Genomic DNA, 144,179 nt, shown 5'->3' with positions numbered 1-144,179 from the left:
TCTAGACTGCTGTTTTTTCGAAAAAGCTCCATTTCAAAAAAAGTGGTGACTATGTTTATGCTCATGAAGTGCGGGATATTTAAATCCCTGCTTCATTAGCAATTTTGACATGCTTGATTTGCATCCCTCTGACAGAGGGATGCAGTCTAGACATAGTCTAAGACTGAAGCCTATGTAAGTCTATATGGCCTTCTTCTTTAAATTTAGTTTCCTTCTGTATCCAATCTCTACATCAGCATATCCTAAAAACGTTAGCAGGGAAAATAAAAGTTAGTTTTCATGCATGATTTCTTCATCGGACTCTTTTTGTGATGTAAACATCTGGAACTGATGTTAGAGGAGGTCCCATTGACTCTGAATACATGCAGTTAGACTGTAGTATGATGGGGTTTAAGGGACAATCGGGGGGGGGGGGGAAGAGGTGATGGGAGATTTGTCAATAGAAATGTAGCTGTCCCATCTTGGTTTGCAGTGCTTGTGGATTCTCCAAGTGGGGAGGAAGGAATAATCCAGTGCAGAAGAGAGGACCATATTTTGACCGTGGTCTTAATACATCCCGTCTACGTCTAGACTGGCATGATTTTCCGGAAATGCTTTTAATGGAAAAGTTTTCTGTTAAAAGCATTTTCAAAATAGAGCATCTAGATTGGCATAGACGCTTATCCGCAAAAGCACTTTTTGCAGAAAAGTGTCCATGGCCAAGCTAGACGCGCTTTTTTGCAAAAAAGCCCCGATCGCCATTTTCGCGATCGGGGCTTTTTTGCGGAAAACAAATCTCAGCTATCTACACTGGCCCTTTTGCGCAAAAGTTTTGCGCAAAAGGGACTTTTGCCCGAACGGGAGCAGCATAGTATTTCCGCAAAAAGCACTGATTTCTTACAGTAGGAAGTCAGTGCTTTTGCGGAAATTCAAGCGGCCAGTGTAGACAGCCAGTCTAACTTGCAAGTAGGAATAAGAGATCCTCCGGAATAGGGCTTTATTCCAGAGGATCGCGCCAGTCTGGACGCTTTACTCCGGTTTATCTCCAAGCCGGAAAAAAGCGGCAGCTATGAGAATGCAAATGCCGCGGGGGATATTTAAATCCCCCGCGGATTTGCCTCTTCCAAAGTGCTACATTTGCATGCCTATTCCATAATAGGCGGCCAGTGTAGACACAGCCCTAATGAATGCTTGTAATTGTAGATTGCTGACTTCTGACTGCAAGACAAAATTATAGTGCAACACCTGAAAGCTTGTTATGGATGGGTGGTTCATTTAAGTAAAACAATGCAGATGTGAAGGAATAGATCACATAGTCCTACAGAAAGATTAGAATGTTGCAATTTCAGTATCATGACTACTTTGAAAGAATAAGTAGACATAGAGAAAGGAAGCAATAATCTAAATATGTAATTGTAAGTAGCAAAATAGCATGGTGGAAGTTTAATTTAAAAAATAAAAAAATAAAAAAACCCTAAGAGGATGTAAATCCCTGTGATGCCCAGTAAAATCCTTGAGATGTCCAGTATCTCTTACAGAGTGGAGTTACTACTTTATTTCTATTCCCATGCCTTCAAATCAGAATGAATCATATCTTCTTAATGGGTTTCTAAGGTTAATATTAAAGTCTGAGTGCTAGCCATACAAAAGCTGTTGGTCTAAGCTTAAATGTAGCTTCAATAGTGCAACCAGAATGTGAAAGTTAGATTCTGTCCCTCCTCTAGAATTTTGCAACGGTACCAAGAAGCTAGAAAATTACCGTAACCAGCTACCTGAGAACTTCCCTTATGTAAGGGTAATCTCCGAGTAATGTACAGCTGTTATAGCTTTACATTTCCTGATCCTGAGGTGATATTGGCGGGGACTGAGGGTATCTTTGCTCCTATTAGTCAAGGCTACTAGCATAGCCCTCCCAGTCACTGCAGTTTAGATTGGTCCTTGGTGAGTTCCAGGATTTGGGGTCTGCAAACTCTGCTCCTGTTCTAGGCCTAATATTCTGAAATCCTCCAGCTCCTTTCTAGATTCTGCTGCCAGTAGTACCTATCTGCCCCAAGTCTGCAAGTAAGAGGGAAGTATTTTTTGTGACTGGTGAGCTTAGTCAAGTGGAGGTTCACAAACTTTTTGTATTAACTATTTCACTGAGTGCTTCTTTAGCACCATTTCTGGAGGGGAGTGCTATAATTCTCAGGATATACTAACAAAAAAAGGTAGGGAAATAGAAATATCATCAAGTGGCTGTCATAGAATCGAACACATGTGTATTTTTATTACAGTAGCACCTGATGGCTCCAATCCATACCAAACATCCATTAGGTACTGTGCCAAAAGGAAGAGACAGTTCCTGCCCCAAAAAGACTTTCTAAGATGAATAAACAAGGCAGGCATAAGGTGGAAGACAAGAAATATAGTGATTTTACAGCTGGGGAACTGAGGCACAAATGGTTTAGACAGGAAATGTGCTAAAGCTGGAAATTGAACTCAGATCTCCCAATCCAAAGCCTTACCACCAGAATAGTATGTCTCTCTCCAGCAATGTGCAACTAAGAGATGGGTGAGCCTCAAAAACATTCATGCTTTTTTAAATCATGAAAATTGATGCATTTCTCCTGCTCTGCAAGATGGTTCAATAATGAAAAAACTGAGTATTCAAAAAAACAGGATTTGATCAATTTTATTGGACCAGCATTACTTACAATATTAAACTCATCTGACAAGTGTAGCCTTTTTCTTCAAGCACACACTGTACAACAGAGTGGAAGATGACATTTTTGAGAATTGTAAACTAGTTGAGATTTTGTTGAGACTTTTTCAGTTGTTTGTCAGATCTCTGCAAGTATTTTGTATGGGTAAAGCATAGGAATGTGAAATTAAAGCTAGTAGATGAAACTCAAAGGTTCAGAGGTAAAATTTAACTTGCTAGCCAGGACTAGTGACCAGTGCTATCTACACAGTGGAACAGTGGCCACAGCTTTGCCATGCCAAATGTACTGGATATTGGCAGAACAGGTTCTCCTTCAGCAGCCCACAGGAGTCAATCAGCACCTCATAGATTTGGGCTCACAGTGCAAGAATGGAGATAGGGGTTGTTGCATAAAAAAACTTCTGCCTGAGCTTACTTGATTTATGTACATGGATTTTCTGAAACTACACCAAATTGTAAGGTCTAAGGTTTTAAACTGCAACTCTTGTGATCTTTGTCAAACTTTGTAATCTGTGATAGAAATGTAGCCGTGTTAGTCTGGGGTAGTTGAAGCAAAATGCAGGACAATGTAGCACTTTAAAGACTAACAAGATGGTTTATTAGATGATGAGCTTTCGTGGGCCAGACCCACTTCCTCAGATCAAATAGTGGAAGAAAGTAGTCACAACCATATATACCAAAGGATACAATTTAAAAAAAATGAACAAATATGAAAAGGACAAATCACATTGCAGAACAGAAGGGGGATGCGGGGGGGGTGGGAAGGGGGAGGAAGGAAGGTAAGTGTCTGTGAATTGCTGATATTAAAGGTAGGGAGAGTGGGATGTTTGTGAGTTAATGGTATTACAGGTGATAATCGGGGAAACTGTCTTGGTAATGGGTGAGAAAGTTCAAAGACTTGTTAAGTCCTTGTTGGTAAGTGTCGAATTTTAACATGAATGACAGTTCAGAGGATTCCCTTTCAAGTGCAGATGTAAAAGGTCTTTGTAGCAGAATGCAGGTGGCTAAGTCATTTAGAGAGTGTCCTTTCTGGTTAAAGTGGCAAGAAACTGTTTTCTCTTTGTGATCTTGTCTGATATCTGTTTTGTGGGCATTAATCCTTTGGCGAAGTGTCTGAGATGTTTGTCCAATGTACATAGCAGACGGACACTTTCGGCACATGATAGCGTAGATTATATTTCTGGATGTGCAGGAATATGTGTTCTTGATTTTATAACTCACTTGGTTAGGTCCAATAATGGTATCAGCAGAATGAATATGTGGACAAAGCTGGCAACGGGGTTTGTTGCAAGGGAAGGTACCAGGGTTGGTATTAGTGTGGTATGTCCTGTGGTGGTTGGTAAGAATCATCTTGAGGTTAGGTGGTTGTCTATAGGAGACTATGGGTCTGTCTCCCAGAGCCTCTTTGAGTATGGTATCCTGTTCCAATATAGGCTGTAGTTTATTGATAATGTGTTGGACAGGTTTAAGTTGGGGGTTGTAGGTGATGACAAGTGGTGTTCTATTGTTGGTTTTCTTGGGTCTGTCTTGGAGTAGATGGTTTCTAGGTATTCGTCTGGCTCTTTCAATTTGCTTTTTTGTTTCTCTGGGGGTATGTCTACACTACAAAGTTAGTTCGAACTAACGGACGTTAGTTCGAACTAACTTTAATAGGTGCTACACTAGCGCTCCGCTAGTTCGAATTTGAATCGAACTAGCGGAGCGCTTAGTTCGAACTAGGTAAACCTCATTTTACGAGGACTAACGCCTAGTTCGAACTAGCTAGTTCGAACTAAGGGCTGTGTAGCCCTTTAGTTCGAACTAGTGGGAGGCTAGCCCTCCCCAGGTTTCCCTGGTGGCCACTCTGGCCAACAACAGGGAAACTCTATGCCCCCCTCCCAGCCCCGGACACCTTAAAGGGGCACGGGCTGGCTACGGTGCCCGTGCCAGGTGCAAGCCTGCCAGCACCCAGCTAGCAGACCCTGCACCAGGCACGGCACAGAGCCACCCACCCGATGCCCCCCAGCCCACCCCCTCTTGCCGGGACCAGGCTGGCGGCTCCCGGGAGCTTGCCCTGGACCGCAAGAGGCGGGCACCTTCCTGGGCTAGTGCGGACATCGTGGACCTCGTCCACGATCTCCGCACTAGGCACAGGAAAGTGGCCGTCTAGGGCAGGAGAGCTGCCAGCCTGGCCACCCAGGACCAGGTGTGCATGAAAATCAAGGGGGTCCACTGAGACCCCCGACACTGAGCCCTGAGCTTACAATGGCCGTACTGGGTCAGACCAAAGGTCCATCTAGCCCAGTAGCCTGTCTGCCGACAGCGGCCAACCCTAGGGACCCTGGAGGGGATGGACCGAAGACAATGACCAAGCCATTTGTCTCGTGCCATCCCTCTCCAGCCTTCCACAAACTTTGGGCAGGGACACCACTCCTACCCTCTGGCTAATAGGACTCCATTGACCCAACCTCCATCACTTTATCTCACTTCCCTTTAAACTCTGTTCTAGTTGTAGCCTTCACAGCCTCCTGCAGCAAGGAGTTCCACAGGTTAACTATTTGCTTTGTCAAGAACAACAACTTTCTCTTACTAGTTTCAAGCCTGCTACCCATTCCTTTCCTTTGGTGTCCTCTAGTCCTTCTTTATGGGAACTCAGGAAGAACTTTTCTCAATGCACCCTCTCCACCCAACCCCTGCTTTTAGAGACCTCTATCCTGTCCCCCCTCCGTCTCCTCTTTTCTAAGCTGAACAGTCCCAGTCTCTGTAGCCTTTCTTCATCTGGGACCTGTTCCCAACCCCTGATCATGTTAGTTGCCCTCCCCTCTCCCAGCCTTTCTCTTCCCCTCTCCCACCTCCTTTTCCCAGTCTCCCCCAGTTTTTTTCAATAAAGACAGAGTCAATGTTGGAAGAAACGTTATATTTATTTTGTACATCAATAAGAAGGGGGGCTAGGGAAGGGTAAGTGGAAGGAGGTGAGGGAGGAATGGGGTACGAGCTCCCAATGGGGAGGACTGGGCTGGCTCTGTGGGCTTCTGAGGGTGGAAGCTCTCCTGCAGCCCCCCAATTACTCCCTCTCCCCAGATGGCAGCCTGCGGCAAGTGCAGCCGGGCTGATGGCCGAGTGGTGTGATGTGCCCAGTGTGGGCACTCAGGGCACTCCAAGCCAGAACTTCTTTGCAAGCGGGGCACCCCTGAGAACTGTGTGTCCGGGGTGGGGGTCGGGACCCTTTAAGCGCAGCCCTCGGCTAGCCTGAGACAGCATCTCCATGCTCTAAGTCCTCCTTTTATGCCCTGCCAGCACTGCTTCCGGCCATCCTTAAGCCCTGTTCAGAGTCCACTCAATGTGGACTTACTAGTTCGAACTAGCAAAACGCTAGTTCGAACTAGTTTTTAGTTCTAGATGCGTTAGTTCGAACTAGCTTAGTTCGAATTAACTAATTCGAACTAAGTTAGTTCGAACTAACTTTGTAGTGTAGACATACCCTGGGTGGGTAGTTGAGATTTATAAATGCTTGGTAGAGATCCTGAAGCTTCTGGTCTCTGTCAGTGGGGTTAGAGCAGATGCGGTTGTATCGAAGGGCTTGGCTATAGACGATGGATCGTGTGGTGTGTTCTGGATGGGAGCTGGATGCATGTAGGTAACTGTATGAGTCAGTGGGTTTTCTGTAGAGAGTGGTGTCTAATTTTCCATTGTTGATTTGTACAGTGGTGTCCAGGAAGTGGATCTCTCGTGTAGAATGGTCCAGGCTGAGGTTGATGGTGGGGTGTAGGTTGTTGAAATCTCTGTGGAATATCTCCAGTGTTTCTTGGCCATGTGTCCAGATCATAAAGATGTCATCGATGTACCGTAGGTAGAGGAGGGGTGAAAGGGGACGGGAGTTGAGGAAACGTTGTTCTAGGTCAGCCATAAAGATGTTAGCATACTGTGGGGCCATGCGTGTACCCATGGCTGTGCCGCTGATCTGGAGGTATAAGTTGTTCTCAAACCGGAAATAATTGTGGGTGAGAACAAAGTTACATAGGTCTGCTATCAGGTTGGCAGTAGTGTCCTCTGGGATAGTGTTTCTAATTGCTTGTAATCCGTCTTCATGTGGGATGTTGGTATATAGAGCTTCTACATCCATGGTGGCAAGGATGGTATTATTGGGGAGGTTATCGATGTTTTGTAGTTTCCTTAGGAAGTCAGTAGTGTCTCGGAGATAGCTGGGGGTATTGGTTACGAAGGGTTTGAGAAGAGTGTCTACATAGCTGGATAGACCAGTAGTGAGCGTGCCAATACCAGAGATGATGGGACGTCCGGGGTGCCCAGGTTTATGGATCTTGGGAAGTAGATAGAACAATCCTGGTCGGGGGTCAGAAGGTGATTCTGTGAGGATTTGTTCCCGAGTAGCTGTGGGGAGGCTTTTAAGGAGACAGTGTAGTTTCTTTTGGTAGTCCAAGGTGGGATCAGAGGGGAGAGGTTTGTAAAATGTGGTGTTCGAGAGTTGTCTGGTTTTGTAATCTGTGTAACTCTCAGAAACATATTGTAAGCTGCAACTTTGTAATCTTTTTAACTGGCAGCCACCTTGCTCGTAACTTTCCTTAAGATACATTCTCCCCAGAATGAATGGAGAGTGAGAGAGTGTTTGAAGAAGACTGGGAACAATGGAGCACATTTCAATGAGTCATCACAGTCTGGGCATGCTCCCTGATGACAAAGTGAATGAGTCACAGAGGCCATTCAGACACAATATAAGGAGAGGGAGCGCATGTGAGACTCTCTCTTTTTCCTTCCCCTGCTCCTGAGAAGCTTCTCTCCACTGTCTCTCCTCCTGACCAGCTTCCCCAGCCGTAATGAGCAGACAGACCCTCCAGGAGCCACATGCCTTGGCTCCTTCTGCAACCCATATGTCTGTGTGAGTGCCTGAGGGCAGGAATGAATGGGTGTGAATGAGTGAATGAATGGAGGGGTGCATGCTTGCGTGTGTGTGTGTGTGTGTGTGTGTGTGTGAGAGAGAGAGTTCTTATCTTCTTTAGTTTAAACCTTTGGTGGCTGCTTTCTCCTCTTAAGTTTTACCTAGTGGAAATAAACCCATACTAGTGTAACCCTGGTTGGTCTCCAGTGAGAATATTTTTGGGGTAACAGGCGTGACAGTAGCATGTACACACTGGAACTGTACTGAACCCCAAGAGGTGTTATCCCTGGGTTTTTAGCACCGCACTAGTGTGAGCTACTCTTTGAAATCTTTCACACGGTAGTGGTGTAAAAGTGATCTCTTTTCTGGGCACCTGGGCAGAAGTGGTTTGGCCTGGCAACTCATCACAGCACACCAATTTTGCTTTTGTGTTCATGGCCTGTGTTCCAGTTTCAAGGCTTAGAACCCACTCAGAATGTTTACAATGCATTAACTGAGTTCCTCGTTCAGTAATGAGAGTCATATATAGAGCATGAAATGCACAGGGGAGGGCTTTTCACAGTGGCTGGTTGCTCTCAGTAGGCAGTAATATGATTTGCTAAGGAGATTGTGCTGGCTGCCTATAGCCATAATGGAAAAGTGGAGAAACTTATCCAGATTTTCCTAGCTAAGGAATCTGCCTGTGTCAACTGGAGGTCCCAGAGCAGAATCACAGACATAGAGTGGTGGAACTGTATTAGTGTACAGATCTAGGACTGTCCGTGACCAGAACTTAAGCATGAATGTTGATGCTGTAGTGATGTGGTTTGCAAATGAAGTTAGTTTTGGTTTAAGATTGGCAGTGTCCCTGAAGTAATAACAGCTTTGAGTAAGCAGGCTTCCTGAACTGGGTTGGTGCCACCAAAGATGCTCGTACCCACATCTGATCCTTCCAAGTGCACATTCTTACGCAAATTGGTAAGGGGATTAGTTCATTATTCTTCAGGCCTTGGTTGACCACAAAAGGAAGGAGAAGAGTTGGGTGGGAAATGACAGTTCTCCAGCACTCAAAGTGAAGGTACACTTACTATGACCAAAAAAGCCCACCTTCTAGCACCAACTTTCCTCACTACAATAATAGTGCCCCAAACCAGAAAAGATGGACCTTTTATTGTTGGCATATCCCCACTGACCATGTCAACAATACTAAGTCATTGTATTACCTAGCTGAGATGATGCTGGTTCTGATGTCACATGCTCCCTGGTCCTTTCCCGATCTCCCCCCGTCTCCTCCCCAGTATGCTCCTCCATCTCCATTCTAAACATGTCCAGAGAGTCTCAACATATTCAGATTGGCTGTACCCAGAATGGTGAGCACCTGCACCACCTCAGCTGAGACTGCTGTGACCAATATCCACACCATCCATATTCTTAGTGCTTGGTTGTCTTGGGCCCTTGAGGTATCAAGAGTGAATATAAGTTCCATGGTTGGGGAGTGCTGCTGAGCACTTAATCTTGCTCCTAACTTTTTAGGGAAGTTATGAGCCCAGGAGTCCTTTGTATAACAGCACAGATACTTCAAGGATTTTCTTCTCCTGGCATTGAAATCTAGTTAGCAATTGCTCCCTGCTACCTGTTCTGCCATCTCCAGTATGGTAGCTTCACAAGACTTTGGATTGCTGGTTCTGGTCCCAAAACTCACAGGTGGCTGGCTTTACATTACTGGTCTACAAGAACTTTGGTGTCAACTTCATACTAGGAGAATACTCTCCTGGATACCATCCAATCTGAACAAGTGCAATAAGAGCACTATACAAGTGATAAACCTCAAAGAAAGTCACGTGTTAAGTTGGAAGGTGAACAGCCAAGCAGGCTCTGTTGGTTGGAGACGGCTTCTGGGCTGGAAAAAAGAAGAAGGAGTAATTGTGGTAATATGCCAGGGGAACAGAATGGACTTCAGTTGTAACCACCTAGTGGTTAGTAGCTTAATTAGCAATAGTCATTAAGCTTCAGCCTATACCCCCTGGCAGGTCAGGTAGTTTGACTTTTAAGCACCATGTTCAAGATAGGGATTTTTGCATGTGGATGAGAGTTAAGTTAACACCAACCCTTGATTTCAGTGAACATAAACACTTTGTTCTCCCCATAAAAGCAAATAAGGACCAAAAAAAAATAGAACAACTTGGCCCATGGTATACTGTTTATTATCTTATAACATTGCAGTTCTAAGCAAATCAATAGGGTTGCACTGTTACCAAGAAGAGAATCTGGTGCTTTCAATTTAAAGTAAGGCTTGAGAAAAGAAATAACAGCTTTTCTCATTACAAGTGGCATTAGTCTGCATCTTCCATACAAGGTAAAAGGTTTTACTGTGTGACTTATCCCACAGACAGCATAGGCTCATCATCAAAGCTGGACACTCAGGCTATGTCTACACTATGAGGCTTTATCGGAAATAGGTACTCAAATTGCGCTCCTGTTTACACTGGGCCAAATTTCAGAAGAGAAACCCTCTTTTGGAAGAGCCCTTCTTCCTTGTGGGAGGAGGAAGACAGGGCTTCCGAAAGAGCATGTCTGCTATTCTGCCAAAAAAAAAAAAAAAAAAAAAAAAGCCGAAGAGCAGATACATTCCCTGGATGTGGCGGAGTTTTTCCTGGATATCTCTGGTATCTTAGAAAACCTCCCTAGTCTAGACATAGCCCCAAGCAGAACAGCTACTCTAACAGCATACACAATAAACCAAGCATTTGCTTTTCTCAGTGTTTCTCTCTTCTTTGCACTGTCATCTGCTGCACATTTGTTCTGCTTCCAGGATGCAGAGTTCCAACGTTGGATAATTTCATTGAAGCCTGCAAAAATAGAATTACAATCTAGCCCACAGTACTTGCCATTGATGGTGGTTGGCAAATGCTGGTTTTCTTTCAGTGATATCTTAAATAACATACTTATTTTCTAGTAGGGGGAAACTGCAGTATCTCAACCCTTAATAATAACCAATGAAGTCAAAGTGGTGGTTATGTAAAATAGTGCACATATTTACAGGCAGAACTGTAAACATGAGCATGCCCCTTATTCTGTAATAGCAGGTAGTCTTGTGGAATACCTTAAATAGAAAACAGTGATGATATTTCCTATATAGATTAAAATCCTCTTGAAAGAAGGTGACACTTCAGGGAGGGATTATATAACTACTGACATACCAGCTTCTGTCCAGGATACACGTTAATGACAAATAGCAATCTATCCAGTAAGGCTTCTGAAGCACAGTGAGTTCATATCTCTACAGAGAGGAGTGAATGACAAGGGGAAAAATGCACAGAAGTAGATGTTAGACATGGCTGTCATGCCATAGCATTTCTATTGGGCATGTAGCTCAAGTGCCCAAGAACTCCTCTTTCTTTTGTAGCAGAAAATATGAACAACTAGAATAAGGGACTAGGAGCCAGCATTTGTGAGTTTTATCTTTGGGTCTTCCACTCAATTTCTATGAGCTCCGCAGCAAGTTATTGTACTCTGCACCTTGTTTACCTTTCTGTAACAATGTGATAGGATTCTATTTTGAAGATAAGTTCCTATAGAGGTAATTGTATGAAGAAGGTTAGTTAATATATTTGAAAAGTGCTTTGAAGATGTAAAACTTTTCAATAATTTGTGCTTTGCATCTAATATTGCAGATGTTTTATGCTTCTAAAATGTGTGTGCAAAACTTTGGATGCTGCTGCACTCCTATGGAAGCTTAACTACCCAACCTCCCAGCAAATAAGATCATTGGGGTTTTCATGGGTAATTGTAGGCACAATTACTTGCAAGTCAGGCTGAGGGACAGCTACAAATCAGGACCTATGTGCATAACTTGGAGTCTGCCACCTATATGCAGTGTTATGTCATGGAATCCAGTAACATGCTTCAAATAATAGCTCTCAAAGAAAGTGCACTTGAAGACTGTGGAATCAAATGCCCACTTTTGTCCTCCCAAAAGAACATTTCTTACCAGGGCAGTAGAAATTGCTGCAGGTGCAGAATACTTTTGATGGACATAGGAAGGACTGCTTCCAGCGTTAGTGCTGCATTGTAGATCACTATAACCAGATTGTCTATGCAGAACTCCTTAGTGGCCCATTAGAGCACAATTCACACCCTTCTGCAGTTCCCCACTAATTCCCCTCATAGATCCAGTGCCATAATGCCTTAGCCATCCAGCGATGGCACATTTGAGGCCTGACTCTTCCAGGGTGCACAAAGGAAAACTGCAATTAAAAATGATGATTGATCATAGAATCAATCATTGGTAGCAGCTCATCCTTCTGCTCCAAGTTTGTCTCCATGTGGCTAGTCCCTTTTCTATGAGTCTTCCTGAGCTCTCCTAGCCACCTGTCCCAGGCTTTTGGTTGGACCTAGGCTCCCCTCATCCAGGAAGTAACAGACCTCTGCTTTCCTTCTTGGACAGCCCTGGCCAGGGCTAGGTCTCCTTTTAGCTCTCTCTCCATGACTGATATGGGCTAGTGTGTGGCCTATCTGCCCCATTACATTCATCTTATCTTTGATCTTGTTCTGCACTTTAAAAGATTGTTTCCTCTCTAAGTAAAGAAGTGTTTTATTCTTTGACTATTCAGAATGTACATAGTGCTGCCAGGAAACAAATACACACATGAAGAGACAGGAGATAGGATTTTGCATTGCACATGTTTAAACTAACATAATAGACTTCAGGAGGCAGACCATAAGTGTCCCTTGGTCAGAACCGGACTCCATAAGTGTTCTGATTTATTGCCTATGGAGCTTAAATTACTTGAGAGACATGAATCACAACTTACTCTAAATGGAGACTGAATAACCAAATTCTCCTCTCCAGTACGTAGTCGTAGCTCCTGTTGTAGGAATTGTACATGGGTATCCAAGGGCAGAATTGCCACTGAAATAAACTCTTGTTTCACTTTATTAGTTAACATTGCAAGCCCTTCCATAGGGTGCCTCACCTCCACTGGGTAGAATTCAATTAAAATAAACAGTTAAAGTCCTGTTTTAATAAACAGGTATGTTTATTTACGTGGCAATTCATAGTTTGGCTTCATTCTAAAGATTTTTCTTTTATTGCAGCAATAGAGAGGAGTATTATGTCATATATACACCTTTCCTAAATGGCTGTTCCAATTGGAAATAACTCTTCAGAATTCAGATGAAAGTTGCTGACCCTGCTTTTTACATGCATTAACAAAAACAAGTATCATTGTGAAGAGTTTTTAATTTCTAACTAAAATGCTGCTTGCTGCCTATTTGATTTTCCAAAGACTCCATTTTAGTAACCACACAGTTCCCCTCATGCCAGAGACAGAGAAATACAGGACTCCAGTCCTGAGTCCATTAAAAATGTATTTTCTCTAAATTTTAATAATTAAAAAAGCCATTTAAAAATTAATTTAAAAAGCCAGACTTACAAGTATAATTAAAACTAAAGAGAAAAACACCTAGTAAGTTATCTAGTCCATTCCCCTTCTTGATACATCATTGCTCCCTACACTACATGTCTTAGTGGCTTGTCTAAACTGTCTGTCAGGATCTCTGTATTTAAAAATAACTGGCAAAATTTAATTAGTTTTCCAATTTGAACTTTCTAGTTTGTTACTGTAGCTGAATCATTTGAAATGCCAAGGAAGAGATGCACTTTCAGTGGGTTGAAAACATTTGCATTGTGCTCGAGTCAAGGAATGCCACTTGGGAAATTGCAACTATTCTGAGCTGACGAAAAGGATGCCACAAAACAAATCCATCAAGACCATTTGATCACAAATATGACACCGTGAGACTGCAATTTAGTTTTTAACTGACTTATTAAAAGTCTCAGAGGAGTGGCTGTGTTAATCTGTAACTGAAAAAACTTAAACAACTGCAGAAGTGGTTCGTGCCCACGAAAGTTCATGATACTATCTACATTTTTTTGTTATTCTCTAAGGTGCTGCAGGACCATTCATTGTTTTTTAAGTTATTTGTACGCTGTGCCATGTAGATGTGGGAGTAACATTAAGTCTGATTTGCAAACAAAAAGAAGGAGGCCAACTAGATTGTACCATTGAAGCACACCGGTCTTGTTTGGGCTCATGCAGTGTTGTCCCCGAAGAAGCTCCTGGAGTTAATATCCAGTAGGGAGCTGCATTGCTTTCTAGAACAACCCAGCATTCAGTAAAGCACAAAGTACACTCCCTCTGTCTTCTATCAGCTTTGATGTCTGGTACAAAGAAAGATGGAAATATAGTTCAGCCTTCTCCTTGCCTCATTTGGGGTGTCTGGAATAAAGCTGTGACTGAGCTGAAAAAAGCACAGGGACTGTAATTGTGGCTGAAATGCATCCAAGTGGGTGGAAGAAAAATATCCCAGATCTTATTCCTCTCCACAAGGGAAAGGCACAATATGGCATATCCTCCTTGTGCAGTTATCTCTTGTTTCATTGCAGTAGCACAGTCACTGCATAGTTAAGGGTAAGACACTTTTGCATGATTAAGCCATATTTTGATACATCTTTCTGTATACAAGTTTCAGATGCTAGGGCCTTTCCACTTAGCATATTGCACATGTAGTCCCTGTCCAATTGATGATGGATTTTGGTGGCGGTGAGTTTGGGTTAGACAAGCCATTGGTTTTTCTGGGTCATGAGACTTTGAAAAATCAGCAACCTTTTACTTTTTTCAAATAATTTTCTAGCATTTTTGTCAACTCATGACCCTATGTCAACCTGTAAATGCATACTGTATCTCTATATATATCAAGCCGTAGTGCACTTTTTTTTGTCATCAGACTGCTCTGCATAAGTATAGGACTTCTCTGGAGGTATTGGTAAATTCTGCAAGTTCAGCTTCACCCTACTCTAAACTTTCATTTACAAGGAAGACCTTTCTTTTAATTGCAAAGATGACTTTTCAAAGTATAATAGGCTCAGTAGGGGCTTAATCTGCTGCCCGCTAAGCTCAAGGAAAATCTGACTTTGGAATCAGCCCCTAAACTTATGAGTTTGTCCTGGAGATCTTTTTTCTTATAGATTGAGGGTAAATTTTGGTCAGGATGATGTATGTGTGATAATCTGGATTTATTTTATTAAAGTATCTATGACATGTAAACCTGCAAAGCAAATAGCGGAGTAAATACAATTTAATTTTAAATTGATTGTTTTGAGGGGATTTTGAGTTTTTGTTCCTGTTAGCCAGAATCTTCACCTTTGCTCTAGCGTGGGGGTAGCAGGTAATGACAAATTTTTCATCTCATCCTCTGTCCTTGGATTTCTACCCTATAGTTCTGTAGGCCTCTCAAGCTGTGCTGTGGAAGAAACTGATATGGCATGTCTCCCCCTCCCCGCAATCTTGGACGACATCTGCTTTCTATGGTTCTAAATGTAAGGAATTGAAGTTTCCAGGTTCAAAGCAAGAGGATTGCATGAAATCTCCTGTGGGCACTCTTATGTTATATGGATGAAATAGCTGCTCTGCTCTGCTTTCCTGACTCTTGGTCTAACACATTGCTCCACATCTCTCTCCTGAAGTAACAGTAGAATGGATGGATACTACTGTAGGCCTTTTCAATTTCCAGATATCCACACACATACACACACATTCCTTCGCCCCTTAAGTGGGTCTTCAGTGAAAGAATGTTTATGTCCTTGCATGGGAGAGATAGGTAGCAGCTTATTTCCTGCGAGAAATATCTTTCCTGTGGGAAAGGGAGTGGCCCTTCTTTGTTCCTATCAAGAACCTTCCCTCCAATTTTGCAATACAAGGCTGCTTTGCTATTTAAAATGTGTAATTGCACATACAGAACAATGGCGAGAGGTGGCCACACTGCATTATCAGAATCAGACATAGGCAAGTGGGCTCCTAAGTCATAGAAACAGGAAGTTCGGTTAAGGGATTTCAGTTCCCATTACCATGCAGCTGCTATGGCCCTTTTCACTAGTGTGACATGAATGCAAAACTATCACATCAGGCTGGTAATGAGTTGCACACATGTTGCATTAGTCGATGGTGACAGGGAATGACATACCTGGCTAAAAGTCCCAACATCAATTTTGTGTGTATGTGTGTGCACAGGCCCACCCTGCTTGGAAGCCTTCTCCCATCTGAGACTGTACTTGACTGTAGGCTTGCATTGCGCCCTCCCACCCCCGCTCCTCCTCCCCACCCTCAGGTCAATCATGCAGCAATATGATGCGGGGGGGGGGGGGGGGGGGCTGAAACATAGTCATTGCATCTCCAGTTGTTTTGCCTACTCAGCCTAACTCCTTTGTGTTGTAACTTGAGTAGACATCTGGTCAGCAGCAATTAGCTGTACTTTTGGGTGCACATTCCAGTGTGATTAAATTACAAAGATTTGTTCCTAATCCATCTTGACACCTTCCCAATATAAAGTGATACTTTTGTTCTAGGGCTAGTATATGATCTGTCTAGACAAGTAACAAGCAGAGACCCTTTGCTTATTGTGTCATATTTATTTGTCTTGCTTTATTGCTGCTTCCTCCTCTGCCTTTGTTTGGCTCATTTATCTAATGCATTTTGCTGTAACCTAGTTTATGAGCTTTATGGAGCAGGGTTTTTTTAAATTCATTTGTTCTATAGCACCTATCACAGTGGGGTTCTGATCTTTGATAGGTACCCCTACATGTTACTACAATACAGATATAATAATTAGCCCAATTGTACCTAAGCATGAATAGGAGCTGGAGAGTCAGTCTTACTTTTATATTTTGTTTCTCCCCTAGGACTTTTTACTTAACTATACCAGGATTTTATTATGTGATTACCTGTGTTCTTTCAACAGCAGTTAAATAAAATGTTATGATTGAAATAGTTATGATCTCTCAACTAAATTACTTTAAAAATGAGTCATCTTATATATCCAAAAATAAAAAGTTCCTTTCTGAAGCTGTAGGTTCTTTTTGATGAGTTGATAGTGCTGCTTATAACTAAAGTTTCCTGACACTTCCAATAATAAAGGTCCTATATTCAGTTGCTTTTTACTTTGCCAACCATTAACCATTTGGGCTGACATTTTCCATGCTGGGTGTCTGCTTCAGCCTGAGGTTTCTTTGAAAGTTTTGGTAAAATGGATACCTTTTCACAGAACAAGATGAGAAAGAAATGAGTTATTTTGCTCAGGTTAAACAAATCTTGAAAACTTTTCATTGAGACGCACTAGCACTGCGAGGGTTTGAAAGAGGAACTTGAGATTAAGGCAGGGAGGTTGCCTTGGTGTCAAGAATGTGTCTTTAGCTGTCATGTAAAAAAATGCCCACATTTGGCCAAGTTATGAGTCTTTTATAAATTCCGTTTGGCTAGGCTCTTGTTAGCATCTGAAGTGTATTTAGCTGCCAAAGATTCCATCCACACTTATGCATCAGTGGGATTGAAAGACTGTCCCTGAAAGTGCTGTTCCTGGGTAATGGGGCAGTGGGTTTTGTAAAAGAGCTTGGGATTAGGCTCAGGAATGGAGGGAGACAGGACAGAAGGATGGGGGGAGGGGAGAAAAGCAGACTCTAGTTCTGTGCCCACTATTCTCAAGATGGAAGCTGGAACTAAACCCAAGATACCTGACTTAGCATTCTACTGCTGGCAGAAATTAGCTGAGAATATCAGATACTACAGTGGCAAGTGCCACAGAAAAATCCCCTGAGGAAATATTTTTTTCTATCTGAAGAACAGAGTCTGACTAGTGTGTAGTAACAAAGGCCAAGATTTATACATTGAACAATGAGGAGCAAACAAAAGGAATGAGGCGAAGTTCTGTGGGAAAAACAGTAGGTAACCACCTTGCTCCAACCTTCATCTGCTGTCTCACTGTCATCAGGTAGAACCAGGACTCCTCGAAGCCCAGCTCAGAAAGTGGGCTTCTTAGGCCACAACTGATGGAATACCAGAGCTCCTGACTGGCCCGTTCCCCCTAACTAAGCTGGAAGAAAAAAGCAGGAAGTTTTCCGAATAACTGAGCTCATCCAGCCTCCTACAGAGTGCTCTGCTAGTGTTACCTGCTCCTGTCTTCCAGTGCTGACCTGACATATTCCTGATCTCTGTGTCTTGATTCCTGACAATGGCTCCTGAACCTTCTAGTCTTCAACCTGAACTGGCATAGGGAACTGTCCCTCTTACGCTAAACATAAGAACATAAGGACGACCATACTGGGTCAGACCAAAGGGTCATTTAGCTCAGTATCCTGTCTGCCAACAGTGGCCAATATAGATGTCCCAGAGGAAGGGAACACAACAGGTAATCCTCACATAATCCCTCTCCTGTCATCCATTTCCAGACAAACAAAAGTTAGAGACACCATTCCTACCAATCCTGGCTATTAGCCATCGATGGACCTAACTTCCATGAATCTAGCTAGCTCTTTTTTGAACCCTGTTAAAATTCTAGTCTTCCCAACATCCTCTGGCAAGGAGTTCCAGAGGTTAACTGTGTGCTGAGTGAAGAAAAACTTCCTTTTGTTTGTTTTAAACCTGCTGTCTATTAATTTCATTTGGTGACCCTTAGTTCTTATATTGCAGGAATAAGTAAATCATTTTTCCTTATTCACTTTTTCCACACCAGTCATGATTTTATAGACCTCTATCATATTCCCCTCTTAGTCTCCTCTTTTCTAAGATGAAAAGTCTAACTCTTTTTAATCTCTCTTCATATGGTACCCATTCCAAAAACCTAATAGTTTTTGTTGCCCTTTTCTGAACCTTTTCCAATGCCAATATATCTTTTTTGAGATGAGGTAACCACATCTGTATGCAGTATTCATGATGTGGGTGTACCATGGTTTTATACAGAGGCAATAAAGTATTGTCTGTCTTATTCTCTATCCCTTTTTAAATGATTCCTAACATTCTATTTGCTTTTTTGACTGCCACTGCACACTGAGTGGATGTTTTCAGAGAACTATCCACAATGACTCCAAGAGCTCTCTTGAGTAAGTTAGCTGTAGCTAAATTAGCCCCCATCATATTGTATGTATAACTAACTACGAGGCCCAGCCATTTATGTCCTGGCCTCTAACACTATTAAAGGCTGAATTATAGGGGGATAACCTTAATGCTGAGATTTCCTAACTGTTCAGTGCTTCATTTTGGAGTCTTAATAATGTTGTTTTAATGTATTTTTCTGTGTATTATGTACATTAAAATTCAGTCACATAATAGCCCCCAGCTTATCTCCCCTTTCAAACCAGAATAGAAAACTCAATTAGGGTATGTCTACACTACCCTCCTAATTCGAAATAGGAGGGTAATGTAGGCATACCGCAATTGCAAATGAAGCCCGGGATTTGAATTTCCCGGGCTTCATTTGCATAAAGCCGGCCGGCGCCATTTTTAAATGCCGGCAGTTCGAACCCCGTGCCGCGCGGCTACACGCGGCACGGAGTAGCTAGTTCGGATTAGGCTTCTAATCCGAACTAGCTGTACTCCTCGTGGAATGAGGAGTACAGCTAGTTCGGATTAGGAAGCCTAATCCGAACTAGCTACTCCGTGCCGCGTGTAGCCGCGCGGCACGGGGTTCGAACTGCCGGCATTTAAAAATGGCGCCGGCCGGCTTTATGCAAATGAAGCCCGGGAAATTCAAATCCCGGGCTTCATTTGCAATTGCGGTATGCCTACATTACCCTCCTATTTCGAATTAGGAGGGTAGTGTAGACATACCCTTAGTCTACTAACCAACAAATATCAATCCCTATCAGGTCTCTCCTGTCTCCAAAGACTTGTAAATAAATGGGTTTTGCAGCATGTCTTGAATTCTTTGAGTTATTTTGGACAAAAAGAGAAGACTGTGTTCCAAGGCTGAGGGCCTCTTACTGTACAATACCCTGCTGGAAACTCTCTTTTATGTGAAGGGACTTTCAGCTTGACAGGCCTCTGCTGACCACAACTACAGCAGGATGCCACTGGGAAAGAGGCAGGTCCAAAGCCATATATCTAAATATATCTTTAGGAAGCTTGTAAAACCTGGATTATTGAGCCTAGTTTATCCTGTCATGTGAATGTTTCTTAAGGATGGTTTAAAATAGAAAGACAAGAGCAGACAGCTCGGAGCATGCAGACAACCTTATTTTCAGAATAAAAAAATGGAGGCAATTTTGTGGTGTCCTTCTTTACAATCATGAAGTACCCTTAGAAAAAGACAACCGTTCACTTTTTAAAACACTAGAAGATTTCCCTGGAATTGCTTGGGTCCTTAACTTAATTTTTTTTTAATAAAATGAAAATGTGCATGCTTCATTTAAATCATTGCTCTGGGGTGGGGTTGGGGATGAGAGGTTCAGTATGCAGCGTGCCTCAGGGAGAGAGGACTACCCCAGCCTTCTCTCACCACAGAAGTTTGAGGTCTGGTGAGAAGTGCCTCTCTATGGCCGCTGCAGCTCCCGCAGGCACAACTGGAGAAGAGGTGCATGCTCCCAGCCTCATACAGGTCCAAGTTAGTCTGCCCCCTCAGACAGAATAAAGAATGCAGCACACGGTGCACTTTCCCCTGGCTCCCTGACAAAGGAGAATAGTCAGCAACATCCCCATTTGAATTTTGGGGCGGAAGAGATCCCCCCCACACACACACTCTGTAAAAGGTGCCTGGGGGTGAGAGGCTCCAAGGGTGGAGGGATCACAACCCCAGTCAGCCCCTTTCACCTGCCTTGTGATTCTATCTTTTGTCTGTATGGTTTTCTGAAAAGCAATCCCATTCCAGGCACATCCCATTTTCCAACTAAACCCTTACCTCGGTTTAAGTTATGATGAGAGAAAGCTGTGTACCAAATTTGGTGATCTTCTAGCTCGTACTGTTTAGTTTAGGAGGAGTTCTTGAACAGACAAATAGACAAACTGTCTCAAATATATGGTAGATTTGTGGTAATGTCATTACTGTCAACTTCTGAGTCAACATAAGTGCATATTTTTCAGAGTGGAGGATTTCTTTCCAGTTCTGTAATGTCTTGAATGAGTTTATATTAAAATACTGAACATCTGTCATTAACATTCAGTTTGAACAAAATAACAGCTTTGATAGTGCCTAAGCTCCTGTGATTTTCCCCTTCACTACAAACACTGTTTATCACACTGCACACTCATTCCATACTGTTTGTTCCTGGTAAACAGAAAGCAGATTATTCTTGGCATAGCAATATGCCTTTAACAAACATTTTGGAGTTAGAAATACATCTTGCATGTTTTGCTTGATGAAATTAAACATGGTGACATTTCAATTGTCCTGATCCAAATTCCTGAGACACCACATGAAAACCAGTAACTGCCTTGGTCACTTTAGAACCTGTTTCAGAATTATACCAGCTCTGTGCTCATATTGGAATGGAGTGATAACCCTTCTTCATTCCTCCCTCTTCTTCCCCCCACCTCAAAGAAACTGACAAATCCTATTCACTTGAGCAAGAAGAATAGGTGTTGAGAATAACTGTTTAGAAGACTAAGGAAAGTAAAGGAAACAGAAGAGAAATGAGAACCAGAAAACTAGGGCTATGTCTACTCTACAGAGTTTTTTGGGATACCAGAGGTATCCTGGAAAAACTCTGCCACATCCAGGGAATGTGTCTGCTCTTCCAAAAAAATTTTTGGAAGAGCAGATGTGCTCTTTCAGAAGCCCTGTATTCCTCATTTTATGAGGAATAAGGGCTCTTCTGAAAGAGGAGGTTTTTCCCACATTTGGCCCATGTAGACAAGCCAAGTGTCGGAAAAGCCTCTTCAGAAAAAAAACCCAACAGTGTAGACATAGCCAAAGTAATAGAAAATTAGTGCAAGGAAACCTGTTCTACAATGACCACCCCCATCTGGCTCTGTAGGTCTGGTGCATTATTTGGCAGCTAAGCAACAGCAATGTGTATGTCATTAACTCTTTTTTACCTCTCAATTTGAGCACTGGAGCTAGTTGACTGAGTCATGCAAATATAGTAAATAGGGCAGCTTCAGCACTGGAGGAACCAGCAGTGTAAACTACCAGTTGGCTCTAAGTTGGTAAGAAAGCAGATGTAGTGTGGTAAAATAATTATGTGCACGGATTTGGGACTGAATTCTCTGTTGGCAAAATTCCATTGATATCCATGGCATTTAACCAACAAAGAATTTAGTCATTGACACCTAGAGGGTGTGCAGAAAAAGTGTAACATATTCTAAGGGCCAAGTTCTGTTTTCCGTTAAATGCCCATGAACGTTTCATTGGGTCAATAGAGCATGACTTTGGCCCTTTGTGTTGATGTACTTTTGACAAATGAATCCTCATCCTGACAGACTGTAGCTAGGGATATCAGTGTGGTAGTTTATGATGTAAAAACCTCCTTGAAGACAGTGTAGTGGTGCAAATGGATTCTTGACTCGAATGCTGGGAAATCTCAGTCACTTTGGGCTGCATCACTGTGTCTTCCCTTGTTCATAAAAAAAAGGAAGATTATATTCCCTCCCCAGCAAAAAATTATCTGGATTATCAGCATATGGACATGAGATGGGAATGGCGTCCCTGGCCAAGACTAGGAAACTTGGTGCATGTCACACATTATTTCCACTGGGACTTCATTTAAGAGTCAATATAGATTTAGGCTGGTTGAGAAAATTGCCTGTGCATACTCTGGAGCCCCTTTTCCTCTTTTTCCTGCCCCATTAAATGTCGGATTCTTCTCCCACTCTAGGCAATGGGAGCTTTGCTATTAATATAACTTGTAGCCTGATCAAATCTTTGAGCAAGCTCTGAGGCAACAAAGCAGGGGAGGCCCTAGAAGACAGTTCCAGTGCAGCCATTTGGGCAGAAAGATGGTAGGAAGCTGAAAGGGGCTAGGAGACCATGCAGAGGCACAGAGACTGTACAGAACATAAGAACCCAGCAATTTTTGGAGGCGCAACCTCTCTTCTTCCAAGGAAGCCACACTGGGAAAGCTCTACAATGGGAATCTACACCCTGCTCCCTCCATTTTTCCATGTAGCAGAATGAACTTGGTCCATGGCTGTTTTTAGCAGTAGAAATATACTGTCACGGTTGTATTCCCCAACCTGGCACTTTGGCTGTGTCTACATTGGCACCCTTTTCCGGAAAAGGGATGCTAATGAGACACATCGCAATTGCAAATCCGCGGGGGATTTAAATATCCCTCGCGGCATTTGCATTTACATGGCTGCCGCTTTTTTCCGGCTTGGGGATAAGCCGGAGAAAAGCACCAGTCTAGACGTGATTCTCCGGAAAATAAACCCTTTTCTGGAGGATCTTTTATTCCTACTTCTAAATGTAACTTTCAAGTAGGAATAAAAGATCCTCCAGAAAAGGGTTTATTTTCCGGAGAATCACGTCTAGACTGGCGCTTTTCTCCGGCTTATCCCCAAGCCGGAAAAAAGCGGCAGCCATGTAAATGCAAATGCCGCGGGGGATATTTAAATCCCCCGTGGATTTGCAATTGTGATGTGTCTCATTAGCATCCCTTTTCCGGAAAAGGGTGCCAATGTAGACACAGCCCTCGTGTGTAGGTAATGGGGGCTGGCTAGTAAAATAGAACCACTGTCAGAGCCTGTCTCTGCAGTTCCCAGAGAAAAAAAAAGTTGTCCTGATTTCAGTTTCCCCTGAAATCCATTTGATATTGCCACCACCAAGTGTTCCTCCTTCTTTCTCCAAGGCATTGGGGAAAAAATAATCAAGAACACTCTTGCAGAGAACAATGAACCTGTGCTCTCTCCCCAGTAACATGTCTGCAACCGGGCACTTAAGTTTAAGGACACAAAAAATTAACCAATACCGGTTAGCTGAACAAAAAAAAGGAAGCACTTTTATTATTACAACAAGACTATCATGGCAAGTATAGTAAATAAGTTAGTGTTAAACAGCCATGAATTGAAACAAAACCCGGGATTAATTCTTGGTTACAAGAGAGAAAAACAAAAGACAATTAACCAGCTCAGACAAGACACTTTTGCATCTGAGTTAAAACAAACATGCAAGCAAGCACGGCCTTCCCTCTACTAACTTGCATTAGCTAGTTACTGTTTGAGAAACCCATTCTTGTGAGTGACAGCACGTGTCAAGCAACTTTGCTCCAATCCTTAGAAAAAAATGAGTGGTAAATGAGGCTTATCATGAAGAAATGGATCCTGATTAGACATTTACCACCTTTGTGACTCTGCCCAGCAGTCACTCAACACCAGAAGAACACTTGTGGAAAATAAAGTGTTCAGCAGCAATAAACAGCTCATTTGCTACTGTTTTATGCCTCCTGTTCTTCCAATATCATTCCTCTTGCAATATCTCTTAGACTGAAATACATATTATAGTAGTCTGTTTTAACATGCACAATCTACACACTGCTGACAAGAAATACTTTTCTCTTAGCTACATTGGCTATGTCTAGACTGCAAGCCTCTTTCGAAAGAGGCTCTTTCGAAAGATACTTTCGAAAGAGCCTCTTTCGAAAGAGAGCGTCTAGACTGCACGCGGAACTTTCGAAAAAGCAAGCCGCTTTTTCGAAAGAAAGCACCCAGTGAGTCTGGATGCTCTCTTTCGAAGAAGCCCTATTTACATTCAAGAACGCCTTCTTTCGAAAGAGCACTTTCGAAAGAAGGCGTTCTTCCTCGTGAAATGAGGTTTACCACCGTCGAAAGAAAAGCCGCATTCTTTCGATTTAATTTCGAAAGAACGCGGCTGCAGTCTAGACGCAGGTGAAGTTTTTTCGAAAAAAGGCTACTTTTTTTGAAAAAACCCCTGAGTCTGGACACAGCCATTGTCTTTAACATCTTTGAAATATTTACTTTTATTTTTGACTACATATAACATATCAAAGAAGCCAAATAATATTTGTTGTTGTGTGTTACCACTTCCCAATGTAATTTAATTGTGTTTTTAAAAATTTTCAGTTGAAATTAATAATCACATCGATAAAGGTAATCAAAACTCGAACCTCGGTTCAATTTCCTGGCCATTTCTCAGGATTACTTCCAACATAATGTGCACCACTGGGGACTAATTCAACAGATAAACCATAAAAACAATGTTCTATACTAGAAGGATTCAAAGCACCATTAATTTGCAAATCACTTCTCACACTTAATGAAATCTTTCTCATTAATGGAACACAGGAGTTAAAATGGCTAAACAAAAGAGTAAGAACTTGTCTATATAGATTAAGTTATTTCCCAGACTAGTTGTCAGGGAGAATTCATTTATAGTGAATGGTATATATTTTTTAAAAGTTGCAATAGTTCCATGGTGAGGGTTTTTATGCATGCATCAGCACTTGCTGAACAATTCAAGGCTTTTTTTTCTGCTGCATCGTAGATTTTATAAACGGAAAATGACTTATTAAAATAAAAGTGACACTCCTCTTTTTCTGTATTATAGCATGTTAAATTATTATATTTCTCTGTAAAGATCCTTTTATCATGAACTACAATCAGTTCTCCCAAAGTTCTTGCTCTAACTTTCTCAGCTATTTCTCCCCATGGTCTTTCCTCTCTTTTTTACTTATTGTTAATTAAGTGAAAAATCTTGAATTCCACGAGGGAGTCTATTAAAAACCGTACACATTTCTGACCTAATTCAGTCACTTTTGGCATAGTTCTCAATCTGCCTGTTTAGAAAAACCAAAGAATGAGCAAGTCTGGAGAAACCTCTCTCTACTCACACTCATTCTCTCTCTCTCTGAGATTGAGCTTTCCATGCCACTCACTGAAGTCATTAGTAGAGAAATTTTATGGGGGGGCTATTTCATTGCACAGGCTGTGAGAAGTGAAAGGCCAATGTTTGGTCCATTAAGCTGTTTAACTCACAGATATCACTTAGCTTTCACTTCTGAATGAATAGTCCTGGGAAAATGTTTCTTCCTCTGGCAAGACATGACAGCTTGAATTAAAATAAGACAATAAGAAACAAATAGAAACAAAACCAAAAAAAGAAAATCTATTTTATAGCTTTGGAAACCAAGCTCTGATCACTGTAAAGTCATCCTTGCATATATATTTGGATTCTCCTTTGTCAGGAACAATTATGCCAAACCAATGTGGTTTCCTCCCTTGACAGGGACACTGGTCTAGAGGATGGGGGAAAGGGAGTGGCGGAGTTGTAGACATGGATTTATCTGGATTTTAGCAAAGCTTTTGACGCTGATGATACCCTAATGAGCAACCTAGGGAAATGTGGTTAAGATGAAATGACTGTAAAGTGAGTTTCTGGTTGGTTGAAAAACTAAATTCAGAGAGTAATCATCAATGGTGGTCTGTCAAACTGAGAGGTCATATCTAGTGAGTCCTGCAAGGAATTGTCCTAGGTTTGGTACTAGTCAATATTTTTATTAATAACTTGGATAATGAAGTAGCAAGCATATTTATAAAATTTGTGGATGACTCTCAGCTTGAAGGGATTGCAAGCACCTGCCCGCTTGTGCCTTCCCCTGAGCAATGAGGCCTGAAGGAATTCAGGGAGCCTGGTGGTGCAGCAGCAGCAGCAGCAGCAGCAGCAGGGATCTCCCCCCCCCCCCCCCCCCCCGCCCCTGCATGTTGCCATGTGGGCAACAGGAGCCAGAGAAATCTGGCAACCTGCCCTGTTCTGCCCTACCATCCTCTCCCATCCTGCTGCACCCCACTTCTCTGTGGCAGCAGGAAGTGGAGTGCCTTGTGGCCAGGGTGTTCCGCCATCTGCTCCCACAGTAGAGTGCAAATTTGCATAGATTTGTAACTTGCTAATGTTCTTTTTAGAAATGAGAAATGTAATTGAGTTCACAATTGACATTACTTGTCCAGAGCCAATATACTGTGGATTCCTTTGTTTAATGATGTATTCCTCTCCTGGCTGGGATACAGTATAGTGCTATAGAAATATAACCAAGAAAGTACAACTTAAAGCATTTTGTAGTTCCATGGTTCTCTTATTGGTATCATATGGCATTGCTCGTTTAAACCAATGATAACCAAAACTGGTTGTGAGTGCAGTACAGTATATGTAATATTTGTAAATCAGTCTTGTACCAAATTCAACCCTTGCTCCAGCCACCACATTCAGTCTATTTACTAAGATAGCTGTTTTGTGGTGGCCCTTTATTACAGAACAAAATGCCATGAGTCCTAGAGCATGAATATTAGTAAATATTTCCACTATGGCATATAAATGGTAGGAATGCTTGAAAGATGTAGTGATTGTTCACACACAAATGGGAACTCATTTCTTCGGAGTAGCTTCCTTAATTATACTACCTGCTCCTTGATGTCCTTATTGTCAGGATACCTTCTTATGAGAACTTTTTCCCGGCCTTCCTTTGCAGGGCTGTCCCTTTAAATTTTGCAAAGAGACACACTAGCAGCCTTAAATAAGATACTTTGCCACATACAGCTCCCTTCCTGTCCCCCTGCTCCAGCTTCAGCATGGGCACAAAGATGAGTGTCAAGTCAAACATATAATTATCTAAAAAACAACAAATGGTCTGGTAGCACTTTATAGACTAACAAAACATGTAGATGGTATCATGAGCTTTAGTGGGCACAGCCCACTTCTTCAGATGATCTGTAGGTGTTGCACTTCACCGGGGAGAATGTGATAATGGCCACATTGAAAAATGTATCTTAAGAAATTATAAGGAAAAATGCACTTAAAGACATCCCGCCATACATGACAGCCTATTTCACATCATATAATATGAGGGGGGGAAAGTACTGAGCCTCATATCCTCAGCTGATGTAAATCAGTAAGACACCACCAATGTGAGTGGAGTTACATTTATTTACACGGAAAAACTTAAAATACAATTAATAGTCTAGCAGCACCTTAAAGACTAACAAAATATGTGGATGGTATCGTGAGTTTTTGTGGGCATGACCCACTTCTTCAGATGACTGAGCATTAAAAGCCCAGATCCAAGAATAAATAAGGAAAGGCGGAGAAAGGGGAAATGAAAAAAAGAAAAAATCCCTGCCTTCCCTTATTTATTCTTGGATCTGGACTTTTAATTAGTCATTAGAAGAAGTGGGTCGTGCCCACGAACACTCATGATACCATGTACATGTTTTGTTAGTCTTTAAGGTGCTGCTAGACTATTTGTTATTGTTTAAATTTTTCCAGTTATAGACTAACTTAGCTACCCCTTGAAGATTTATTTACATGTTACTCTTCTTTTAATATAGGCCTAAAATGGCTTAAAAACTCTATTATACTTAAAAACTCTATTATACTTTTGGGTATCTCATCAGAAGCCAGAGAAGTGTGTTGTAGTTTTAAAAAGTGGCCATACTGAAAGGATAAGGTCTTTAGGGGTGCTTTAAGGCAGCTTACACAATGGGACCTTGATTTTGATTAGAGCCTCTGGGCACTGTCACAATATGCACAATAATTAAATTAGCAAATGCCTTGCAACAAATTTGAGGAAGGAGATTTTAATCATCAAAGGCATATTTATACTACTCGAAGGAGACTCTTAATCTTCAGAAACTGCAGTCTGCTACCCTGCCGAGCATGTTTTTGGGCTATAAAGATGCTCTATCCACACTGTGAGGACTCCATTGTGTCCCACTTCATTGCAATTTTCCAATTACCTTTACTCTTTTTTTTTTTTTTTTGAGGAAAAAATGGGAGTTGCTATGTATTTTTCTGTAATTTGTTATGTACTATGTATCAGGAGGAGATCTTTAAAATATACCCTTCTGTTCTGATTTTTAAAGCATTAATACCAGCATGTCACAATTAATTAGGAACCCCGTGGAAATGCTTTCAATGGGTTAAAAGCAGAAACACTTTGGCTAATATATTCACTTCTTGCTTTCACACAGATGTTATTCTTACTCCTGCTCTTGAGGGACTCTTTTGGAGGCAGAAATAAGCTATAATCGTGTAGCCAAACCCTGAGAGGTTTGGAACAGCACCTGTAAATCCTAAGGGATGCATAGCACCTGGAGGCAGCTCTCTATCTAGTGTACATTGTCAGAGCTCCAGGAGAGCTCAGACATTTTACAGCAGCTGAGGAGCTGTTCGCCCTCTCCAGATCCCAAGAGATACAAAACACCTGCTCAGCATCCCATAGCATTTGGCCTTTTGTCAATTGACTGTTTATTTGTGGTTTACAACTTTGTGCTTCAGGCAAACTAAACTAAAGGTAAATTTCAATCTTTCTTTCTTCCTATATTTTATGGAATTGCCAAAAATATTTACTCTATGTAAAAATCCTTCCTCCCCTGGCATGATTATTACTGCACATATTTTGTGGCCTGCATTTTTTATGTGGTATCCAGTCGCTTTCAGGTATGCCAAGTCCCAGTTGCATGACAAGTTAACTTGCTTTTCCATAGTGAAATGCCAGTCAGACCTTTTATTGTTCCAATGCACTTTTAAAACACTCTTTTTGGAACAGCTGTCAGTAAGGCCGGGGAAAAATTGCCATGAATTTTGACAATTTATGCAATGGCAATATTAGCCCTGTGCTTCTGCAAAACAATCCTCTTTGTATGGAGAACATTAAACCTTTCCAAATGAACTAGAGCCTTTATTTCAACATAAATATATCTGCATGCTTTTTTCTTTATGGCTTTTGTTCCTTTACTATAATGCTCAATGTATCAGGCTATAAAATTACCACAACTAAGAACAATAATGATGAACAACAACAAACAGTCTTTTTAAAATATGTGCTCACAGTATTTTAAGTGTTTTACACACACACACACAAGTTACATCTGTGATTAACTTTAAGCTTGTGAAAAATGCCTTGTTTTTAATAAGACATGTGGTTAAAATTAAGCATATAAAGGATCAGGGCCCAAAAGTGTAAACTCCACTGGCAAAGCAAAAGGAAAGAAGTGTATTGCACTGCTGTGGAACTGCTTTTATAAAACAAAGCTGCAATGTTTTAGAGGAAAGATTCAGTTTTCAGATCTGCATAGCAGGTCTAAGGGGTTCATGAATATGGGGAAAATAGAATATTAAATCTGGTTGTGTTTAAAAATATTTCTGCCTCATTTCTTGTTAGTACTGATTCATTGTCCTCCATGGGCTTTGGGAGAATTTTCATCCCCTACAAAGGCTTAGGATCAAGTCCTGTGTCCAGAACTGTGATTCTTAGAAAAAAAAAAATCAGTGTGACAATGAGGACAGCACATGATACACAGAGGACCTCAGTGCACAACTTGAACTATTATGATTGTGAGAAGTAAGTACATTTCTTTTAATTTGGATGACAAGCTCTAATACATATATTATCTATTTCTGTTTTGAAAGTACCTGCCACAATCTAACAACAAAAACTTCCTATTAATAATAGGAAATGCATTTCCTGGATGACAATGCATTTCTAACATGGCCTGAAAGACAATGGGGAAAATGGTGTTCTCCGATCCTAATGACAGACCTTGACCCTGATATTCAGCTTGTCTTATTTATGCAGAGCTCTTACTAATGCTGGGCAGTTATTATTTTGGGGAAGGGTCAGGAAGGATGGCACAGCTCCCTGATTAACAGAAGCCAGCTAGCTGCTTCACATAGGAACTGTTTCTACCTGCCTTTCTGTGCAAGGGCCAGGTTGTTGCTGGAGAATAGGAAATAGATTTGAATAATGAATATCTTTGCAAAACTTAGGCCAGAAAAAAAGGGCCTGACCTTTTGGCAACAAGGATAAAAAATGGAAACAATGATAAATGCAAAGTGCCTCTTTATTATGCCTTTCACTGCCCCATCTTTTCAGGATGAGATAGCAAAACATTTGTCACTCCTGCCTCCAAATCCAGCCCTGAACCCAGGTTGATCAGTCCATTGCACCAACCAACTCTCCAACCACGTTCTTATATTGCATTTGACTAGTTTTTTGTTTTTTAAGTTTAATGTCATTATAGCAAAAATGAGAACAGAAGAGATATGACAGTGATTCAAGCTAGTTTGTTTGCGTTGTTGAGGGCGGAAGAAAATGACAATTTGATTTCCACTAGACTGAGGATGTTTCTTTGGTGCTGGCACTTTGAAAATAGACTGCTATTTCTATTTCGAGTCTGACACTAAAGGTGAAAAGCTAATGCTGTTATGAGAGAGGAAGAGCTCACTGAGACCCTACATAAATTGAGTCATGGGGGAGCTGTGCTGTGCATCTCGCTGCATAATAATGCCGCTATTAACCATTCACATCTGGCACTTGCGCTGTGTGACAGACACGCAGATCTGCTAATCCCATGTAAGGCTGCAGGGGTGGGGGTGTTTTGGCACACAGGAAAGTCAATATAATCCATAAATATGGGAATTCAGCAACCCATGACTGCCATGTGCAAATAGTAATTCTTAAATGGATCCTCCCCTGCAGTTGGCTTTTAAGTCAGATCCTGTGAATCTTGCCCTCATCCACATAAAGCTCTGGTTGATTTTGATGGCCTCCCACATTTATACCCCTACATCTACTAGCCTCTGACTATGCATAAATCTAATGATTTCTACATGGAAAACAAAACATGTCATTTGATACCTTGGTCTGGATTATGCTCGCCCATGCCCATGGGGGGGAGGACGCATAAGAGGCCAAGAAACCTTTACATCTCCCATGCAAAGACAAAGCTCAGCTGTGGCTCCTGTGCTTTGTGAGGAGCATACAGGTCACTCTGGGAGGGAACTTGAGTGAGAGAGCCATTTTCAAAGGGGGCAGGTTAGAGACAGGGGGATTTGGTCCTGCTCTCCCTTTGAAAGTCCAGCAAAGTGGATGGACTGCAAAATGGGAGCATGCAACATCATCCTGAGAGAAAGCCCAGCACGTGCTTTTTCTCCTGAGCAGCAGAATGGTGCAGACCACAGTTCTCTCTGGAATGTTGTGACTCCGTACTATTGGTAATATTGTCTTGTCCCTAAGGATATATCTGTGTGCAGCTGGGAACAAACTCATGTTAGTGGGGCTCAAATGAGTGACTAAAAACAGCATGTTATTGCTTAGGCTGGAGCTCAGTTGCTCAGGCCTTGGGGATTGGCTATACTTCAGAGTCTAAGCTTCTGCCCAAGCTACAATATCCACGTTGCTATTTTTAAGACTCAAGTTCAAGGCCTGTTAACAGAAGTCTGACTAGCAGGGTAGGAGACTTGTTCCCAGATGCATATAGGCTACGTCTAGACTGGCATGATTTTCCGGAAATGCTTTTAACGGAAAAGTTTTCAGTTAAAAGCATTTTCAGAACAGAGCATCTAGATTGGCACGGATGCTTTTCCGCAAAAGCACTTTTTGCGGAAAAGCGTCCGTGCCAATCTAGATGCGCTTTTCCGCAAAAAAGCCTCAATCGCCATTTTCGTGATTGGGGCTTTTTTTGCGGAAAACAAATCTGAGTTGTCTACACTGGCCCTTTTGCGCAAAAGTTTTGTGCAAAAGGACTTTTGCCCGAATGGGAGCAGCATAGTATTTCCACAAAAACACTGACAATCTTACATGAGATCGTCAGTGCTTTTGCGGAAATTCAAGCGGCCAGTGTAGACAGCTGGCAAGTTTTTCTGAAAAAGCAGCTGATTTTCCGGAAAAACTGCCCAGTCTAGACACAGCCATAGTGAGGGGATGTCCCCTCTCTCTGGTTGGGAGGAGACTGATGAGCTTTTCTGGGTCTGTTCAGCACTAATGAGGTGCACCAGTATGGCTTGTTTTATCTGAAGGGAAGGAGTGGGGAGCAGGAGGAGGGCTGCTCCATCTCAGAACTTGCTGATGATAAAGATGGGTTGGCTGAAAGGGAGACAGTTGCGGGCCTCATGCTCACAAAGCTGTATGGACAGCTGCAAAGCAGTATGCCCTAAGACAGGGATGGGCAAATACTGTCCCATATGCTGGATCCAGTTCTCCAATGTTAGCCCCTGGTGTGGGGGGCGGGGGTGCCACTATATTTACCTGTCCCTCTGCGATTGCAGCTCCCGTAGGCCACGGATCATCATTCCCAGCCAATGGGAGCTGCAGGTAGTGGTGTCCCAGTCCACACCACTTCCTCCAGCTCCCATTGGCTGGGAATGGCAATCCATGGCCAATGGGAGCTGGAATCACTTGTACCTGTGGAGGTACAGGTAAATTTAGCAGTGCGGCCCACCAGAGGCTAGCCTTGGTGAACCATTGCTGTTTTATTGCCCACCTCTGCCCTAAGACGAGGGGCTGGAGGTAGACCCCCTTCCCTGAAAGACAATAGACCCAAGGCCTAAGAGATGGATCCTGACGGGCTCTCTCAGGCAATCTACCTTTTCCTTTCTTTATTTTCAGTTGGATTCTCCTCTCGCATGAGGGAAGGTGGGGAGAAAGGATCTTCCTTTTGTTTGTTTTACTCAGAGCAGCCCTAATATGTTATAAATTGTGGGGAAGGACACTATAAACCATTGAAAGTAGTGCTAGGAGGAGACTCAAGGGAGCCTCTCCCCCTGCCCCAATCACATGCTCAAATTGGCCCTAACTCAGTGGTCATCAACCAGTAGACTGGGATCTAGTTGTAGACCTTGGAGCCTGTGACAGGTGATCCTGACTGGTTTGGCAAAGAGGATATCAAGCGCTGACACTTCAGCTGCCCCTCCCCACACTTCTGTTCATCTCCTGCCCTTTGCCTTGGAGCTGCCCCTCCCTCTGGAGAGACTCCAGCTTTCTGTGCAGGGCAGCGGACGGAGACGAGGGGTGCTGATGTCAAGGTGCTGATGTCAAGCACTCCCACAGAGCAGAGAGGGGGCACAACAGGTCTTGGGATGGAATCTGCTGGCTTCTTTAGGGAGTGCTCCAGGGCCAAAGCTGGGGTGAGTCTGCCATAGCTCTACTGCACCACCACCCAGGAGCCACCAGCTGGAGCCCACATCCTGAACTCCTACCCCAGTCCTGCACCCCGAGCACCCTGCATCCAAAAACCCTCCCAGAGCCTGCACCTAGAACCCCTCCTACATCCCAACTGACTGCCCCAAGCTCAGCTCAGAGCCCCTCTCGCACTCCAGATTCCTTAATCCAAGACGAGAGCCTGCACCCCAACCCTCTTCCCCAGCCTGATGAAAGTGAGTAAGGATGGGCAAGAAAGGGAAGATGGCTTGGACAGGGCCTCAGAAAAGGGGGAGGAAGGTGGTGGGGCAAGGGTATTTGAGGTAGATCTTGGATTGCACTTAAATTCAAAAAATGATCTTGTGCTTAATAAGGTTGGAGACCTCTGCCCTAACTGAACCCAGATGGAGAATGCACCTCTGCTTACCCAGAATTCATACACTTGCTTTCATAACTTTATAGAAAGGAGATTTTCTTGAGATGACCACAGCTGATTGAACCATTCAGAATGTACCAATGCTGAGTTAAAAAAAATCCAGTTATCTGTTTCTCTGTGTTTTCACTGTTATCTGTAGGGTACTTCTATAACTTTTGTTTAGCATTTAAAGTAAATCTACAAAAGTAAAAATGAGGTGGGAAATACTCTAGCACATGATTGCCTCTTAATATTAGTTACTAATTTATGTTCATCCCCCACCACATAGCCAGCATAGAGCAGGTCTTGTACATTACATGCTAAAAGCAAAAACATATTTTTCCACTGCTATTTTTGAAACAAATCCTGCAGCTTTGAGTAGCTGTCAGAATATTAATGTTTAAGAAACATTTTCTGTAAACTCAAGAAAAGTTACACATAACTAGAAAAGTCAATCTTCTAACTGGATGATGACTCATTTTAATAAAATACATTTAATAAAAAACTATAGCTCATTTCACTTTTTTGTATATATTTTTAATTTACTGTTTAACTTATAAAGCCCACCATAAAACACACAAGTCCATATTTATACAGGCATATCTGGAAATAGTATGAGTGGGTATATCTCTGCATGTGAATTATTTAAACTGGGCCTGTTACTGCTCCTACTAAAAGAAAAGGAAAGTGGATTAAGCTGGTAATGTGCACCAATGTTCCCTCTAATTTTTTCCATCCATGTGCAGAATAAAGTTTGTTTTGTGCACTGAGGCACGTGCAGATGTGCACCACCAATAAAAACATATGCTGCCAGCTGTGAGCAGCACTTGAACCTTTCCTGGGTGGCTGCCCAAGTGCACAGCTTACAGGAAACACTGATATGCACAGATATGTTTCCATGAGTAAATGCAGGGTTTTTGCAGATACCAGAGACATACATCCATTTTATATGGTTCACTCATTACTTGGGTGTTGAACAACATGGCCTGACATTTCCCTTTAATGGGGACAAGTGTGGCTGCTGGCACGTTATTTTCTTGTTGTTTTCTTAAATTTGACAATATTACATAAATAAATTCCCAGCTTTTTCATTAACTGTATAAATAAATACAGTTGCCTCATCCCAGATGTAGCCAATAACCCACTTTGTACCACTGAACTTCTACAAAGTGCCATTTGTTGTGGGTATTTTGCTATGCTATTGTTGGCCTTTTGTTTTCTGCCTACTGTACCTTTCAATCTCCAAGGCCTCTGCTGTGGATAAGGCAGAGAAGGTTAAGGCATATTGTGTACAGTTCTATGCATGCTGTCCAAACAAGTTCATGCTATGCACTTACTCCTTCTGTAGGTTTTGCTTTTTTCTAGTTAGTTGCTTTTATCAAAATTAAGTCATTTAGACCCAAAGTATGTGTTCTATTATTTGTATATAGAAAATAGTTGCTGCATTCAACATGTTGGATATAAGGCATGTTCAAGGGGACTGGAACAGATTTTATAATGGGGGTGCTCAGAGGCATTAAACCAAATTGTAAACACTGTATCTAAAGGAAATCACTTCAAGCTAAGGGCTGCTACAGCACCCACCACAGCCCAGTTCTAGCACTTATGGGCATGTTTCGCAGCATTGCAGCAGTTGGTGAATAAGATGCATAGGCCCCAAGGCCCTTCAACTACAGCTCCACGAACTGGAAATGTGTTTTCATTGGTGTTATCACCTCTCTTAAGGCCATTAGGATAAATGTTTCCCTTCCACCCTTTCAAGAAAAACAAACAAACAAAAAAATCTTGACTGCTTCTGTCCATAGAGGCACTATGGGTCCACTGTGTAGAGTTCCTGCTTTGAGCTGCTAAGCACTCTTCACCTCTAATAGAAATGAACATGCGAGCTGCAGATAGAGAGATGCTGAGTGCTCTATCCCAGTGTTTCTCAACCAGTGGTTGGAGTACCCTTAGGAGTACCCGAGAGAAGTCTGGGGGGGTACGTCAATGCAACTGAAATTTGGAGAAAACTGAATTTTTGTTTTAAGTTTTACAGCGCTTTATTATTTTTGTACTTTTTACACCTAAACATTTCATCACCTGCCCAACTATGATTAAGTTGTTTAAACAAATGTGTTGCAATGGTAGAAAAAAATTCTGTATGTCTGAAAACTGTAGGTACTGGGGGTACTTATATATTTTTTAAAAGGGGTACTTTATAAAAAAAAAAAGGTTGAGAAACACTGCTCTATCCTCTCATGGACTTCAGTGGGATTTGAGCAGCTCAGCAGGATTTTTGTGGGATCAAGACACAGGACTTCAGTACTTCATAAGATTTTATCATTTAGTTTGTTCTTTTTACAATTATAATATTTAGCTGAAAACTCCTCACTGGGTAATGATATTGAATATCACCAGACGTCATTAAATTTCCAAGATCTCTGCGCTGTGAATAAGGTAGAGAAGAATAAGGCATTTTGTGTACAGTTCTGTGCACACTGTCAGAAGGAGTGCATGCTATGCACTTGCTCCTCCTGTAGATTTTGCTCTTTTCTAGTTAGTTGCTTTTATCAAAATTAAGTCATTTAGACCCAAAGTATGTGTTCTATTCTTCATATATAGAAAATACAGCACTAAAAGCAAGATAATTGGTGCATTCAGCATGTTGGATATAAGGCATGTTCGGGGGGATGGAACAGCTTTTATAATGGGGGTGCTAGAGGCATTGAACCAAACTGTAAACACCATATATAAGGAATCTGCTTACTAGCTATATCCTAAGAGGTCTAGGTCCAGGAACAGAGCTGGGAGCCTACTGGAGACCTGGCAGCCCCGGTAGGAGCCTCGGTGGCAGGAACCTGGGGGAGGAGGGCTGCAGTGTCAGTTCCAGAGCCCTGGCAGTCCTGGAGCCCTGGCAGCCAGAGGGTTGCAACTCCCCAGTGACCCTTGAGCCCCAGTGGCCATAGAGCCATGGAACCCTAGCTGGGAGCACAGCAGCGGGGGGCAGGGGAATCCTATGGTTGGGAATGGAGCCCTGCTGGGTTTGCTGACGGACCCCAGGAAAGCCCAGAATCCATTAGCAGGAGGGTGGAATTGACCTCCTCTGGTCCAGCAAACTCCCTCATTCGGGACCACTCAGGTCCTGAGGGTACTGGACCAGGGAAGTCCAACTGTACAGCCAGTCCCTGAGTTGAGAACGGTCAACTCATGACCATTCGCAGTTATGACCAAAACTGTTATAAATGGTGGACCCTGAATTACCAACGTGATCCGCGCTTACGAACAGCGCGGTCGCATGTAACTCAATGGGGTCCAACTTATGAACAAACCGAGTTACGACCAATTGCTTGGTCCGTAACCGGTTCGTAAGTCAGAGAGAGGCTGTATTACAGATTATCTTGCTTGACCTGTTCAAGTGAATGTACAAGCGGTTAACTGCTGAGGCAACACATATTGTTATCTGTGGGGGACTTCTGTTTTATGTTCTGAACATATTCTTCCTCATTTTTGACTCAGAAACTTTTATTAAGTGTAGCTGCTGCCTACTAGCTATATCCACACAAGCGAACAGACATTAAACTGTGCCAAAACATTACACGCTGTCCTGTTCTTCATGGCAGAGATGTGTGTATTCTAAACTAAACAGGGATTCACAGAAATCTAGAGCACAGTTCCTGACACTGTTCTCTTTTTTTCTTTTGAAATATCAGAATCTGACTCATTCCATCTATGTCTGTATGTGCCCTGCCTCTTCCAACATTTTTTTTTCTATTAATTTTTCTTACTCCGACTCTGATCTGCTTGTTTGGACCAGTTGTTCCTCTCTAAACATTAGCATCAGACTAAACATGTTGAATAACCCTGACAAAATTGCCTGACAATGTAATAATAATCACTGCTTTTGTTTGGATGCCAGTAATGAGTAAATTCATTGCAAGGCTTTTACCCAACATTGAGTTGCTTTTCTGTGAAAGGTTTTAATCTAACTACGGTAATTCTAAATTGAGACTGAAGAAGCTATTTTGTTTGCAGCTTTATTACGTAGAGGTTTGTTGGTTTCCCATTGATCACTATGAGAAGAGAGAATGCTGGGCTATATGGGCCATTGGTGTGACCTGGATATGGCCATTCTATGGCGAGCCTCAATACAGTAGTTGTTTGCCGGGTGTCTTTGTGACATGCAGAATGTGGCAGAGATTGATCCTTAGGCCATTATCGTAATTTTTTGTTGCCCTTTTATGCTGCTTTGTGATTTACCGAGAAGGACAGAAAGCTATGGTGGTGGTTTCTGGTCTTTCCTTTTTAAGAGAGAAGAGTTCTGTTTGTTAGTTCTCTTTGTTTTGTATGTTAGAAATTTAGGGAGGGTTGAAGTTGTTTTGCTAGGCTGGATGATTCTGTGATGACTGGAAAACAAATGAAATGGTGACATCACAACACCCGAGAGACTGATTGAACGTTGAACAGTTGAAAATGGAAGAGAGTTTTAATCAGACTGCTTAAAACTTTTTGAAGTTTTTTTGCGGGGGGAGGAGGTCTGAATTCCTAGGTACCAAGGGCTCAGTTATCTGATGTGAACATGCGGGGACATGATAACTACAGCCTGGCTAACCCTGACAGCGAGACATTGAACCAAACTGTAAACGACATAAGGTTCACTTATCCCTCCTAATATGTCATGCTCCATGATGGACAACCACAGTCCATCCACGTCACCAATCAGAGGTGACGATTATAGAAAGTGGCTTAACTTCAGTGGCTGGCTAACAATCTGGATAAAGGAAACTTGTATTAATCAACGCTGTGCCCCTTCAAGCAGTATATGAGCTCACAATAAATCACCCAGAGTCCTCCCAGAAATCTACCGCAAAAAGCAGAGGAACAAACTTGATATTCTTCATAACAAACACCTTACAATGGAAACATGTGCAACACTTGGAACAATGAGGTTCTCATCCAGGATTGGTCAAATGGTTACTAGGTTGGGGGTACAGCAGTACAAATACTGTATAAAAACATCCAAGGTAGATAACGAAAGCAGGAGTCTCCCTCCTCCCATCCCCCACAATAATTCTTTCAGACTTTGATTATACTTCAGAAATAGAAAAGTAAGAAGTAAATTAACATATTCTTTAATATTGGTCTATCATAGTGAGATGTAATTTTTTCAGGACAAAGATCATACTGGCTACTTGAAAGGGGATAAGGGCCCTATCTAATTTGCACTTAAAATACTCATAAAATAACCCCATATATTAATCGGAGATAAATGCAAGCATATTGCTCTGTAAATCTCTAGACTGGTAATGCCACCTCTTCAGGCAGGATCAGAGCAGGAGGAGAAATTTGGAGGGCTGATAACTTTAGCTAGTATCTGTGCCAGATGAATTCCAGCACAACTCCTGATGATAATAGGATTCTCCTCCTGTAGCATGCTTTGCACTGAAGATTTTCATTGTCTATAAATATTTAAAAGGATCATTCACCTTTCCTTTCCTCCCCTTTGCTCTCTCCATCCTCCCTGCCCCCATTAAATCAAATGAACTGCACACTACTACAGAATATTTAAAGTGGTGTCTTATCTAAAGATAACGTCTTGCACTCTGTTTCAGCATTCCCTTCTTCCTCTGGACCAGCACGGAGCCTGCAAGGAAAGAGGAAATGCTCAGAAAACCCTTATCCCATAAGTGCAGTGGTAAACTCTGGAAGAGGGTGTTAATCCCAAAAATATTGTAGCAGCTTTTGGATGTAGAATGTGTTCAGAGCAGAATAATATCACTTGTTTTTTATTTGTGATGTTCTTTAGGCTTGCTCATAAAACTAATTGAAGCCTCATGTTCCATGTGAACCAGCTGCTCTTGCAGGACATACAGGGCGTTTGTCAACGTTCTTATGTGAACGCCCAGCTTTTTATCTTACTGGTCTTTGACTGTGGAGATACAGTTGCTAGTTGGTTGCTTTTTTTGATCATGTTAAAAACTTTGCTTTATTTAAAGCACTAGTATGTATTATGACATTACACATACCATTAAACCTCTGGGGTGTCGCTCTGCTTACCAGCTTCTTTGGGAATGTACTTGCCTTTAAACAGTGACCTACACAGTTGAGCAAAAGTTTGTCTGAATTGGCTCTCCTTACCTTTCCCTAAGGAAGGCCTGTCCGATATAGTTCACTTGGTCAGTTTTATGGAAGCATTCCAAATTTGAAAGGAAACTGTTAACATGGAATTTTTTTCTAAAAATGTTCTACCTGCTGTAGTTACAACGAACACCCATACTCTATAACTGAAGGAAGTTGGCAAAACACCTTTCTTCATTTTTTTTTAAGTTTATTGACTTTGTGTATGATATCCCTTTTTAGTGAGTTTCACTGTTTGATTATAAAAGGTAGTGAGTTCAGTTTTACCATTGCTAAGAAAAACCTGATAAAAATCATCTAGGGAACAGGAAAAAACCCTTTTAAAAATAGGATATTTAAAAAATGCCACAATCCAAGTCATTCATCATATTGGAAATATGTTCTATTGGATACAGGAGTCTGGAATTTTTTTAAAAAAAATCAGGTTGTCTTTGTCCATTTCACATGAGAGACTATGAGGAATGCTATTGTTTGAGCTGATAAAGCAAAGATAACAGGAATTTGGGAGAGTGTGGCTTACCTGGGTACAACCTACCAATGAGCAGCTGGGCAAACCATGGCCTGCAACCCTTGTGATGCTTTTCTGAAGGAGTTCCCATCTTGGCTACTCACAAAGAGCCTTCCAGGATGCAAGTCATACATGAGTGATTGTGTGTAACTGCAGTCTACCAACCACATTTGAGTTACACTCTGGCTCTCAGCAGTCTTGGTTATACCACAGGGTAACCTGAAACACACCCACAGTCTTAGATTTTTCCCTCAGAAATGTATGTCCTCTGCTTCCTGGACAATATAAGTTGAAGCATAAACATCAGAAATGATTAACTTCTTCCCTCCCCCCCTCCCACGCAAAAAAACAACATAAAATGCAACTGGTCCTAACAATGTATTAAATTTAAAGCAAAGTTTGCTGAAAGCATGTGGTGAGAAATCTTACTGACCAAACTTCTTAAGTCAGGGTCCCTTCTCCCAGATTCCAACAAAGACCTTCTTTGTTGCTTTAGGTGAATGTGAGGGGCAGGGAGAAAGAAAGGACTGCCTTCATGTGTTTGTCCTTCCTTTTTATAGTTTGTCACCCCCTTGAAAGCCATTTCTGGCTATAAACCAGGGGTGCATCTACATTGCACCGTTATTTCAAAATAACAACGAGAGCATCTACACGGCCTTTCCATTATTTTGAAATAATTTTGGAATAATGGATGGCTTATTCTGAAATCTACAAGGAAAAATGCCTAATCTGAAATAGCTAGTTTGAAATAAGGTGTGTGTGTAGATGCTCCACTTCTTCTATTTTGAAATTGGCCCTCACCAGGGCCATTCTAAGTTATTCCTCCCCAGTGCCTCTTGGGGCTCTAAATCGAGATAGCACATCTACATTAGGGAAGCCTGCCTTGGACTAATTTTGAGTCTTCCCTGTAATGTAGTTGTGCTATTTTGAAATAACCTATTTTGGAATAACTATTCCAAAATAAGTGTGCAGTATGAGACAAAATCTATGGGGAAGGATGTTCTCTGCTGCTTTTACCTCACTTGTTTGAGCTTCCTTTGTTTCCCTTCCTGCTTAATGACTGATTACTATTTAAATGCATACTAAGCAGAGCACACAATCATTTGTTTAGGACAGAGCCTGCTTATCAACTTCTGCTTAGGGAGGGCTGTGGTTTGTAACATGCATTAATAACATCATAGAGGGAAATCTTATGACTTCACATACAACATTGCCACACATTATTTCAGAACAATATTGACTAGGGAACTGAGCTTTCAAATGATAACTTACTAAAAGGTATGCCTTGCACAAAAAGTATTACTATAGTTTGTGGGGTATGGACAAAAGTACAGGCAGTCCCCGGGTTATGTACAAGATAGGGACTGTAGGTTTGTTCTTAAGTTGAATTTGTATGTAAGTCGGAACCGGTACATATTGTAGGGGAAACTCTAGCCAAACATTTCTCCAGAGCTCAGTTTTATTCTCCCACACCTCACTTCCCTCAGGCCTTTATTCTCAAGCTGAGGTGTCTGCTGAGAAAAGCTGCTCTGCGTCTCCCTGGTCTGCTGGGGGGAAGCAGCTAGTGCGGGGTTGCCTCACCCCATTTGTAAGTAGGGATCTGATGTAAGTCGGATCCATGTAACCCGGGGACTGCCTGTATGTTCTGTCTCAGAGTGCAGAGAGGCACAGAAGATGTTGGAAGCCTTTAGAATAAACTCAGAGATGTGCCCAAAAAACTAGGTCACCATTTCTCCATGTTTCTTTCATCTTTTACAAATGACTGTTGTCATAGCTGAGCATCCTCGCCATGTTCTAAAAGAGCTCCTTTATAGTTGCATTATTCTGAAGTACTGAAATACTGGTTAATTATTTCTTAAAGAACAGGAGGTTTTGTATAATCGAATGATTGGATTTGGGTGTAATTTTGGCTTTGGGGCCCATCAGGAAGACATGGTTACTTGGCTTTCTTTACTGCCTGCAGAGCAACATAATTGTTTCAATTTTAGAATACAAAATCACAAAAGAAGATGGGTGAAAAGAGTCTTCCCTCTCTCTACACCTGTGTGAGACCCAAATAAAATGTCAATCCTTATGTTCTAAGCTCAAAGGCTGTGTTAGGTCATAATTACTGTCAGTACCATCCTCAGGAAACAACTACACTGGACGTGTAAGTTACAGCTTGGCGAGACTTTCCTATTCAGAGTTACTGTGCTAAAAATAGAGCTCAACAGTACAAGTGTCAACAGGGACTAGCTGCCGAGCATGATCCCACCGGGGACCCTAGTTATGCACTCGGGCAACTAGTGTCTCCTGTTGCTTGTGCTGCCACAGTTGCACTCTATTCTTAGCAGCTAGCCAGATGTCTCCTTGAGCTGGAATTACCTCTAGCCTGATGGATAGAAAACTCCTCTGAGTAAGTAGGAGTTGGCGGGACAAGAACACAGCCACGGCTTCCCTTGGTCAAAGGAAAGTTGAGCACAGTTCACCTATTCCTGTCCATATGCGTTCTTCCATTGTGCTCTCACTGCAGTATGCAGGCCCCTTCCTGGAGTACATTAAGTGCAGTAACTACTATGTGTCATGTGTTCGCTCATCTCTCTAGCCGAGCAAAAGTGGGCTGTTTCGTTGTGTTTTTTTTTTTTTAATTTACATGCAGATTGACAAGTTCTTTTGTGTGTATTAGAGAAGACAAGGTCAAAGAAATACACATTGCACTCAGAGTGGAAAGAGGTGAGGTTTGTGAGAATCCTTAGTTCTTGAATCCTTAGTTCAATCTATAGTCTGTTAGACTGGCCCCGAGAGCACTTTGGTTCCTATACAGATGAACCTGACCCTGGCTCAAGTTAGTCCCAAGAGGCTCAGTGTTCACTCCAAGTAACAATGTGCCTGCCTGTCCCACTGCAGCACCGAACCTCTGCACTATACTTCTGCAAGCTGTTTCCATGCCGAAAATGATTTCACAATCTGCTGTACAACAGGATGGGTGTGACTCCTACCTTATCTGGAATGAAGTGAATAACAGTCTTCAGCTATTTCAAAGCTTACATCAGAATTATGGCAAAATTCTTCCTTCCAGTATGTTTTTATTCGTAAAGCAAGTAACGTTTGTAGATTACCATGACAGTTCTCTTTAATATGCCAGTTTATCATGACTGTCAGTATTATATTTTGTAATATTGGAGCTATTGCTAACCAGACATGAAACAATGAAAGTGAAAGATTGCATGTTTCATTGCTTATCCTGTATACATTACAAGAAAGGAGATTATGAAAGGAGGCACAATTTTGTTCTTTAAATATGCATTCTTTTAAAAATATACATATTTTTAATATCAATGAGTCTTCTTTGTAAAAAAAAACTTCACTTTTCTACTGAAGTACTGGTGTATTGGTTGATTATGAATGAGTCTAAAGAGTTGGGTTCAGTCCCTTCCCGTGTGACTTTGGCTAAGCCACATCAAGCCAAATATTTTTAAGTGTGTGCCCTTCTGAGTGTGCCTGAAGTGCAGCCATAAAAATGTCAGTGGGCTTGTGCAGACTTTGATTGTCCTCACGTCATGTGCAAATCAGATGACCAGCTGGGGTCAGGGCAAAGCAAGAGTGGGCAATGGTCTGGGGCTGGAGCAGTCTCTCAGATCTACCAGATGGATGGGAGTATCCTTAACAATGTAGCGAAGTTGAGCACACTGGAATGGCTACTTTTGTTAGAAATCTACATACCATGGGAACACCTGCCTAGCCATTACCTATAGGACCTTTGAGGACTTGCAGTTGCCTCAAATAACTCATCATACTCAGAATGCTCATCACAAATGCAAGAAAATATTTTGTCATGGAAATAAGGGTTTTTACATAGTAGAGGGTACGCAAGAGCATATGGGCCCTGTACAGAAGAGAGTGCATCTGAAAATCTGGTCCTTCACCTACTCTGAATCTTGTCTGTGGCACGGCACTAGTACTCACTCATTTCAGAGAAAATTAGGAAGATTTAATTCTCAGTATGGTCAACTTTTTGCAATGTTATCATTTCTTGTGATATTTTCTGTTTCTCCTGAAGTCTTGGCTCTTGAAATCCAATGACTGTGTGAGAATCTCCGCTTGCATTTTTTTAAAGTCTCTAGCTCCTACAATTTGGAAATATGAAATCTAGAGGCTGGAAAAACTAGAAGGCAAATTTTAAAAAAAGCCAACTTTTAATATATTTTTAATACTCTTTTTTGGGAATTCACCTCAAAGATGAGAGTGTACAGTTGGGGTTGGCTATAATTGTAATGCTCAATAGAAATGTGAAAAGCTCATTTCAATATTTACAAGAATACTTTGGAGTGTGGGTATTTGGACAGAGTCTTAGTATTTAAAGAAGCTGTGAAAATGCCTTCCGTTGGCTTTTGTATCTCTGTCCTGTCATCCTCTGTAGCTTAGTGTAGTAATCTGTAGTCTAACAATACAGCAGCAGGAACTCAGGAATGCCAGAAGAAATATTTGCCCTTAGTATTTTTAACAACACACATATTACTGGACCCCTCAGGTCTGATGTATAGTTCTGATGAACTCAAATTCTCTCTACTCCTGAAGTATGAGGCCTTCAGAATAAAAGATTTTGCCATCAGCCACTTGTAGCACTCAATATACTACATATATATCCCGCAATTAACCTTTGAATGTGAACTAAACTATGTTAAAGGATACCATTTTTGTTAATACCACACCTCTACAAAGAAGAAAGAGAATTCTGATTTTTTTTTTAAAGGAGATTATTGAGCATTTACATTATGGTAGTGACTAAAGTCCTCAAGCTCATGAGGTCTCTTACTAGGCAGTCCATAAAGTCACAGGAAATGACGTTCCCTGCCCAAAGGTTAGAGAATGGCCAGAATCCTGGATCTGAAATTTGGGGAAGTTCCAGTTCAGTGTAAATGAAGCTGGAATGTGATTCAGAATGAAAGCATTGTTTATGTGCAAAGTGAGTGAGTTCTCAATGCTCCAAGAACATTATCTCTTCCAATTCCTGCTTTTAGAATTTGTAATACGTTGCCTTAATGTTTCAATTTAAATAAGTTTTAGGATATTTCCTTTAAACCCAGGGAATTAAGCTCCTTACTGGTAATTGAATAGTATCATTATCTGGCTGTTAAGAATAGCCCCCAAATTCTGTAACTGACTTATTTCTTTCTTGCCATTTATCATATGGATGAGTGGTGGAATCTGTTGGATTAGAATCTAGTTTCTGATTAGGTTTTTTTTGTAAAAACATGATCTCCTCTGAGTATTTTTCTCACATATTAAAAAGTTGCCTTGTGGCTGCTTTACTACTACAACAAAAAGTGGTGTTTGTGAAAAATTACAACTGCAGATATTCATTAAAACTTTTAAAGCAGATCAGGGACAGTCACCATGAGCAGGTCTATTATTCTTTTTGGAAGGCTGTAGCTTGCCATACCAGACAGATAAAATAGAATAGACACTCTTCATTTTAAAAACAAAAACGCAATAGCTAAGGACTTTTTAGTGATTTCAAGCTAGATCTGCAGCTGTTACATGTTAACCTTACTCCACTGAAGCCAAAGGAGTTATGTTGATTTGCACCACTTGAGGCTCTTGACCCCTTTGCCTTTAGAATTAAGGGTTATGCAATAATATCAGAACCATTCTTTGTTTTTGCACCTAAGCTGCAATGCAAAATACTTCACTTTTCTACTGAAAGCTCATGATACCAGCTACATGTTTTGTTAGTCTATAAAGTGCTACCAGACCATTTGTTGTTATTTTCTGTAACAGACTAACTCGGCTACCCCCCTGAAGCTGTCAAACATTAATAATTATTCAGAGCACAGGCAACTGAATTTCCTTGGAATTATACATAAACTTCTCCAAGGAAAAAACAAAACAGAGTGTTCTCTTCCTGCATAATTCAACATTAGCTGATCATTCTACTGCTTGCCTTGCTTGTGCAACTTGATTACCTCTCATTGCTGCACTGCAGCAGGGTATTGAGACCAAAGTGAGTGGTGTGAGGTAGTAGGGGATAGAAACCTGTTTGCACAGGAGATTAGGATTTGCAGGTAGCTTTAGTCCTGAACTCAAGAGAAAAGCTTGAGTAAAAGATTTTTACCTCTAGGGGCTGAGGGAATGGAATATTCATCCCAGGATTTTCCATGTCCAGGCTGCAGCTCCTCCTACAGCCTGTGCAGTAGAGTGTCAGACACAACGTTTAGGAAGGTTTTGCAAACGTTTTCTGACAAATAATTTATTTGGGTCGAATTTGGCAAACAGCTGGAAAAAACCCCGATTATTGTGCAAAAAAGTCCATTTTCTTGTTTTGAAAAATGAAACTGTTTTTTCTTCAAAATAATCAGACATTTAGTTAGATTCATTTAAATACACTGACACAAATCATTTTGGGCGAATAAAAATGTTTCATTTGACAAATGATTTTTTTTGTTTCAGTTTTGGGGAGAGTGGGAGTATTTCCATGATTCAATCATATTTGGGGCTCTAGCATAGAAATGCGGAGCACACCAGTCCTAGCCCAGAAGAGCATGTACATTTAATTACATTGTTGGGTGAATTCCATAGTGCTCAGCATCTTGCAAGGCCAAGATCTTGTTTCTTTATCCATACCTGGGTAAAACTCCCTTTGAAATTAATGGACATTTCATCTAAGTATAGACTTCAGTATTGAACCCATGGACCTTTCACCAGCAGTGTGCTGAGACCAAGTCACACACTTCCCTAGAAGGAAAACACAACATTTTGAAAGGTACATATTGTTTGCTGTAACCTGGGGCAGCACCATTTTGTGCGGACTGATGTTATGTGATTTATTCACCTCTGGACACAAATCACTGAAGCTAGAATGGTACTGCTGTACATATCAAATCATGGGATTTTCTGTTTAACATATAGGTTCAGAGGTGAGCATGTGCACAAAAATTAAATTTCTTGCTCTGAGTTGCCTGTTACTTTTTAATTGAAATATATATAAAAAAGATTAGCATAAAAACACAGCATTGTAAGGCTTTTGATTAGAAATCCTCATTTTGGATTAGGATGCACAGTTAAAATAAAAGGTTGACAAGAATTTGTATTATATTAGGAACATATTCCTGTTGCTCAGACAAATCCTCTCTTGAGAGGTGTTGAGATTGCTCAGTCTCTACCAAAGTCAATAAGGCACGTCTACACTAGGAAATTATTTCAAAATAACCTGTTTTGAAATAGTGTGTCCAAACTACAGGGAAGCCTCAAAATTAGTCCAAGGCATGCTCCCATAGGGTATGTCTACACAGTCATGCATGGCTTGAAATATGCTATGCAATTTGAGCTATACAAATTGCTTAGCTTATTTTGAGAGAGCCTATTTTGAAATTTGGCGCTGTCTACACAGCGCCAAATTTTAGAAATAGAGTGCTATTCCAGAGTCTTCCTTATTCCTTGTGCAACGAGGTCTACAGGAAGCCGGAAAAAGATGCCCGTTAATTCGAATGTATTTTGAAATAGCGGGCATGTTGTTAAGTCGGGCACAGTGCTATTTCAGGATAGCGGATGTTATCCTAAAATAGTGCAGCTGTGTAGACGTACCCTTAGTGTGGACATGCTCCCTTGATTTAGAGCCCCAGGAAGCACCGGGAAGTAATTACTTTGAATGACTCTTGGGAGTAGTTATTGGGGAGTAGTTATTTGGGAATAGCAGCAGTGGAACATCCACACTAATGCTATTTCAAAATAATATTTTGAAATAAGCATTATTCCTCGTGAAAAGCAGGAGTTATTATTTCGAAATAACCATCCCCTTATTTCAAAATAACAGGCTTGGTAGTGTGGCTGTTCTGCTTGTTATTTTGAAATAAGGGGAGTTCCTTTGAAATAACTCCCTAGTGTAGACCAGAGCTAAGAGCCAAGGATGTCCCGCCCCGGCTAGACTAAGGTCCAACCTTTTTGTGTAGATGCTTTTTCACTTTAAGTTTAAAAGTTGAGGCAAATGAACCCATTGTCTGACTAACTGCTAGAGAAAGGGTGACACTTGTGCAAAGGGTATGTAAGATGAGGCACTTTTCTACTGTGGGACACCAAAAAAGAAAAATATACATGAGATCCCAGATGTTTAGCCTATGACTTATCAACACGAGGGCAAAAAAGGGTGACACATCATGTCTTAATTTTAATTATTATGCAATAAATGTGACCTCACCAAGCCCTGATTACATGCTATCTCTCGAAGGGCTCTTGTGAAAGTGTCATTTTCTTTCTGAATCATGTAATTTGATGCTCCCTTTCACTTTACCACAACAAAGCCAGGCATGCAAGTCATTCTTTTGTTTGGACAGTTGGTTTTCTAATTAGGAATTTGATGACTATTTCTGCACAAAATGGGCTTCCCTTGTGTGTACCTCTTCTCCCAATGCAGTCTGTAATCAGATAGCTAAACCGACGAAGAGACTTGGGACATAGAATAGCCTTATGTTAATTTGGAAGTTAAAGACAACAGGGTACATGTAGATACTGCAAATTTGATCATATCCCAAAAGGCTTAAAGATATCTGCCAATTAAAACCGTGTAGATACAATCAGTCATAGCCTATTGGAACACTTGTGAGATTGCTGGTAACACACAATGTTGCCAGGAAACCCTATCTATACACTGTTAATGTACACAAAACCATCGAATGACAGGGCACATTCAGAATCCTAGGAATGCCTAATGTAATATACACTATGCACTTAGTGCTTTCCATCCAAAGATGTCAAGTCATTTTACAAACATCAGTGAAGTAAATCTTTAAACATGCCTTTTTTTCCTATTTTAGAAGAGAAAACTGATTTGCAGAGGCGTTAAGTGATCTTGTCCACAGTTACACAAGTCAATGGCATTCTGAGCAATAAAAAACAGATTTCCTACTTGCCAGTCCGATTCTTTAGCCACTAGAAATTGTTTTAGTCTCCTTTTACAAAGAATACGCTGAATTAAAAAAAATCTTTAATAAAAAGTATGAACATGATGCATTCCTTCTGGATTTACAAGACTATTTGACGTAACCGAATCCCAAATCATTCAAGAGAAATACTGAAGGTCTATGCCAATAGGAGAATTTGCCTCATCTGTTTTTAAAGTCATTTGTTGTAACCACTCACTATTTTCTTTCTTTTCCTTTATTCAGTGGTAGCTGTGCAGTGCTCCACCACTTTTGTGTTGCATGATGATGTTTTCTGAGCAAACCCAGGTGAATCCTGAACTAAGATGATGGATCCAGCACTGCTACAAATTCCTGTTATTCCTCATTTTGGAGTAACACACCCTTTCTGATGCTCTTTGTTCTCCGGCATAATTAATAATTGCCACCACCCAAAATTAAAGAACACTCAGGGTCTGAATTAAATCAAGAAAGGAAATTCAGAGTTTCAGATTATAGATGTTATAGCAGATGTCAAATTTCTTTGGTGGAGATTCTTACATAGTGGAGTGAGCGAAGGTCAAATGAAGTATACTTCTTCACTCTCAATTTCTTAACTTGTGTAATCTTAAATTAATCTCTTACAACATAGGACAGATTCAAATTTTCATTTCATTTCCCCTCACAGTAATAGTAAGAAAAGAAAACTTCCACAGAGAGATGAGTTGCCAAACAAGCACTGATGGGAACCTTTTTTGAGTTGTTGTGTAAATACAAACCATGTCTGATCATTTAAAAGTTGCCCAAGTCAAAAGAGCTTCATGATTCCAAAAGAGCCCCAGAAACATGTACTTTGAAAGAGGTGATGAACATACCTATAAATAAACTTCAGGAAACTCTGAAATCAGCCATTTTTTCCTGGAAAAAACCACATAACTTCTTTAAAATGAACAATGTGACCCATCTATCAGTCATCCACTGTGGCAGTCATGAGTGCTGGTGGTCATTAATCAAGGATTCTGTTTCAAACACAGAACTTGCGAAGCACAAAACATCCTCGACTCTCAATGATTTCAGTGGTACCCAGTGAATGCCTGAGTGGAGCTCTATGTTATGTGCATGCAGTATCATCCAGGACTGAGCTTTCAGCTAGCGTGCTCCTTATGCCTAAATTGAACAGTACAGGAAATGTTAAATTAAAAAACAAAAGAGACCAACCAAAAGGGACCTGGAATCGCGGACATAAAACAACATATCTGAAACTCCAGTTACACTGATGGAAATTATGAGATTGTAGCAGACACACACAGTAACACAACTCTTAGATTTTTGGAGCTGCAGAAGATTTAACTCATTGTTACAGCAAGAATGATGCTGTAGTTCAGTCATTACAGAAGACAGTTGGGGCTAGGCAAATGACTCAGAATGAGTAGTTATTGACTGGATCCATGATTACTACTTCAGTGAGCCAACCAAACTAGTTAGGCCCTGGAAGTTCTGAAACTTTCCTAGAAACAAGAAGTTTATAGTTATTTTGGAATAACAGCCATGATTTTGAAATAACTTTGCTGTGTAGACATACTCTCAGTCCCCAGTACTTTGCTGTGGTTCTCTGGCAATTCCAAAAAAGACAGCAGCTCAAGCACTAGTTGCATTTGCCCTAAAGGAGGCTAAAAGAACCTACTTCCCAGATACTATATGCACCAAATCATTGACCGGAAATTGACCTTGGATGCCTACACAGGTTGCTAAACCTCAGCACCACCTGCTGGAAAGTGAGCCTTCCTATTTTTGCAGCTTAACAATAAACTGCATCAGAGAAGCCTACACTGAAACAAGCATAGCTGTTTCACACAGAAGAACAGGGCCTTTCCTGTCTATCTTGATAGAATCTGGATCAACTGTTAAAACAGAATCACTGGAATCTTGAGGAATATCTTGCCTACCATTTGGGAAACTATTCTCTGCCCATTGTAGCTGATGAAATCTAGGAAGGAAACCATGGCTCCTTTGACAGATAAGTCATTAAAGAAGGCAAGGTATTCCCTAATGAATGGAAGAATCTTCATATATCACCAATAACCACACATTTTCCAGTTTCTTTTTTCTTTTGTAACATCATGCAAGTTCCACCAGCACCTATCCCTTGCTAATAGCCTCTTGCTGTTCTAAGAGTTGATTGCATATAGCGTAGGTCCAGAAATGGACCTACAGTGATGGATGATCTTCTCCTGGCCTTGGTCTTTCTGTTTGATACCTCTAAAGGATTGATGATTTTTCTGATGATTTACTTTTTGTGAAAGTAAATGGTGCAGCGCTATAGACTGGATGAATTAATTCCTATCAAAATAGATGTCAATCATCATTCGGTGTACATCTACATAGCAGTGTTATTTCGGAATAAAGTCTATTATTCTGAAATAACTATGGGTATGTCTACACAGCAAAGTTATTTTGAAATAACAGCCGTTATTTCGAAATAAATTTACCAGTGTCCACACAGCCGAACCTCTATTTTGAATTAAATCAAAATAGCAGAGGGCTTATTTTGAAATCCATAAACCTCATTCTATGAGGAATAGCACCAATTGCGAAATTGCTTTTTCGAAATAAGCATTGTGTAGACGCTTATTTCGAAATAGGAGTCCTCCAGCCCTTCCCAGGGTGCCCTGTTGGCCACTCTGGGCACAACCAGGAAAACTCCTCTCCCTCCCCCTCTTCCCAGAGCCCTTAAAGGGGTAGACTCTGGCTACAGTGCCTGTGCCAGCTCCAAGCCTGCCAGCCCAGAGCCAGCAGTCACTGTACCTGACCCAGTGGCCCCAGCATGAGCCAGGCAGCCAGTGCCAGCAGCCCTCCACCGCTCCCCAGGACCAGTCTGCCAGCTCACAGGAGCCTGCCAGGGGCCGGAAAAGGCAGGCGCCTGCCTGGTCCAATGCAGAGATCAGGGATCTAATTCAGGTTTGGGGGGATACCGCCAACGTCCTTGATCTCCGCTCTAAATAGAGGAATGCAACTGTCTACAGGCAGATGGCTGCCAACCTGGCCACCAGAGGCCACATGCAAACCCAGGAGCAGGTTCACATGAAAATAAAGGAGCTGCAGCAGCCATATGCCAGGGCCACAAGGGGCAGCTCCCAACCAGGGGCAGACCCAGACCTCTGCCCCTATTTTATGCTGTGGACCCCATCCTGGGGGGCAGGATGGTCCGTGCCCCTCTGGGGCAAAGCTTGATGCCTCCTGCTGCTCCTGCCCCTGCTGCCTCCCCAGCTATCACTCCTCCTCCTCCTCCTTCTCCCCCTCCTGCTTCTTCCTCCCCACAGCCCCAGGGATGCCGAGGCCCCTGCACCCATGGTGCTGGGAGACAGTTGGGCCGATGAGACCCCCAACCCTGAGCCCTGAGCTTCTCTTCCCCCTTCTTCTCTTTGCCTCCCCCTGCCAGCTCCCTCCTCCCAGGTTTCCCCCTCCCCTCTCCCACCCTTCCTCCTCCCCTCTCCCACCTTCTTTCCCCAGTCTCACCTCAGTTTCATTTTCTCCCACCCCAGTTTTGTTCAATAAAGAGGCTTTGTTGTAATGACCACATGTCTTTTATTGTACAGCAGGAAGGGGGTTAGGGAGGGGTAAGTGGAAGGACGTGAGGGATGAATGAGGCACAAGCCCCCAGGGGGGCACACCAGGGAGACTGTTACTGCAGGCAGAACATGCTGCCAGGCTCGCAGCAACATGTACAGGAGAAGCACCAGAGTGCTCAGGGGCGGCTCTGGCTCCATGCTGCAGAGTGCTGTGGTGTCCTGAGTGAGGGCAACCGGACCACGCTGCGAAAAAAAATGCTTTGCTGTACCTTAGCGAGGTAGGCAAGCAAGCAGGGAAACCTGAGAACCAGCTGTCTGGGGGGGGGGGTCCCTTTAAGCACAGGTGTCAGATACCTTGTGTGGTTGCTGCCTGAGACTAACTCCTGACTGGATGCCCTACCAGAACTGGTTCCGGCTGGCCTTAAATGCGATTCAGCATCCTATCAGTGTGGTTGTGCTATTTCAAAATAGCAAAATGCTATTTCAAAATGCATTTTGTGTCTAGATGCGTTATTTCTAAATAAACTATTTTGAAATAACTATTTCAAAATAATGCTGTAGTGTAGACATACCCTATGTGAGTATCTACACAGCTAGCCCGTTATTTCAAAATAACTTTGAAATAACAAGCAGCTTATTTTGGCATTTGTAAACCTCATTCCACGAGGAATAATGCCTCTTCCAAAAAATCTAGCTTGGAATAGCAGGCATGTGGATGTTCCACTGCTGCTATTTTGAAATAGCTCCTCCCTCAGGTCATTACTCCCCAGTGCTTCCTGGAGGGGGGCGGGTCTAAATTGAGATAGCAAATCCACATTATGGGAGCCTACCTCAGATTAATTTCCAGCCTTCCCTGTAGGGTAGACGTGCTATTTCGAAATAAGCTATTTCAGAGTATTTTGTATAAGGTGGTTATTCTCAACCAGGGGTACTCAGTGGTCTTCCAGAGGGTATTTCAGATGATCTAGATATTTCTCTAGTTTTACAACAGGCTACATAAAAAGCACTAGTGAAGTCAGTATAGTACAAAACAAAGTTTCATACAATGCTCTACATACAATACACTAAGATTTAAGTGCAATATTTATAGTCCAATTGATTTTATTTTATGGTAAAATAAGAAAGTAAACAATTTTTCAGCCATAGTGTGTTGTGGCACAGTTTAGTATTTTGATGTCTGATTTTATAAAGAAGTAGTATTTTAAGTGAGGTGAAACTTGGGATGTGCAAGACAAATCAAACTCCCGAAAGGTGTACAGAAGTCTAGAAAGAACGAGAGCCACTAGTATATAGGCTCTTGTGTAACACTGAAATATGAACCATAAATAGCAATGCTAAATAAAAATAATTAGGGCAGCCAGATTAGTGGGGTAAAAACAAACTAAAACAAGAATGTGAGAGAAGGCTATAAATAGACTGGAGAAATTAAATCCACATTCTGAGGGGAGAAAAGGGTAAGAAAATAGGGGAGAAACTGATAAAACAGAACTAAAATTATACTAGAGACAGGGAAAGGGAGACTGTATATACAAATAGGATGAGGGAGTGAAAGGAAAAAGCAGAAAACCATGCAAAAGGGACAGAATAAGATGAATGGTAAATTATTGTTGCTATCCTTATGATTGTGATGATTGTCATTTAAAAAAATTAAAACTACAAAAGGAAATATTTTCTGTGGTAGCCAACTAGTACCAGAGCCAAAGGTCTTATGGAGTTTGGAACTGACTCCTCAGCAGGTGCAAATCATCATAGCCCTGTTGTATAACGTCTATAAATCACATCAGCACTGAGGATTTTTTTCAGTTGACTACTTTTGAGGTCTTGTCAGCAAATTATACTTTGCCCTCCCCACGGTAACTCTACATCTCAAGTGAAATAGCAATTTCCATGAAATGCATAAACATTTATTTAAATTTTTTGTAAATTTGATTGTTTAGAACAAACTTAAGTATTCAAATATGAATGGACAATTCTTTGTTCTTTTATCTTTGTTTTCTCTGTATAACTGAAAGCTTCTTCTCTCCTCTTTTTTGCCTATTTATGTTTAGCACAAATTTGCTTTTTTTCATGTGCTTTCACCAAATCATAAGACCTCGTGCCCTATGATAGCCCAAGAACCATTCGACACCGGAAAGAAAGCCTCTAAGAGTAATTATAGGTCTCCCTGGTCAGGGCTGACCTTACCATGAGGTGAACTGAGGCAGCCGCCTCAGGTGCCAGACTGGGGAGGGGAGGGGTTGCCACTAGGACCCAGAGTGTAGAAAATTGTGTCTGCTGCTGGTGCATATGTATTCTCTCTGCAGTACCATGAGAGAAGTAGAACAGGAAGAAGGCAGAATTGAAACCTTTCAAAGTTTTGGCCCAAGCAAGGGAGCACGGGGGTGTCATTTGAGCTCCCCACCTCAGGTACCAAAGTGTTGTGGGCCAGCCCTGTCCTGGGTTTAAGTAACTCAGAGAAGCACAGCTTCCTTAGTAGCAGTGATATTTGGGGGCAGTGGTGGCCAGCAGGCTGAGCAACAGTGAAAGAGATTTCAAGCCAATCTGAACGCAACAATGGTCTATAGGGGAATGGAAGGAATCCCTGCTTTCTTGCAGAGAGATGGGGGGAAAAATCTCACTCATTGCATTATTTCCAAGACAACTCTGTCTCAAAACACTAAAACTTCTTTTTGTCCTCCTCTGTAGGGGTATGTCTACACTACAAAGTTAATTCGAACTAACGGACGTTAGTTCGAATTAACTTTGATAGGCGCTACACTAGCGCTCCGCTAGTTCGAACTTAATTCGAACTAGCGGAGCGCTTAGTTCGAACTAGGTAAACCTCATTGTACGAGGACTAAGCCTAGTTCGAACTTACTAGTTCGAATTAAGGGGTATGTAGACCCTTAATTCGAACTAGTGGGAGGCTAGCCCTGCCCAGCTTTCCCTGGTGGCCACTCTGGTCAATACCAGGGAAACTCTATTGCCCCCCTCCCGGCCCCGGACCCCTTAAAGGGGCACAGGCTGGCTACGGTGCCCATGCCAGGTGCAAACCTGCCAGCACCCAGCCAGCAGACCCTGCACCTGGTACGCCTCGAGCCAGCCACCTGATGCCCCCCAGCCCTTCCCCTCTTCCCGGGACCAGGCTGGAGGCTCACGGGAGCTTGCCCGGGACCGCAAGAGGCGGGCACCTGCCTGGGCTAGTGCAGACATCATGGACCTCGTCCACGACCGCCGCACTAGGCACAGGAAAGTGGCTGTCTAGGGCAGGAGAGCTGCCAGCCTGGCCACCCAGGAGCAGGTGTGCATGAAAATCAAGGTGGTCCACTGAGACCCCCAACCCTGAGCCCTGAGCTTACAATGGCCGTACTGGGTCAGAACAAAGGTCCATCTAGCCCAGTAGCCTGTCTGCCGACAGCGGCCAACCCTAGGGACCCCTGAGGGGATGGATCGAAGACAGTGACCAAACCATTTGTCTCGTGCCATCCCTCTCCAGCCTTCCACAATCTTTGGGCAGGGACACCACTCCTACCCCCTGGCTAATACCACTCCATGGACCCAACCTCCATCACTTTATCTCACTTCTCTTTAAACTCTGTTTTAGTTCTAGCCTTCACAGCCTCCTGCAGCAAGGAGTTCCACAGGTTGACTCTCTGCTTTGTGAAGAACAACTTTCTGTTACTAGTTTGAAGCCTGCTACCCATTCCTTTCCTTTGGTGTCCTCTAGTCCTTCTATTATGGGAACTAATGAAGAACTTTCTTTATGCACCCTCTCCACCCCACTCCTGCTTTTATAGACCTCTAGCCTATCCCCCCTCAGTGTCCTCTTTTCTAAACTGAAAAGTCCCAGTCTCTTTCGCCTCTCTTCATATGGGACCTCTTCCAAACCCCTGATCATTTTAGTTGCCCTTCCCTCTCCCACCCTCTCTCTTCCCCTCTCCCACCTCCTTTTCCCAGTCTCCCTGAGTTTTGTTCAATTAAGAGAGATTCTATTTTTGACCACATGTTTTCTTTATTTTGTACATCAGGAAGGAGGGCTAGGGAAGGGTAAGTGGAAGGAGGTGAGGGAGGAATGGGGTACGAGCCCCCGATGGAGAGGATTGGGCTGGCTCTGCGGGCTTCTGGGGTGGAAGCTCTCCTGCAGCCCCCCAATTGCCCCTTCTCCCCAGATGGCAGCCTGCAGCAAGTGCAGCCGGTCTGATGGCCAAGTGCTGTGATGTGCCCAGTGTGGGCACTCAGGGCACTCCAAGCCAGGACTGCTTTGCAAGCGGGGCACCCGTGAGAACTGTCTGTCCGGGGTGGGGGTTGGGTCCCTTTAAGCACAGCCCTCGGCTAGCCTGAGACAGCAGCTCCACGCTCTAAGTCCTAATCTGATGCCCTGCCGGCACTTCTTCCGGCCATCCTTAAGCCCGGTTCAGGGTCCACTTAATGTGGACATGCTAGTTCGAATTAGCAAAACGCTAATTCGAACTAGTTTTTTAGTCTGGATCCGTTAGTTTGAATTAGCTTAGTTCGAATTAACTAATTCGAACTAAGTTAGTTAGAATTAGTGTTGTAGTGTAGACATACCCTAGGTTATTCTACTTCAGGAATTAGTGGGGTCTATCTGTAAACTTCTCATCTCATAACAAGAGCTGGAGAAGTAGGGGGGATGACCACATAATTGTTGCAGGAAAAGATGGATGCTATCACATATGTATCTTTTAGCCATTCTAGGTTTTTGTTGCAATAACTATACTCCCCCATTGCAAAGTTAAGTATTCTCCCACTTGAATGAGTTACTTGAGGAGATATTTGGCAAGGTTAAAATTAGGTGACTTTAAGAAAATGGAAAACATTAATTTTTGTACAGTAACAATTTATTTCCTTTGCATTGTATTGCCTCTAATATGTAATTTTGCTATTTTAAAGAATCACTTTTTTATTCGACAGTTTTAATTTGATATTTGTTGTGCACAGTCCACATAGTTTTCTTGTTAGTTGTCAGCTGAGTCCCTTCATCAGTACATTTTCAGTAGCATTATTGAGTGTAGTAGAAAAATTAATGTAAAACAATAACCTAATCCTGAGTCTTCTTGAGTGGAGACAGCCTGTCTGCCTAAAATTCCAGTCAGTAAAAACGGGTTTCATGGACAAATAGTGCAAGAAACTAGTGGGTGGCACCAATAACAATAATGTCTTGACCAGGTTTCCTGAGTACCTAGAAAAATCACCTCAAGGAGAAGTTAATGATCCTTTTTTACTGGCCTCTACAGAAAAGCTGTTATGTTCTCTCTTACCTATTGATCAAAATCGCCATGCCTCTTGATTTACATTTCTCTGCCTTGATCACCAGCTGTTACTGTCATTATCACCTCTGTGGTATATTTTGTGGAAAGCCAAATGAGTAGAATTTGGTTTCCACATAGTCACTGAGGATGATCATTGAACCTTGGAATGTAACTTTTTTCCCTTTTGGATTAGCTTCATATTCCCCCCTATGTACAAGTACTAATATAGAATAACATGTTTTATATTTCTGTAGCACCCTGATAATGCTTTAAATATACAACTGCACTTGCTAAGCCTCACAACATTTATTACCCCATAAGAAGAGTATTGACTATAAACTGGAGAGCTAGTAACCACCTAGTTGCAGCCATAGGGTAAGGGGGAGCAAGCTGAGGGGCTTGAGGAATGCAGCAACTATGTCACAATGTACAGCCACCCTATGCAACATGTAAGAGCACACAGATGGAGAAGAATATCATATGCATCTGAAATAGAGGGTGAATTTAGATTATAATTTCCCGTGTAGGAATTTGACAAAGATACTTGAGTTAATACCCCTATAAAAATGCCATAGAATCTTTAAGGATGTTAAATAGCCCCCAGAGATTATACACCTCCCACTCATGGTGTCTCGAACACCATGCTGGGGTACTGGTTCGAAAGAAAGAGTGCCACGTACTGTAATACCTCTTCTGTGAAGAAGAATGATTTCTATAGAATTAGGGGTGCTCTAGAGATAGGGAAGGTGAAGACCTAAGAAGTTAAGACTTTTAAAATGATATCTTTTGGTTTCTGAAAACGTCATCAGTATTATTTGTTTTGTTATTTATTAAGCTGCGCGTTTGCCACCTTAATAAGTTTGGACTGATCAATAACTTCACATGAAAAACTTTATATATGATTAGTCTGGCATTTCATGCAAAACAGCACAGTCAAAATGAAATGTTGTCATTCATACCAATTGTTTGTGAATGAACCATAGATTGAAACATGTTTCCCATGAAGTTAGAAATCTGTAAAAATCAGTCTGCTGATAATTTGCAAAGATAATATAAAAAATATATTTTCACGTAATTTTAACTAGGACTGCTAGTTCTACAAGCACTTGTGCATATGGTTAACTTTTTACTATTGTGAGTCATCTCCGTGAAACAGTCAAATCAATCCTTTTCTCTAAACATAATTAACTATACTGTTAGCTTAGGCTGGTTAGCAGTTTGAAGAGTGTCTTATTTATTAACAGAAAAAAAGTTACTTTCTAAGATATATTGCCAGTTTTTCTGTATGTTCATAACCAGTAGGATAGTGGAATACAAAAAAATCCTGACAGTTTTACTACAGCTTATCTGCAAATATGTCATGCACAAACATAGCCATGTTATCTTCTCACTTGTTCTTTCTTTTTTAAGACTTAATATCTTTGCCTCTTGTAACATCACAACAAGCTGTACTTTTATGACTTATTTATATATATATTGTTATGCAGTGGAGAAAACTCTATAAAAATAAGGTAAGAAAACCACATAAAGTAGATTGGGAATAAAAGAGAAAAATGAGGCAGAAAATATGTACACATCTTTAGAATGCATAATGATGGGATATTTGATAATATTTTGCAAGTTAAACATGAGCTGAACAGAAAAGAATTAAGAGGACTATGCAAATTCACCTGTGTGTGAAAATCCCTCTTCTCATCACTGTGCTGATTATGTATTGCACTTGTACAACTTAATTGCAATTTTAGGCACCATCTCCATACTATTTAAAATTGTCACATTATAGTAATAGCAATTCTAGTTTCTGAATGGTCTTGCTATATGATAGGCCTGTAAATTTTTAACAGTGACCATTGTACAACACAAAAAAATGAGCGTCAGATTGAGGTTAAATGTAAATTAGAAGTTCTTCATTTCTGAGTGTTAATAAGGGCTCAGTCATGATTCATCTGAAGTCTGGTGAGAATTCTGCCACTGATTTCAGTTATTGCAGTATTGGGCAGTTCTGAATGACAACTCTACAGTATTTGTTTCTGAAGCTATAGCTATGTCTATTTTTATAACTGGTACTCTGGAAATGCATATAAACTGTGCAATATTATATAATTAGTAGAACAGGTCAATTTTGTGAATAAATTTAACCTTTTTTATGAATTTGTTTGCAAACTGACCCTAATTTCTGGAACTGTATTCACACATTTCAAAAAATAAGCTGATGTGAACACATTTTGGAAAAAAAAACCCACAATAAAAAACCCCAGGTCAATCTACTGTCTTGAGTTATGTTTTTGTCTAGTTAATGTTATCCTTGACATATATGTTGTCATCTATTATTGCATGGCATTGTTTCTGCTTCCTTGGTGCATGTCTGACACCTTGTTACACAGGAGACAATGGGTGAATGAGTAACCAATAAAGAATGCCGGAAAATGACATAGCGAATATTGAATCATACAAATCTAGCATGATGGATGTTTGAATGAATTCTGCTTTATTCTAAAATTAGTGAAACTTTCAGGACGTGAAAACATTTTTATAAAAAAAAAAGTGACATCAGAATAGTCAAATAATGCATCTGTATTGCCCTCCTCTCTAGATGTTTTAGTAAACTTTTCATCATAATAACTCTATTTAATTGCTTCAGGGGATAGCTGACTTAGTGTGTTACAGAAAAAAACAACAAATGGTCTGGTAGCACTTTATAGACAAGTGTTTCCCAATTTTATTTGGCCACAGAACTCTTTTCAGTTTGAAAGAATTTCAAGGAACCCCTAGGGTTCCTTGGCCAGTGGCAGTTTGTTGAGCAATAAAAAAAAAAAAAAAACCCTGCCAAGTCCAAGTCCTGCTGCAATTTGTCTCTGTCTCTTTAAGAATTCAGGGGAATGCCGGGTTCCACAGAACACCAATTGGGAAACACTGGTAGATGGTATCATGAGCTTTCGTGAGCACAGCCTACAAGTTTTGTTAGTCTATAAAGTGCTACCAGACCATTTGTTGTATTTTTCTATTTAATTGGTTTTGTTATGAAGTGAGGCCCTCATAGAAGATCTGGTCACAGGAAATAATTTTGGGTTGAGTGAGCATAAAACTGTTCAGTTCCAATGAAAACCAGGCCATCAGCTATAGTTTGATTATAAAAGTGGGGAAATCAAAGGAACTTCATAAAGGAATCAACTGGTCTAAATAGCTCAATGATTTAAATATGGAAAGGCTTGGAATTTTTGTCCACTCAACTATACAAAAAACTGTCTGATATTTGCCAGCCAAGCTATGGGGACAAAACATACAGGTTTCAGACCTCCAGATGAATAACTGCCTGAAAAAGTTTATTAGGACTAAGCAGAGAATCTATAGAGAATGCTGATAAAGCCTTTTTCCCAAAGAGAGCTATGGATGTTACAAGCTAAGTTCCATCTTAGCTGCACAACTGTGCAGTAGGCTATCCAGGACTGTCCAGGTGAGAAGAACTGCCCCTTTCCCTGGCCTGGCCCTGTTGGAGCTGCCATGGCAGGGGAAAGAGTCGGCAGTAGTCGTCTCTCCCTGCTTCAGCCCCAGGACAGCCTACAAACCCCTCCCCAATTGGAACCTTCAGTGCTCTCATACCACAACACTATTTCCCAGCCCTGAGCTTCCCATCACACCTCACCTCCAAATTGGTGCACATAACAAAATTCATTCTGCACATGGAAATAAAAAATTAGAGAGACCCAGGTTATAAATTACAGGAATAAAATGAGATTACTTAAAAAGTTAAGTTGGATTAGATCCTGACAATAAAAATTACAATAAGAGCGGGTTTGTGATGTATTAAATAAAAAGAAAATAAGGATATGTTTGGGCTGCTATGCAGTGTGGATGGGAAGGAGAGTAAAGATAATCTAGATATGACCCAAAAATGAAATGAGTATTTTGCTTTGGCTTTCAGTACAGAAGATGATGGCTGTAGAAAAAGGCAAATGTGATCTCAGGCTGCATTAAGCAAGGCATTTCCTGCACAGATGAAGAAATACAAATGCCGTTGTCCAAGGCTGCGGTAAGACCTCACTTGGAGTATTGATTTCAAAAAAGATTAATTTAAATTGGAACTGCTATAGAGGCAGCAATGGGATAGCTTGTTTGTTGGGGCTTTGAGGAGGGACCGTATAGTGACTTAGTCAAAGGGCCTTCTCACAAAGCTGGAAAGTGACCAAACTACAGCCAACCAATGACGGGGGATAAAAGCTAAACCTTAGACCTAGCAACAAGGATGGACATGTACTACCTCCTTTACAATCTCCTTCATCAAAAGCCTCAGGGATGGCTCCTGCTTGAAATAGGATACTGAACCAGGTGGTTATCTCCCTCAGGTACTTGGGTTGCTGGTGCTTGCTCATATGCTCATGATCGAGCTGCTCACCATAGGGGGGGCAGAAATAATTTCTCCCCTGGTCAGGGTGGCAGTGACCTTGCGGGTGGGGGATTGCCTTCCCCTGAAGCATGGGGATGTGGGATACTTGCCAGCATTATCTGGGAATATTTCACTAGTGGTTAGAGCACTTGCCAGGCACGTGGGAACCTGAATTCAAGTCCTTGCTCCAAATCAGGCAGAGTGGGGACTTGAAAAGGTGGTTAAGGCATCCCCAGTGATTGCCTTAACCACCAGGCTATTGGGTATGAGGGAAGGAGTGGGGTAGTCTCTTCTTTTTCCACAGGAAATGTCTAAATTTCACCTGCCAGAGCATGTTTCTCTCCCTCTTTGATACCACAGACTGGCTAACTGCCTTCCTAAACTGTATCAGAAAATCTCAGGGACCTGTGCCAGTCCACAGACTGGTCATTGAGAAATACTGTGCTAGGGTATGTGCTGACCTGACTTAGGCTCCTAACTCCAGTAGCGCATTCACACATAACAGCCCTGAGTACAGTTAATTGGCTTCTGTAGCCCCTCAGTTAGGCACTTTAAGATCTTTGAGGGGGGGAGGGAGTCTAAGCTCCGCCTCTTTCCTTTGCATTTCATTCTTGGCTAGCCTTGGTAGCTCCTTGCTCAGCTTGAGGAGCACTTCTTTTGGCATCTTATTTTCTCCATACATTGTATAGTGAGCCTGGGTGCCTACCAGGTGGCTGAGGATTCTTCTGGGGGGCAGAATATCTAGAGGTTAGGTGTTGCAATGTCTAAATAACTTTGTGGATTTAGCTCGGTATGTTTTCATGCATAATACTGGTCACACATGATCTCCATCTACTGATGTACACCCAGAATAGCCCGATTGAAGCCACTGGCTTCATAGTGATGCTAATTAGATAAGAATCTGGCCTGTTCAATAGAAATCTGGGAATGAATATATGTACTAGTTTAAAAATTGTAAGCCAGAGGTTCTTTGTGTCAAGGTAAGTAAAATATATTTTAATGGGGTTTTAAATCAGTTTTGCTATGTTAGAGATTTAAGCCTAGACTACATCTAGATTGTGCTTTCTTGTGCAAGCATATGCAAATGAGGTGCAGCGATGAATATTGCCATACTTCATTTGCATACTTAATGAGCTGCCATTTTGTGCAAGAAGGAGCAGTCTACACTGCTGCTCATTGCACAAAACCCTCCCCCCTTGCGCAAGAGACGTTCTGCTGCTTATTTTTCTTGCGATTGTTCTTATACAAGAGAGCGCAATGTAGATGTAGCCTACTAGTGTTTAGAAACTACTTCTCACCCTGCCACACCTCTGCTGGTAAGAAAGCTTTTCAAGGGCTATTAAGCATTAGATTTTTACAATGGCCCTGAACAAGTTCTTGTAATTGAGATTCATTGACAAGTACCAGAATGTCCCATGCCTTCCACAACCCATTCCTCACTCTGAGGTGTCTGAGCTAGTGTAGTCCTAGTATACTTGGCTGATGAAATGTAACATTTCTAATTGGCTGAACAACTGCTAAACATCATGTCTAACATGGCCTAGTCTTTGTTTTGTCCCTTTTATTTAACTTGTTTCTGTCATTTTTAAAACCAAGTTTTAAATGAGACCTATCTGGTTTCATTAGGATTGCCATCTTGGGATTTTTCTACACAGGCCATAGGGATTCATCGGAGAGCTGACAATGGCCTGACAGACCATAAAGACAACAACTGCTAGCAGCAAAATAAGGGTTTGATCCAGTTAAGCCCATTTAAATGGGCTTAATGAGCCCCTCCATGGAAAAGCATAACAGAGAGAAAAGATGATACCTCAAAATTTGGTGGAGTACTTACGGAGCAGAGATGTATTATCTATTCAAGAGGGGTTTGGTGTACTTCCATATAACTGCATCGGTGGAAATACTTTGCTGAATGCATAAGTTATGCTGCCCATGTAGTCTTTTGGAGCTGCTCTGTTAGAAGTGTATCATGCGCTATGTCCATAGAGGATAGAAGCTGCTTACCTAAGAACACTAAATTCATTAGCATCTAAGCTGCATAGTAAAACTAGTCTCAGGTTGTGTGTATCCAGAGGGCTCTGTGTCAAAGATGCTCTGATGCCTCTGTACTGGTATCAGAGAGAGGCCCTGTGGTGAAGTCAAGTCAGATAGTGCTTTTCATTCTCTTTCCTTCACAATATTTTAATATTTTTATACAGAGTGTTTAATATTTCAATACTTCCAGTGGCTAAAATACACTTTTGTTCTGAAGAGCATGTAATTCTTTCCCTCTTCCTCTAGGAGCACTGCTCACAATTAGTGCTGCCAACTTCAGCAATAATTTCTTATGGTATCTTCAGAGACCAGGTTTTCATATTTGCCTTCTGAAGAATGGAATATACATTTTTAATAAAAGCTGTTGTGATGAATAGGTGAACAGCTCGAAATAGCTGGCTAATGTTTCATCTCTGTGCTATTGGAGCAGACTCCAGCAAGCAACACACCTATATAAATAGTGTAACTAGAGCGATGCATGGTTACAAAATGTGTATCTGCATCCATGGGTATCTGTATCGGCAGATGCAGACACAAAACAGATGTCTGTAAATTTGCAGTGTTCTAGATAAAAAATTTGATTCCACATCTGTAGCTGCAAAAATGAGCCACAGATATCCACACTGACCTAACGCGAATTTGCAGGGCTCTAAGTATAACAATCATAAAGCTCATCTTACTTGCCATGCAAAGCAAGGCCACCATGATGCTTATCTGCCATTTGCTCAGGCCAATGGTACAGTTATATTCACCTCCCCAGTGCTACTACAGTGCCATAAAAGGCTTATATTTGAGGCAAAGCTTAATTCAAAAAGCTTGGGAATTTTGTCTGTCAGTATAAACTCATTATTATGATTTATATACATTTAGGTACAGATTCTGCCCTAACACTCTATTGACATCAGAGGATTTCTGTGGGATCTGACTGGAGCAGGGTACAATATCAATTAGATACTGAAAGCAGCCTTTATTCTTGTTTTATCCAATACTAAAGTCAGGTCAGATACACTCCTCTGGTGCTAGCAGGTGAAAATGGCACCTCTCTGCATCATCAAAGGATGATGTGGTGGTCCAAAGTGATTCACAACTGGTGGAAGAAAAGTTATGTATTTGTTGCTTGGAGGGGTTAGGTAGAGGCAGTCAGCTTTAAGTTCTCCTAGGACCTCCAATAAGAGTCCTGTTGGCAGAGGCTGCAGCTGAGATGCACTGATTCAATACTTCCACAGCTGACCAAACCATACGCCCTATTTAGGAGTGTGTAAGATCTCAGTGGAAGGGAAATGGTGGCCATTTAACCTCTCTTCCTTGTATACTTTCCTTCAGTGGGAAGACCCACAAAATAATCATATCTCACAGTACTGCTCTGGATGATGTGTGGGCAGCTAGTGGCCTTATTAAATAGGCTAAGAATGATCTGGAGGTGAGCTCTGTGTATGCTCAAAAGCTTGTCTGTTTTACCAACAGAAGTTGTCTGATGAGAGATTACTTCAACCATGTTGTCTCACTAAGCAGTTCTTTCTGTCTCCCTCTTTTCCTTTATATCAGCAGAGCCTCCTCAGTGTAAGCAGGATGAGCCTTATCCTGCTTTAAATTCTGTACATACTGAACTCAGCTCTTTTCATATTACTATATGCCATTTTTTTCTCCCAAAGTTAAGTTGTTGCTAGATTTCCTCTTTAGACTAAATAAGAGAAATGCAAATTAATTAAATGAACACTGTCTGGCTTAGACACAAGGCAGAAGTCCAATATGACGTGACTAAGAGAATACACACATTAATCTCTCCCTTACTTTGCAGAATTCATTTTTGCTCTAGGATAAACCTGTCTATTGCAATCAATAACACGTTACACATAAGTCAGTTATGGTTATATGGACAGCTTTATACTATAAATCTCTTAGTTGCTTAGTTGGCTACTCTCCTCTTTCCATCATAATATGCTCCTCGTATACCTCTTGCACACCCACTGATGGTCATATTGGTGCTAGTGAACTATTTTACCAATTACACCTATTTTCTAACCAGTTCGCAGCTGAACAAGTTACACCACAGTGTACGTAATTCTTTTATGTGAGGTTAGATATATGAAATGTAAACTTGCTTATTCATCTAGAATTTCTAGTGAAAGCCATTAGTGGAACTTAAGAGACTTAATGGCCTGGTGCTCAAGGCAACTATGTGTGAATGATTTCCTTTTTCCTGTAAGCCCAAGCTGTACTGTCCTTGGTTCTACAAACACATGTGACCATAACACCTTAATCCATCCTTAATCTGTTATTCTTCCTTGGGATGGGGAGAATAAAACAAAAGATTCCTGCCTTGAGGCAATTCTATTCAAAGAATGGAAATCAATAAATTGTGTTCATTTCACTTTCGAAAACTGCCTCCCCACCCTAAGGGAATACACAAGAAGCTGTTAGACTCAGACCAGAGAAAAGATCAGCTCTGACGTAAAGGCCTAGAACAAAAAATATATTTGTAACAATCTCCATTAGTGTATTAGGCATAACTGGTGTGTTTTGCTTACTTTAGATTATAAACTTGTTTGGTCTGTCTGTTTTCACTTGCAATCACTTAAATACTACTTTTAATATTTTTGTTTATTACCAAACCCAAGGAAAATAATTGTTATGGGGGACCAGGATGGAAAGTGACTGCTATGCATGCAAACTTGTGAGCTTTCTCTGTGTAAAACCTTTATACAGAGTTTGGGTTCCTTTTGGGGGCTGCGCTCGTGGGTGCTGCAAAGTCCCTATAATTGAGCTGAGCTGGTTCAGCATCTGTGTTACTTTGCTTGGGTGGCAGTTATCCCAATTCTGTGCCTTTGCTGGTGGAGGCCAGAGCTTCTGGCCCAGCAGGACAAAATGATGTGGCACTCCAGGGGGCAGGTAGGTGGGCTTTTGAATAATTTGATTCTACATTTTCTTTCACGTCCAGTGCCACTCCCCCACTAGCACAACCTGTTCTGTCCTTCTGATATATTTTGTACCCTGGTCTGACTGTGTTCCATTGACTGTCCTCATTCCACCAAGTTTCTGTGATGCCTACTATATCAATATCCTCCTTAAAAATGAGGCACTCCAGTTCACACATCTTATTATTTAGACTTCTAGCATTTGTGTATAAGCACTTTAAAATGTGTCACTATTTATCTGTCTGCCATTTCCTGATGTGTTTTTAGTCTTTAAGGTGCTATTTGTTGTTTTAAGACTATTTGTTGTTTTTTTAAAGTATTTCCTGACGTGTTAGACTCTTTTTAGTGCGATTGTGTCTTATCTCTTCTGACCCATACTTCCATCCTCTCCTCCTGACTAGAACATAGAGAATGTCTATTAATAGACCCTCCCCTAAGAACCTAAATTTGGCCTCCAGAGCCTCTGTCCTGCCCTTCCCTATGTCATTGGTACCTACATGTACCACGAACACCAGCTCCTCCACTACACATAAGTCTATATATGTCTTAAGAGATCTACAACCTTCACACCAGCAGGCAATTCAGGTATATGGTTCTTCTGGTCATCACAAACCCAGCTATCTATGTTTCTAATGATCGAATCTCCCGTTACTAACACCGGCCTTTTTCTAACGAGTGGAGTTCCCTCCCTCGGAGATGTATCCTCAGTGTGAGATGATACTATAACATCCTCTGGAAGGAGGGTTTCAGCTATGGGATTATTTCCCTCTGCTCCAGTTGAATGTTCTCCTTTCCTGAGCCCTTCATCCTCCTTAACAGCACAGGGGCTGTCTGACTGGAGGTAGCACAGTTCTACAGTGTTCCGGAAAGCCTCATCTACATACCTCTCTGCTTCCCTTAGCTCCTCCAATTCAGCCACCCTGGCTTCCAAAGCCCGTGCACCGTCTCTGAGGGCCAGGAGCTCCTTGTATTGAATGCACACATACGCCACCTGTCTATAGAGCAGGAAATCATACATGCTCCATTGGGTGCAATAAAGAATGTGTGTGCGCGGGGGGAAGGAGGAGAATTTTTTAACATACAATGTGAGGAAAAACATAATGTGTACTGACAAATTCTCCTTTTAGTTATGTTAACGCACCCCCACTGAAGTCAATGAGGTTGTTCTAATAAGACAATCTGGTGAAGTGCTTTCATTTTTCTCAAATAGCAAGATTAAGCCTTCCAAGATAGGATAAAAGTTTCCATGCTCATTTGAGCTGCTTCATCCAATTATCATCTTTCTCTCTGTGACACTTTTATTAATATGACTTCAGCATTAAACCACACAGACAGACTATTCTGCTTGGAATCCAAAGTCAGCAGAGTATAAACATCTTTCTCAGTTCTGAACAGCCTCTCCATAATGTGAATTCCCTGACTGAACTGACTCAGCTTTAGACTTCTGGCCTGGAAACAGGAATTTCCCATTTGGCGTTGATCAAAGAGAACACTGGGCTTCAACTACCTAATGGTCCTAGAGACAAACAAAAATCTGTGACAGGGAAGCTTGTTACATATTATTTGTAGCAGATATAGGTATTTACCGCATCTGTAGATCATTTGCAGGCAACGAATACCAGATATGCTATGCTTTGTAAGAGACAGAAGAGCTACAATTTTCAATTGCACGGTAATGACTTTAAAAAGTGATTATGAACTAACTCATTTCTCGGTGCATTGTACACTACAGTAATAATCCAAATTGCCTGTGACTTATGATTATACTTGGCAACAATCACCAGCTCCCACTATAGTGTGAAATTAACACCACAGACTGTAGTTGTGGCACTTATTGAGCACAAGGGAGCTGATTATGGCTTCATAAATTCAAAGGCAACCTCTATTCTTACTTAATTAGAATCAGTATGTGAGAATAAATTAGAGTAGCACTAGCTAGTACTGCTATGGCTAAAGTTCTATTGGCCTGTTCAGCATATCACCAATAATTTAAATGATAAATTCCAACTTGGAGGGAGGTGTCAGTAAAATTAGCTCTGTGTTAGAACCTGGAAAAGCATATCTCAGAGAGCAGAAACTCTAGTTATTTTTAAAATAGAATTATTCCAAGTCCCTTTGGCTTTTGTTTACAATCTTGTCTCTTAAAAATGACCTTAGAAACGGGTGAAATTCACTGATAGCTGTTTCTGACTTTGCTTGTCCGCTAGCATGACAGAAGCCATATTGCTTAAAAAAATCTTTCAAAAAGTGGACATCATCATTTCCATTCATGTGCTGTGCTTTGCTCAGACTTTGACAAAATGGCTACTTTCACATGGAGAACATGTGTCTTTGATGTTATCATTGCGAATGCTGTTTTCACTTTCAAACAAAACCTGGTTAAGCTAAAAAAAAAACCTGACCGGTTGCATTAGGAAACGAGACCATTGTTTGCTAGTGTAGTCACGATTTCCTCTTTGGGAAAAAAAAAGAGAAAAAAGGCTATTTTTGAATTAGAAGCCCTGTGCAGCCAGGATTTGAGGGATATGACATGATTCTACTGGCCAGCACACAAACTACCATGACGACTAAAGCTCACAGTGTTCTCTAGAGAAGTGGCCCTTTAATAAGACCCCTGTTTCTTTCAGCAGCAACCAAGGTAACAGGGGGGCCAGGAGTCAGCAATTTTGGATTCTGTGCAATTTTCTGTTTTAGAGGAAAATGACTTGTGAGAGGAGAATCAGAGATAAGTGGGTGAGAATTAACTGGTATTTAACAAATATTTATTTGCTGTATTAGATTAGTTGTAAGAAATGGAGAGTAGGAAATAGGCAATGAGGTCATGGGAGAGCTGGTGGAAAACTATGCAAAGGGATAAATGGGGGTTGGAAGAAGAAGTGTGGCATGGGGAGGGCAAGACAGACTAACAAGAGAGGAAAAAGAAGGCAACACAATATAATTCATGGATCGCAGATAATCTGGTTAAATATTTGCATCCCTTTCTATTTCTTTCCTGTGTAGATTTCAAGTTCTTTAGGGCAGAGATCTATTAACTAAATCTGCACCTCAAACCAGTGACATGCTTTCAGGTCTCTGTGAAAGAAATTACATCTTACAGGCAAATGAATTCTTCTGAGGGACTGTCTATAGGTACAACTACACTGCAAATGAAGGTGTGATCGTAGCACTGCTGTCCTGGGGCTGCTTGAGCATAATGGGCCACTACTAGTGTCTTTCCCTATTACCTCTGACTGCTGGAGTCTTCTCCTGAGGTGGGGAAAGGCTAAAGAAGCTGAAAGGCAGGAAGACACTAAAAACAACAGTGTAGATGGGGATGCAGAGCTTGTGTAAGTAGAGAGATATATAGGATATATTCACTTATCCTTCATGTGTTTCTGCTTGCCTAAGTTGTGGCTTGTCATCTATACTATTTTTTACCATGCTAGGGGGCTATGCATCTTGCCAAATGGAGAGGTCCGTCTTGATGCACTGGTTTTAGCTAGATTAAAGGTAGCACAAGTACAGGCAGTCCCCGGGTTACGTACAAGATAGGGATTGTAGGTTTGTTCTTAAGTTGAATCTGTATGTAAGTCGGAACTGGCGTCCAGATTCAGCCGCTGCTGAAACTGACCAGCAGTTCTGACTTACATACAGAATCAACTTAAGAACCCCAGGCATCCCCAAGTCAGCTGCTGCTGAAACTGATCAGCAGCTGATTCCAGGAAGCCCGGGGCAGAGCAACTCTGCCTCGGGCTTCCTGTAGTCAGCACTGGTCAGTTTCAGCAGCGGCTAAATCAGGACACCTGGGGCAGAGCAGCTGGGGTGCTGCTGGGTTGCTCCAGTAGCACCGCTCCTCGGCACTACTGGACCAACCCAGCAGCACCCCATCTGCTCTGCCCCAGGCGTCCTGATTCAGCCGCTGCTGAAACTGACCAGCAGCGGCTGAATCAGGACCAGAGCAGCTGGGGTGCTACTGGGTTGGACCAGTAGTGCCCAGAGCAGCGCTGCGGGACCAACCGGCAGCACCCCAGCTGCTCTGCCACAGGCGTCCGGAGAAAATCCTAGTCTGCTGGGAGGGGGGGCGTACTAGCTGCGCCCCCCCCCCACCCCAGCAGACCAGGAAGACACGGGCGGCGGACCGAGACGCACCGCGGTCCCGCCGCCTGGGTCCTCCGCGGCTTTGCTCCCAGTCTGCCTGCCGGCTTCCCCGCGGGGGGAGCCCCTCCGGGGCTTTGCTCTGTGTCTTCCTGGTCTGCAGACCAGGGAGACGCAGAGAAAGCCCCAGAGTACACGGGCGGCAGGACCGCGAGGTCCCGCAGTCCGTGCACTCCAGGGCAGCCCCGTTCGTAACTGCGGATCCGACATAAGTCGGATCCGCGTAAGTCGGGGACTGCCTGTATGCTGACCTGTGCTACAGTCACACCACTATATGTGTTCTGGTTCCATATATTGGCATGTCTGCTACTGTATGAGCATGACTGCTTTGGTCCATCTTGGCTTTGGTACATTCTCTTCATTTTTGTTTTAATTTTCTTTTCTTTTTTTAAAGCCAAAAATAAATTAAAATTTACCATCAAAATCCGGGGCAGCCAAACAGTGCAGCAGAACAGATATATCAACCATTGTCTAGATGCAAAATGAGTTAAAGACAAATTTTTGCTCCAAAGTCCTGCATTTCTATCCTCAGAGGAATATGATTCTTTGTATCACGATCATACTTTGTGGCAGTTATCGATTAAGTAATAACCCCCATACTGCTTTTGCTGTGCATTTCAATGGAAATAGTGCCATGAAACTAAGAGTCACACGGGTTTATTAGAAGGATTACCATAAGAGAAGTTTATTTACAGACACTCTGGAACTGTTGTGGGTTTATCAGTAATAAATACTAAGGAGATCATTTTCTAAATGATTCCCAAGAGAGATGCTTAGCCAAATCTATTAACAAGGGATATGTTTTCTTATGTGTGATCTATTTCTTGTCCAGCTTTTTCCAAATGTATTCTTTTTGGGCTAGAAACTGTACACTTTGAAGACAGCAGCTTACATGGAAGTCAAGATTTTACAACCAACATAAAAGCAAAATATTGCTGTTGGCCATGTAGGGCTAACCCAAGATCCTCTACAAATATCAAAACAGGCACCTCATGCCCTCTGCAAAATTCCAAAGGGCATGAGGTGCCTTTTTTGATATTTATAGAGGATATTTAAGTGCTTCTCATATTAAGGTAGTCCCAGCCACTGTCCTCTGCATTTTCAGGACAAATAAGAACTGCATGGCTGATGGGGGTTACTTCCTTCTTCTACAGTCAGCACCATGTCACACTAAACTATTATGTGTTTTTGTTTTTTAAATTAGCAGGTGGAAGAATTAGTCTGATTGAACTCTGATTCAATACCAATATTTCTGAATGGTTTACAAACTTTAAAAGGAAACTTGTCCATGCATGAATGGGTATGAGCCCTTGAATAATCTGGATTAAAAAAAATCAAACCCAGAGAAGAGCACTGAAATGAATGCAATTCATTACATTTTGAACGTTTACCCACTACTGAAAACAGGCTATGTTCATATTGCTAATATCTCTAAGATCTTTGGCATTTCACATAATCCTTTTTAATCTTGGAAATTCCATGTAATGCAGCATGCATTTTAGGAAGTTGATCTAATACTGGAAGGAATACTGCTGTTATTGTAGCTTTGGGGTTGGTTTTAGACATTTTTCCTCTCTTGTGAGGAAAAACTACTATTCAAAAACATACCTGGATAACTAGAACTGAATTCCAAATGACACCTTTTAAAATAATAAACAGGCAGGTAATTTTGTCCTTCTCTTCAAGAAAATAAAATTCTTATTGCCTTATTCACTGAGATTGTGAATAAGTTAACCATATGTAAGAATCCCTAAGGTGAAAACAATATTTGGAAATTGTATTGTGTTTAAAATATGATTTTTTTTAATGATACGGACTACGACTTTGCAATTGGTGTAGATAAAAACAAGGCATGCTCAGCCCAGTTTGAGCTAGTTATGTTTAATTATGACTAGGTGTCATGATGACATGGGTGACTGGTGAAAGCACAGCTGGGAGAGGCAAGTGCCCACCCCACCTCTAAGACCCCACCTCTTCACCGCCCCCATGTAGAGGCAGGGGAGTACATTGTGCACGTGCTCCCCCTCCCACCCAAGGGGAGAGGAAGGGAGCAGGTGGGCACATGCTCACCTCAGTCTCCCCAACCCTGCGGAGGGCAGAGGACATGCAGCATGGCACCAACCTCTCCAGCCTCAGAGCACTGGGGGAGGAAGGAGGGCACTCCATGTGGTGCAGCCTCTCCGGCCCCAGGGAGGGAGGAGGTCAGAGGGCATGTGTCATGGCCTTAGCCTTGGAGGAAGTCAGAAGCCATGCGGCATGGCCCCAGCCCCAGAAGGGGCCGTGCTGCCTGGCCTGTCCCAGCCTTACATCTCCAGCCCCAGAGACGGGGGGGGGGGGGCGGGGAGAACGACAGGTGCTGGAGGTAGCAACACTCTACCCAGAATGCCTACTGTAGGCGTTGTCGGGGAGAAGTGTGGGTGGGATTATGACTGGCAGTTTCGTAAGCCAAAGCCTTCCACCACTTAACCTACCAGACACCAATGCATGTTGGTGAACATGACTTTTTCTTGTCTGTATTACTGCAAAGTTTGTTGAGCATCATGGTGGCTAACTCATTTGTTAAATATTTTTTCTTTTATTTATACGTGACCTAACAAAGACAATGCCCTGATGGATGATGGAGAGTATATAGTCTTGGAAGGACACACACATACTGATGAAAAATTACTTCCATAGTTGGTCAACATTTACAGATAGGCCAAGTAAGAAAAATGCTACTTTAGAGCCTATTAGTAAGGATATTTACTTTGTATAGTTTGATAAATGATGTTGATAATTTGGGTGTATAAAAAGTGTTAGAGATTTACCTTTTTGAATCTGAGTCTGTTGTCAATGAATAATCTTGTCTGACAACCTATAATTTCCTACAAGTGTGAAAATTTAAATCATAAACACTGGAAAAATACTTTTGTGCAACTGAAAGTTTAAATTGATACAAATAAAAAGTTTAAAAATACACATTGATACATTTCAAAATTACAAAGAAAATAAAAATTAAACTCTGTCAAACCTATGTACAAGAATAGGATAGCATCTCTTTTGTAATGCATGGGCCCTCTAGTGGTGTCTACCATATTTCATGTCTGGAAAGTGATAGAACCCAGCCAAAGCGTCATTGTGCATAGGTAGCTAGTCCTTGCACGTTATGTGTATCCAGTAAACATGATTATTTGGCCTATATGGTTCCTTTATGTTACGTTCGTTGTGTAAAAAGTGCAATGGATGAGGATAACTTTACTAAGCTTTTTCAGGAATTGTGTTGGAAAAAGAGCATATGAATCCTTTCATCTGTAGGTCACTGATTCAAACAGTGGTGTAAACTACTGGGTACAGACCAGACATTGCATGACAAATGAGTCAGTCTTTTCAGTCCGTTTCTGGAGGTTTGATGTTTAATGTACACACAGCAAAAAACATAATCACCAATGGCTCTATTGTTGGCAGCATCAACAGATCAAGGTCTGAGGAGTATAAGGGTACGTCTACATAGGAAAAATGAAGCGGCGATTTAAATTTACATGGCTGCTGCGCTGAGCCGACAAACAGCTGATCAGCTGTTTGTCGGTTCAGCGCGATAGTCTGGACACGTGGGTGTCGACATCAAAGGTATTTGTCAACCACCCAGGTAAACCTCATCCCAGTCAGCTGTTTGTTGGCTCAGCGCGGCAGCCATGTAAATTTAAACGAAGCGGCGATTATTTAAATCGCCGCTTCATTTTCCTATGTCTGGTAACCTAATCTATATGCCTCTGGCGACAGAGGCATGTAGTCTAGAGGTACCCTAAGAGACAAAGAATCCCTGCAGGAGAAGGCAGAGACAAATGGGCAAAACTGTGTGAAGGGAAGCTCACATTTCCACTGCCCATATTGTATTTTGTCTCTGGATAAACAGAATATGTGGGGTGCAAAATTACTAATATGATTTTGACATACAAACTAAAGCAAATGGCATAACCTTATGGCAGTGGGCGAGGGGAACAAATGGAATGACAAGTATTTTACTAAACACGTAGATGGTATCATGAGCTTTCGTGTGCACAGCCCACTTCTTCAGATGACCGGAGAGTTGGATGTCCAGAACCATCTACATGTTTTGTTAGTCTTTAAATTGCTATCAGACTATTTGTTGTTTTTTAAGTTTATCCTGTTAATTTTACTCTGCAGGGTTACCTAGCATTTATGAGCTGCTGACCAATGCCTTCCAAAACATAGATAATTATAACCACATGGAGCCATACTCTTGCATATTTGTGTTAGAAGGCCTGATTCTGATCTCAGTTATACTTTATTGAGGTTACTATTGTTGCTATGGATTCAGACCAACATGAGTGACATTTTTGGCCTACTGTCCACTTCTGTCTTTTCCACCTGCTACCTTCACTCTACCCCTTCTTGATTAACAACCTTTGTCTCTGCTCTCATCTTTTCTCTCTCCCTCTCTTTAAGCCTTTTCCCTTCACTAGTTTCTTCCGCCATGTATACAAATGTATTTTTGTATCCCACATCAGGGAAAGGTCTAGTCCGGTTCTGCCACTAGTAATCTTTCTGTTCTGTCAAGACTCGTAGCCTGATATATTCAAACCTTGGTGCCTAAAATTAGCCACCTAAATGAAAAAGTACATAGTTACTTAACCAATGTTAAGTATGTTACTTATTTTCTCACACGTGTAGCAAGGAGATAATATTAGAGCTGTTCAGGAAATTTATTTTTCAACTTGTGAAAAACGTTTTACAATTTTTTCATCCAAAATGGGATAGAAAGATAAATTTTTATGAAACAAAATTGTTTCAGATCATTTGAAATATTTTGTTTCCATAAATCTAAAGTGTTTCATTTTTATTTAAATTATTGTATCTTATTAATATAAAATAAAGTAAATTTCTAAATGAAAACTTGTTTAGAAACTGCCCCCCCCTTCAATTTTCCATTTCATTCTGAAAATGTCAAAATAGGACATTTTAATACTTGATTATAATTTTTTTCTAAATGCTTTCATGAAAATCACCAATGTTTCTCAAAGCAGCATTTTCCAACATGCAGTACAAAAATTTGACTGGCTCTAAACAATAATTCTGTACCTCACTAGCTCAGCTGGCTGGGTTCTCTTTCAAGTGGTCACATTTACGTGTTTTATTAGAAAAAGCTATTTTTGGTAAAACCAGCAGAGGCAGGCTCTGAGAATGGGGCCATTCTCATTCTTCAGGAAAAATGAAATTTGCCCTATATAATTATAAAAATGGGGATTATATAATTCATTCACTGTAGATCATGGTCCTGACAGACAGAATACAAGGAGCCAGATCCTCAAGAGCTGCAAATTCATAGCACCAAAACCAGAAGGGTCTCCTGTGATCATCTAGTCTGACTTCTGACTAACAGAGGCCTTGCAATTCACTTCCTTCTTCCCCTCCCCCCCGCAAAAAAATTCCAAGAGCAGATCTTTTAGGAAAACATCTATTCTTGAATTAAAAATTCAGTGCTGAAGACTCCATCACACTCCTTGATAAATTGTTTCAATGAAGAATTACTCCTTTATTTTCAGTCTGAATTTGTCTACCTTCAACTTTCAGCCACTGGCTCGTATTATACGTTTCTCTGCTAGATTGATGAGCCAATTATTTGTTCCCTATGTCGGTACTTACAGACTGTAATCAAGTCACCCCTTATCCTTCTCATTGTTAATCTGAATAGATTGAGCTCCTTGGGTTTATCACCATAAGTGGTGTTTTCTAATCCTTTTATCATCGACTTCAGTATAGCTATGAAGCTTTACACCAGTAAACCAGTGGAGGAGCTGGCATGAGCTCCTGTGAGGGTCAGGAATCAGCATTTAATGTTTTTTTTCCAGAGGGAGGAGAGTGGAATTTTTCACAGACTTAACAGAAAATGACAAGGCCAGCCTTTCCTAACTGAGTGCCTGTGTAATTAGATATACACAACCCATGCCTCCCCACCACCCATTTTTGTTTCCCTTGTTTATTGTGTGTTATCAATTGTCCATCATGTGGCCTGTAACCTCTCCAAGGCAGAGCCCTGTCTTTTCCTTCTGTTTCTGTGAAGGGCCAAACATACTTGTGGGTGCTCTAAAAATAACAACAATGAATAAGAATCTTATTACTTTCCTTCATATGGGAAGTGGCAACAGCAGAAATTGTTGAAGGTTTCTTGGAAAAAATACTGTATTAGGAACCAGGAAATAACATTTGTGATTTAAACTCCTTTTATTCAAGTGGTATTTTATTATGTGTTCTTTTTTTCCAGTTTTATATTTCATTGTTAGAGGAAACAATGCCATTTCAGGTACCCAAGAGAGACCAAGAGAGCTATACTAAGCAATACTCTGCTCAATAAATCTGATCCAATCTGTCATTTGCATATATCTGCCATGTTTTAGTCTGCCCATGTTTCTGCTCTTCATCAACTGATGAAGAAAACTCCCACTGGTATAATGTGAGATGTCCATAGGTATTATAAATATCCCTTCATAGATCTCCACAGAGGGATAAAGTACAGGGTCAGTTCAAAGTCAATCCCACATTTTTAAAGCCGACAAGTATATTATTTGCATACTGTGTGACAGCTAATCCCTTAGTTAACAAAAGATTTACAGATCCCTTAAAATCAAATGTAATCTATAAAAATAAAGCAAGAGCATTATTTACTCAGAAGGAATATTTGTCACATTCAAGAAATACATGTGTGTTGGCTGCTTTCAATAAAGGTTTTGAGAAGAGAATGCACTGTAGATTTCTCACTGTATCAATATTGACCAAATCCCGATAGGTACCACAGACCATTGCTGTGCCGTGCAAACACTAAATAATAACCTGCGCTTTAATTTTTTTCAAATAATTAAAGTGCCTCCCTTTCAATTATCTGTTTTTATCATTACATTCCTGCCGTTTGCTCTATCAAACAGAGCTTATCTGTAAATGGCATCCAGAAAAACCCATTTATTTTCCTCATCTACTAGGGAGAAAAAAATTCAATACCCTTGTGACGGCACAGGATGGAGAAGAGCATAGCTTCTTCACAGAATATAATCATGAAGATGCTTCTGATAACCTTCTGGTCAGTATCTAATCTCAGTTTAAGCTAGAAGCCAAAATCACAGATCTCAGCAAAATTCACTGAGGTGCAGAAAAAGAGTATTCACTAGTGTTTTAAGTCAAGAGCTTGAAAATATATCAAGTAAAGCACACATGTAAATGAGATGTTATCCTAGGACCTTCCTTTCTCCACTTGCCCATTGTTTTACAGATATTGAACCCAATTCTCCTTTGACTTACATTAGATTTACATTTGTGCAACTCCATTGAGTTAGCTATGAGTTGCTCTGGTGTAAATGAGAGGAATCAGGACTCATGAGCAGATTTCAATTCTTGTTTACAATAGTATAAATACAGAGTCATGGCATTGAGTATAATGTAGTTACTGTGGATTAATACCACGGTAACTGTGAGTTGAACTGTGTTTGATTCTTATCTCACACTGATATAAATCAGGTGTAGGGTTACTGAAGTCAATGCACTTAAAATAGAGTAAAATTAGTATTAGTGAGATCCATAGGTGACCCTCTGCCCCCCAATTGATGGGATTAGTGATAAGACTTACATGCAGGAAGGAAAGTTTCCTCCACGTGCTGCATTGTGCTACCGGATATTGACATTACGAATGTAATGAATCAAGTATTAGCAATTGCCAATATCAGAATGGGGCCAAATCTTGCCCACTTCACTCATGCAACATGGTCACAGGCTTTGGCTTATCAAGGAAAAATGATCTTTATGACTAATAAGGGGTTCCTAAATAGTCCACATTAGAATAAAAGTCAGATGTTCAATAAGTACCTTAATAGAACCAGGTGACCCAGGTGGGATGACTCCAGTTCACACAAGTATAAATGAGAGCAAAATTAATCCAAAGAATCCAAGCAGGATTTGCTCCCTTGCCCAAAGCATTTTTAATAATCATGTGTTTGTATTTATTTAGAAAATTTGGTTCTGACATCTGTACATGGGATAGATATTCATTCCAAATGAGAGATTCAGACACAAATCTCATCAAACTATGTTCACAACTCGCTGCATGAGACATTGAAAATGTCTCCTTCCCTGTAAATTTCCATTTACATTTTGATTATCTTCCTTTAAGTGATCCTGTTTCAAAAGTGATCTTATTTATAATCACATTAGCTTCTTTGTGTATACTTGTGCTTGTGTCTGTTAGGAAAATGTGTTATCATAACTAGCTTTTTGCTACACACTGCAGGATGTTAAAAAATCATCAGCTCCCATTTGCTTCCAGCCATGAAGAAAGATGTTTTATTTTACAACTTAGATGCTTACTGAATTTTAATGAAAATAAAAATAGCTTTTCTATTTTTCACATTCACGTGGTAGAGACTCACCAATAGATGAAACTTTTTTATTCTTTTCTTGGTGCAGTTCCATAGTTCATCAAAGATGTTTAAAAACACACAGAGCACAGGGCTAATAACCATTGATAGATCTATCATCCATGACACTGTAACAGGATCTGATTGTCATATGGTGGATGTTCAGCTCTGAAAATCAGGCCTCTTTTAAGTCCATTCATCAAGTCATCCAAAATCAGTAGTCCCTTAAAAAATCTTTGCCTTGAGTGTCTCTATGGTTACATCTACACTGCATGGCTATTTCGAGATAAACTATTCCAGAATAGTTATCTGAAATAGCTTATTTTAAAATAGCACATCTATACTGCAGGGAAACCTCAAAATTGGTCCAAGGCAGGCTTCCCTAATGTAGATGTTCTATCTTGATTTAGAACCACAGAAGGCACTGGGGAGGAATAATTTAGAGTGGCTTTGGTGAGGGGCTATTTTGAAATAGCAGCAGTGGAGCATCTACATATGCCTTATTTCAGAATAGGCATTATTCCTTGCAGACTGAGGTTTACAGAATACGGAATAAGCTGTCCATTAATTCAAAATTATTTCAAAATAATGGAATGGCTGTGTAGATGCTCACATTGTTATTTTGAAATAATGCTAGTTCTCTCGAAATAGCGGTGCAATGTAGATGTATCCCATATGAACCATCAACTTGTATGGTATGCAAAAAGGGCATGTAATCCAATGGTATGTAATCAAAAGGCAATTTCTGCCCTTAGTTCCAACAATGAAAACACACAAACTGTTTATGCTACTCTGGATTTATGCCAGTGGAATTGGAGAACAGAATATAGTCTGAAAACATCACTTTATTGAAACTGTACATTGGAGGTGTCTGTATTTGATGAGTTTTCTTTTGAATAATGCTTTCAGTAGCAAACTTTTCCAGGGCAATATATTTCTTGTACCTGAAGGCTAGTAAACTTCCAAGTACAAGCCACATACTCCAAAAAAGAAAAAGTTAAACATTTGGAATTGAAAAAGAAACCTCAACTGTAAGAGAAAACTGATACAACGACTATAATTGCTTATTTTATTGCTGTCTCTGGACATCTGCCCAGATGTGTCTGAGAAGAGTACATCTACCTTCAATCAATTTATAGTGTTGGTGGTCTAGTGGCACAATAGATTTCTTGGTATTTGATCCGTGAAAGAGAAAGACTCTTAATTTAAATTCCTTCCTCACTGAAAATCATCCTGATAGAGTGACTGCTGAGGCCCAAAAGTAAAATGAATTCATTGGTTACTGAAAACTATTTGTCTTAAAACTATAGTTATTAAGCATCTGGGCCAAAATTCATTACTGATAAAAGAACAGTGAAGTGATTACATAGGGGATTTATAATACTTTACTACTGAACAATCTATGGAAAATGAGAAATCATGGTGTACCAAATTCAGCCATGGTATATGAGGGCACAACTCCTGCTTAAGTTGTATCTTGCTTACCGTATGGCATAATTTATCTGAACAGCTAATCCAACTCCCACCCTTGAAAAAAAAGTCCTGTTTTTTTACATTTGCTATCTAGTCATCCTAATAGAACCTCAAATACAACAAGATTTACCTGATGTTGCTCGAGTCCTTAACTCAATTAATTTGTTTTTCTTCACGTAAATTGTTACTCTGAGGTGGGGCTGAGGATGAGAGATTCAGTATGCAGGCTTCCTCAGGGAGACAAGCCATCTCTCACCGTAGTAGCTTTGGGGCAGATGGGAAGACTCATTTCCTAGCTGCTGCAACTCCAGCAAGCACTACCAGGGGAGAGAGGAGGGAGGCATGTCCCTAGCTGGGGCTGGTCCAGGTTTCTCTGCCCCCCTGTGCTCCCGAGCCAGAGTGGGAAATGGAGCAAACTGTGCCCTCTCTCCCTGAGGAAGGGGGACATCCAGCAGGGTTCCTGTACAAATTCGGGGAAGGGAAAGCTGCAGCCCCCCTGCCCTCTCTAAAAGGGATCTTGGGGGCAGAGGAGACTCAGGGATAGAGAAACCCCAAATTGAGGGGGGTATATCCCACCCAGCCCCTTCCACCTGCCTAGTGAGTCTGTCTCTTTTCTGAATGGTTTTATGTGTCTCTGTACCAATCGAGGCGGGGGGGGGAAGCTTCATCCATCCCCCGCACAACCAAACCCTTACCTTGTTATAACTTATGATCAGAGGAAGCTGCATACCAAATTTGGAGTTCCTAGCTTATATCTTTTAGGAGGAATTCTTGAGCAGATAGACAAATGAACATACTGACTCACACACTTGCTCACAGACAAACTCTCTCAAAAGCGTGAATTTTACAAATTGTTGAGTAAGTCCATACAAGTGATAAGTAATGGGATAACGAATCACAAAATGTATTTTGTTCATTTTTTACATTTTACTCCTGTTTTAATAACTTATTATGATTCTTCATAAGTTACTAGTAAACATTCTGGAATATATTTTGTATGCTAAAAAAACCCATAGTGACACCTCCTTGCAGCTACTGCTAATAAATATTTGCTGAGAAGTGGGGAGACAGACAGCCTTTTGTGCAGATTAGAAAAGTACAGATTACCAAGGGTTTTCTGTACTTCTACACTGACTTTTGAAGGTAATGGAGTTGATGTTTGCATTATACCATCTCCAGGCTTCACTCTCACACTGGCTATTACTCAAACTTGACTCCTTTCATTAGCATTCTCCTAAATCCTTTTCTGTCTGCCTGTACAACAGCACCCACGCAAAGAAGCAGCAGTGCTTTAACAGTAATTAGATTTTGGTTTGTCCCTTCTGCTTCTAAATCGTTTGAAGCTTGGTGAGGTCTGAGAGCCTTTCTCTTAACTAGATACTTCCCAATACTTCCACGACTGCATTCTGGAATAGCTAGCAGTGAGTGTGCAGAATACATGCTTATAATAATGTTGACTTCACCAACTGGCACATCTCTGGATCCAAGAATAACATCCCATTCTGAAAAAAAGGTACCAGATGTTCCATTTCATACCATGCATAAGGACTAACTTCTCTGCTTGGGGAATAATATAGGCCAGTTTAGCCAGAGAGCATCACATAATCCAGCAATTTATGAGACAGAAGCACTGAACTCTGGCTTCAGCCAGGAATAATATCCTACCAAACTGATGGGTAGGCATGAAAGCTGTGAGTATGGTTCCCCAGCCAGGAAAAATATTTCATGCAAAGGAGCTGTAATGAACATCCCACCACTGCATAAGACATGTTTCTATGGTAGACAGAGCCATATGTTAACTTTCCTAACAGGGCATTTATATTTACTGGACATGGCAATGCACTGAATCAAAGCCAAAATACTCCGTGACAGATTCAAAATGTCACTAAAGAATTTGAACCCATGAGGAGCTCAGCACCTATATTTCCCACTTAAGTCACTTCTCAAGATCAGGTGTATAAATTTGACATTTCCCAACTGATTTTGTCCTACATACATGGACAGCTGGTTCTTGGCAGAATCACCTTACATCAAGCCGCATGAGTATTAGTTGACCTCCCTTTAGAAAGAAAAGAATCAAACTGCATCTTTTAGTAGAATTTCCTTTGGCAGATTTAGCAGGTTTAGTGTTGTGCAGTTTACGTGAATGGAATTGAGAGGCTAATCTAAAGGGATGGAAAACATAAAGAGAAAGTCAATGACAGCCTGAATGATAAATCTAAGCAAGACCACAAAAAAGCTATTCATGTCTGTCTATCAGCACAGCAGTTGAATGTCTTCATATGTGTGCACATTAACTGTATGCTTTTCAAACATATACTACCAGCAGATTATATGGAAATGCAAATACAGTCACACTAATATAAATAAAATACGGCCTTAATATGAGTAATTTCAGCCCACATTTTCAAAAGGGCCCACTAAGTGGAGAACGTCTCTCTCTCTCTCAATGCTCACATTTTTTAATGTTTGAAACACTTCTGGACTGAGGTTGAGCACCCACAATAGTATTTCATTTCAATGGAGCTGCACTAGCACTTCTCTAACTGAAGTTCTAAGAATCTCAAGCAGGACACCTAGAAAAGGAGGGACCTAGAGTTAATCAACATTTTTTGGGGAAAAAAAACAGGCTTAAATTGATTTAAAAGAAGCAGAGAACCTGTCTTGCTGGCATATACTGCAGTTGTAATACTTAGTGATCCATACCCAGGATGTGAACTACTGTCCTTCAACCATTCAGACACAGACTTGGTCCTCCGTTCTGCAGTCCTCAAGGCAAAGAAAGCTGCTCAAATTCCTCTCTGGCTCCCTTTCTCAAACCCTTTTAAACTCGAGTGACCTTCCCATGGCTTCCTGCCTGGATGTGACCCCACTTAGGATGTACTGACTTTGTGATCTGTCTGAGACGGCACAGGCTAGGATGAACAGCTTGGAAGAAAAAGAGAACATAGCATGGATAAAAAGAGAAAGCGGACAGCATTTTGTCACTGACAACACAAAATACATATTTATTATCAAAAAGTGATTCATTTCTTCCACAATAGAGGGTGTGGGGTGTATAGGAGAATAGACAGGCAAGAGACTGTCTGACTGACCAGTTTCCTGTCTAGTTTGAGTGTACGCTGGTTTATACAGGTGGTCTGGCATTGCCACCTCTGCAGAACCTGTTGCCTGACTCATTTTACTTCATCTGGCTGTTGCTTTGACTCCTGACATACTGACTGGTTTGTGCACTGCAGCAGTATGTGATTTCTGCATGGCATTCAGAGTCCTCACAGAGATTCTGCTCAAATTAGCTGGCTGACAAACCAGGCGCAGAGCCAAAGTATGTATACTTACCAAAGAGAGATCACAGGCAAACTGAATACCTTCTTTCCTGCCATATTAATTGTACATCTTATTTAAGCCTTGTGCTTTCACCTGTAAGCAGTCTACTAGTGAATTAAATTATACCACTTTTCTGGGTATTTTTCACCAGTCACTAAAACACATAGGGCAGAAATCTAATTTCTAACCCTCCTTAATACCTCAGGCTTTTCTCCTTCCTGCTGACACTTCTCTTTCCTACTATCTCTGCTACTTCACAGTTAGCATCTTGGCCCGGGTCTATACTAGGTAGTTATTTCAAAATAACACCCCTTATTATTAAATAACAAGCAAACCCGCTATTTTGAAATAACGGGATGGTTATTTCAAAATAACTCCTGCTTGTCATGAGGAATTACACTTATTTTGAAATTGTTATTTCAGGAGTTATTTCAAAATAAGTTATTTCAAAATAATTTCCTAGCGTAGACATGCCCTCAGGGTTACAGTAAAAATATCAACATACTCTAAAACATTTTATTTATAGTTGACACATGAGTAGATCATTTTACATCATGTAATAAGGAATAAGATACTTACACTGAACAAGAAACTTAGAAAAGAAATAGAGAACTTTATTTTATTTGAAAGTCTCCAATTATGGAATATAGATGTGAAAAATAAAATAGATTATAGTTTTAGGGAGAAAACCTGGAGATATCTCAAGAACTCATCAATAAATAGTATGATTGAACCCCCCACAAAGTTACCTCAATTGCCTAGTGTACATCTAGGAAATGGGTTCAGCAGCTTAATTATGCCTCATAGAACACTGAACAGGGCAAAATACAGTATTCTTTATTATATTGGTGGAGTTTTCTCAATTTTTAGTGATCTGAAAAAATTTCACCTACAAATCATCATCTGAAACTTCTGAAAGGTCATAATATAGGGCGATCTTGTTTCTCAGGTGAAATGCTAGCTTCGCTGAAGTCAGTGGCAAATCTCTCATTGTCTTTAATAGGGTCAGGATTTCACCACAATATACAAGCTACCAGGTTGCCTTGTTTATTTATTTTTTTCTCTTGGAGGACATCCTGGATAGAACTGAATGCACGCCAATCAGCTTTCTTTCTTTGCAAGAGTTCACCTTCCTGGTCATAGTGAATGTTAATTTCTTGGCCCAAATAGACTAATTGTTCAACTTATTCTCTTTGTTCTTTCTTGACTATTATTTAGTCTTTTGGCGAGCACCAGAACACAAACTTCATTTTAGAATGGTTCATTTTCAGTCTGATATGGCTGCTTTTTGTTTCATGTTCTTGCAGCATTTTCTATCGTTTGGTAGTATTTTTGGCAATCAATGATATTGTCCACAAATATGAAGTGCTATAACTACTCTCTATCAAGGAGTCCTGTGGCACCTTATAGACTAACAGATATATTGAAGCATAAGACCCACTTCGTCAGATGCAGGTGATCAGACATGTCTGCATCTGACAAAGTAGGTCTTTGCCAACAAAAGCTTATGATCCAATACATCTGCTAGTCTTTAAAGTGCCACAGGATTCCTTGTCGCTTTGCAATTCCAGACTAACATGGCTACCCCTCTGATACTCTCCATCAATGATTCTACCCTTCCAGTTCATCCATCTCACTACCATTGTAAGGCAGGCTGTGAAGAGTTTTAGTGAAACCACGTTTCTGGCATGTAAAGGGGAGTGTCAAAGAGTTATAGCCATAATGCAGTCAGAGTTTGCTTCTTTAGTAATTCGATGTAGTTTGTGTTGATGCCCAGCTTTGCAAGAACTCTCAGGACTTCATTGATCACTACAATATCAAATGGCAAGAAAAATTCTGGGAATTTCAGTCTGCGACTGAGTCCCCAATGAAGTGATCAGACAGCAGATTGGAGTGTAGGACATTGTTGTTGAAAGCAAGTAATTTGCAATGGGTTGGGCAAAAAAGCTAGGCTCACTGAGAGTCAATAGACTACAGCAGAGTGATACACACAGGAACTGAAATGACTACCTGGTTCAGATCCAAAGAAATGGGAAGATTTTTATCATGAAAAGGCATGGATACCCATGGAGAAGGAAGGTGAGAATGAGAGGAATGGAAGATGTGTTGTGATTGGTGCAATCTATATGAGGGCCAAAGGACTGATTGAATCGAGGTGATGTAAGGTAGGCACGTTAAAACTCCGTTAGTAAAATCTCTGCCTGGATTTTCTAACACCTGACTAATATGTGTTTAGCTGTACTTAATACTAAATACAGACTTTCTAAAATTCTGCTTCTCTAATGCATTTTTAAACTCATTTGACTCAGTTTTCTAGTTCTAACTGAGCATTGCTCAGTGCAGGACTTAAGCAGGAATAGGGAAATTTTTCTTTAAAGGCTTTCTGGTTCTGGGGTCAGCCACTAGTAGATTTCAAACCGAGGAAGTGCTATTTAGGGTAAATGTCAACCTTGTGTAGGCTTCCTGAACAAAACCCTATCATTTAAAACCTACTTAAAATCTTCATTAAGGGATTAGTGGAATTTACATGATGCCTGTGGCCCTCCGTGGGGTTCTCTGTATCAGACAGAATTTCACCTTTAAGACATACTTCAGGGTACTTTGGTATAGGAAGCCTGTATATACTGGCAATCTGCAGATAGTTCTTTCTAGGGGACTCCCTCTGTTCCTGAATTTCTTGCTTACTGCTTTCGGAATTCGGTGAAAACCTGTCTGTCCTTTGTAATGCTTATCTAGAACAAAAGAAAATATTGTAAACATTAATGTCAGCTGTCCAGGTATTACAGCTTCATTGTTTCCTTTAGCCTAATGTTTTCCTAAGGCCTTTATAGACGAGGAGTTGAATAAATGCTGTATCATCCACTCCACATAGGGTCTCTGCCTGACTTTTGCCTTTGCTATCCAGTCTTTTCCCTATCTCAGGCTGCCTTCTTCACAAATCACAGTATGTACAGGATAGTAAATTGCCTTCCTTAACTGTTTTAGGAGCAATCTTAATCTAGTTGGCCAAGCATTCCTTAGAGAGGCACATCTTACAGAACCAGATAGCAAGAGTGAAAAATTGGAGAGTTGGGAGTAGGTAATAGGGGCCTACTATATAAGACAAAGCCCCAAATATCTGGACCGTCCCTATAAAATCGGGATAACTGGTCACTATTAATATACTTCTATAATTTCCTCATACTGAACAATTAACTTTTGAATGAAGAGCCTGCAATCCTTACAGGGCTACATTTTTTAAAAGGAAGTATATGATTTATTCACAGTTGCATACAAGTGCTGGGGTTTTCATATTGAAAATGCTATTTAGATGCCTACCATCCACACTATTTTCCAATTGAAAATGAAGATTCCACAAAATGGAATTTTACCAAAGGTATATTTTAATTTTCCAGTAATTTTTAATTTTCTGTCAGGAAAGTCAACATTAAATATTTCATTTTGGGATTGCTTTTGCCCAAATCAAAATATTTCATTTATTTAACTGGACAATTTTTTTTTTATTTCAAATCAGTTCAGCAAGATATTAAACTATAGTTTCTTATCAACACATTGCTTTATGGGAATGGGCCCCCATTCTCTCCTATAGCCTGGACTTCCTGGAGGACATCATCTCCCATAATACAATGATTTTCCTCTGATTGTGTGGTGCCTCATGGGAGTCACATGACTTCATATTTCTGGATCAGAATATTTCTGTTCTGCGAAAAAATGTAAACATTTTTCATCATGATTTGGGATTAAAACCAATATGGAAATGTTGCAATTTCCTGTGGAATTGTAATTCCAGATTTTGCTCCTCACTTCTACTATATTGAATGAAGTTATCCATGTAGTCACTGTAAACTGAGCATCCAAACACTGAACTGTAATTGAGCACAGATTATTAGTGCCTATAAATTTTAGGCTTGTCTGGAAAAAAAATGTCCTTTAATGCTTACATAAAAGTGAACTAAATCCAGCTTTGACTGCACAACCTTTTCTGAAGCCTCTGCCCATCTTTTTATGGTAGCTTCTTTGTCTGCTTCTTTGTCTGCTGTGAGCCATATGCCAATAAGGGAGCACTGTATGTAATACTCGCAGCTAATCTGTAAATGCTCTAAGTATGTTCTCAAATGCATACACAGATTTCTTTGTCCTCTCTTAAGCAGGCATCACACTCAAATACTTCTTTTGCTTTCCTTCTATTTCAGCACACATCATGGGCTGGCAGACTAATGATAATGTGCTTTTTGCTGGGTACGCGCCTGTCGAGTTTGCTATTTTACCAAATTTAGAAAGTAATAAAGTTGAACTTAGAGACCTGTGCTGCCATTGTTTCTTCTTTACTAATATAAAAATCTTTGAGAAAACACACAAGTTTCCAGCAATGCCTGCTGTGAACAAATTTTCCTAATGCAGGAGATTACAAAAGGTCTGGAGTGAGATATCGCAGCAGTCAGTCATTGAAAATGAAGTCTTAGCTGTTCATAGAAAATAAATGATTGTTGGTGACCAAATTTTACCTTTTCTTTAACACTTGAAAAAATTAAAGACACTTTATGCATTAGTGGATGCAAAAGCATGACACACCAATTACTTTTCCTTCCTCTTATATTTGATTTTGTCTGTTCTGAAGAGTAATAAGAGCAACATCCTATAGTCTGTGGTCTCCCACTGAAAACACCCACAAATCCAAAGAACGATGGCAGAGTCAGGTTCCTAACCTATATGTGGAATGCAGTTGGTTTCTATGGTGATATTTGTAATCTAGTGGCTGTGGGCAAGACTTTTAACGGTTTTTAGGCACTTAAATACCTGTAAAAATCTGGCTCTGGATCCCTAGTTGCATGGATCCCTTGTTCATTGTGTGTCTCAGTAAATTACATGGTACAATTTATATCAGATTTGGACTGCAACCTGATGTATGTGGGTGGGCCTGCAAGGAACCCCACCGAAGTCAGTGGAGCTATATCCCACTGAAGTCAGTGGAGCTATATACACCTGGTTGATTGTAGGAAATTAGCCTTAAAGGTATTTGATGTTTAATTATTAGGGATTTCAGGCTGAAGCCCGGTTGTCTTGCCATTTCTCTTTGGCTGTTGTCTCCAGGAGACAGGAAGGCACAGAGGATAACTGTTAATCTGCCCAAAGGGGAGCTATCTAAGCCTCAGACTGCTGCTGTAGTGTCTAGTGACATTATACCCTGGCCCACTGCTGCAGCTGCTTCTAAGGGTACATCTAGACTACCGCGTTTTGTCGACGGAAGATACTGTCAACAAAACTTCCGTCGACAAAGAACGTCCAGACACATTGAGTTCTGTCGACAAAGCAAGCTGCTTTGTCGACAGAACTCCGTAGTCTGGACGCAATGTTACAGGCAATAACACCTTCTGTCGACAGAGTTCTGTCGACAGAAGGTGTTATGCCTCGTAAAATGAGGTATACCAGCATCAGCAAAACTGCTGAGTTCTGTCGACGTTATGTCGACAGAACTCAGCGGTAGTGTAGACGCTGGTATAGTTTTGTCGACAAAAGTCCACTTTTGTCGACAAAACTAGGTAGTCTAGACACACCGTAAGTGAGGAGAGGGGGAGGATATAACAGACCTGCCTCCAGCACTATAGTTTGAGCCTCCCCTGATTCTACCTGGTGCTACTTCACTTTGCTGATCTGGATGAGGAGAAAGGACAGAGAATAAACCACTTCTTTCCTCTTCAATCATGCATGGCCCTTGCTGAGATGCTTCTATAAAAGCTTGCTTTCCTTCCTTGCTGCTACCTGAGCTTGTCATTGCTGAGCTGCTCCCTACTGTGTTATTGGGGGGCGGAGAGGAAACACTAACAGTCAGCCCTTGTTGATAATTACTGTTTCTCCTTGAGTGGGTTTTTTTGTTGTTGTTGTTGTTGTTGGCCTGATCATAATGTTTTTTTGAAGGTCTAAATGTTTCCTTTCTTATCCTGGGTATCTAGAAATTCCACGATAAAAGTTTCTCTGCAGAACCTCATGATAAAAATGAGACCCAAAGCATTTTTTTTTCAAAACTCAGCTATCGTTGCTCCTGGGGAAATATTATCAATAACTTCTAAGTAGCTGTTAGATAAAGATTTAAGAGATTCCAGCAATCCTGACTGACCGATCAATCTGAAAGAGTTACTTTATAATAATTAGCTAGTAGTTATTAAAGATGAATCAGAAGTTCTGTTTGATTCACTCCTCTATGTGGCACCAGGCCTAGGGACACAGGTAGAAGAACTTTAAAAGACTCTTTTTTATGACAAAAAGAGAATGATGCTGTAAGTGAATTAACTTCTCGTTAGGCTCAAACTCACTATTCTTTATTTAGCTAGATCAAGAGATAATACCCCCAAAATATGTTAAGTTGTAAGGGGTAAACATGTTGAGTTTTCCATAGAAGACTTCAATCTGGAGGCTCCAAGATTAGAATCTGTCTTTTTTTTTTTTCCTAATTGGGTTGTTTACTGTGTGCAGAAAAACCATTCAGCTGTGTTAAAAGTAATGGCTGCCAACTCTGCCATATCCCATCTCTTTTTTCTCCTGAACCCACACATCCTGGAATAGAGTAGGTCAGGGCTACTCAACATACAGCCTGTGGCCTGTTTGTTTGCGGCCCGCGATGCGGTTTGGGTTTACGCAAGGCTCAACACGCGGCCTGCGGATGGGATCCTTTGAACATGGTCTCCACTGGGAACACGCTCCACAATAGTGAGTCAATATGATAGTCTTCTGTTGATATGCATTTTAGTAGTTAAATTCAGGACTATTATTGCTCATTTAAAAGTGCTGTCATATAGGTGGAAATTTATTAATATCAGCAGGACTGACTGAAATGGGGCCTGTGTGTTGTGTAGTCTTGCCTTAATCTTTGTATTCATGCCTGTCAGTGCGAAAGAAACTATTTGCATATATTTGCATATATGTTTGCATGTACATGCAACCACACTTACGTTGCAGCCCTTGGCATGTGCTGTGAGTATCACTGTGACCCCCGGGGCTTCCAAAGTTGAGTAGCCCTGGAGTAGATGGAGAGGAAGAAAGGAGAAGGATGTGGAAAAAGGAAAGTCTACTATCCTAAGACAGCAACACTTTCTATAGCAAACTAAAACCCAAGAAATGGGAAATCTAGATAAGTTTGAAATTTGTTCCCATTCCAGAATGGAATATATATATATATATATCAGGAAACAATATGCCCAACACTACAAAAATCATTTTGATTCTATTGAAGCATTTCATTGTAATGAAATAAAGAAGTTTAGTTCTTTTTTTTAAAAAAATTGAAATGTTTTATAACAAAAAGCCTTTTTGCCTTTTTTAAGCAAAAAATCAGAACTTTCCATGCAGATAATGTCAAAAAGAAAGGCTTTGTCCCTTTTTTCCAGAATAAAATTATGTGCAAATCTACATATTTCTATAAAATATTTTTATTTCAATAGGACATTTTCCCTTTGAGAATTGCTGTTTCACCTGAGAATTCCCATCCAGTGCTAGCCAACTCCTGTCTCTGACATTGGCTCCAAGCAGTCTCGTCAGATGAAAGTCCAGGCATTTCTACAGTAGGTAATTATGGAATAACTCTCCATTGGATAAGTTTCTTTCTTATTCCAATCAGGGGGCTGGCTTATACTTTGAAACATGAGAGTTTACGTTCCTCATTCCATTTTTGCCATAAACGTCTAATCCTTTCTTGAACTCTGCTAAACTCTTGGATTCAGTGATATATTGTGGCAATGAGTTCCACAAGCCAATTATGGTCTTTCCGTCCTTGCCTTCTAGACCCAGGACCTGACCAGACCCAAAGTAGGGAGTTTGCCGGACCAGAGGAGGTTAATGCTGGCCTCTCTCTCTTGCTGGTCACCAATCTCCAGCTACCTGGCTACCTGCTATGGGGCCAACCCCACAGCCCTGGGTAGTGAGCTCCAACCCCAGCCACTAGCTGCCAGCCCCAGGGCTTCTCTCCCAGTTGCTGGCCCAATTCTCTGATCTGGTAACGTCCATGGTTCTGCTGCACTGGTTGTGTCCAGACTCAGGGGTTTTATCGAAAAAAGTAGCCTTTTTTTGAAAAAACCTCACCTGCGTCTAGACTGCAGCCGCGTTCTTTCGAAATTAAATCGAAAGAACGCGGCTTTTCTTTCGATGGCGGTAAACCTCATTTCACGAGGAAGAACGCCTTCTTTCGAAAGTTCCTCTTTCGAAAGAAGGCGTTCTTCAATGTAAATAGGGCTTCTTCGAAAGAGAGCATCCAGACTCACTGGATGCTTTCTTTCGAAAAAGCAAGCCGCTTTTTCGAAAGTTCAACGTGCAGTCTAGACGCTCTCTTTCGAATGAAGCTCTTTCGAAAGTATCTTTTGAAAGAGCCTCTTTTGAAAGAGGCTTGCAGTCTAGACATAGCCCATGAGTGCTCCAGCCCTGGAGCATTCATAGAGTCCCTTACCATGACAGACAATGGATGTGCTGGACCAGAGAGTGCCATTGTCAAGAGATTCAACAGCTTCACAATGGTTAAACTACTTTTGTCTTATAAAAATTCCTGGCCATACAGATGATTTTGGAATTAGAAATATCAGGCACTGAGCTGAAAGGCTATATCTACACTGTTTTTAAAAACTGCATTCAGAATTAATCTAAACCAAATTAAGGCAATTTTTGTCTACAGAGGTTTAATGCAGTTTGAATAATCCACTTTTAGTTCACACCTTTAATTTAGATTCATTTTCCTAAGCCTCCTTATGTGGACAAACACTTGCCTATTTATTATTTCAGAATTAGAATGTAAACCAGTTACAGATAAACTTTATAGATTTGCAATGGATTAAGATTAATTTGATCTTTTTCAAAGGAATAAAACTGGACCAAAGCTTGTAACTGCTTAAAAATGCTTTTGATTCCAGTTGCATTCAAGTATTTCCTCTCTCTTGATCCCTCTCACTTAATAAAAACTTTTTTAATATCTATTAACGTCACCATTTCAAGTACATGGTGATACTTTTAGACTGAGATTGATAATGGGCATAGTCATCATCAAAACAGACAGCAACTACGGAGGAGTTAAGTACCCTATTTACTTTATCGACTATTCACAATTTAACTCTTTCTACAAGACATTTCATCTTGATTGTTTTGTATGATAATCACATTGTATGGATGCATATGCAGTGAGAGATTAGTAAATTTCTCTGAAGTTTAGAGGTGAGGGAGAGAATAATCTGTACTAAATAATGTTAGATATGTCCCATGCTTGCAGCAAGGATGGATCAAATCTAAATAAAGCCCAGCCCAACAAAAAAGTATGTTCTGCATACATGCTCAGAAGCTCTCACAGAGTGAGAACTGGGACAGTAGCTTGTGAATTCCAAATGCTTGCATAATGTCCTGGTTTATTATGAGAGGGCTGTAAGGAGCAGCATACGTTTCTGAGAGGGAGTGAATTTTAGTTCTGCAAGATAGTGAGACATTTCCCAGTTGGTCCAAACCTTTTGAATCACACTGGTTCCCAGCCTAGATTCTCTCTCTGGCCGCAAAGGAGTCCTCTATACTGGGGGGGAAAAGACCCTTGGCAGTGAGCCTCAGGTCCTAGGTCAACTGTCGGAGGCTCATGCTTTGAGGCTAAAAGTTAACAGTGTAGATGTTCCCACTGAGGCTGGTGCCCAGGCTATGAAATCCTGCTTGGGGGAGGGTCTCGGACTCCAGTTTCCAGCCAAAGCAGGAATATCTATGCTGTTATGTTTAGTTCTATAGCATGAGCCCTATGCTCCCCAATCAGCTAACCTGAGCGCTGAGACTCACTGCTGTAGGTTGGCTTTTGCAGTGTAGATGTGCCCATAGCCTCTCCATCTAAATACTCCTCCCTCCCTTTCTTTGAAAATCTGTCACTCATGGACAAGGCCTCTTTGGCCTTCTACCAAAAGAAGATTCTAGAAGGAGAGCACTCCACCCTGCTTCCCCTTGCAGAACCTCTTGACTTGAAATAGCTAAGCAGCCTACTTCTAAACAGTGGTGCCAACAGGCCGATGAGAAGAGACACTTCTCCTAATTTCTCTGTGCTGGAAATCCATTTTCTTTTCCCTGCTCATCCCCATTCTTCATGCTCTAGAAAGCACTATGCTTCTGAACCTCCAGAGCCAATCTCTCAAACTCAGAGAATTCAGAAGTGTGCTAACTCTAGTGTGTAATCACCAGGGAAATCACAGGCTGGAATTAAAAGTAAATGGAAACCTAGTAGTTGGACACATGGCACTTCACTTTTTTAGATATTTGCTGTTAATGTCATTATTTATCATTGTTTTGTGATAGGCTTATATAAGAACAAAACAGCACTGGAAATGGTCAATATGATATGTGAGAGGGGTCTGTGCAATTTGTGGCATGTTGCAAGCAGGTCCCTGAAGTAAAAAGTGTAATTTTCAGTGGGTGGTATTCAGTGAATATTCAAAAGCAGGCTTCTTTAAGACATCTACACCTGGATATTGCTAGTGTAACCCTTCTTCTAGGTATCGTCGGCAGCAGCTGGAGCCAGGTTCAATATCTAGGGGTCCTTTTTTGTCCATCTCACACATAACCGGCTCGAGCCCCGACCCAGTAGCCTGGGAAATTCACACACCCCTGGGCGCCTCTGAGAGGCAATGTTTCCCCACTCGCAAGCACAGAGTCTGTGTGTGGAAAATAACTTTTAATGAAAGAGGGAGAGAGGTCACATGGCATTAGCTTGGGAAAATACCACAAACAGAGTTCATAACCAACCCATGAGTAACCATCCCAGCTCAAATGGATTGAGCAATGGAGGCTTATTTATCTGAGATCTCTTACAATGATGGTGTCTCTCCTGCAAGCACTGGTGTCATATTTTACAGTTCCTACATTTAGGGGTAACTTGGTTTGTGATCCCACAACAGCCAAATTAGTTACAATACATACACCACGTTCCAGTCTAACCACCGATCCTCCCTCAGCCCTGGCTGAATTGGATTTCCATAACTACTCCCTGGATTCCTTCCCCATCCCGGCATGAGCTGTATTTACATATCAACAGTTAATTATCTTGCAGGGCTAAACAATTTGAGTGAGCATGCCCACAACCAGGCTGCTCTCTTCTTTTAGCTGGTTGATTGCAAGTAGTAGTTCAGCCCCTTCTTACATTAGCTACTTCTGAAAATTTTGTAGTAGTCAACTGTGTTAACCACCAGACAATTCCTACTGTCTTGCCATCAGTTGCATGACGCAGATGAAAATTTACTTCACAGACATTGCACATACCCACTCACTCCAGAGCAGGAATGGGCAAACGCAGGCCCAGAGGCCGGATCCAGGCTGCCAAGCATTTCTCTCCAGCCCACCCAGCTGATTAGCAGAGGTGCATACTACAGCCAGCAAGCTGCCCCTAAACTGCTCGTCCCCCACCTTGCTCCATCCAGCAGCCAAGCAGCTTTCAAGATTCTCCTGCTAGCTGTGCAGGAGGGTGGGGTAAGAGGGGCGAGGGGAGTGCTGAAGGCAGGGTATTTGTAAACCCAAAGACACACAGTCAGCACAGCTGTTCCAGGCTGAAGCATATGACTCAGAGGAGTGCAGAATGGGGGGTGAGGGGGACAAAAGAGCAGGATAGATTTCCCTTAAAGAGACAGAGTGTGACTTCTCTCAGAAACTTAACCAGCATGCACACTCTCTGTGTCACAGTCACACTCTCACACAATCACTAGGGTTACCAGGTGGATTAAAAAAATATCGGACATACTTGATCTCAGATGGGGGAGGGGAGGACCGGCTGAGAGGGGAGTGGGGCTGGACGGGAGGAGGTGAGGTGGGGGTGGGGGGCGGGAACCGGCCGGCAGGAAGCAGGACTGGTGGGGGGGTGGGGAGGTGCGGGGGTGGGGAGGTCGGGGACAGCAGGGTTGGCCGGGAGAGATCGGGGGGGGGGGGGGGGGGACTGGCTGGCGGGAAGCACGGCTGGCTGGGAGGGGGTCAGAGGGAGTGGAGCTGGCTGGGGAAGATCAGGAGGAGGAGGGGGGAGAACCAGTTGGGGAGAGTGGGGCTGGCCAGCGGAGGAATGGGGGGAGAGAATTGGCCAGCTGGGAGTAGAACTGACCCGGGCACACGCAGATCCCGGGGCGCTGCCTGTCCTGCACATTGTCCCAGTGAAGCACGAGCAAGTCCGGCCCCAGGGATTCCATCCTGCCCCGCCCCCGCCCCCAACCCCCCTTGTGTAGTTGAGTACTGCCTGGTGGGTAGACACACTCACGCAGCATGAGCATGTCTACCAGCCAGGCAGTTCACAACTACGTACTGATACTCCTAATAATAATAAAACTTACCTAATTAGAAAATACCGGACATTTTATATGTCTGGTATTTTCTCAATTTGTTTCCTGGACAGAACCTTCAAATACCGGACTGTCTGTTTCAAAACCGGACACCTGGCATCCCTAACAGTCACTGTCACACATACACTGCTACACACACTCAATCTGTGTCACAAAGTTTGTCTCTTACACACAAAGTATCTCTGGGTACGTCTACACTACAGCGCTAGTTCGAACTAACTTAGTTCGAATTAGTTAATTCGAACTAAGCTAGTTCGAACTAACGCGTCTAGAACTAAAAACTAGTTCGAACTAGCGTTTTGCTAGTTCGAACTGGCAAGTCCACATTGAGTGGACTCTGAACAGGGCTTAAGGATGGCCGGAAGCAGTGCCGGCAGGGCATAAAAGGAGGACTTAGAGCATGGAGATGCTGTCTCAGGCTAGCCGAGGGCTGCGCTTAAAGGGTCCCGACCCCCACCCCGGACACACAGTTCTAAGGGGTGCCCCGCTTGCAAAGAAGTTCTGGCTTGGAGTGCCCTGAGTGCTCACACTGGGCACATCACACCACTCGGCCATCAGCCCGGCTGCACTTGCCGCAGGCTGCCATCTGGGGAGAGGGAGTAATTGGGGGGCTGCAGGAGAGCTTCCACCCCCAGAAGCCCGCAGAGCCAGCCCAGTCCTCCCCATCGGGGGCTCATACCCCATTCCTCCCTCACCTCCTTCCACTTACCCTTCCTTAGCCCCCCTTCTTATTGATGTACAAAATAAAGATAACGTTTCTTCCAACATTGACTCTGTCTTTATTGAAAAAAAACTGGGGGAGACTGGGAAAAGGAGGTGGGAGAGGGGAAGAGAAAGGCTGGGAGAGGGGAGGGCAACTAACATGATCAGGGGTTGGGAACAGGTCCCAGATGAAGAGAGGCTACAGAGACTGGGACTGTTCAGCTTAGAAAAGAGGAGACGGAGGGGGGACAGGATAGAGGTCTCTAAAAGAAGGGGTTGGGTGGAGAGGGTGCATTCAGAAAAGTTCTTCCTGAGTTCCCATAAAGAAGGACTAGAGGACACCAAAGGAAAGGAATGGGTAGCAGGCTTCAAACTAGTAAGAGAAAGTTGTTGTTCTTGACAAAGCAAATAGTTAACCTGCGGAACTCCTTGCTGCAGGAGGCTGTGAAGGCTACAACTAGAACAGAGTTTAAAGGGAAGTGAGATAAAGTGATGGAGGTTGGGTCCATGGAGTCCTATTAGCCAGAGGGTAGGAGTGGTGTCCCTGCCCAAAGTTTGTGGAAGGCTGGAGAGGGATGGCACGAGACAAATGGCTTGGTCATTGTCTTCGGTCCATCCCCTCCAGGGTCCCTAGGGTTGGCCTCTGTCGGCAGACAGGCTACTGGGCTAGATGGACCTTTGGTCTGACCCAGGACGGCCATTGTAAGCTCAGGGCTCAGGGTCGGGGGTCTCAGTGGACCCCCTTGATTTTCATGCACACCTGGTCCTGGGTGGCCAGGCTGGCAGCTCTCCTGCCCTAGACGGCCACTTTCCTGTGCCTAGTGCGGAGATCGTGGACGAGGTCCACGATGTCCGCACTAGCCCAGGAAGGTGCCCGCCTCTTGCGGTCCAGGGCAAGCTCCCGGGAGCCGCCAGCCTGGTCCCGGCAAGAGGGGGTGGGCTGGGGGGCATCGGGTGGGTGGCTCTGTGCCGTGCCAGGTGCAGGGTCTGCTAGCTGGGTGCTGGCAGGCTTGCACCTGGCACGGGCACCGTAGCCAGCCCGTGCCCCTTTAAGGGGTCCGGGGCCGGGAGGGGGGCATAGAGTTTCCCTGGTGTTGGCCAGAGTGGCCACCAGGGAAACCTGGGGAGGGCTAGCCTCCCACTAGTTCGAACTAAAGGGCTACACAGCCCTTAGTTCGAACTAGCTAGTTCGAACTAGGCGTTAGTCCTCGTAAAATGAGGTTTTCCTAGTTCGAACTAAGCGCTCCGCTAGTTCGATTCAAATTCGAACTAGCGGAGCGCTAGTGTAGCACCTATTAAAGTTAGTTCGAACTAACGTCCGTTAGTTCGAACTAACTTTGTAGTGTAGACATACCCTCTCTCTCTCTCTCTCTCTCTCACACACACACTCTCTCTCTCTTTCATTCTTTCTCTGTAGCCCCGGCCCTACCCCTTCTGCCTCAGGCTCTGTTGTGGGAGGCCCAAAGCCAGTCTGTAGCCATGTACCAACATTTGTGTAGTGGTCCCCCTGCAAAAATTATTGCCCACCCCTGCTCTAGAATCATGAATGAAACATGCCACAGAATGATGCATCCTCTATTGTTTTTGGAATCTAAAGTCTGATAGTAAATTTGTCTTGACAGAGATCTGGCAGCACTCTATATAACAAATAGTTGGGTAGCACTTTAAAGACTAACAAAACATGTAGATGGTATCATGAGCTTTCATGGGCACAGCCCACTTTTTCAGTTGTGCCCATGAAAGCTCATGATACCATCTACATGTTTTGTTAGTCTTTAAAGTGCTACCCAACTATTTGTTGTTTTTAAAGTTTATCCTGTACAGACTAAGTCGGCTATGCCCTGAAGCACACTATATGTTCACTTTGAGATATGTGACACTTTTGGGATCATTGCTTGGGATAATGTGTTGAGGAAAAATTGTTCAGATTCTCTGTGACCTCGGTATGTCAGTAGAAATCTATCTTCTGTGGTCTCTGTTTTGCTTGAGGAAGATGCCAGACTGACAACCCAAAAATCTGATGGAAAACAGCAACATAAGCTTCCCTGTGAGTGTGGGATAAGAACCTGTCCCAAATAAAATAAAATAGAATACTCCATCAATGAACCTCAAACATCTTCCGGGATCACTTTCATGGCTTACTCGCTCAATGCCTATTTAATCCCAGAACTCTCTGCTAAATCTGCCTGTCAACAAGCTGATAGATGCTAGTTCTGTGTGTGTTGTTTCTATGAGGTCACTTGCACTAAGCACTGGCTTGAGATCACTGATTCACATTGACCACTGAACAGCCCTGGATGAGAGTTACCAGCCTGAGTTGGATTTGCAGCAGTGAATTAGTAGCAAGAGGTTCTGTATATTATATTATATTATATTATATTATATTATATTATATTATATTATATTATATTATATTATATTATATATTAGCATGACATTCAGTTTAGAGACTAAGTACATAATTTATTCTGCTTGGGAGCTGCAGTAAGACACCTTAAAGTAACACCAGGATTCACCATGATATAAAGTTGGTTGGTGGAACAATGGCCAAATATTTCTGAAGTGCAGAACTTGTACTTCTGCCTTCAAGCAGAACTGCACTTTGAGATTTAAGATGTAGGCAGGGCAGGCTCTGGATCCGTTTCTGTTCTGCTCACATCAGAGGCTTTGCCCAATAATTTTGCAGAGTATTAATTAATTGATTTGGATTATTCATAGTGGTGACCCTACTGTTCTAGGTGTTTATAGTAAGATACAGCCCCTGTCCTACAGTATTAACCATTATGTCACTTTCTTTATGGCCAGCTGCTGCTTTCAGTGTCTCTTTGGAGAGACCAACCATCTTGCATTTTGTTTGTTAAATAATAGCTCTTTATGGAGTAGAAAAACAAATAATGGCAAACAATTTCAAAATATTATTAATGATTGCTTTAAATCCATGGTATCCAACTAGTTCTGAAGCAGTAGCCACTATAGTGGTTACTGCTATAGCAAACTAGCCACATTCAACTAGCCCATGGCCACATTATTCAAGCCAAGTAGCCACACTCAACCAACCAAATAGCCATATGTGGCTAGTGTGTTGGACACCATGGCTTTAAATGAATAATTTCTTGACATAGAAAAGATAAGAATCTCAACAACCAAATGGATAATCTCTGTAACTAATTGCTGTAGTCTCCAGAGAGAACAATCAGCAAATAGGTTGCAAAATTATGTGTGGTTATTCTGGGAAATTGTGACAACCTTTATTAGATGGCATGAATGATGCTATAAGAAATGACAGAATCAATGATTAGAAAATCAAATTATTTCCTGAACAAAGAATGTAAGATGAAAGTCCAGTTCACCATAAGTTCATAACACTTCGTTTATGTTTGACAACTCTAATACCATTTGTCCCTCCCCTCCCTCCCCCCCGGCCTCCCTCCCTCACACACCACACACCTACACACTTTTCATTTGGAAAAGGATTACAGATAGTCTTGTTTCACTAGATGGATCTTTATGGGTATTGAAGGTTCTATGTGCTGCATTTCTTTTTCTGTTGTATCTGTGTCAAATACACAAGCATCATACTATTAAAAATGAGAAATATATTTTCCCCAAAAAAATGTTTGCAGTCTTCTGAAGGAAAACCTTTTTTATAATAGTAGTCCTAATGCTAAACCCACAAAGACTTTCCTAAAGAGCTATTATCCAAATGATACTCTCACATAAACAAAGATGATAGGAATGACTTTCTACTACCTTTCATTTTTTGTAGAAGTATATACATATCTAGAGCAGAATAGTGTCATTTTTGGAATCATTTGCTGGGATAATCTATTGAGGAAAAATTGTTCAGATTCTCTGTGACCTCAATGCATCAGTAGAATTCTATTTTTGCTCATTGTTTTGCTTAAGAAAGATGCCAGACTGACCATCCAGGAATCTGATAGAAAACAGCAGCATAAGCTTCCCATGAGTGTGGGATAAGAACCTATCCCAAATAAAATAAAATAGGATACTCCACCAATAAGCCTCAAACATCTTCCAGGATCACTTTCATGGCTTTCCCGCTCGATGTCTCTTTAATCCTGGAGCTCTCTGCTAAATCTGCCCATCAACAAACTGATAGATGCTAGTTCTGTGTTTATTGTTTCTGATGTGAGCACTTGCACTAAGCAGTAGATTGAGATCACTGATTTACATAGACCACTGAACAGCTTTGAATGAAAGTTACCAGCCTGAGCTGGATTTACAGCAGTGATACTTCATGCTTTTATGTCGATTCCTCCCCCCGCTCCCATACACACACACATATGTCGCAAGAATCACAGGTCCGATGATGCATACTCAAGGGGGGAAGGACAGAACCAGGTGGACAGTTTTATCAAATAAAATATATTTATTTATGACAGTGGTGAATTTATAGTATTTATTCTAAGATTTTTACTAGACCGTGTTAATAATGAATTTACAGTATTTATTATATTTATTCTATGATTTCTAGTTAAACGTGTCAGATATAAGGATGGGAATGGCATGGGGAATAGTCTCTAATCTTAAAATATCCAGCTACACTAATTAAATAACAGTGATAACTACAAACTCTATGTACTACCCAAAAACAACTACAACACTAAGCTTATTCAACAAGGAAAAATCAAATCATACATACCAACTTACACAGCACACGGAACATTTCACAGATATCGGTTCGGTTACGAAGGCCTTGGTTATGCCCAAGAGTTGGGGGCGGTGACTGGTTGATCAGGCTGGCAGCGCTTGGAAGTATACGAGAAGGCACATGCACGGTGGTACGTGTGTTGTGAAGACCTCCTAGAGCGAACTGTGCAATGGGTATTTATCCCCAAATCTGCACATCACTTTCCCGCGCTTGCATATTACCATATATGGCCCAATGGTCCCCAAGTGGGGTATCTGTGTCCCAGGGGTTAGGCCAAAACTGTGCAGGTTTCATGCGACCAGGTAAACCCCGCAGTTCTCATGCCAAGGTGACGGGTGGGAGAGTCTGAGGCTATTTTCCCCTTTTCACACCTTCCCTTTTTCTAAAGGCAATGGTATGCAGGAAGGGTGCGGCCGGTTTCTCTCAAGGAGTCCTGCAGCCCACTATAGCAAGAGCAGCCTGGCCAAACTTTTTTACTGGGGGGGAACAGTTTCTTTTCTCTAACATACATACATGCGTATAAATTACAGTGAAGAAGCTGGCCCTATAAAATTAGTTGTTGGATAGAAGAATCCATAGGTAGATATAAAAATTCTACATCATAATATCACACACACATGCTCAGTGTAAGGATCCCATTACTATTTGTAAACAATGTGAACTGAAATACTAGGGGGGAAAGAGCACGCTACTTCCTCTATCTGTGGAACGGGGAAAGTGCTACCATATTTACAATTGCACAGGCTACCTATATTAAATTCCTCTAATGAAACTTGAGGGAATCATTGTAACTGTACATGATTTTGAATTTTGGAGGGAACTGAGCTCCCAAAAGAGCTCCAAAGAGGATAGAGCTCTCACCATGTGTTAAAGAGATCTTTATATAAGTTTCCTAAGCCTCCAGAATGCCCAGCTGAAAAGGGGCCCTGGCGGTAGAGTCCTGCAAATCTGTGGATATCAGGTTTGTATCTGTGGGTGTCCTCCCACATGCAAACTCCCTTCTGCAGCTGTAATGCTACACCCCCAGCCCAGCACTGAGCAACCTCCTGCACCCAAAATCCCTCATTCCCCTTCACCCCAGAGCCCCCCCTCGCCCTGCTGAAGCCCTCCTCTACCCCAGCATGGAACCTTCTCTTGCATCCTGAACCCTCATTTCTGGCCCAGCTCAAAGCCAATGCCCCCTGCTCCGCATCTCAGAACACCCTTCCACACTCCAAACCCCTCTTCCTCAGAACCACACCAGCACACAACCCCCATTCGCGCCGGAGCCCTCATCGACCTCCCACACCCTATTCTTCCGCTACAACCAAATGAATGTAATTGTTTGTAGGAGAGGGAGGGAGGGCGAGGGATGCTGCAAGTGGGTGCAGGGCCTCAGAGAAGGGCTGGGTGCAGGGCTGTTTGGGTTTTGTGCAGTTATACATGTGGACTGTGATGAAAGAGACAATGTAGAGGACAGCAGAATTGCTGAGTAGATTCCTGTGTATCCAGCATCTTAATAAAGCTGAGTCACTAATACGGTGGTGCCTTCAAACAGAGCTCAGCAAGCAGCTCCTTTGGAAGGGGAGATAGCTCTGCAAATAGACGCTTGGACGACTGATGCCAACTGACTCAGATGTGAGTGGGGTTTGGTGGAGGGCTGAGGTGATACAGCTAAAAGACTATTATCTGTGGACTGTCTCCACAGGAGGTGGGGAGGGGCATAGATTGTCATAGTTGATGGAAAGGGCTATTTATTTGCATATATATTCTATTGCTGTGTTTTTCCAAGTTTCTGTGTTCTCACTCCCCTAATAAAGATTGCCTTGTTTGTGCACATATTGCATATGTGCTTGCATATTAAAAGCTCCAGAGGAAGATGAATTTAGTTTTCCTATGTTTCTGACTGGGTGTGGGATTCAAGCTGGTTTAATTAGTTGTCAAGAGGGACAACTATTAACTACCTGGCAGAAGGGTTACAAGGTATATGAAAAATAGGACAGATTTAAGTTGTCATTAAAGCTTTATTTCTGATTTTCTTGATTAGAGCGTGTATCTCTTACAATTTGAACAAAGAGATTGATCATGTTCCTTTTGAGGCCAATGAGAGCAAGATCAGCCTCTCCTAATAGTTTTTCATTGCATTTCCTATTTTAAAAGGGAAAAAAATAAGAAATTACAGTACTGCAATGGGGCCAACAGCCCCCCTCAGCTCATGATGCTTGCTTCTACCACAAAGAGTACGGGTAGCAGGAGGTTAGACTCAATCTTGTTGTGAATGCAAGATGGAGCCTGGCATTCCAGGACATAGTGTCCATAGTTACATCTCCATATTAAAGATGAAGGACAGCCACAGTTTATTTCATTTTATGTGTATCCTTCTAGTTCTCAGCACAGGCCTCAGATGAACAAATTTGGGGTGCTGCAAAGCTACAAGGACTGGGCGGTGTTCTTTTATTTATTTATTTTTTTATTTTGGATTTATTTACTAATAGTTTTCCTGAGTTTTTCTATATATTTTTGGCTGTTTTTTGTTTTGTTTGTATGGCTTTGGTTTTGGTCGTTGTTGCTGGAAACATGGTCTCAACGTTGATGAAGTACAGTATTTTTGAAGGGGGCTAATGCCTTTGACTTTAGCCCAAAGCTATCTATTTCAAAGCATGAGTGTCTTGGATGTGGTTGCAGCAAGTATTAAATTTATATGAGAGGTTTCAATTTTAGACTAAATCAGTGTTTCATTTTTCACATGCTGGATTTTTCAAACTGTTTACTGATGAAAAGAATACTCTGTGCACTGAACCATTCAATTCATTTTAGTGAGATGTATGATATTTTCATTTCTATCAAAAATGCCTGTAAGTCGAAGAGCAGCCTCATATCACTTTATTGTTAATGCAAATTATTACCATGGGCTGATATTTAAAAGAAATCCTAATAGATACATCTTATATATTCGTTCTACTCCTACAAAATGGTGATTTCTCTAACACAGATAAGAAAAGAAAACCAACAATCTGTAAATAGGATTTTTATGGATTAAAAAAGCGGATTTACAATGAAAACCAGAAAACCCACAGGAGTACTATAATAGAACTGCTAGAGATTCTTGGATTGACCAGTCAACAACACATAGCTGCACAACTCCCATTTTCAAAAGCTCTGGGTTCCATGCTGCTTCAGACTGCGAATTAACAGAAGAAAGTGTGAAAACATCTTTGGTCTTGAAGTAGTTGCTTATTTAAAGGTAGGATGTGCAGCAAGAGAGAAGCAGGATGCACATTGGCTTGTGCTGATTTAATGTAAAGGTACAACTGAACCTGGGGCCTCTAGAGATTAGTGCATGAGCCTCTCCAGCCTGAGCTAAAAGCCACCTGACTCTTTGGTTTTGGTTGTTGACTCTCATGCAAAGGCTGTAGAAAAAGCTCTTTCTTTCTATCTGTAAATGGTCTAAATGCCACTACACTGAACAGTACACCACACTCAGCAGGTGTGTGGGTTACATTAACAAAGCAAAGGTTGCTGGAAAAAAATTGAAATTATTTAAAAAAAGACAAGAATGGCATGCTAAGGGTTTGTGTGCTTCCAGGAGGGAATTTTGTTTGTTTTTAAACTTGGAAAAGGTCAGTATACATTCTGTTCATCCACCAGTGCAGGTCAAAATAACAGGAACAAACAACAGGATAATAAAACCCTTAGGAAGTGTATTTCCATCTTTATAATAACAACCCTCTTTTTCCTGTTTTGGTAGATACGGTGGCTTCCTTGTATTTTAATACTTTCTTTATCTCTGTAAAGAATTGCCATCTCTTTGTCAGAGTTAATGAAAGCAATGGGAGATTGCGGATGCACCACTAAGCTAGACCAGGAGATTTACAAAATCATTGAGAAAGGGGTGGAAGCCAAATGTTTCTCTAAAACCATTGCTTTCGTTTGTGCAGATTTTTACAATTGCTTTTGTCAAATCCAATTGTGTGGCTGTTCTGTAGTCCCACTGCTGGGTGAGATACATAAATTTGAGAGCCGATTAGCGGGGCATAGCTAGGTCTTTGGGATTGCCGGCAGGGGAAGAAGAATACATAGAACTCTTTAACCATTTATTCCACTTGACTCCTTCATTTTCATTTTGAGGTTAAGTTAATTCAGCACTTATGAGAGGGGCCTGATTGACAGCATATACAGCAGCAGTACAAACTTCCTCTCACCAGTTTAATGTTAATTCAGAAGATTTAGGTCTGAGGAGGAGAAAGTAGTCTGGTCTGCATGAACACACAGCTCATGGCCTCTACAAAGGCTTGCTAGCAAGGGCATCAGCTAAAGCTAAATGTCTCAGAAGTTTGTGTGAGGTTTGACCTCAAATCAATAACAACTGGACTGAGAACACCAACACATTTCAAATGGGAAGTTAGATGTCTATTGCTGGAGATTCTACATGACAAATTTGTGTGGTTTTGTGACCGTGGCTCACAGTTTGTTGTGGCAATGCAGCCCTGCCTCAGTTTCTGTCTTACTGTTTGTTTGGATATATTAGTCCTCTACTAGACAAAACAAAACTCCACCTCTTCTGAGGTAATAAAAATCCAAAACCTTCAGTCAGCACCAACACAATCTGACCTGCAGCATATCTCCAGTGTGAAAGGGCTGACAGGTAAGGAAATTTTTCTCAAGTCTATTGTGAGTTTTCTGTTTCTTTGGTGACCATGATCCACTCTCTGGAGCCAGTGGTAGATTTTCCTGGACTTAGCCTTCTCTCTTGTACCAAGTGAGAAGTTTTAAAATAGGTTATTTAATTACCTGTGAGATTATTATCAGATGTAAGCATATGGAACCCAAGGAGCATTGATCCAGTTTCACTTTAATGTGTAAGATTTAGAGACTCTGACTGCCCCATTTATCATAACCCTTTTCCTCCTTGTTCTACTTTGCTAGGGCAGTACATGTTTGTCCTGCAGCTTTTCCAGGACCATACTTACCAATTATAAAAAGCCCTTAGGTATTTCTTGAAAAATGTATTTCCCAATATTTCCTATTGAAATTGGTAGGTTCATTCAGTATCTCATTGTGTGTTATCTCTGGGGGTGTCAGTATCTAGTTTTATGTTCCTTTGCTTCTTGTTTACTTATTTTTAGAGTTTGTCAGATTTCTCAGCCTTATCTGTTTTTAAAGCTACTCTACTTAGCTGGATAGGAGAGCAAAAATTAAGCAGCAAACACATTCCCACCACCACACACAGGGAACTAACATTATCAGATAATGAACTAAAGTAAAAGTTAAACTTAAAAAACAACAAATGGTCTGGTAGTACTTTATAGACTAACAAAACATGTAGATGGTATCATGAGCTTTTGTGGGCACAGCCCACTTCTTCAGATGACTGGAGTAAAAGTTGGTTGTTGTTTCCTTCCTGAATCTTAGTTTGAATGCCAAAGCTAAAACAATGATAAATCATGAAGCACGGAGATATGTTTTCCCAATGTGTTCCTTACAAGAACATTAGTAAAAAAGCAAAAACCAGCATGAGCATGCTGGGATTTAAGATGGCATTTCTCACACAAAATTGGCATGCAACCTTGACTCTGTAATCTTTGGGATGCCAGAAGAGCCTTGTGGTGTTCTTTTAGTCTTGGGGATAATGTATGTTTTGTGACCTGTGTAAACTACAAGTAAGCCCTTTGTGGAAATCACCTAATACTTTGTGAGTTATCTCAGCTGTGATGGGGTTCAGCTGAAGGGGAGGAGAGGCTTATCAATGTGTCCAGTTAGATCTTTCTGAATCAATTGCTGACCACCGTTGCTTACACAGATCACCCTACAGGTTGGACCTCCCTGGTTCCACACCCTTGGGACCTGACCAGTCCCAGATGAGGGATTTTGCCAGACCAGAGGAGGTCATATCTGGCCCCCCTGCTACCAGATCCCCCCATCCCTGGACTGGATGCTGGCCTCCTGGCTGGTTCCCCTCCTAGCTCCAACCCCACTGCCCTGCTAGTCCCCCCACTTCCCTGCTACACTGGGCAGCCTGGCTCCAGCCCAGTTCCTAGTGTACCAGACTCCCAGCCCCAATGGGCAGACCTCTTGTCACGTGCAGGGCTCCTGGCCCCATTGGGCAGCTCTGCTGCTGTGCGCCAGACTCCTGGCTCCACTGGGCAGCCCAGCTGTGGAAAGCCCAGTCACCAGCTCCGGAGAGCCCCCACCAGGACTCTCTGGTCTGACAATATCTGTGGCCCAGTTCACAGAGATGCAACCTTAATAGTTCCAGAAGGTTTCTATGAATAGGAGTTGTAGTGGGCAGAGAGAAAATAGTATGTTGGTTAGCAAAAGAAGGATAATGAACTTGGATGCCCCACTTAGTATTTTACTAGAGTGTCAGAAATAAATCTTCACTCTGAAACAGTGTCACAATAGCCCATAATATACCCACATTCAAATAGAAACACACCAACCAACAATGTGAAGGACCACTGATAAGTAGCTCTGTATTTGAGGAGCTGATGTCTAATTTGCAGGATTTTATTTTCTCCAAGCACTGTTGTTCATTTTGGCCCATCAGGTAATGAAATGTTCATCTTGATCCACGGCGAAAATATCAACAGAACCTGGCAATTCAAATGGAATTTGAACCATGATGATATGATGGCATCTGTGGCTGTATCTCCTGTTTCCCACAGTCCAGCAGCCAGCAAAAAGCCAAGGGACATCATGCTAAGGGGAGAAAAGAAAACAAACATTTCCTACCAGTGGTAGAATTGCTCATGTTGTATAACTCCCCCCTTCTGATTAATAGTGATTGAAATTCTTCAGGTTTCCCCAATCAAATCATTCCTGAACCGTGAAATTTTACATCATTACCTATAGACTCAATATCGTTTCATATAGATGAGTTGTCTGATGTTCCCTGCATATCTCGTCTATAGGGAAGCATCAGCATATTTATCCAAACAGCACCATGTGGTTTACTTGACTCATCACAGTTAACCAGCTAAGCTCAAGTAGCAAATATTGACTATAAAATACTTACAAAGAGTCCAGGATCTTCTACTCTTACTCATAAAGTACTCCTCAAGTGATACTATTTGAAGTATGTAATATTATTTAGTATGAGGAAAGATAGCAAAAAATGACAGTGATGAGTACATTGAGTTATTAAAATATATTACAGAATGAATTAATTCAAGGTAATTGTGATCTGTGAGAATATCTGTGAAAGGAAATATAAGATACATCTATCCAATAATAAATTCATTGAAAATTATTCATTTAACTGTACTGATTTACATACCTCTAGGGGCTTCTTTATTTTCATTAATGATGTTTTAGCAAATATAAAATAGCCCTTCTATAGATTGATTGTCTTTCTTCTTAGCTATTTTATTAGAGAACCAGAAAGAGAATGTAAAAAAATACAGCCAAGGGTTTTTTTCCTTTTCAAACAATCTTTTATATTTTGATGTTATTTGAATTAATAGGTTTTGGAGTCATTACTCATTCTTTTTACAAAAACCATTCCTGAATTTGATTCTTTGTCCCTGAATATGGTGTCCCTGATTTTTATAGCAGACTGATAAGAGGTATGTTATAAATTATGCTATTGTCCAGCTCAATCATATGCAATGGTGCCACATACAGAAAAAATTCTAGCCATCAGTTAAACTTTATTTGAGCTTTAAGGTCACATTGTCCGAACCAATTGGGGTTCTGAGTGTGAACTATTCTAGATAATTTGCTGTGCCTGAAAATGGAAGAAATAACTGAAGAGACACAGCTGGAGTCTGTTGGAAGCTTTGGGCAAGCTGTTTTTCCTTCTCTTACTGCATTAGGGGGGAAATGGAACCCATTTCCTTCAGCTTTTTATATTGCTTTCTGTATTTTCTTCTTTACTTTATTATCACTCATGTTTTGGTTTCAGATTTATTTGCCAAAGCATTAGGTATAATGAATTAGCATCCTGTAAGGCTCTGGAAAGACCATCTGGATAACAATAGTAAATATGAGTCAGTAGGTCCTAACAGCTGGCACATATATGCAAACCTTCTGTCACTCTCCATTTATTTTTCACTGTTGCATTATTGTTTTTAAAATACACCACAGTTTCCTTACGTTAGTTACTAGTCTCTGACCCACAGAAATGTCACAACTCCATTTTGAAGAACTAAAGAAAATAATTATTTTTAAAAATACCCACATTGTGTGGAGAGAGGGGGTTGCTTTTTAACAGGGTTTTAGCACAGACAAAATGAACATCCTTGAGTGCCTCAAGTTTGGTGTGCCACAGTGAAATGGACAGACCCTAAAATTGCTGGAAATGAATTTCATCCTGAGGCAGCTGATGTCGTCTCATTTGTCTTTGAATGGCCAGAGGAGCCTCTTCACAGCAGGAGGTTCTGTTTTGTTTTCAACAGCAAAGAAAAGAGAACAGATGTGATGGACTCTAGAGCCATGGGGAGTATTCCGATTAATCCTTCAGTAGAGCCTGAGTAAAAGCTACGTGTAAATGCATTTTTGGACTATAGTCACTGTACCTGCATTCTACATTCAAAACTCCAGTAGACTGAGGCTGACTAAGCTGTTTTTTCCAAGTTGAGTGAGTTCACACTCAGAACCCCAAAAGCCAAGGCATTAATGTATTATTGAGTGTTCAGTTGTCTATAGTTCAGATGTGGGGAACTTTTGGGATCTGGCCCCCAGCTTAATTTGATCAAGCCTCTGAGTCCCAGAATACAGGATTTTTCTTCTTTCTTTTTTCTTTTTGCTTGTGTGTGTGACCCCTGCCTGATTTTCTATGGACCATGCTCCTGACTGAAAAAAGGTTCACTTTCCCCGCTATAGCTTATTTCAATCAGGTGCTAGTTGTTAGGTAATTATATCACAAAAATGATAGGCATGCTGAAAACAGAAAGGCTACGTCTACCCTGCAAGGTTTTTGCGCAAAAACCCGTGGAACGTCCACACCTCAAATGCGCTTTTGCGCAAGAAAATCAAGAGTAAAATGGCAGAACAGAGGGCTTTTTCCACCATAGGTAAACCTCCTTTTATGAGGGGTTTCTTGCTCAAGAAACCTCTATTGGAAAAAGCACAGGTGCTCTGATTGCCATTCTGTGAATGGCAATCAGAAGTTTCTTGTGCAAGAGCATCCATGCAGTGTGCATACTCTCTTGTGCAAAAGCACATCGCTTTTGCAATGTGCTTTGAGGTGTGGACGTGCTCTTGCGCAAGAAGTTTTTGTGCAAAACATCTTGCACAGAAGTATGTAGTTGACATCCTTGTTGGCCTGCTCTGCATAAAACACAAGGTTTCTGTGGGCATGGATGCTGAACTACTCTCTCCTTCCTAAAGATTTCAATTCAATAGTCACTTCTTTTTTAAAAGGAAAAATGTTCCTTAGGTCAGTGGATATTCAGGGATTCACAAGTAACTCAACTCTCTCAGACTCCTTTAGCATCAAATCAATAGATGGGGATGCCTAAATTTTAAGAATAGTGATAGAAATGTAGCTGTGTTAGTCTGGTGTAGCTGAAACAAAAAACAGGACTATGTAGCACTTTAAAGATTAACAAGATGGTTTAGTAGGTGCGAAGCTCATCACCTATTAAACCATCGTGTTAGTCTTTAAAGTGCTACATAGTCCTGTTTTTAATATTTAAGAGAAATTTAAGAAAAAACTTTAAAAACTGTGAAATAATTGAAACTTTTAAAATTGATTTTTTTTAAAGTGGAAAAAAAAGATCAGAGAGTGTGTGTGTACATTGTCAAATATATAATCATGGTAATATACTTCGGTGCTTTATTACCATAGATCAGGGGTGGGGAACTTCAGGCCAAGGGGTTCTGGGCCCCCTCTCCCTCCAGCATTGGGAAGCCAGTGGTGCTGCTCCAACCCTCACGCTTTCCCACTACAGGACTGGAGCACACAAAATCGGCTCTGGTGTATGAGGAGAATGTGGGGAGAGTCTTTTTCCTTCTCAGTCAGGGTCACGTCAGTGAGGGGGTTTTTTCCCCCTCACTTGTGTGCAGCCCCCTACTGAGTTTTTTTGTTAGTCAGTGGCCCCCAACCCAAAAAAGGTTCCTCACTCCCGTAAAACATTATTTGTGAATCTTAAACAGTAAATAGGCCTGGTCTTTAAAAGTAAAGACCAACCTAATGTCCTGAGACATGTGTAAACGTCTCTTAGTAATATATATTTTGTCTCGTCTTACTGTTAATGCTTTCCCCATTGTATACTTCCTATTGTATCCTACGAGCATGATATTCCATTATTGTTTGCTGATGCAACAAGAGCAGATTTTATTCTTGATATATTGGTAACAAAAACATTCATTTATGAAGATGCTGATATAATATCTAGGCATGCAGGTTTAAAGCAAAGCAGTCTGATGGGAGTGAAGAGCAAATGAATTGAACACAGTGCACATACTTATCCTGCTGCCATTGATTTTAATTTAAAGCACGTGTTCACTGGATAAGTGCACACAGTATCACACAATAGACTTATAAGCTGCCTAACAGCCTCTGCTTTCTTTGATCCAAGTTATTGTTCTTTTGCCAGACAGATGTACTTTGAGAAGCCAACTTTAGAACTAAGCCACTTCAGAATCCATGCGGTGCATTTATTTTGTCTCAGACAGGCAGTATGTAAACGTGCTTAGTGTTAGGCAATGAACAATCTAGGTACTGAGTAAAGCCAGGTGCAAGAATGGCTAGATTGCAGTGAGCCTTATTGCATCACATAGGACATTTGAAAACTATTATTTATTCTGACAGAAGCCATGGGGATGATTTATCAGTGCAGTTGGAAGTTCCATAAAGTATAGCTAGAAATCCGGGGCTCTGTTTTTGAAATATTGATTTTAATGTTGACTCATTGAACAGAATCCCTGCAATCATGTGTTATGTACACAAAGAGGACATTCTAAACGTATGAACTTGCAGCCTTCCTAGACTATTGGGATTTGAAGATTGTGACATATGTCAATCGAAAAGTACTGTCCCAGTTTTTTGGGGGTAAACGCTCTGATTTGACCTATGATCTCAATATCATAAAGTGTCTCTGACTCCATGCGGGCACTAGAAACCCAACAAAATTACAATTATTGTAAATTAGCTAGAATGTTATTAGTTTCTAAGGATGAACCATATGAGACAAACTCATTAATTTACCATATAGAATCCAAGTATCATAGAACTGAAGGCCGAGAAGAGATGATGAGAAGCAGGACCAATTATACCTAGATCATCCCTGACAAGTATTTGTCTAATCTGTACTTAAAACCCTGCAGTGACAGGGAGTCCACAAACCCTCTTTGAAGCCAATTCCAGGGCTTAACTATCCATATGGTTAGAAAGCTTTCCCCAATATCTAACCTAAATCTTTCTTGCTGCATATTAAGCCCATTGCTTCTTGTCATACCTTAGTGAACCTGGAAAACAATTGATCACCCCCCTCTTTATAACAGTCCTGACCAAGATCATGAGGCCCCTACTCAGTCTTTTTCTCAAGACTAACGATGCCTAGCTTTTTAATCCTTTCCTTATATGTCAGGTTTCTCCTTTGGACTCTCTCCAATTTGTCTACATCATTCTTAAATGTGACTCCCAGAACTGGATACAGTGCTCCACCAGTGCCAAGAAAAGTGGTACAATTACCTCCCATGTCTCACATACAACACTGTTATTAATGCACCCCTGAATGATTTTGGCCTTATTTGCAACTGCTTCACATTGCTGTCTTGTGATTCACTTCAATCCTAACTTCCTTGCTGTAGTACTACTGCTTAGCCAGTTTCCCCCCATTTTGTAGTTGTGCATTTGATTTTTCCTTCCTAACAGATACGAGCAGTATTTTGCATCTGTCTTTATTGATTTTCATCTTCTTGATTTCAGATCAATCCTCCAATTTGTCAAAGCCATTTTGAACCCTGAACCTGCCCTTCAAACCCCTCCCAGTATGGAATCATCTGCAGATTTTATGAGCATATTCTCCACTCCATAATCATATGTCATTAATGCAAATATTGAATTGTACCAGGCCCAGGCGAGACACCTGCTGGACCTCATATGTAACACGATGACACATAACAGAGGAGCTATATGAATAGCAAGCTGCACTTTTTTTTTAATACACTGGTTCCAGCTCTGGTCAAGTCATTCCCAAGGGTGTTGCTTTTTTGGGGGGGGGGGGGCTAACGTAAGTGTAACAACATAAGGCCTGACTTCTCACTGTAAGTCATGAATCTAGAGAAGGCATTTGGGGAGTGAATTGCCTGCAGTCGCTAAATTATATTCAATCCATCAGTTCTAGGATTATGTCACAGGGTGGCATAGGTCCTTCCATAGAGAAGAGGTCAGTGCACCTGTGATTGGCCTATAAGAGAAGGCACTTAGAGCCTTAGGGGATACCTAAGTAGGTCAACCTAAGGCCTGTCAGGAAAGGGATAGAAAAAGCAGACATGGAGTTCTTGCTGCCTTCCAGGAGCCTGACAGCGTAGGTAGTGGGAGCAGAAACAGCAGCAGGGAGTTCTCTGTGTGGGGAGGCAGTGGGAACCTACAGGAGGAAAGGGCTCCAGAGAGAGAGCCATAGGAGACAGTGCTCAGTCAACAGAGCATGGGAGAATTCTGCAGTAAGCCCCGCAGCAGAAGGCATTGAGAGCAGTGAAGAGGAACTTATATGAGCTATGATTTTGCGTGTGTTTAAAAACATTTCTCATTAGATCAGATGATGATTATTTGATCTACAGTAAATATTTAAAATAGTGCTAATAATTTAAAAGGGCGCCGGTAACCTAAACAAATCCTATCAAATGACCACGCTGTAGGGTGCTGGTGTGTTGCAAGACCACAAAGGTCCCACCTTAATCTGAGGAATGCTGTTTGAAAGGGTTTTGCCTGGGTCTGAGAATAGAACTGGAAAAGGGACGCTGAGAGTCACAGTGAATCCTTTGTGGTCTTGCAACACACCAGCACCCTACAGCGTGGTCATTTTGAGATAGGATTTGTTTACGTTACTGAAGCCCTTTTAAATTATTAGCACTATTTTAAATATTTACTGTAGATCAAATAATCATCATCTGATCTAATGAAAAATGTTTTTAAACACACTCAAAATCTCTAAAAACAAAGCCCAAAGTTACAGTTGTAATGAAACAACTGGCTTACTTGACTCCACTCTCTTAATCTTTTTGTTTTACATTTCTCAGAGCCTTTGTCCTCCACTTGATGATTTGTTTATTTTATCTCTCTGTACATTGCAATCATGAAGTTATTACCATGCAATGTCAGCTATGTTTAGGGTAGGCATTCCAAAGAGCACACAATATTTCTAACCAGGCCTTCTGGTTAAAGTAGATTCATAGAACACTAGAACTGGAAGGAACCTCAAGAGGTCATCGAGTCCAGTCCCCTGCCCTCACAGCAGGACCAAGCACCGTCTAGACCATCCCTGATAGGTGTCTATCTAACCTGCTCTTAAATATCTCCAGAGATGGAGATTCCACAACCTCCCTAGGCAATTTATTCCAGTGTTTAACTACCCTGTCAGTTAGGAAGTTTTTCCTAATGTCCAATCTATACCTCCCTTGCTGCAGTTTAAGCCCATTGCTTCTTGTCCTATCCTTAGAGGCCAAGGAGAACAATTTTTCTCCCTCCTCCTTGTAACACTCTTTTAGGTACTTGAAAACCGCTCTCATGTCCCCTCTCAGTCTTCTCTTTTCTAAACTAAACGAGCCCAGTTCTTTCAGTCTTCTCTCATAGCTCATATTTTCTAGCCCTTTAATCATTCTTGCTGCTCTTCCCTGGACTGTCTCCAATTTCTCCACATCTTTCTTGAAATGTGGTACCCAGAACTGGATACAATACTCCAACTGAGGCCTAATCAGCGCAGAGTAAAGTGGAAGTATGACTTCTCAGTGGGTATGTCTACACTACCCCGCTAGTTCGAACTAGCGGGGTAATGTATGCATACCGCACTTGCTAATGAAGCCCGGGATTTGAATTTCCCGGGCTTCATTAGCATAAGCGGGGAGCCGCCATTTTTAAATCCCCGCTGCTTCGAACCCCGTGTAGCGCGGCTACACGGGGCTCGAACTAGGTAGTTCGGACTAGGGTCCTATTCCGAACTACCGGTACTCCTCGTGAAACGAGGTGTACCGGTAGTTCGGAATAGGCACCCTAGTCCGAACTACCTAGTTCGAGCCCCGTGTAGCCGCGCTACACGGGGTTCGAAGCAGCGGGGATTTAAAAATGGCGGCTCCCCGCTTATGCTAATGAAGCCCGGGAAATTCAAATCCCGGGCTTCATTAGCAAGTGCGGTATGCATACATTACCCTCCTAGTTCGAACTAGGAGGGTAGTGTAGACATACCCAGTGTCTTTCTCACAACACTCCTGTTAATGCATCCCAGAATCATGTTTGCTTTTTTTTGCAACAACATCACACTGTTGACTCATATTTAGCTTGTGGTCCACTATGACCCCTAGATCCCTTTCTGCAGTACTCCTTCCTAGACAGTCGCTTCCCATTCTGTATGTGTAAAACTGATTGTTCCTTCCTAAGTGGAGCACTTTCCATTTGTCCTTATTAAACTTCATCCTATTTACCTCAGACTATTTCTCCAATTTGTGCAGATAATTTTGAATTATGACCTTATCCTCCAAAGCACTTGCAACCTCTCCCAGCTTGATATCATCTGCAAACTTAATAGGCATACTTTCTATGCCAATATCTAAATCATTGATGAAGATACTGAACAGAACCGGTCCCAAGACAGACCCCTGTGGAACTCCCCTTGTTATGCCCTTCTAGGATGATTGTGAACCATTAATAACTACTCTGAGAATGGTTATCCAGCCAGTTATGCACCCACCTTATAGTAGCCCCATCTAAGCTTTATTTGCTTAGTTTATTGATAAGATCATGTGAGACCATATCAAATGCCTCACTAAAGTCTAGGTATACCACATCCATCGCTTCTCCCTTATCCACAAGACTTGTTATCCTATCAAATAAAGTTATCAGATTGGTTTGACATGATTTATTCTTTACAAATCCATGCTGTCTGTGACCTATCACCTTATTATTTTCCAGATATTTGCAGATGATTTCCTTAATTACTAGCTCAATTTTTTTTTTCCTGACACAGAAGTTAAACTGACTGGTCTGTAGTTTCCTGGCTTATTTCCCTCTTTATAGATGGGCATTATATTTGCCCTTTTCCAGTCTTCTGGAATCTTTCCTGTCTTCCATGATTTTCCAAAGATGATAGCTAAAGGCTCAGACACCTCCTCTGTCAGCTCCTTGAGTATTCTAAGATGCATTTCATTAGGCCCTGGTGACTTGCAGACATCTTAACTTTTCTAAGTAATTTTTAATTTTTTTTTTTATCTTCTAAACCTACCCCCTTCCCACTAGCATTCACTATGTTAGGCATTGATAGCCTATTAATTACATCAGGCAATAACTATGGTTATTGATCTTCTCTACCTATAGATTTTCAGACCACATGATGTAGCAAGACCTTTATCTCCTCCCACATCCATCTTCACACCTCGCATGCAGCCCCTTATGCCTAGAACTGCTGTTTTGCTTCTGTGCCAAACGACCACCGTCTCATACAAATCCCTCTCAACACTCATTCCCCCCCTCCCCCAAGTAAAAATTATAATCTCCAAGGACAGATCCTCAGTAGAAAGTGGCAGCCAAATGGGTAAAATTCATCATCACATCTGTCATGTTCAGACACTTTCAACTCTATAATTGGGGCCATAGTTTTGAACTTCTGTTTCCTGTTCCTTCTCTCTTACACACAGGCACATCCTTCCCAGCACTTTTTAAAAATCAGCTACTCCTTGTAAGTCTCTGAAGAGAAGTATAACTGACAATCTTGTGTGATGACTAAGTATGACAGGTTCAGAAAAGTAAATGTTGAACAATGTGGCTTTCCCAGAACTCTGTTTGAAGAAATGGAATGTTAAACAGAAGAGGTGTTCTAAAGACAACAAGGCCTCACCTCACTGTTTTATAATTAGGCATTAAATTACAAAGCAAGCAAATTCCCATTGCTTAGCCAACAAGCTGACATTGAGACACCATATGCTTTATTCACAAGGACTCCACATTTTGGCCTTAGAAGTTCTGTATATTTGTTCCCAGAGGTTTTACAGTGAGGAGAAACCAGTTCATTAAAGAGATACTGGTAATGTTATGTGGGGAGGCAGGACACATTTAAATGAGCACAAAAACAGTTTATTGAAATACATGAGCAAGAAATGTTTACACAATCTGAATCTCTCCTGAACTTTCTCTCTGTCTCTTGGTCTCCTGTATCCTCTAGAACAGTGGTTCCCAAACTTTTCGGCATCACACCCCCTTATTGATTTCTGAAAAACCCTCACACCCCCGCCCCCCAAAATAGCAGCAAAACTTGGTCAGCAAAAAAAAAAAAAAGGAATTGATTGAAGGGGGCTGAGTCGCCTCGTGCCCCCCCTGGAATTTCTTTATGCCCCCCCAGGGCGACACACCCCCAGTTTGGGAACCCATGCTCTAGAATATTCTATTCTTCAAAGAGACAATATCACATCTCTGTTACAGTATCAGGAAGCTGTAGAATGATTTCTAAATATCCATGACTCTATGAGGTTTACAAGCCACAAAAATGTGCTACAAAATATTAATTGGTACTGTTTGTGATGTGTAATCACAGAAAGAACTCTTTAGTAGTGATGTGTTTTTGCAGAGCCTTTGGTAAGTAAATACATGCATAGTAGGTATAAGCAGAACACAAGTAGCATAGGTGCCAGGTAATCTACTGGCACAAACACAGTCACCTGTTTTATTTGTAGTTGCTCACTATATAATTGAGTGAAGAGTTACTGAGAGGAAGAAACAGATGGCTCAGAAAAGCAAGTTGTCCAGACACATGATGAACGCACTAAGGCTATGTCCGTGTTGCCTGATTTTTTATTTTATTTTTTTTGGCCGTGTGTGGAATATGTACTTGGGTAGCCCTTTTAGCATAAATTTATGCAGCAGTGTAGACAGTGAGGCATGGCTTAGGTGAGTGGATTATAGACATGCTTGAGTCTATGGCCAATGTATCTCTCTACTCATCCAAACCATGCCTCACGATCTACACTGCCTTTTTTAACTCTGTTGTGTCCCACTGACTCCTGGCTGCTAGAGCTTTTCCCTATTATAGGACAAGACTCCAGGGCTGTGTCCAGACTCAGGGGGTTTTTCAGAAAAAGTAGCCTTTTTCCGAAAAAACTTCACCTGCGTCTAGACTGCAGCCGCGTTCTTTTGAAATTAAATCGAAAGAACGCAGCTTTTCTTTCGACGGCGGTAAACCTCATTTCACGAGGAAGAACGCCTTCTTTCGAAAGTGCTCTTTCGAAAGAAGGCGTTCTTGAATGTAAATAGGGCTTCTTCGAAAGAGAGCATCCAGACTCACTGGGTGCTTTCTTTCGAAAAAGCGGCTTGCTTTTTCGAAAGTTCCGCGTGCAGTTTAGACGCTCTCTTTCGAAAGAGGCTTGCAGTCTAGACATAGCCCAGGAGAGGGGAAATGCTATGGAATCAGTGAAAGGCTCTGCCAGCTCTGTGCTACTAGACTTTTTCCCCCACTGCAGAGAATGATTACAGTAGCTCTTTTCTGCTGGTGCCTTTCCCTGCAGCAGGTAAGAGCTCAGGCATAGGGGACATGCTGGAGCTTTTCCCACCACAGATAAAGATCCTGAAAGGAGGGAAAGGACTCTGGAGGGGGGTGGGGCAGGGGGCTTTTCACGCTGCTTTTATCCTTCCAGAGCCTTTCCTCACTGCAGTGAATGGTCCTGCAGCAGGGAACCGCTGAAACCTTTCCTTAGTGTATTGGTCACCAACCAGTAGATCGGGATCTATTGGTAGATCTTGGAGCCTCTGACAGGTGATCCTGACTGGTTTGGCCAAGAGGCTATCAAATGTCAGCACTTCAGCTGCCTCCTCTCCCCACTGCTGTGCACCTCCTGCCCTTTGCCTTGGAGCTGCCTCCCCCCACCACCAGGAGTAGGGCAGGGGAGGGAGAAAAGGAGCACTGATGTCAAGGTGCTCCTTCTCCCACCCTGTATCCTATCTCCACAGAGCTGGGAGAGGGAGGAGGGGCAACAGAACTTGGAAAGGAGTTTGCTGGCTGCTTTTAGGAGTGGTGCAGGGCCAGAGCAGGGGTGAGCCTGCCTTACCCGCACTGCACCACCACTCAGGAGCCACCTGAGTGTCCATTCGGAGCCCACATCCTGAAACTTTACCCCAGTCATGAAAACCCTCCTGCACCGCAAGTCCCTGCTGTAGCCCCGAGCACCCCCTCCCAGAGCCTGCACCTAGAACCCTCTTCGGCACCCCAACTGCCTGCCCCCAGCTCAGCTCAGAGCCCCTCTCACACTCTAAATCCCTTAATCCAAGACTAGAGCCTGCACCCCAACCCTCTGCCCCAGACTGGTAAAGTGGAGGAGGATGAGGAAGGGATAGAGGATGGAGTGAGCAGGGGCAGGGCCTCAGATAAGGGTCATAAAGGAGGCAGGCCAAGGATATTTGGGTAGGAGGTAGATTTTGGATTGCCCTTAAATGAAAAAAGTGATCTCGTGCTTAAAAGGTCGGAGACCACCAAGCCTTTCATTGAGGTGTTTAGCCACACACCACAACCTGCTTTTCACTGCAGTATGCCGCCATGCATACCCTCCATACTGCCAACCGTGGTGAGGCATAAAGACTCAGCTCAGCAGTGGTAAGAGGAGATATGCAGCCCCAGTGAAGAGGTTGTGAGAGCTGTGGGAAGTCTGGTAATGGGATCAGGAGTAACTGGTAGAATTTGAGGCTACATCTAGACTGCAGCGCTAATCCGGGATAAGGAACACGTCTGCTTTTTTGGAAAAATTTCCGAAAAAGCAGATGCATTCTTTCACCCTCCCTGTAAACCTTGTTTTATGAGAAAGAAGGGATGGCTTGTAAGAGCAGGTTTTTCTGAAATTTGGTGCCATGTGGACACACCAAATTTTGAAAAAGCCTCTTTCGAAAGAAAAGCAGAAAAAGATACGCAAATTGCAGTGCGCAGTTTGCATATCTTTTTCCAACTTTTCTTTGTTGTCTAGCCCAGTGTTTCTCAACCAGTGGTACGAGTATCCTTAGGGGTACTCGAGAAAAGTCTGGGGGGGGATACATCAACACAACTGAAATTTGGAGAAAACTGAATTTTTGCTTTAAGTTTTACAGCACTTTATTATTTTTATACTTTTTACACCCAAAAATTTCATGGCTCGCCTGGCTACGAAGTTGTTTAAACAAATATGTTGCAATGGTAGAAAAAAAATTGTGTGTCTGAAAACTGTAGGTACTGGGGGTACTTATATATATATATATATATATATATATATATATTTGAAAAGGGGGTACTTTATTAAAAAAAAGATTGAGAAATACTGGTCTAGATGTACCCTGAGCCCATAATCAACCCCAATATTAAGCACAAAAATCACAGGAAAGCACAGACAGAGCTGAGGGCACTACATTTAATTTAACAGGAGTGGTCTATTTGCCATCTAACCCCAAAGCTGCAAGTCAGAGTAGCTAACTTAGCTGGAAAGTTATCTGATGTCTTTTTTTGTCAGCAAAGTAAAATCTCAGGGGAGACAAGTTTGAATAATCTCAGGTCAGTCAGTAAAAGACAATTTCCCAGGAACATGGTTTAGAAAACGTAACAAGTTACTGGAAATAGAAGATGGTCTTGATCTTACAGTTGCCATCATCTTTTTTTTCCTGTGCTGGTCAGTCTACATAAATTGGTGCACTTGTTTATTGTCTACAGTGTTACCACGGAAATAGTCAAACGCCTGCACTAAAATTCATGTAAGGCACCAACAGCTAAGTTTATTAACAGTATGGCATATTTCTTGCAAAAGTAAAGGCTCTTGTGAATTTTATCAGAAATAACATTTCAGACATCTATATGTTTAAAACTGGGAGAAGAGAGAGACTGAAAAACCACTACTGTAACATTTTAGGCTCATACATGCCAGCAGGGGTGGACTGCCCCCGTCTGACAAAGGGCCAAAGGGCTGGCTGGCGGCTGCTGTAGGAAGAGGGGGATTGTGACGGGGCGCCTCAGCCCTGCACTTTACATTCCCAGCACCAGCTATGTACAGGGCATGGTGGGGCCAAGGGAGCACATGCGCGGCGTGCTCAAAAGCCACGCAACAGCTGAGAGGGGAGACACCCGGGCATGGCGTGGCATGGCATCACATCCCAGGACTTTAAAACTGCCCAGCCCAGAGTTGCACTGCGTGATCCAGCTCCAGGCCCAGAAAGTAGTCTGGAGTCCCAGACGCAGCTGGGCCAGGGCTGCAGGGACTTCTGGGGCCCGATCACAGACTCCAGGGTCGCAAACTGGAAGGCAGAAGGTGGGGGAAGGGAGAGGGAAAAATAAGGGGGAGGGGTGGGAGAGGAAGGGGCTTGTGCTGAGGGGAGGGGGATAGGTCAGGAGAAGAAAGGGGAAAGCACCAAGGGACAGGGTGGAGGAGAGATAAATGCCAGGGGGCCAAGTGGAGACAATGAGGAAAAGGGCAGAAGGGGAGGTGTCAGTGGGAAGGGAGACAGGGTTATGCTGGGAGAGGAGAGGGTGTAAGGGCATTGGGAGCTAGAGTAGGGAGGGGGAGGAGGGGAGGTGTTGGGAGAAGGTTTGAAAGAAGGGGTGGGCATGAGGAAGGTGGGGATGGAGCAAGTCATGTGTGAGGGCACAGAGGGGCATGAGAGGAATGGGGGCAGAGGGTGGTGAGGGGGTGGGCATCAGGGAAAAAGAGGGAAAAAGGGTCAGAGGCAGTGAGGGAAGGGGGGCACCAGGAGGGTGCAGGGGTAAGGGAAGGTGCAGATGCCAGGGAATTCTGGGGGTAAAGCAGAAGGCAGACACCTTCAGGGGAGGGACCAGCACCAGAGGAGAGAGGCAGGGCAGGTCTGTAGAGAGGGAAGTGTTAGGAGAGGGGATGAGGAGGAGTAGCTCAGATGATCACAGTGGAGCTACTGGAGGAGCACAGGGCGGAGAGAAGGGCTGGTGGAGGGGGGCAGGTTGCAGGAGGGCTGAGGGCAGTGAAAATGGCAGGAGTCAGGACAGCAGAGGAGGGTGAGGGGTTGGGGGGCAGTAGGCACCAGGGGAGCTGATGGAGTAAGGGGAGGAGACATGGCAGCAGAGGGAAAAGGTAGAGGTTTATAAGATATGTATTAATAACTTGGGTGTCACAGTGGCACATCCAAACAAGCCACATGAACTCAGTACTGGTGCACAGCACAAAATTCATTCTGCTCATGGGAGGAAACTCTTAGAAGGAACACTTCCCCCAGCCTGTCCTCCCCCTCTGCACCCGAGTTAATGGCACACACATTGGTTTAATGCAATTTCAGGATAGTTGCATGAAGGGGGTTTGGTGGGGGCCAAACTAATCCCTATTGGTAGAAGGATGGTGGCAAAAGTCCTTAGAGAGGGGTCACATGACCCCTTTTACTTCTGGTCATGTGTCCATCTTGCCCCGATAGTGTTATCTCCAGAAGCCTGGCTAATGGGAATCAAGGGGTGTGGCTAACGGGGGTCGAAGAGTACATTTTTAAAAAATTCTTTGATGTGAAAAAGTGGGCCGTTCTCAACCCATTTCCTGGGCCTATTTTGATTGTCAGTCCACCCCTGCATGCCAGAATGCTGGAAGTTTAATAGCAAAGTCTGAGTCACTCTCTCTCTGAAAGATTCCTGCAGGTACTGTCAGCTGGTAAGAGCTGTACCACGCTCTCTCTGATCATAGTGATTTTTATCCCAGCCAGCAGGTTTTTGAGAACATTTTTGGTGACAGTTCATAAGAATCTTTCTTCTAACATTTGGACTAGCATGTATTCGTTTCCTGTTATGTCAGTAGGTATGGCCCAGTACTCCAGATGTTTATTCATTTCTCTACTTTTTGATGACCTATGTTGCACACTAGCTGAAAATGGAGTTATCTGTAATCTTGCTGTAATTCAAACAGAAAGCACAGTAAAAATTGTGAAGAATGAATAGATTGTGGTAGAATATATATTTAAGTTTAGTCTGAACAAAGATAGAACAATGCTACCGTCATGAGACTAGCACTGGAAGCAGCAGAGAAATATGCCATTTAAGAAGAGGATGGGAGGAGAGGTCACTGATTCTTAGGGTATGTCTACACTACCACCCTAGTTCGAACTAGGGTGGCTAATGTAGGCAACCGGAGTTGCAAATGAAGCCCGGGATTTGAATTTCCTGGGCTTCATTTGCATATTGCCGGGCGCCGCCATTTTTAAATGTCTGCTAGTTCGGAGGAGTAACGAGGAGTAACGGTAGTTCGGAATAGGAAGCCTAATCCGAACTACCTAGTTCGTGCCGCATGTAGCCGCGAGCACGGAGTCCGAACTAACACACATTTAAAAATGGTGGCGCCCGGCAATATGCAAATGAAGCCCGGGAAATTCAAATCCCGGGCTTCATTTGCAACTCCGGTTGCCTAGATTAACCACCCTAGTTCGAACTAGAGTGGTAATGTAGACATACCCATAGCTATCTGGAACACCTGGTAAACTAGGCACAAGTAAACTATATGGCTATGTCTACATTCGCAGCTTCTTACACAAGTACAGCCGTTCTTCTTACACAAGTACAGAGCGTCCACACTGCCTGCCTGCTCTTGTGCAAGAAAATTTACAGTACTGCGTGGTAAGACAGGGCATCTTGCGCAAGAGCTACGCTCTTTTCTAACAGGTGTAAGCTCTCTTGCACAGGAGCTCTTGCACAAGAGGGCAGTGTGGATGCTCAGCAGGGATTTCTTGTGAAAAAAACCCTATGACTAAAATGGCCATCAGAGCTTTCTTGCACAAGAGAGCGTCCACACTGCCATAGATACTCTTGCGCAAAAGCACAGCTTGCACATGGCAGTGTGGATGTGTTCTTGTGCAAGATTTTCTTGCACAAGAAGCCACTAGTGTAGACATAGCATTAGTGTTTTTAAATGGCTAAATATCAATATGTCCATCTAGGAACAAAGAAAGTAGGCCACACTTAACGTGTGGGGGAATCTATTTTGTGAAGCAAATTTAAAAAGCAAACTGCCAAATTTAAAAAGATTTGGCAGTCGTGGTTAACATGAATTCCCAGAATAATTCTGCAGCCAAACAAGCTAATGTGATCCTAGGATACATATATAGGGGAATCTGGAGTAGAAGTTATTGTGTATTGTCACTCATGTGATGGTCGCTGGAATACTGTATCCAGTCTGATATCCACAATTCAAGAAGGATGTTGCTCATTTGGACCTCATCTACACTAGGACCTTATTCTGAAATAAGCCCTGCCCCCAAGTTCAAATTTATAAGCGGTGTGTTCACACTGCCAAGCCTATTATTTTGAAATAATGGAACATGGAATTTGAACTCTGTACTCCTGCTTTTCACGAGGAGTAATGCTAATTCCTAAATAGTAATTTCAAAATGACGTTAGTGTGGATAACGTGCAGCTAATTTGAACTAATTGGCCTCCAGGAGGTCTCCCGCAGTTCCTCAGAGTGCTTCCTGAGGCTCTGAGACTGAGGTAGTATGTCCACATTAACGGAGCCTTCCTCAAACTAATTTTGATGCTTCTCCAGAGTGAGGACACACTAGTTCAAATTTGTTAAATTGGGAGTTCTTAAGTCGAATTTAGTAATTTTGAATTAGTTTCCTAGTGTAGACCTGGCCTTGGAGAGGGTTTGGAGAGGAGCCATGAGAATGATTTAAGGGTTAGAAAACATGCCTTATAATGGTAGACGTAAAGAGTTAATCTATTTGGTAAATATATCCTGGGAAAACAAATACTTAAAAGCAGGCTCTGCAATCTAGCTGAGAAGATATAACAGTCTAATGCCTGGAAGTTGAAACTAGACAAATTCAGACTGGGAATGAGGTGTAAATTTTTAACAGCAAAAGTAATTAGTCATTGGAACAATTTACCAAGCGCAGTAGTGGAGTCTCCATTACTGATAATTTTTAAACCTGGATATTTTTCTAAAAGAGATAATCCAGGAATTATTTTGAGGAGATTCCATGTTGAATATTATACAACAGATCAGATTAGGTAATCACAGCGGTGCCTTCTGGCCAGGAAGTCTATGGAAACAAAAGCAGCCCTCTTCCCCTGAGAAAGTCCATCCTCAGTTCACCTAAAACATAAGAAAAAGGCCGGGCCTCTGTTAGCAGGAAAGATTCCAATTTCCAATTTAATAAAAGACAATCAGTAAAGGCAGTATGATAAACCATTTGTTTCCCCTCTTCACTTTCTGATTAACCTGTTGGCCTTTCAAAGTAATCAGGACGGTGTGTTTCAATTCTTCTTCTTCTCTTCATGCATTATTGAGTCAACGTTTTCCCCCCCACTTTATTGTATTTGCTAGTTTAAAGCCCCAGGGTATTCTAATCTTATACAGCTCATTTAAAATAGATGGGAATGTGCTATTATCTCATAAATGCCTTTTGGAAGTATAGCAGAGTCATTTTGTAATTTCATAGCATTCTACGTATAGTAAAATTAGAAAGTGGTCTCTCTCTCTCTCTCTCTCTCAGGATGGTTTTTCTCCCTCATAACCCAAGAATCTACATATGCCTTAATGGAGCATCCTGTAAGGCTTCATCTTCTATTTCATCAAGTTTAATCTCTGCTTTTTACAGTTGTGTTACTTGATGCTGACTGGTCAGTGTAGATAGGTTAAGTCATGTTAGACATCATGTCAGACAGGCATGAGCTACCTCTACTGTGCAATTTCCTCTTTGTTTGGCCATAGTGAGCAACTTGCCACCCACCTCAATTGTTCAAAATTGTGTACAAGCACACTTAAAGTTCCTAGTGAAGACAACCCCTAAATGCACAGTTGATATCATTCTTCAGTAGTTAAAGGAGCTGTAGTGTAGTACATTGTATCAGAGGAAGGTAGATAAATAGTATTTTCTCCATCTTTTCTCCCTTCATGGCTGCTGATTCTCTCTCTGTGCATCCTTCCCTGTTTCTCATTGTGTGAGCCCCAAGCTACAGATATGAGCTATAATACCAAATTAAGAAAAGGAAATTTTATAGCAGAAAATTTTTCCTACGTTATCTTAACAACTAGCCAATTAACCCATCATAAGACGGAATTTTCAGGTCTCTCCTCCACATTGGTCTTCTCTCCTGAGCCTCCAGTCTCTCGCTCCCTGTCTCTCTCTCTTTCTCTCTCTCTAGCCTCCTCCTACTGCCTCCCCCTCTCTCTCTATCAGCTCTCCTCCCCCTCCTGCCTCTCACTCGTGAAACGAGGAATAACAGTAGTTTGGAATAGGAAGCCTAGTCCGAACTACCTAGTCCGTGCCACGTGTAGCCGCACAGTACAGAGTCCGCACTAGCGGACATTTAAAAATGGTGACGCCCGGCAAGATGCAAATGAAGCCCGGGAAATTCAAATCCCAGGCTTCATTTGCAACTCCGGTTGCCTACATTACCACCCTAGTTCGAATTAGGGTGGTAGTGTAGACATAGCCACATATATGATGAGACCTGGTACAGGGAGAATAGTATCCCATGGCAAAGGTACCCCAAATGAGAGGTTTTCTATTTTCTGTGATGTGATTCACATGCAGTTAAAGACATAATATATTTCTGGAATTAATATTTTAACAGAATCATTTATTTAGCTAATGCAATAAGATTGCATAACGTCATACTATTGTCACTGGAATATCAGAGTTTGTAGATTATATAAAAGACCAAAAGTTAGTTCTGGGGAAATGGGGAAATTGTAATTCATGAAAGGCTTTCTAAAAATCTAACCTCCACTCTGCACAGGTTGAACAAAAGCTTTGCCGGCTATGTTCCATTCTGAAACTCACCAGTCATTTCAATGTCAGTTCCTCTTCAGTTCAACCCAGACAAATAAACACAATAAAAATAATAAAATTCTCAGTTCCAGTTTCCTCAGGAACAAGATGAAAGGGTTTTATTAATGGATTCCATATTGGGTTGTTTCTTTACACTTTCCTTGTCTGTGGTTTACAGTTGGCTAAGGGAAAAAAAGCTACAATTCTTCCATTGCAGGAATTTAAGAAGGAGCAAACTAACTTCAGACTCTTCTTAGCTCTCCATCTTCAGAAAGTAATCAGTTCAACTGTGGTGTTTTTAATTTTGTCTCATAAAAATGTCCAGATCATTCCGATATTGCCTCCATATTGTGCATGGGGACTGTGTGGGTGGAAAGAGGGTGAGATCTACCTCCACTCTTGTTTTACTTCTAAGAATAACTAATGCAGGACAACAGAATATTTCCTTGCAGCTATTCATTAAAAGAAAGATGTTAAAGGGCACAAGGTATTTTTTCCATCATTTTGAAAATCTTTGTATAACACATTTGTTTATTAGAATATCCCCTTGGGAACATGCAATTGAAACCTGATTCCTTGTTGAAGTTTTCTCCATTCTGTCATGCCTATAAACAGGTTACATATTGCTATATGGCTTCCCAGTCAGGCTGGCAATGACTTTGTCTTTAAAGGGGAAAAATCAAAATATAATTATTAACAGATTTTTTAAACAGCCCCTTAACTAAACCATAATTCTATTTGATGGTCACAGTCTAGTTAGCTGATTTAGTGAAAAATATAGTTTAGAGAATTTTCATAGCTTGGAATATATTATTTTTCAAACTACGGTAAAGGTTTCTGATCAAGTGTATTATAAAAACACTACTATACAATAAGTAATATTAGCTGGACAAAGCCAAACAAAGCAACAAAGTTCAGCAGACGGTCCAAAGCTGCAAATGTATATTCACTATTTTGATTGAGAAATAAACAGTGATGGTATCATCAGTGTTTTGACTTCCATTTTTTTCTCTGACACAAATAAATTCTTTAGTGTCTTATTTCTTATTCTTCACCTTAGATGAAATACATATGAACATACATGTCAGGTGCAATGGCGAGGGAAGAGTTCCTCTGGGGCTCATGATGACCAAGAGACACAACCCCAAAAGTGTCCACCATTGGCTACGTCTACACTGGCCCCTTTTCCGGAAGGGGCATGTTAATTTCACCTATCGTAGTAGGGAAATCCGCGGGGGATTTAAATATCCCCCGCGGCATTTAAATAAAAATGTCCGCCGCTTTTTTCCGGCTTTTAAAAAAGCCGGAAAAGAGTGTCTACACTGGCCCCGATCCTCCGGAAAAAGCACCCTTTTCCGGAGGCTCTTATTCCTACTTCAAAGCCTTTTTAAAAGCCGGAAAAAAGCGGCGGACATTTTTATTTAAATGCCGCGGGGGATATTTAAATCCCCCGCGGATTTCCCTACTACGATAGGTGAAATTAACATGCCCCTTCCGGAAAAGGGGCCAGTGTAGACGAGCCCATAGAGTTTCCCCCTTCCAGCTCCCTCCTCCCAGGTTTCCCCCTCCCCTCTTCCACCCTCTCTCTTCCCCTCTTCCACCTTCTTTTCCCAGTCTCCCCAGAGGTTCATTCCCCCTCCCCCCAGTTTTGTTCATTAAACCCAGTTTCTATTTTTGAACATACGTGTCTTTTATTTGACATCAGGAAGGGGGGCTAGGGAAGGGTAAGTGGAAGGATGTGAGGGAGGAATGGGGCATGAGCCCCCAGTAGGGAGGACCGGGGAGGCTCTGAGGGCTCCTCAGTGTGGACGCTCTCCTGCAGGGCCTCCTGGATCCGGTTGCCTACATTACCACTCTAGTTCGAACTAGCGTGGTAGTGTAGACATACCCTTTAGGAGCAGAATTAGGCCCCCTGATCACTTGCAGAAAACACATTCATATCCCACTATTCCACTTGACCCTTTTTTGTTTGTTTGTTTGTTTATTTGTTCGTTTATGGGCATTTTTAACTGTGTTTGCTGCCATCAGAAATTATTTATAGCCTAATGATTATTCACAATACATAGTCATTTATTTGTGTACCAGTTATTTTATTCCAGTACCATCCAGTGCAGTGCATAATTACACTATAAATTCAAAGTCTGCTATGCACACAAATACTACCTCCGATCGTACTGTTATATGGAATAGCTATTAGACATGATAAAAGTAGCAGTGTAAGGGATATCACAAATTCTATAACACATCATGCTTACTTAGTAAACACATAGGGGAATGAATCATAACCTATAATCTATATTTGTGAAAGACAAGTACACAGTGATGGCATGTTTACCGTTTTGTAACTGCCTATCACATAATCCAGGAAATAATTTGCCATTTAATGAAAGGAAGAGAACACAGTTTAATAAAAATGAATTCCATCTGAACATCAAACAAATCATCAATGACACAAAATGACAGTAAACATTATTCAGGATATGTGATTTAGAAAGTAATTTTTAAATCAGTATGTTTCCTGAGTGATTATAAGTGGGACCAGGAGTGTCAGGGTACGCCTACACTTGCTCCCTAGTTTGAACTAGGGATGCAAATGTAGGCGACCGAAATTGCTAATGAAGCGGGGTTTAAATATTCTGTGCTTCATTAGCATGATCTTGCCAGCGCATTACTCCGCTCAACAGCTGTTTCGAAAATGAAAGTGCGTGCCGGGATGCGTTAGTTCAAACCAAGCCCCTTGGTTTGAACAAATGTTACTCAACATTTTTTGAGGAGTAACGTTAGTTTGAACCAAGGGGTTGGGTTCAAACTAACGTGTCCTGGAGCGCACTTTCACTTTCGAAACAGGTGTTGAGCGGAGTAACGCGCCGGTAAGATCATGCTAATGAAGCGCGGGATATTTAAATCCCCACTTCATTAGCAATTTCGGTCGCCTACATTTGCATCCCTAGTTTGAACTAGGGAGCAAGTGTAGACGTACTCTCACTTGTCACTATAAGGCCTTGTTTTCAATTCCTTATAATGTTGCCAAACTTTAACCATTCATGCTAATATATTCCATGCCAGGTATCTGCCTCAGGCTGCTGCTGGTGGTTATTTATTATTATTATTTCAGCCAAAACAGTTCCACTCGTTCTGAGGTCAAGTGTAGAGAAAAATGTTTTTGCCTTTGTTAAAATATTCTAGTGACCTTTTCTCTGAAATGCTCCAGCACCTCCGTCCTTTGGAACCAGGGCTTGAAATATTGGCACATTTGTGTTGGGGATGTGCTTCCTACTATGAAAACCCCCTTAACATGCCCAAGTTATGGGCCTTTGAAAAATCAAAGTTCACACTTGCTCTGTAGAGACTTCTTAATGTTTAGCAGCTAAAATCTCCAAAAAGTCTATCCTCACTGTGCATGCTCCATTCCTTCACAGCTCCTTTGGTTGACAAGATTGCTCCTGTGTCCATAGGTGCAGACACCTTGGGTGCTCTGGGGCTGGAGCACCCTGGGAAAAAATGGTAGGTACTTAGCACTCACTGGTGTAGGAGGTGGAGGGGGGATGAGAAAAGTTGAGGGGGGGATAGTCATTAGTGGAAAGTGGTGGAGTGGAGATGGAGGTGTAGGATGGAGTGGGGGTTAAGCACCCCCAGGCTGAGGAGGAAGCTGGCACCTGTGAGCTAGAAGCAGGAGATGATGAGTTGAAGTGGGGGTCCGAGTCCTTTTAGGAAGGGAGGTTGCAACTGGGACCTGGTGAGGGATGAAAAGATGGCTGTGGTGGGAGGGTTTCAGTGGGGACTGTGGAGTGGGCATGGGAAGTGGAGTCTTGGGGGAAGTGGATAGGCAGTAGGAGAGACAGATGTAACCAGGAACTTGTGGAGGGAGGAGAGGGGCAGTACTGAAACTAGCTGGGCAAGGAGCCTGGAACAAGGAGTCATGGCAGAGGGAGACTGAGGAACAGGGAGGAGCCCAGAGAAGGAGACAAGGACTCTGAGCCAGTGGGGAAGACTGGACTTGGACTGTAATCACATATGGGATAACAGGAGGTGGGGAGACATGGAGAAAGGGATTTGGATAAGGAGCCAGTGGAGGGGAAGAGTCAGGAATGGGACAGGGTCAGTAGGGAGGGCATGGGGCACAAGGGGTTAAGCTTATAAAGAATGATCAAAACATTCTGCCAGTAGATTACATTTCCCTGCAAAGCCTGAAATGGAAGCCAAGATTCCCCAGTCTCACCGTTCGGCTGTCAGGAAGTATCTGTCAAAGTGTCCTATCCCCTCTATTGCTAGCTCACATACGGGATGACAACCCACTTCTGCTGTCAGTTGTTTGATTAGTTCCAGTGGCAACTGACTCCAGGGTGGATCCAAAGATTCCAGCCTGCTGCCGTCTAGTATCAGTGTCAATATGGGGACACATGATAGAATGTATTCTTGCAGGTGTTTTTTTAAACCAGGAAATTACACAAAAACCTACATTTTAGAAAAACATTATTATGGTTGCAAATCAAGGACTGGAAACTTGGAAAATATGAGACTTAAGGTTGCCCCCATGGAATGCCCTTATCAGACTTTTTTTCGAAGTCACCTTCCTCTCCTTGTATTACAATCCAGCTTAATAATTCAGTTATGGTGCTTCCCTACAAGTTAGGGCAAGGGGAAATATTTAAAAGAAAATCAACAAATGTACACAATGATAGTCTCAATGCTGCAGGCATTTATGAACATGCTTAGATTTAAGCACATAAGAAATCCTGTTGGTTTCATTAGGACTATTTGCTTTTTAAAATAAAGTACATGCCGTTTGTAAGATGTGAGGCCATGCTGAGCAACCCACATATTAAACCTTCTGCTCCCTCCTTCCCAATTTAATTTGGTCTCTTTGACCCTCACATGTGTATTATTGAATGTAGACAGCACCCATTCAGCTCACAGGCAGTGGATTGGGTACTGGCCAGCGGGTTGGGAGCCTAGGCTTCTACTCCAGACGCAGCCACTGACCTGCTATGTGATCATGGGCAACTTAATTCTTTCTGTGCTTATGATTTGTCCTGCCACCCTTTGTCTAACTTGTCTATTTAGACTGTAAGCATTTCAAGGAAGCGACTGGCTCTCCAAATATATTTCTACAGCAGCTAGCACAATGGAATTCCTCATGCACTTGGTAAAGCACCTAGAATATTTTCCAATATTTCAAAAATAATAAATTTGAAATGTTTAATGAAAATGTAGGGACTGAAAACAAGCAAACTATTATTACTACAGGTTGAATCTCTCTAGTCCAGTACCCTCAGGACTTGACCGGCGCCAAACCAGAGAATTTGCCAAACCACCTGAAGTCAATATTGTCTATCTAGCAACATTACCAACCCTTCCACTGCTTACTGGGATCTTAGAAGACATTTAGGGGTAAAGTATAGCTAAGCAACAGCACAGAACACTGAGAGCCAGGACTGGTGGCTGTAAACAAACTTTATGGGACCATGGGAAATTTAGCCACAACATTGATAAGTGGACATTTGTCTAACTAAAATCATGTTGGACCATGGATGTGCTAGACCAGAGAGTACCGGACTAGAGAGGTTCAACTTGTAGATCCCTTTTAGGCTGTACTTCTATGAAATACAGGAATGAGACGTGAAACTACTACAAACATATTTTTCTTGGTGGTTCCAAAATTTTAGAAAGTATCTCATCAAGGATGAAAATAGTTAAATAGATACAAGCTTTAACATTGATTTTATGTGTTTTTAAACAGTATCTATAAACTGTGGTAGATCTATCAGTTAAAAAATGTGGTATTGGACTTATGGAGGAAGATGGAGGTCTTCACAGCTGTTTGGTACAGATTAAAGAAAGATGGGAGGAGAAAGGCAAACATGTTATTTGTATTCAGTCTAGGTTAATAAAACAAATATTAGCAAGTGCAAAACAAATGAGATCTCCTTATGTGAAGAACTGTTTTATTATTGTAATAGAACAGAATGTAATTTATACAGTGCCTGTTAATAATATAAATATTGGTGTGGATATGCAGTGACTGTGGGCAAATGGAGCTAAATCATTTTGTTTTTGCAATAGCTCATACGTAACCTTTAGCCAAATGAAAATCTGCTTTTAGTGAGACAGGAATTGTTGACTGTGACACTGGCATGAATGCGCTCCTCTACAGTTTGAAAAGTGCCAGGAGAATCTTATAATGTATAACATTCCCTCATAGGTTCTCTATTGTTCTGTTCACTGAAGGCTGTGTACTCATATAATAGTACAAAAAAATCAAAAATAAAACAAGAAAGGCAAACCTAAATGCTAAAGAAAGTGACATTTAAAAAAAATGCACCACACTGAAATATGTACAGTATTTCTGCCAGGATCACATTCATACACAAACCTGATTTATGTTAATACAAAATTGGACGGCCTACTCCATATAGCCTCTGCCTGTTAAACACCTCCTGATGCAATATGTGTGGGATAAGTATGAGGGTCCCAATCCTGCAATGTACTAACTGTCTTGCCTTCCTAATAGTCAGTCTCCTTGGCTCAGGTAAATACCGGAAATATATGAAGCAGAAGGATGAAAACCCAATTGCCAAATACAGAGACTATGCTGTAGTGCCCTTGTTTTGTGCAGCGCCCTCAAGACAGTTAACTTTGTTTAGGAGATGGGTTAGAGAGATTATAGTGAAGAGATCATTAAAGGAGCATTGTATGAAAAACTAACGAGGAAGAATCCATTCACCATCTACCATCCCATTTCTGTTTCTATATAGCAGCATCATGAAAGTATTTGAGTAATGGACCCTTTAAAATGGTTGCTGGAGCCCCATGTGGCACTGGCACAGTCCAGTTGTGCTGGCAGCTATTAGTCCTGCCCCTTTCGCCTGAAACCTCACCCCCTCCAAGGGCCCAGAGCCAATCCCCCCAGCCCACATGCACATACACACACATTGTCCAAGGCATTGCAAAGTCTGTCCCAGCCCTGAAAAATGAGACAGAAGGCCTCATCCTCAACCCAGATAGCAATGTTCTGCCCTGCACCAGCAATGCAAAATCTGAGCCTTAACACCAGCTGAAGCAGCTACACAGGGAGTCCTGTGCCATAGGGTATTATAATACCAGCTCCATAATAGTGCTATTTCAATGGGAATGTGTAGTGTGGACGTACCATTTTGAAATATTCAGGATTTATTATTCCAAAATAACTTATTTTGAAATAGCACTGTAGTGTAAATGTGTCCTTAGAGAACTAGCCTCATGCCCTAATATCTGGATCAAAGGCACTCTTAGCATTGTCTTTTTTTTTAACCCATTCTGTCTCTCACCAACAGAAGTTGGCCCAATAAAACATATTACCCCCCTGTAATATTCTGGGATCAAAGCAATGACAACTCACACATATGTATAATATTACGTCCATTCTGAGTCCTAATGCCTTCTGTTAGGTCATCAAGTAATGACCATGCACTCCACAGCATTGGTGTAAGCTGTCCAGATGGTGCGGCACAGATCCGTCAACACAGCACTCCTGGTGGTCCTCCTCAAAGTTTCACTTGAGGGAATGGAGGCACTCCAGGTGTTCCCTTGCCAGGTTCTCCTGAGGTCACCTCCACCAGTGGGTCTCCCAGGGTTGGAAGGATGGCACAGGAGATGTTGCATGCATCCCACTCACAGCTGGTTCTTCTGTGAAGAAAAGGGAGAAGGCCAATCAACCCAGGAGACACTGTGCATGAAGTCTAGCCCTAATATCTGAGCCGACACTGAAAGGTTTCAGTTCAGATGACAGCAAAGTGCTTCGAGCAAGGCCATCTGTTGCCTAGGCAGCATGCACTTTCCTGCAGGGTCACAGACATACTAGGGGAACCTTGATACCCCCACATCCCAGAGACAAGCAGGCATGAGAAGATGCCGGCCAGGCTGGAAGCCTGCGGGCGGGAGGTGAGCAACAGAGAGGCTTGGCTTCCCTCCATGCTCCGCACACACAGGCTCTGGCAGTGGCGGCATCCTACAGAGAGAAAAATTGTATCCTTGCCCGCTGGAGGAGAGGAGGGATGGTGTTGGGAGGGGAGATATACGTGTGAGTGACAGATGCCGCTTGCTGGGGAGGGTGGTACCTGGGGTTCCCTCCATGTCCTTCCCGCAGGAGGTTCCCCTGCAGGAGATTGGTGTCCTCTGCATCGCCACACTTGAATGGGAGTGGATGCTGCCCCAAGAGTGTGGGCATGAGTCTGTGCCATGTGCAGCACTGCTGTGTGTTTCCCTCACCCTAGCCTCCTTAGTGGTGGCTTGTAGTGGGAAGGTGTTCCACCATGGATCCCAGAGTAAGGAAGGCCTGTCCAGGAACCTTGTGAGAAGGAGTGACTGGTCTCTGAGACTGGTTCCTGCGTGGCAGCTTAATGGGGCTGTGTGCTCTGGACTAGAACTCCATGGACACCCATGTGCACAGTCTGCTGTGTGATCCCCAGGCCGAGAAGACCGAGCGAGGAGCGTGCAGCCCCTCAAAGCCCTCCACCTGCCCCTGCATGTAGATATGGAAAGTGACAGAATTCACCTGATGGACCTTCCCTGGCATTGTCTGGGGCCTGAGAGACATCTTGGGAGGGGGGTACTGGCTCCAGGGTGATGACCATCTCATTATCTCCAGGGTGATGGCAAACATAGTGTCAGTCCTGCCCTTCTCCTCCTCCTTGTCGTCATCCTCCTCCACAGCCCTGCTTTCCTGGAAGCTGACAACAGGTGTGTCCAGGTCAGAGTCAACAATGAGGGGAGGGGAGGTGACCCATCCCTTTCCCAGGATGCCACACAGCTGGGCATAAAAATGGCAGGTCTGGGGTGCTGCTCCTCATTGGGAACTTCTTTCCTTAGCCTTAGTGTAGGTCTGCCAGTGCTCTTTAATCTTCATCCTAACCTGGTCCAGAGTGCAGCTGTGCCCCCTCTTCACCAGGCTGGTGGCCATCTGGCCGTAGATGTCGGCATTTCGTTGTCTGGTGCAGAGATCCTGGAGGTTTGATTGATCCCCCCCAGACCTCAATCAGATCCAAGATCTCTGTATCAGTCCACAAGGGTGCGCTGCTCTTTAGCCCCTAGTCAGGGGCTCAGAACTGGCTGCTGGCATGTTTGCAGCCATAGGGTCCACCATGGCAAGAGGGAAGGCTGGGCAGGGTGCTGCTGTGTAGCACGGTGTGAGGTGTGAGCAGGGCTTGCGTCATGTCACAAGCCCTTTCCCTTCTGCCTGCACCTTTAAAGGCTGCAGGGCAAGAGACTCTATAGAGTTTTGAGGGCTGTGGGCAGAGTGGGCACCAGGGCAGCTGTGAGAAGCCTAGGAGGCCAATTATTTCAAAATAAGCACAGCTGCACCATCCACACTCGCCTTATTTCAGAATAGCTATTGTGAAATTAGGGTTTACTGTTTTGGAATAAGAAGCCTGTTATTTTGAAAGAATTTTGAAATAATGGGCTTGCTGTGTGAGCGCTCACCTTGTTGTTATTTTGAAATAATGAGAGTTATTTTGAAATAACTCTGTAGTGTAGGCATACCCTAAGTGGCCATTTATACAGGAAATCAAAAGGATATTTTATAAAGAGGGAAGAGACATCAGATAATACCTAGACACAGAGCAGTTTTATTACAGGAAGATACTAATCTGAAAGGTAGTGCTGCATTATAATCACTGTCCAGTCTGTCTTTATTTCAAAGTATAGCAATATGAAGTCTTGCAAAGACACTATCTTTTGTTTAAAATAGCCTTCCTCACGGAATGGTGCTTTGTACTCCGCACCTGCTGCACACCACTGAAGCCAAAGAGCCTCTGACTTCAAGGGCAACAGGAGCAGATGCCTTGGGCCTGACCCTGTTAGGTACTGAGCAATTCTTGAGAGTTGCTGAGAACCCTGAGCTCCCGCTGAAATAAATGAGATGTTAGCACCTTACAGAATCAGCCTTGTGGTTACTGAGATTTTCACTGGTGGCACTGGTTTCACATTGCAGCATATGCTGGATTTTTTTTTTTTTTTTTGTCTGTGTCAAAGTTCTTATGTTCAGTCAAAAAAGAGAGATGAATATGAAAGTCACGCTAGTATTCTGTGGCAAAGTAAGTCAATACTTAAAGCAGCTCTGAGCTGGGTGCTACCTATTTAACTACTTCTTTCTTCTTCTCTCAAGTATTAAAGTTTTGGTTACTAATGAAAGAGCAGCAGAGCCACAGCAGCAAGTTTTGTCCTCTTTTTCCAAGTTGCGGAAATGCTGGGATCTGTGGAAGGCAACAGTATCCAGAAGTCTCTTATTTTTCTGGCTGGTATTCATCACAGATGTTCAGCACTTAGATCCACATGCCTTGCACTGTACTTGCACTGAAAACCAGCCAGCCAGCCAGCCCCATGTAGAATACACCACTAACTTCCCCCACTTGCCAGTATGATGAACTCTTTTGAATTTCAACAGTGAATCCCCAGTGCCACCTTTACACTTTCAGTCTTGAAAAACGCACTCATCATATTCCTCCTGGTGAGACTGAGAATATAAATGATCTGTAGAGTCCAATTCTGTTGATTATAACGAGTCCTTACTAATACATATATAGCATGTGAGCCATTCAGCCCTGGAATAAAGAGAGGCAACTCCTCTGTCAACAACAGACAACACTTCACACAGATATTGGTATTTGTATGCAAAAAGGTAGAGCAAAAGATGAGCAAAAGAGGAAAAGATAAGATGGGAGAAGAGAAGGTTTGTTTATGTGTATTCAGGGACTTTTACAGGCACTCAGATCCCTGCAGATACTCATTTCTTTCCCTCTCCCACTTCCTGGCTGCTTTACACTGCAATGAGGATACCCTTGGCACCAGGGATCCTTGAGTGCAAAAAAGCCATCATGGCCAGCTCTGTGCAAGCTACTCCTCCTACCTTCAGCAAAAGGGGCATGTCAGTGGCAGTTAAGTCTGTAATGCTCTGATTTCCCCACCAGCGCAATGGCTTCTGGGGATCAGAAGCCATTTGACCCCTGAGGGTCAAAGTGACATCCTCTATCCTCAGAATAAGGAGAGCAGAAAAGAAGGTTTACTTCTCATAGGTCCTGCAATGAGTACAGCTCTGCCAGACCCAGGAGTTGGCCCTAGTATTTCATCTAATTAATTCAGAGGCCCTAAGGCTATGTCTAGACGACAGGCTTCTTTTGGAAGAAGCTTTTTTCGGAAGAGATCTTCCAAAAAAACTTCTTCTGAAAGAGAGCGTCCACACTGCAAAAGTGCATCAAAAAAGCGATCTGCTTTATCAAAAGAGAGCGTCCAGACTGAATGGATGCTCTCTTGAATGTAAGCTTTGATTGCTATGGATGGAATAGCCACCAGGGCACCTCTGCTTTTTCCTCTTTCCTCTTCTTCCAAACGAACTCCCTCTTCCCCACTCACACATGCCTTTTTGCGAAAGAGCTCTTTTGCAAAAAGGCTTCTTCCTCGTAGAATAAGGACCATCAGTGCAATTGCAGTGTGGATGTTCCTCAAGTTTTGTCGGAAAAACATTTTTCTGAGAAAACTCAGTAGTGTAGAGTAGACATACACCATGAGTTGTAATTCATACCTTCAGTTATTTCAGTATGAATACTCTTATTCTGGACTGATACTTGTTACTAACGCCCCTTTTTTTCTATTGAAGTGATTATTGAAAACTAGATTTTCAAACTGTGTCAGGCCTTAGCAGATTAGGTGACTCACTGAAACATTGTTACCAACACTACACATTTTTTGGTCTCTGACCTCGAGCCTGCAAGCTGTTCAGTGCCTGTGGTGAGATGCTGAGCAGACACAGCTCCCTATGGGTAATCTATGGGAGTTGACAGTGCTCAGAACTGGACAGGTGGCCCATGGCCCCTTGCAGACGTGAGCCCTCTCTGCAGTAATTTGAATCTCGTTTTCCAGCTTTACACAAGTGTAACCCCACTGACTTTCAGTAGAGTGGAATAAAAGTGGTGTAACAGAATGGGAAACTGGGTCCTTAGATGCATTCAGGTAAAACACTTCTGTCCTCCTATCCTCCTTTGGCCAGCTTCTTTGCACACAGATACTAATGCCTATGTGAATTGTTTCTGATTATTTTTCTTGTATCTAATTGGGAACTCTAGAAACTATTTTTTTCTGTGGGTTATCCAATTTAAGTAAAACCTGCAAAACATGTTGGCTGTGTCTAGACTGCATCCCTTTTCCGTAAAAAGGATGCAAATTAGACACATCGCAATTGCAAATGAAGCGGGGATTTAAATCCCCCCGCTTCATTTGCATAAACATGGCTGCCGCTTTTTTCTGGCTCGGAGCTTTGCCGGAAAAAAGCGCCAGTCTAGATGCGGATCTTTCGGAAAATAAAGCCTTTTCCGAAAGATCCTTTATTCCTCTTAAAATTGGGGGAATCAGGTGAATCGGCCCTGTAAATCATCACAGACCAGTGCTTCATTCATTACTTGTGGGTTTGCGAATAACTGGCTCAAAAAGGATGAACTAATTTGACTAATGAAAAAATAGTTACAAATATATTCATTAGACACAATAAAAACCTTTGTATTTACCATCATGTCTTGTGGATAGGCTACATGTGTCACATGAACAATTATTTTAGTTTTTAGAGAGTAAATATGTCTTCCAACCCTTGGCCTAAAGACTCAGGAGCCTTGTTTACCATCCAATTATGCAGCATTCAGAAGAAAGAAAAATGAAAACTAACATATGTAAATCCCCTCAAACATCACCCAAAATAATGTTAATTACAGAAGAAAATCACTTATTTAAATTCCGGAGCTGGTGGTGAGTGTTGTATGTCTTAGTGACCTCAAAGCTCCTATTTTGACCCCTCAGGAGTGTGGGGTATCAGATTTTAAAGAAATGAAATCTTTACATCTAGAGAAACTGTCAGTGGCCGTGGTTTGCATCTTCATCGCCAGTTTTGGACCATTGTAATTTGTGAGGGAAATTCCCTAATTGGGAAAAACAGAAAAAAATTCTGACAAGTTGGTTTACAGACTCAGATAAGTGTTTGAAGCTGATGACTGATTGGAATGTTACTATGTATCCTGGGAAGATGGGTTAGCAGAGAGGCAGGCAATATGATAGGAAAGATCATCTAATAGTTAGGGCCCTTGTACGAGATTTGGGACACCTACGTTCAATTCCTTGTGCTGCCATAGTGTTGGCAAGTAATTTAGTCTATCTGTGCCTCAATTCCCCATCTGTAAAAGGGGGATATCAAGGCTGTTCTCCACTCTGAGTGCAGACGGTGGGGGACCTGCAAGAGATTTTAAAATATCCTGCCACTAAAAGCTCCTCTTGAGAAACTCTCCAAGGTCACAGAATCCCTAATGGTGGGTGGTACACTGCCAACAAGCACATGCAAAACCCCTTTGAAAACCCAGGAAGACTCATTCGAAAATGTCTTTCAAGCTCTGCAGGCCTCCCTCTGGAGAGCGCTGACTTATGAGGAAAGGTTAAAAAACTAGGCATGTTAATTCTTGAGAAATGAAGTCTGACGGGGGGACTGATAGTAGTCTTTAGGTATGTTAAGAACATCTGTAAAAAGGTCTGTGACAAACTGTTCTCTATGTACAATGAAAATAGGACAAGAAATTAGGCTTAATCAATAGCAGGGGATATTTGTTAGCATTTATGGAAATCTTTGTAATTAGTAGGGTAACTAAGCTCTGGAATAGACTTTCAGTGGAGGTTATAGAACCCCCATAACTGGAGGTTTTTAAGAACAGATTGGGTGTTGGACAAACAACTATCAGGGATGGTCTAAGTTTACTGGACTTACCACAGCAGTGAGAGCTGGATTTGATATCTTCTTGAGGTTCCTTCTGGCATTACATTTCTATGATTAAAAAAGATTGTGTATTTCTCAGCATCTATAGTAAAGGATACCTAAGACAGTTATAAGCATATAGTGCCCATCTTTAAAAAAGGGACAATCCAGGGAACTACAGACCAGCCAGCCTCACCTCAGTCCCTGGAAAAATCATGGAGGGGATCCTCAAGGAATCCATTTTGGAGCACATGGAAGAGGGGAATGTGATCAAGAATAATCAACATGGATTCACCAAGGGCAAGTCATGCCTGACCAATCTGATTAGCTTCTATGATGAGGTAACTGGCTCTGTGGACACGAGGAAGTCAGTGGATGTGATATACCTAGACTTAGCAAAGCTTTTGATACAGTCTCCCACAATATTCTTGCCAGCAAGGTAAGGAAATATGAATTGGATAAATGGACTGTAAAGTGGATAGAAAGCTGGCTAGATTGTCAGGCCCAACAGGTAGTGATCAATGGCTCGATGTCAAGTTAGCAGTTGGTTTCAAGCAGAGTGCCCCAAGGACAGTTCTACGGACGGTTTTGTTCAACATCTTTATTGATGACCTGGATGAGGGGATAGACTGCACCCTCAGCAAGTTTGTGGATGACACTAAGCTAGGGGGAGAGGTAGATATGTTGGAGGGCAGGGATAGGGTTCAGAGTGACCTAAACTGATTAGAGGATTGTCCCAAAAGAAATCAGGTGAGGTTTAATGAGGACAAGTGCAGAGTCCTGCACTTGGGACGGAAGAATCCCAAGCATTGTTTCAGGTTGGGGACTGACTGGCTAGGTAGTAGTTCAGCAGAAAAGGACCTGGGGATTACAGTGGATGAGAAGCTGGATATGAGTCAACAGTGTGCCCTTGTAGCCAAGAAGGTTAATGGCATATTAGGATGCATTAGGAGGAGAATTTCCAGCAAATCTAGAGAAGTTATCATTCTCCTTTATTTGGCACTGGTGAGGCCACATCTGAAGTACTGAATCTAATTTTGGGCCCGAAAGGATCTGAACGCTTTTGAGAGGGTCCAGTGGAGGGCAACCAAAATGATTCGGGGCTGGAGCACATGACCTATGAGGAGACACTGAGGGATTTGGGCTTATTTAGTCTGCAGAAGAGAAGAGTGAGGGGGGATTTGATAGCAGCCTTCAACTTCCTGAAGGGAGGTTCCAAAGAGGATGGGGAGAGGCTGTTCTCAGTAGTGACGGATGGCAGAACAAGGAGCAATGGTCTCAAGTTACAGTGGGGGAAGTCTAGGTTGGATATTAGGAAAAACTATTTCACTAGGAGGGTGGTGAAGTACTGGAATGGGTTACCTAAGGAGGTGGTGAGATATCCATCCCTAGAGGTTTTTAAGTCTCAGCTTGACAAAGCCCTGACTGGGATGATTTAGTTGGGATTGGTCCTGCTTTGGGCAGGGGCTTGGACTCAATGACCTCCTGAGGTCTCTTCCAGCTCTATGATTCTATGCACCTAAGAGAGGTGAGGCTAAATTTATATTTTCACATACCTGGGCAGTTTATAACATACCTCTCCATTTAATTATATTGATCACATAAATGCCATGTATTGTCTCTACACGTAGTACAGTATGATGTGCTATATTTATCTTAAGTGAAGTGTTGGAGCATAAGTTTTCGTGGGCATGCATCTGTCGAAGTGGGTCTTTGCTCACAAAAGCTTATGCTCCAACAATTCAATTAGTCTATAAGGTGCCACAGGACTCCTCGCCGCTTTTGCAGATTCATACTAACATGGCTACCCCTCTGATATATTTATCTTGTGAATTGCAAATCCAGAAATTGTAAAGTGTACCAATTGTGATCAATATGTATTCTTAGTTCTTGTTGTTTTACTGACCAGTTTTCTGAGAATGAAAGAGCTCATAAAGACACAGTAGAATTTATGTGCTAAAGGAATCATTTTTATAAGTTATATTTAGCAATTCACACCAAATTGAGCTGAGAAAAGATACTTGGAAAGGTAGGAGGGAGGGGGGTTATACACAATGTCCACTTAGGGAAGAGAAAAACATGATTCTTTAGAGGAGTCTTCAAAATTGTTAGCAGTTCATAAAACATATCTGGGACTAACTTTTCAGTATATTGCATGAAGAGGTCTGCGCACAACTCCTGCACTTCATTAAATCTTGATTGTGAAGCCATACATAGGCTAATAAAAATAATAAAATGGTATTAAAATGTTAATGATGCTC

At 41.9% G+C, this 144,179-nt stretch overlaps 1 long non-coding RNA gene across 4 annotated transcripts; it reads left to right on the top strand.

Annotated features, from left to right (window-relative positions):
* The first annotated feature begins 28,415 nt into the window (after positions 1–28,415).
* On the top strand, positions 28,416–109,475 carry LOC142830047 (uncharacterized). 4 transcript variants are annotated; one of them, XR_012905069.1, is made up of 4 exons: positions 28,416–28,596; positions 29,467–29,646; positions 61,873–61,980; positions 108,831–109,475. It is a non-coding gene; the product is annotated as an uncharacterized LOC142830047 (long non-coding RNA). The 4 variants fall into 4 exon arrangements; XR_012905070.1 differs by lacking the exons at positions 61,873–61,980; positions 108,831–109,475 and adding an exon at positions 49,400–49,994 and having other exon boundaries at positions 28,427–28,596; XR_012905068.1 differs by lacking the exons at positions 61,873–61,980; positions 108,831–109,475 and adding an exon at positions 43,146–43,514 and having other exon boundaries at positions 28,429–28,596.
* Positions 109,476–144,179: the final 34,704 nt, after the last annotated feature.

This window comes from Pelodiscus sinensis, chromosome 6, assembly GCF_049634645.1.
Source record: "Pelodiscus sinensis isolate JC-2024 chromosome 6, ASM4963464v1, whole genome shotgun sequence".
NCBI lineage: Eukaryota > Metazoa > Chordata > Testudines > Trionychidae > Pelodiscus > Pelodiscus sinensis.
Note: the sequence above shows the minus strand (reverse complement) of the source record. Positions and strands in the feature narration are given on the sequence as shown.